Raw genomic sequence first — 143,434 nt, forward strand, 5'->3', positions numbered from 1 at the left:
ACTGTAAGCCCAAAACCTTGCAAGCTTAAAAAGCTTGAAACTTTGGAAGCTTTGATAAGCTTTAGCCTTGAAAGCCTTGATAGGCTTAAAACCTTGAAGGGCTTCTGTAAGCCCAAAACCTTGCAAGCTTGAAAAGCTTGAAACCTTGAAAGCTTTGATAAGCTTTAGCCTTGAAAGCCTTGATAGGCTTAAAACCTTGAAGGGCTTCTGTAAGCCCAAAATCTTGCAAGCTTGAAAAGCTTGAAACCTTGAAAGCTTTGATAAGCTTTAGCCTTGAAAGCCTTGATAGGCTTAAAACCTTAAAGGGCTACTGTAAGCCCAAAACCTTGCAAGCTTAAAAACCTTGAACCTTGGAAGCTTTGATAAGCTTTAGCCTTCCGATTAGTGCAGCCATGTTGTTGTGTTGTATTTCCCAAGTTTCAATGTTTTCGATTTCCAAATTATTTTTTTTTGAATTTTAAGCCAAGTAATGTTAATGATATGCCTACTACCCCCCGAGTTCTTTAGCATAATTACAATTATGGTGGAGAACTAGATGCAATTGAAACCCTATATACCTTTTAAAGCATACATGAAGCATTCAATTAACAATCATGGTAAGCAAGTAAGCATATACAAGATTTTTGTAACGGAAAACTGCGAAGTTTTATTGAATCACATGGTAAAAAGTTGACATAGCATAATTTTTGGGGGGTGTAAAGACACCACCCCCCGAGCATCCTAGCAAATAAAGCATATAGTAGCCTGATAATTTTCCTAAAAGCATAGCGATTTCAACTAATAAACCGCCTTTATTGTCCTGACCCTTAAGCCGAAGCCTATAGAAATACTACCTGGGTGAAGCTACTGGCAATACCTCTTTAAGTGTTGGGCGTTCCATACCCGTGGTATGAGTCTTCCGTCCATGTCTGTAAAGTGATAGGTACCTTCCCAAAGCACTGTTTTGATGATGTATGGGCCTTCCCATTTTGCACCGAAGGCTCCATGAGCGGGAACCCTCATGTTAGGCATCATTTTCCTGAGAACCAGGTCTCCCGTTTTGAGGGGTCGATCCCTCACTTTCTTATCAAAATATTTAAGGGTCCTCTGTTGATATGCAGCAAGCTTCAACTGATCGGTATCCCTTACTTCTTCAATTAGGTCTAGGTAGAGCCTGTGGTTGACTTCATTATTCTCAGGGTCATAATTATCCCTTCGAAAGGACCCTGCTCCAACTTCCACGGGAACCATGGCTTCACACCCGTATGTTAGGGTGAACAGGGTCTCGCCGGTGGTAGACCTTGGAGTGGTATTGTAAGACCACAACACCATTGGAAGTTCTTCTGGCCAACATCCCTTTTTCTCTTCCAGTTTGGCTTTCAGGGTGTGCTTGATAATTTTGTTTATGGCTTCCGTCTGACCGTTACTCTAAGGGTGGCACACCACGGAAAAGCCTTTCTTTATGCCAAGGTGTTCACAGAAATTCATCATCTCATTGCTATCAAACTGCTTCCCATTGTCTGATATAAGCTTGTAGGGTACCCCGTATCGACAGACGATGGCACGATACACGAAGTCTACTAGCTTCCTTGCAGTGATGGAAGCCAGGGGTTCAGCCTCAACCCATTTAGTGAAGTAGTCTACAGCCACAACTGCGTATTTCACCCCTCCTTTTCCTTTGGGTAATCCACCAATCAGATCTATACCCCAAACAGCGAACGGCCAGGGGCTTGTCAGGGTCTTCAGGGGTACCGCTGGGTTCTTGTTTGTATTAGAGAACCTTTGGCAGCTGTCACAGGCCTTGGCGAAGGCATGAGCATCCTTGTAGAGGGTAGGCGAGTAGTAGCCTTGACGGAGGATTTTGTGAGCGAGGAAGGCACCCCCCGAGTGATTCCCACAAATTCCTTCATGCACCTCGTGCATAATATATTCACATCTTATCCCAGCAATACACCTAAGGAGGGGCCGGTTGAACCCTCTTTTGTAAAGGATTCCATCATAGATTACATATTGGGCTGCCTTGTATCTCAATTTTCTGGCCTCATCCTTGTCTGCAGGCAGGGTTCCGTTGGCTATGTATTCCTGGATTGGGGTTGTCCAGAGGTCAGATTCTTCAACCTCAACATCTAGGACTTCAATCTTGGGGATGCTAGGCTGATATTGGATTTCGAGGGGGATCACCCCAAGCATATGTGCATCCTTTTGTGAACCTAGCTTAGCCAGGGCATCTGCATCTGCGTTCTTAGATCTTGGTATTTGCTCTAGCTTGATTTCCCTGAATTTCCCGATTAATTCCTAGGCATACCGCATATAGAGCTCAGTACGGGGACCTCTAGCTTGGAAGCCTCTTCGGATGTGCCAGACTACTAGCATAGAATCACTGTAAACATTCATATTTTCCACCCTCATCTGCAAGGCTAGCTTCAGCCCCGCTATTAGGGCTTCATACTCCGTGTCATTGTTGGTGGCTTTAAAGTCGAAGTGAATGGAGCTTTGCAGCTTATGGCCTTCTAGACTGACTAAGACAATGCCAGCCCCAACCCCATTTCCATTGACAGCCCCATCGACGTACAAGTTCCACCAAGGGGAACAATTCTCGGGTATGGCTATTGGAGACTGAGGTTCAGGTACACATTCCGTCCCTTCAACTTCGAAAGTGGGTGGAAACTCTAGGATGAAGTCAGCTAGTGCTTGCCCTTTGATGGCGGTCTTTGGCTCGTACTCTATATCAAATTGTCCTAGCTCGACTGCCCATTTCATGATCCTTCCAGAGGCTTCGGGCTTGTGTAGTACTTGCCTGAGAGGGAAGGATGTTCACACTTCAATCTTGTGGGCGTGGAAGTAAGGCCTTAGTTTGCGGGAAGCCAAAATTAGGGCGTAGGCTAACTTCTCCATATTCGAGTAACGGGTTTCAGCATCGAGTAGTCTTTTGCTCACATAATATACCGGCTGCTGGGCTTGCTCTTCCTCCTTGATCAGGATAGCGCTAATTGAGAACTCAGAAACCCCTAGGTAAAGGATTAAGGCTTCACCCTCCATTGGTTTTGCCAACAGTGGTGGGCTCCCAAGTTGCTCCTTCAGCTTCAGGAAGGCAGCCTCGCATTCTGTCGTCCATTCAAATTTTTGCCCCTTTTTTATGGCTGCTAAGAATTCTCTACATTTATTTGGGGACTTCGAGATAAACCGGTTTAGGGCGGCAACCCGGCCTGTAAGGCATTGCACCTCTTTCACATTCCTAGGCGACCTCATTTCAATTAAGGCCTTGATCTTCGCAGGGTTAGCTTCGATTCCCCTGTGATTGACAATGAAGCCCGGGAACTTGCCAGATTCAACCCCGAATACGCACTTTTGGGGATTCAACTTCATCCGGTAATCCCTTAGTATGTCGAACATCTCTGATAGGTGTGTCACATGATCATAAGCTTCCTTTGACTTGACTAGCATGTCGTCCACATATACTTCCATTGTTTTCCCAATCTGGTCCTTAAACATCTTGTTGACCAGCCTTTGATATGTAGCCCCAGCATTTAGCAAACCGAAGGGCATGCCAATATAGCAATAAAGCCCCCTGTCAGTGATGAAGGAGGTGTGTTCCTGATCTGGCTCGAACATGGGGATTTGATTGTAGCCCGAGTAGGCGTCCATGAAGCTTAACAGTGCATGCCCCGCAGTGGAATCCACCAATTGGTCAATTCGAGGAAGCGGGAAGCTGTCCTTAGGGCAAGTCTTGTTCAGATCAGTAAAGTCTATGCATGTTCTCCACTTACCGTTAGGTTTCTTCACCAATACCGGGTTTGCTAGCCATGTAGGGTAAAAAGCCTCTTTTACTAGGCCTGCCTTCAACAGTCGGTCTACCTCTTCTTGAAGAGCGGTAGCCCTTTCCCCACTAATTGGTCTTCTCTTCTGTCTGACTCCCTTTCTGTCTGGGTCAATATTGAGATGGTGGCACATGACTTCTGGCTGAATCCCGATCATATCTGAATGGTTCCAAGCAAAGACGTCCAGATTATTCTTTAAGAATGCGGTCAGGGTTTCCCTTAGGTCCGGCCCCAATTGCTCCCCAATTTTTGGTTCTTTAAAGGGGTCGGACTCATCCACCAAGATGGACAGGGTATCCCCAGCTGCTCCTGTCTTCACCTGGGTTTCCGGCATCCTTGGGTCAAGGTCGATCTCAACGGTAACCTCTTTGTTGCCACCCTCTTGGGGTTGCGTACCCAAGATTTCATGAACGGGAAGCCGTGTCCGGTTTCCAAGTTGATAGGTTACCATAGCACTGTTGAAGTCACAAGGTGCCTCGCACTCATTTCCTTGCTTTTTATTTTGGGGCTGCTTTCGACCAGCCCCTTCAGAATCACTGTCAGTAACATCTTCCACAATCCCTTCAACCAGGGTTTCAGCTGTATTACCGTTTTCTGCCAGGGGGTGTCCATGATAGTAAGCCCTCCATGCATGGTATGTAAGGCTTCCAGATATGGGTCTTCCCCTGGGTGCTACACAATGACCACCATGTTGCAGGTCTCTTTCACAAACTTTATCAAGATCTTTCCCTTGGCCTTAGTTTCAGGTTCCTCCTCTATATCCACTTGCTTGTAACAACTTTCCGGGATGTCTTCATCCATTTGTTGGGCCTCTTTACAGGCTTTTACTGCAGATCTCAAAGCCCGGCTATAGCATTCCCGGGAGTCAGCCTGACATCCCCGTACACATCCTACCCCATTGGGGGTTGGGAACTTCATTGATAAGTGGTAGATTGAGGTCACGATCCGCATGTCCCTTAAGATGGGCCTGCCCAGGATCCCATTATAGGAGATGTCCTCATTCACTATCATGAACTCTGCAACCTGAGTGGCAGCCAGTGGTTCCACTCCAAGGGTGATTGGGAGTCTTACCCTTCCAGCAATTTGGACAGCATTTCCTGTGAACCCATATAATTCGTTATAGCAGGACATCATGTCTTTGTCTGCCATTTTCATTCTTTGGTATGCACTATAGGCCAAGATATTGACAGAGCTTCCGTTATCGACGAGAAGCCTGTGCACATTGACATTTCCGATCACGGCTGTTACCACCAGGGCATCGCTATGAGGATGGTGTACCGCGCGTGCATCCCCCTCAGTAAAGGTAATGTCCATGGTCTCCCCTTTGAACATTTTGGGAGGCCTTTCAGACAGATGACACACATTGGTTAAGGGCGGCCCTCGGGCTTCCCGTACATATCTTTTCATAGCACTGCGTCCCTGGCCTCCCACGAAGGGTCCTCCGATGATCATTCGGACACTGCCAACCCGGGTGTTACGGTTGGCTTCCTGGTTATTTGTCCTTTCAGCTTTCTTTTTCTTATACTTTTTAGCCTCTTGGGCTACAAACTTTGTCAAGTACCTGGTTCTGATTAGGTCCTCTATGTGGTCCTTGAGATGCACACATTCTGCCGTGTCATGCCCATTTAAGTCGTGGAAAGCACAATATTTCCCCTGGTCTTTCTTTCTAGGGGGTCCACTTCGAAAGGGCTTCCGGAAGAGTCTCGCCTTGTCTTCAACCTCGAAAATATGATCTATGGGAGCTGTCAGAGGCGTGTATTCATGGTACCTTGCCTCTCTTGTCTTCCTCATCGTTAGCCTTGACTTGTCGAAGCCCTGCGTGCTGGTTGTGTTCACAGTAATGGGCGAAGTCTTGCCATCTCGGCTCGAGGATTTTTCACCAGCAGGCCTTATGTAGGGGTTCCTCTTATATGTGTTCCTCCTATCTGGGCTATAAGATCTGTCTCTCTTGTTTTTCCAGCTACTACGGCTTTCAGATTTCGACTCTTTCTTCAACTTAGCTAGAGATTCCTCAATTACCTTATGGGGTTCTGCCCTGGCAAAGAAGTCAGCCAGGGTTTCGGGCTCCCGCCCTTGCAACTCCTTCCAGAAGTCTGTTCCAGGCCTTACCCCCGCTATCAAGAAATTTTTCAGGGTTTCTTTTGATGTTGGCCTAACTCGGGGTACCTCTGAGTTGAAGCGTTTGAAATACTCTCTTAATGTCTCGTGTTCCTTTTGCTTAATATTAGCTAGAGTGTTGGCAGGCGGGGCATAAGTAACGGAAGCCCTGAATTGTCCCACAAACAGCTCACACATCTTCCTCCAAGAGCTCATAGAATTAGCAGGAAGCCTCTTGAACCAGTGGTGAGCGTCATCCCTGAGGGTAGCGGCCAATAAGCGACATTTTGTGAGGTCTGGAATCTGGTAGACCTCCATCTCAGTGTCGAACCGGCTAAGATATTCCACGGGATCCGTGGTTCCGTTAAATCGCAGGTCGCCAACCTCCCTGTAGATACGCGGTAGGGGTGACTCCCTAACCCTCTTAGTAAAGGGTGACTTGACAGTAAGCTCGGCTTTCGACTTCTTATCAGCCTTCACCTTCTTTAGGGCTTCCAGCAGCTCTTCCATCTTGCACTTATCATCCCCATCATTAAGTGCAACCTCATAGTCACCATTTAGGGGCTGATCTTTCTTCTTGCTTATTTCCTCATCATTGTGCGACCCTGAACTTTCCTCATCATCATGAATGGAGATAACCTTTGACGGCCTTTGTTTTTTATCTTTTGACCGAGCTTCAGACACGGGCTTCTCCTGTCTCTGGCTGGGAGGAGCCCTGTGTTGCGAGCCTTCAGGTCCATCCCCGTTAGGGGTCTTGTTGCCAAGCCTGTGCCGCAAGTCTTGCTCGGTCAGTTTCCTTCCAAGGCGGTCGAACACACTTGCAGCCTCTGAGTGTTCTCCATCATTCATCTCGGGGTTAGCTTCCCTCTCAGGGTTGTCACCCTCCTTCCTGCCGCCTTCTCCATCAAAATCTAGCTTGGTGGGAGTCACCTTGCTAGCCTTTTTCGACCTTGCGGACTTTCTTTTCAAGGAGGCAATCCTCCTACTCATTCTCTTCATTTTTGCCTTCATCTCCTCGCGCGTTAATTCTCCGCTCGGAACGTCACTTTCACCTTGCGTAGCGCCTTCCGGCGTCGGATTTTCAGTGTTTTCGGGAATTTCTGACATCTCTCCTCTCTAAGATCAGTAACCCCCTCCTTCTAGCGCCAAAAAGTGTTGTGAGAGGAATTGATACAACACCCCCAGAACCGTATAGCACAATTATAGGGATATTTGTTACAACTACGATTATCACGGCTAGCTTTTAGGGGCTACCGTTAACATAAACTAAAGAAAAACGAATGTGTTTAAGGGCTGAGCTTGCAAAGAACCAAACAACGAGGCCGGAATTACGGAATTCCGTCCTGCAATTGCTCGGAAATGTACGTCACAAAGGTTACACGTGCCTCTCTTTAGAGTGTAGAACTCGTGGGTAAATGAATCTGAATCCGTCCCTTTGCAAGGTGCCTACATACCCTATTTATAGGGATCAAGCCCATGTAGTTCTTGATTTAGGACTCTGAAGAGACAAGCTCTTATCCCCTCTAGTTTAGGATAAACAACTTCCTCTTGTAGTTATCTAGCGGCATCCCACTTCAAGTAGGTCACCTGAAGCCTTCATCTTGCATGTATATCCGAATATATATGAATTATCTCCTCTTGATTATAATTATCTCCATAATAGATGTATTTATCCCTTAATTTTCAGATAAATGATAGCCGACATACTCCCAATATACTTCCAATTCGTCCTCCTAGAAACAAGGAAGAAGAGTCTTGCCTGGAGTCTGCCTGCCGTTCTGCCCAGACGGCGGAAGCCCTTCCAGCGGCATCCCCTAACTGCAGCCCTGTAGCTGCAAGCCAGGATGCACTTAGTGGTAACCCCTAACAGAGGTAACCCCTAAAGCGCCTTCAGGTGCAACCCCATTCTAATGGCAGCCTTCACCAAGCTTCCAGTGCAAGTCCGTATACCCTCGCGTATGCCTTCTGTGATTCACCCAACCATGGTGAAGCCCCTTATCCTTAACCAGATGATTCCAGTATGCCCAGATAAAGCCCAAATAATATGATGGGCTATAAAATAAGCCCAGTGATATTTTATGGCACAACGCTGAGGATCGACCGAAGTTGTTTACATAAGGGGAATAGAAACAAAGGGTAGACTATATTTAGGTGCCCTGCAAAAAAACTGAACCATTTTATTTGATGCCCTATGCTTTCTTGTGATGGTGCATTTGCCGCTGCATTGTAATTTGTAAATCAGAATGCGCGTGTTCCATCGACGCTTTAGTAGCATTTCCGTTGTATCTTAGAATTATTGTCTGGACTTGTTTTTAACAAAATGAACAGATAACACTCATCTAAAAATTTCCAACCTGAAACATGATTTTTGCAGTGCGGATAAAGGCATTGCAAGAAATGGAACGTATCCAGCGATCCCTTTATCCGCTAAACAGTTTTAATGTAGGTAGAATGGTTTGCAAGATCATTTTGTTCAATTTAGACATACATTTTCACTAATGGCAAACTGAATGATTATCTCGTCACCCAGAACGTGGCTGATATCCCGATCAAGTAATACATGGATGTACTTCGACAGAAATATAGGAGCCTGCCTTTGACCAGTTAGCATCCAGCGTGAAACCTCTGTTACATTTAAGTTTCATGTTAAAGACGATAAAAAATAGAAACATTATTACATCAACCAAAGCCGGGCATTTTAAAGTAATGGCTGAAGCATTCTTTTTGCTTACCAATCCAACCTGCCACCAAAACACCAGAAGCTATATACATTTTATGCAGAGCTTGCCGCATACAGAAGAAAACAAAACACCCGTTTCATACATGGAGAAGTTAAAATCTTAGAATATCTGAACATGGATATGCAATCTGATTGACATCAACAGAGTTGGTATTAAATGACATGGTTTGTAGAGTTGAAGACCCCTCGTTTGTTGAAATTAATGAGAAGCAACCTATACATATTCCGCCTAAGCTGGGGTCATACTTATGCTTGGTATACATGTATTATCGCAGTTGCTATTACCCGTCATAATCCTTGCTGGCACCAGGAAATGCGTATGAGAATTCCTTTTAATTATTAGGATATGTTTGTCTGTCCAATTAGGTTTAGGCTTTTATTTGTCTTCGGGCAGTTTGTTTTTTCAGATTAATAGCTGTTAGGTGTTGAATTGATACATTCTGCTAGTAATTTCTTGTCGCCGGTGTTTTTTTAACATATTTGTTTCATCATATTTTTGCTCCATGAACTATTATTCTTTCCTTGTTATGCCTATGGATTAAATTCCCATGCATTCATTTTCTAATTAGACCCTCGCCGCATTTTTGAAGGTGAAAATGTTAAGTATTCTGGTTCGTGAGAGTGCCTGAATGTTTTGATTGATTTGTTCCCTCGTGAGTTTATAATCTTGTAATTTCAAATTTGGTTTCGGAATATTTTTCAGAAATAGTGGTTTAATAGCAGTTCTACTGCCTGTCTGCTGGACTGCTGGTTGCTTGTTTTGAATAGAATCTGCACGCCTTTTAAGACTTTGTATTTGTCAGCCAAATTTTATTTTATACTTAGTAAATTATATGTAATGAATTTATTTGAAAGAATGTTAACTTATATCTAGTTTTTAAAACGCTTTAGGGAGTTGTAAGTAAATCTATTAAGTAACCTAATTAATTTTTAAATACACATCCACTTGCTTCTTCAATTTGAGTGTCCAACTATTTGTATATTTAATTCCCGATCACTGTTTAGACCACGCTGAAGAGAGTTCAGTACCTGAACTTTTTAGATCATATTTGGAGCTGTCATAACCACCAAAAAATTAACCCGGCAACTTTCTGTAGTTTATACCACTGTTGGTGGCTCATTCGAGAAGCCTCTGTTTGGTCACACAAATAAAGTTTTTCATATGGAAATGGAAAAGTAATTCACTTAGAGCGGCTTATTTTTTAAAAAAAAGAATATATATTATCAGGATGTGGGATAACATATTAGTATAGCAAGGGAATTTTTTGACAAGGTTGACTACAGTTTTAAAATGGAGGGGGAATGGAGAATATTTTAACTTATATTGTAAACAGTTTATTAAAAAAAAATTGGCAAGAGTTACTCTCATTTTCATATTAATAAATTGTACCTAAATACAATTTCTAAAAAACTTGAATGTTTTATTAAGGAGAAAAATTCATCGGACGAAATATATGCAATGATGTATAGGATAATTTGAGCGATAAACCTGAGAAGAAAAAATCCAAAAAATAAAATTATCTTAGCTAAATATATAATAAAGTTGAATAAAAATATTTCTTCAGCCTCCCCGCAGCCTAAGAACCAGCTTGACCTCGATGAGTCCACGATCCTTGTTAGAGAGGATCATGGTAAAATATGGATGGCCACCTTATCATTCCCACTTTAAAAACTACCAATAGGAATCGACAGTAATAAAATATCCCTTAAAGGCTGACTTCCTATTTGTCATTACTGGGTTTTTACCAGAGTCACACAAAATGGCTTATTTCCAATTTTCTTTGTTGAAAACTGTAAATTAGCATGCCAAAATAAATAAATAAAAGTAGCCACCACATTTTTGTTGGCGGGAAAATTTGCTATGAAGCAAGCAGAAGAGTACTCCAAATGACAGGAACTTACTATATTATCATTTCACTATTATCTCCTCGTGCTTGAGCCATACTTGCTCCACCAAAATTCCATCCTTGCAGATTGATGGCATCCTCGTCTGGATCGACGGGACGAGAAACACTGAAATACACAAGTCACATTAGTTATAGCAGTTAAGCATTAGCGATTGACCCAAACATGGGCTAAAAAGCAATTCGATTGCTAGGGAGCATATTTGCTACAAGCAAATGTTGTAGCCTGTTTTTGGTGATTCAAAATATGTACAAAAATAGGTGAGATGTCTTCATACTAAATAGCACCCAATTCAAACACACCAAAAGATAAAGTAATATAAATACAGGGACAGGAGTATAGATGCGATTTCCGATGGCAAAGATTGTACAAATGACATACATCCCTCACCCAAAGAAGGCCTTCCTGTGAAAGAGATGCCATCCTAAATGGTTTATAGGATAACATTTTGCTTTAAAGCAAAGCGCTCATAACACCAGGAATGTGCCGCACTGAAATTCACAAGTTAAATTATTTGTACCAGTTAACCAATAGGGATTGACCCAAACTTGCCTTAAAGAGCGATTCGATTGCTGGGGAATAGATTTGCCACACGCAAATGTTTGATTTACTGAAATTTACAAGTTAAATTATTTGTACTAGTTAACCAATAGGGATTGACCCAAACCTGCCTTAAAGAGCAATTCGATTGCTGGGGAATAGATTTGCTACAAGCAAATGTTGGATTTTGTTTTTGGTAATTCAAAATATCTACAAGAAGAGGTCATATGTCTTCAAACCTAATAGCACCCAGTTCAAACACATCCAAAGCTAAAGCAACATTAATACAGGGACAGAACTGCAGATCTGATTTCCGAGGTAACGGATTGTAGAAATGACATACATCCCTTACCTAAAGAAGGCCTTTGTGCGAAAGAGATGCCAACCTATATGGTTTATAGCATAACATTTTGCTTTAAAGCAAAGTGCTCATAACACTAGAAATGTGAATCATCAATTGTTCTGCGAACGAAAAATAAACATTGTCACTGATTGCCTCCAATACAGCTGCCTAGCATTATCATTCCACAAAGCTTGCATTGAATGGTAAATTACTATTGCATGGAGTTATATGACCTTGTTCCAGAAACTGTGTTAGGTGCACATAAAAGGCAGACTGGTATATTAAATCTGATGTTGCTTACCGTGTTCGCTATGTAAGGCCGGCAGTGTTATGTATGCTGATCGCGTACCGTGTTTTCTGCACACTTTAAATTGTCAAATATCTCCTTGTACACGATGTTCTTGGTAAAGCCGATGTGTTTTTCGTCTTCATCCACACAAAGAATCTTTAAGCCTTCTGGTGAGGTAACTCTGGAGACCGCAACAAAGATTTGGCCATGGCTAAAGACGGGTTTAGGCAAGTAAAGTCCCACATTCCTAACCGTTTGGCCTTGGCTATTATTTATGGTCATTGCGTAGCAGACGGTTATAGGGAACTGTTTTCGTTTAACCGCAGTCGGAAATGACTTGTCAGCTGGTGACATACTAATTTTTTGGTATATACGTGATCTCCCCAATTTTACTACCCATAATTATCCGTGCCTCGACCAGGAACTGGTAACATCTTGTTACAATGAGCCTGGTCCCGTTACACAGGCCCTTTTTTGGATTAAGATTTCGCAGCAACATTACAGGAGCACCAACCTTAACATGAAGTTCGTGGTTTGAGAGCCCACTGAATTTCAAAGAGTTGAGGTATTCTGGAGGATTCAAAATTTCGTCAACGGCTGTTGAAGCGCCCTTACAAATACTGTCATAACTCCTGTAAATTTTCAAGTCTCCCGGCAGTCTGTGCAGGACCTCATTATTAACAGCCTCCACATATTCATTTAATGGTGTTAATATTGCACGGTCCCGAATATATTCCATGGGTGTATGACTCCCACCGAGTTGGCCATATATTTCATTTACCATTGTTTGCAGCGGATCGCCAGCAGCTTTGAGGAAGACCTGTATATTAAGTTATTAGCAAAAGTCGCAGCAGAAGAGGTGCACTGCATGCCAATTTGGTGATATATTAAACAATGAAGCCGCTAAGAATAGCATAGGATGTCTAATATCTGTGTACATCATCAGGATGAGAGGACTTAAAATTCACGTCCAGCATCTTTTTCAGATGGCATGTGGTATAACACTGTCTAGAAATGTATAGCTGCCACGATAATATCATGTTTTTTTTGTGGAAGAAAATGTTGTGCCTTTTATTCTATTGGTGATCAACGGTATTATTTAATAAATGAATGTATATGCAGTATAAACACGTATTGGAATTAAGAGAAGTTTGTAAAATAATCTCATTTCGGTGAAATACCTCTTCTGGAATCTTAATCCATGAGCCATCTATTTCATCGTTGAAGGCATAGGTCTTTTCAGTTCCATCACCTACTGCCAATACCCAATCTCGAAATGGTACTTGCCTCCCATCAATTGTAATTGGAGGGACGTTTTTGTCAATTCGCATGTTTTCAACCAATCTGAAAATTGTGCAATTTTCCCATAAAGTTGACTTGCTAATACTTGCACCCACAATGTCTTCTCTTCCCTTTTTGGGGACTACCGGTAAAACTTACCTGAAATCACCTCCAAGAAGCATTGTGAGGCCTCCAAAAGGTAATGAGGACGCATTTGGATTCACCTTTGACCGGATATCCCGACACGATGAGTCATGGGGGCCTCGTCCCAAATGACTAAGCTAGTTTCATATATCAGCTCTGCCAGGTATGTATTTTGTTTAATCTCGCAACAACTAAACTCATCAATATTGATTGGTATTTTAAAACGCGAATGTGCAGTTCTTCCACCATTCATTAAAAGAGAAGCTATACCAGATGATGCAACAGCTAGGACTATTCTACCCGCACTTCTTAATTTTGATATTATAGCTGACCACAGAAACGTTTTACCTGTGCCCCCCGGACCATACACAAAATAAAGGCCATCCAAATCTAACTCCACAGCCTGGATAACTCTTTGGAATATAGTAGTCTGCATGTAGTTCAGGGAGTCAATTATGTTTCCTGCCATAATCCTAAGCGCCTCTCGATTATACATCATCTCTTCTATCAGTAGTTCATTTTTGTACTTGTGCTTTGTAGCTGTGTTCAATGCTGGTAGACCTGGGTAATCGGCCAACCTCTTCCCATATTGCTTCAACAAGTCACTAATAGCCTGAAGCGCAAGCATTTGTTTGTCACCAACATCAATTCTCAGACTTGGTAGCTTTAAAAGCTTCCTTTGTGTGTATTCTATATCATCGGATAAAGTAAGCCAATGTTTTTCCCAGTGCTCGGACGGATTGCTGACTTCACAAAACACTAATAAAGTAACAAATAAGTCACGGAGCTGTGGTGCAGTAGCATAGGCATTGGCATCCTCAAGTGCAATATGACATTCTTTATCTGAATCAAGGAGACCTCTATGAAAGCATGCCTCTTTATAGGTGTGATAAACAACCCCGCCTACCCTCTTGATGTCCTCGAAACTTGTGGCCCCTTGGACAATGTTTAATAACTGTCGCATATAGAACCGTTCTCCAGATGCTGGGTGAGCATATACCATTCGGCCTACAACGTTGATATTTTGCTTTCTTCGAAACCACCGGCGTGCGGTCGAATCCCATCGAAATTTTGTCAGGAATTGAACAAATGTTAGTTCACGGCCCAGTTCATCATACCGGTTTGTCAACATCCATTGTATGAACATCGTGCCATCGGGGTCAATGCGACGAACCACTTCAGGCAAAGTTTCATTATCGCGAAATCTCACTTCCTGTTCGTTTTCAAGCTGGAAGTATAATCGCTGGACAAAAGGTTCCCGATGATGTATAGGGAATTCGAAGAGGCGCCAATATGCCTCTGCCGCCGAAACATACCGACATGACACATATGTTTTGACCTCATCGTGCTCAACTACGGTTGCTTGAGATGTAGAAGGCAATTCTAGATTTGTGGCATGACGGTCTTCCCTCTCCAGAACTATCGTAGCCATATCTGGACCTTTGCCAATGTACTTGAACAAATATTTAATAGCCAGATTGCGATTGAACCATTCCACATTTATATTTCCTTGATATTTTATAAGGAGGCCACGGTGGTAAGGGACAACATGTCTGTCACAATGAACACCATAGTTATTAGAAATAGGAAACGGCACATTGCAGTTTGCAAATTAAGGTGCATAGAAATTAGGATTCACCTGTTGTCAAGAAAGACCTTGCCACATTTGACAGTGTTCTTGGTATCTCTTCTTCTATATTGGGCATATCCGTCCGCATCTGTTATAGTGTTGTCACTATAAGATTTTGGGTAATATTTTGAACATCGACCGTTCTTCATACAGGGGTATTTTGGGTTTGCAGACCCACATGGTCCATGCATCATAAACTGTGATACCGCTTTATAACCCACGGGGTCACTGAGTTGATCTGGTATCTCAGCAGATATAATTGAATCAATATCGGCTGGAGTTGTTATTTTGTCACCTTCTGCCAACCATAAAACTATATGTGCATGCGGGAGGCCTCGTTTCTGAAATTCAATTGTGTACACAACTGGTAGATCCAAGTGTAGTTGGGATATAATATAGCATGCGACAAAGTTATCTATCAATAACACAAAACTGCTGATTATTTATTAAGTGAGAAATTATAATTTCACAAAGGATGGTACCAAATGATTATCACAATCATTTGGTATGGTGCAGAAAATTATAGATTTTGTACATATACAATTAAACAACCAATTGAATAAGAAAAGTTCGGATGACAACTTCAATTATAAATGTAACACAACAAATGGATTGAAAATATTGAACTATAAATGTAACACAACAAATGGATTAAAAAATAATTTAGTAATATTGGGAATTATATCATTGGTTTGACCCTAATCATGTTGTGGGAGCATGATATGGAATATTATTGTTATACGGAATTGGAAAAGCAAACTATGTAATATTTTAAAAATATGTGTAACCCATTTATTATTTAAAGTTACAATATAAGTATCTATATTTTATTTTTTATGTTAATGTAACAATAACCTTGGTTAACACCTAATTAACTAAACCCATTTTTCAAATTGTTTGTTACATAGGTTACTAATGTATATAACGCATTTTTTTAAGGCTGGATCATGGTAATTACGTGATGTGAATTATATATTAAGTGAAACAGTTTAATTTGACGAAGGATAGTAGTACCAAATGATTATCACAATCGTCTAATATGGTTCACAAAATTATAGAATTTGTAGATGTCCGATTAGACAACTAATTCAATAAGAAAAGTTTGGATGACAACTTCAACTATTAATGCAACACAACAAATGGATTGAAAATATTGTTTTACTTTATGATAAGTCGCAGGTTTAAAAGAATATAAACCTAACCTTTTTTAATGTGTTCCAGGTCCTGCAACACGGGCGGAGTATAATCTGATCCAAGGTGTATGTACCACAGATGACACGATTATTAGCCAGTTTAAATTGGAATGTTATAGGTGAAAGATGTCTGAGTTGGGTCAAGGCAAGATGAGGTGATAGATTGTGTTTCAGGTTACAACACGGTAAATAGGTTCGTATGACTCTTCTAATCTCCTAATATTGTGGTCAGAACAAATTATTCTATGTGGTGAATTAAGCTTCTCAAATATTGGGTGCAATTCAATTGTATTTAAATGTTACATGCAAGGACACGCCCCATCACACGATGCTTGGTGAAATCAGCAATCATAGCATCAAGTTTCATTTTGAACACACGGGCAACAATATCAGGGCGCACAGAGGCATCATGCGATGAAGACATTTGAATTGCAGCTTCAATTTCATCCCATTTTGGATTACAAGTGAATGTGATGAAGAGATCAGGATGACCATATTCTTTGTAAATGGCCAGTGAATCTTGGAAGTTCTGCTGCATGTATCTATACCCTCCAGTGAAGGTTGAGGGCAGAATTACTCGTTTTCCCAAATCAGTAGCAACTGTGTCTCCTCGCCTGAAGCTGTCAACCACATTGTTATAAAGATATGATCTAATGAGGGACTGGTTCCTTTGTACCCATAATAATCTAGTGCGTTCCACTGAGCACCAAGCATCAACCAGGAATTGCAGAAAGAGTCGGCCCCCAAGTATTAGAGCATGTCCCTCACCTACACGGTAATGTGTTCTAAAGGCATAATATTCACACATACTAACAGTGTTATGCCCCCGATTATCAGAAATCTGCACATCACGGTGTTTTATACCAATTCGATAGCCATCTTCACCGAACGGGAATAGAAGAGGATATTGCAAGGACATGTAACATGGATGTAACTCACTAATATGTTGCAGTCCAAGTGTTTTACTATGAACAACTATGTCCCTTTTATTTGCAAAGTCATTATCTACAGCTAGACCCGCGAACTCAAAGGCATTTACAGCATGAATATTCTCAATTTCATAATCCTCTTCAGATTGACTGTTATGGAACCGACCGTCAGATGTGCGTCTCTCAAATAATTTTAGGCGGACAGGAACATGCTCGACACTAGAAAACCGTTGTCTTATTTGGTTGAATATTCCCACCAGCATATTGTTGTGGCTAAGCATGCCATCGAGGGTTGCAACAATCAATTTATCGACCCTCCCCTTGTCTCCAGTAAGATTAATTCTATGCTCATTTGCCTCGTATCCATCATACATATACAATTGTGCAAATTTTGGGGCTCGGCCGTCTGGTGGCACCAAAGATGCAATGTTATGATACACTTGCCCAGTTACCCGAAAGACATATGGTCCTCTTCCATCATTGACTAATTCATCCACCTTTGCACCATACGAACAGAATGCAAACATGGTGTTATAGATGCGGCTTTTTTAAAAATACATCTTTGCCTGTATATCATTACCGGTGAGGAGGCGAGTTAGCTCGAATGGCGGAACACGCAAGAATGATAGTTGCACCTTTCCCTTACTGCAACAGATGGAATACGACATTGGCCCAGGTCCTACATGCCTTCCAGTAAACTCTGCAGGCCATACAATGGCTTGGCAAGATCCACATGTTTGATCTGGTGTGCCCATACTTAACACATCATTGTTATCATCTGCAGGGAACATGGGATTCAAAGGCAAAAATTACACATCAAATATGATGTCCATATAGGTTTGGTGGTGTGTAGTCTTATGGCGCATGTAACAGGATGTGAAACTCGAGTCACGAATACAGCTTTAACAAATAAAGTAATGAATGAAGTTAATCTAAAGCAGGGATGCAAAAGAGGATCTTTTATGAAAAAGGCTGTATTAAACACGGAAGTCATAAAGCATTATAAGTGCCTACAATAAAACCAAGAAAAGGATGGGCTAAAGATGCAAGATGAAATATATGCTTATTCCCTAAACAAAACAAAGTGACAACACACATACTATATACATAATGGAAGCATCAGGCATGAACACCTCAAACCACTTTTAATGGACAGATATGTTGTTATCATTTTGACCTGAACCTTTTTTTTTAGCACTCGTCCAATGTAAGAAGTCGGTTTCTGATATTTGCAGATTTTAATATTTTAATATAAAGTCAGTAGGAGGTGGAACTCACTGAATTCTTTCTTTTTTTTGTCTATAAACAGACGTTGCCGACGTGTTTCACCTGGACCTGCACATGCGCATAGGTTATTAAGTGTTGGAAGCACAGAGATTTATGAAAATTATTTCAATCAGGGAGATTCCATGTTTTTAATAAGATATACAAATAATTGTTGGCTGATTAACTGTTCCGCAGGGCTGAGAATGACAGCATGTATTGCACTCATAATGGACGACCACATTTTTTGTAGTTTAAGATGTGACGGAAAAACAACAAAGCAAAATACATACTTGGAATGGTAGTCCTTCCATCCTGCTGATTGTTGTCGGGATCTTGGTTGAAGCTAGAGCCGGCAGTTGAGCTATCCCTTTCTGATGTGTCGTCTGTTGACATCATCCGTTATGCATTACACAATGCACCATATTAGGTACAAATCATTTTGTCTGAAGTCAGCCCCGGCTATTGAGGTGTGCAAACAGCCCAAAAGCACAATGCCCCAAAGTTTGAGTGGTCCCCATTTTTAAAAAAGTTTCATTCAGTCAGGTTATTCCTCCCTCTCACTATTAAAATTTATTTCATAATTCACGCTCATTTGAGAAATAGCTAAAGAAAACAATTGATTTTGGGTTTGAAATTTAAATTTGTAAACTTTATAAATAATAGTCAAATTAAAAATAAACTTTAAACACATCACTTATAATATCTATCTGAGTAGTGTTGCTATATTTGGCTATTTAGACTTTATTTTTAATAATTTTATTTCTCTTCAACCATTTTCTTGAGGAAATTGAAAACAATTGTTCTCCACACATACACAAATTATTATTTTAATTTTATTTTCGCACAGGGCCCTATTTTGCTTGAGCCGGGCCTCTCTGAAGTTGCTAGACAACAAATCCTTTTAAATTTCAACTTGTGAATAATCAGATTATTATCAATACTGTACATAATGCATTACAAGAGCTGGCATGATGCACAACATTAGGTAATAATGAGTCTTCTCCCAAATATGCTTAACATCCTAGTATTCATATTTTTAACAGTTTTTTATGGATGATTGAACTCTTTTATCGTGGAATACTTGCAGCGGGTTCAGAGAGAACCTCAATGATTGTAAGCTGGACTGGAAAATAACGCAAATACAGGGATATATTTTTTAACTGTTAAAGATGTGGAGGGTTCCAGAACGTACACGTCCTGCTTGGTTCAGCTCCATCTGTTGCATGAATTTGACTGTTGTAGCGTGCAGGGGGTAATCTTGGCGAAGGAGTTACAGTGAAAACATCGGAGGATGCTGAACCTAATCCATGCAAGAAATCAAACAAATTCAAAATGCAGTTCAGGGACAACAGTGAAAGCCAACTAAGAACTTTTGTAATAACATTATTTGCTACCTACTATCTACATTCTAACAGAGTAACAGGGACGGGTCCGGGATTTCAATTATGACCTTACCAAAACAGGACATCCCTAACAGAAACAGATACTCAGCGGCTAAATCCTACTTGAAGGCAGCAACTATCAGGCAAGCGCAACAACTATAAGTGGTATAATTTATAATTTCTGTTGCATCCGGGCTAGATAATCTACATAACAGAAGCTGGTTTATGTTTCTGGTGTCCCTATTTTCATCACTTCATTACTTTGTCGCCGTGGCCCCTGGTTGGGGTAACCATGTTCTTTTAGGTTAAAAACATATGCACACTGGAATATAATCTGTCAACAAACCTGATCCCATTTACTCAGAACATAAATTTGTTGCATAAGCCAGCTTTCAACCAAGAATATTGAGAATGTGCAGCGACCTATGCAGCTGAATGCTGAGCTACACGAAAGATTGTGCAGAATCATGGCGCCGAGGTTAGCTTAAATATGTCCAGATTCTAGCGATCATATTTATGCACTTCCTCGAAGCAGGTTCCTGCAGTTTTTTAGAATTTGCAGCAGTGTTTTCCAGCTTGTCTAGCGCAAATAGCAATCTATAATTCATTGTCTATTGGGTGGTTAATACAGTTTTTCAGGGAGAGGCTACCGCACATATCAATAGTTCCTCTTTTCCCCCCTTCAATTTCAGACTCCCAAGCACCCAATTGAAAACTGATGCAGGACATAATGAACTTGGGTGGATGAACTGCGTCGCCACTACACCCCCTACCCCGAAACCTTCCAAACCGCAGTATGGAGAAGCCCGTGGGTCACAATCCATCAGAGAACCCTGATCTAATATCAGCGCGATATTTCAAAAAAAAAGGTCACTGTGATATGTGGGGGACTACAGTGCTTATACAGGGAATACAAATCCCAATAAACAACTAACAGACCAAGTCCTATAACAATCAGGCTCCCTTATAAATATATTATTTATTTAATAATCTAGCAGTCCCAGTCAAATTAAATAAATGAGGCCAAAAAAATAAAAACTGGCTATGGCTTTCTTATAAATAAACTATTTATTTAATAACCTAGCAGTCCCAGGCAAACTAAATAAATGAGGCCAAAAAAATAAAAACTGGCTGTCGGTGAAATGGATGCCAAGAATTCAACCAAGCTGAGGTCCAGGGCTCCACATTGTCACTATTTATTATTAAGCACAACGCATTCACCAGGTAGGCAACTGAACCAGAGGCTAAATATTGTTTTAATGATGGGACTTACAAGGCCAATTGGCTTAATAAATTAATTATTTATTTAATAATCTAGTGGTCCCAGGCAAACTAAATAAATTAGGGCAAAAAAATATAAATTGGCTGTTGGTGAAGTGGATGCCAAGAATTCAGCCAAACTGAGGTCCAGGGCTCCGCATTGTCACTATTTATTATCAAGTACAAGGCATTCACAAGGAAGGAAAAAGCAGCAGGTGCTAAATAGTGTTTTAATGATGGCACTTACAAGGCCAAGTTAGTTGGATATTTATAGAGCTTTCATTGATAATGCCTCTCCTACACGCGCGGCTTCAAACTACTTAAAACAATTTATATCTCTTCAAACAGACAACAATAGCAAACTGGCAAGACCAAATCATGCCCAAAACAACGAATCACATTTTTCGGTTTTGAATGCACAAGGCAACCGCAGAAGGGAATGAATGAACAGTCAAATTGATTGTGTTTTCTCATTTGAGTTGTGCGCTGTGTCGAATTATGGTTGTTGGCAGAGATCCTTGTTACATGAAACAGACATGTCACCTGTCTAAATCTTTGCCTGATTTAAAAATTATACAGAGGCAAGTAGGCAACTAATCAAAGGCCACATGCATATAGATAGTAAGCTGACTCAACAGAATATCACAGATACATAGCATAAAGATCTAACACAATTGTCATAACATGCAAGTTTAGAATACAGACCTTGGTGGCTGGTACGCCTAGCATTTTGCTTCCGCTTGGACAGCTTTCTCCTTTCTACAACATCTTCGGTGATAGTGAGCTTTGGCCGGCCCCTTTTAAAAGTGCCATCTCCGGAAACAGCTTGTAACGGAACAGGTCCTTCTACAAATTAAAATCAGGTCTTCCTTCATTAAATTACTCAGTCACAAATCAACATAGAAGAATAAAATACGGAGTGAAGCGGGAGAATGAACCTAGCCATAAATCAGCCTAAATTATAAATACCCACAAGCAACAACCCTGTGAACCAAATTATTTCAGGGGCTGGAACACAATTTTGAATGCACCTGATTTTGATGGGGGAGAAAGAGGGGGTTATCTAAAAACGCAAATATATATTATAAAAAAATGCCATTCATCTAGGAAGCACGGATACTTTATATCGGTAAGCAAGTGCATTCTAGAGGGTGCAGGGATTAGTACCCACATACAATTCACTTGAAATGTCAAATCTCATTATAATATTTGTACTTCTTTTAGCTCGCTGCTCCATTCTACATTAATTTTAATTGCTCCAAATTAATTCAACTGAAGCCACGGTAAGATGGCGGTCCCACAGCCTACCAATCTTTTGGCTGTGCTTACTCATGATGGGCGGCCATTAAGAGCAACCGCAGCGCTTGGGGTTACTTCCCCTGCACCCCACTGACACCAACGTGACACCTCAGCTGGAAGTGTATTTTCGAAAAACTGACCCCGGTCTATGCAACGCAAAGGACACTTTCTATATTTCAGCAGGGTCTCTAATATTATTATTATAATATATATTTAGTATACGATTTTATAATTTGATTTTTAATTTATTTTATTAATGTTAAAATTATAATAATTAAATTAAAGTGATTAAAAAAAGTAAAAATATTATTAAATTAAAAAATATGTCTCAATAATTAAAATGCATCATCTTATTAAAACTCATGGAATAAAAAACAACATACAAGAAGACATTAAATTTTAAATTTTACAATAAAAAAATTAACGATTCTCGTGAAACTGCGAGATATGCTCAACCAAGTCATTTTGTAGCTGACGATGTGCCCGTCTATCACGCATCTGCATGCTGTTTTGGATATACGTTTCATACGGTACAGAAGGTTCTTCGCCTAAATTTGGTTGCGATAAGCCATTTGTTGCATCATCATAAGTTGGTAATGGACCAAATTGAGTGGCGTATGTGTCCCTTTCGTCCTCAACAATCATATTATGAATTATGATGCATGCTCTCATGATCCTTCCAAGATCTTCTTTGTCCCAAAAACGTGCCGGACCACGTATAATTGCAAAACGGGATTGTAACACACCAAATGCTCGTTCTACGTCTTTTCTTTGGCTTTCTTGATATTTTGCAAATAATTTTCTTTTCTCGCCTTGTGGACATGGTATCGTTTTAACGAATGTAGCCCATTCAGGATATATTCCATCTGTTAAGTAATATCCCATATTATAGTTGTTCCCATTAATAGTATAATTTACCTCAGGGGCACGACCTTGTAACACATCATCAAATACTGGTGACCGATCTAAAACATTTATGTCATTATTTGATCCAGCAACTCCAAAAAATGCATGCCATATCCATAGATCAGATGAGGCAACCGCTTCTAGTATAATTGTTGCAACTCCTTTATGACCACTCATGAACATTCCCTTCCATGCTTTCGGACAATTTTTCCATTGCCAGTGCATGCAATCAATACTGCCCATCATACCAGGAAAGCCACGAGCCTCACCCATCTGCAATAGACGTTGTATGTCATCCGAATTCGGCTTTCGTAAGTATTCACCCTCAAATATTGTGATTACATTTGAGACGAATTTTTTCAAGCCTTCAACTGCAGTACTCTCTCCAATACGAACGTAATCATCAACAGCATCAGCGGATACACCGTATGCCAACATACGCATTGCCGCAGTGCATTTTTGTAAAGGCGATAAACCTTTCCTTCCCAATGCATCAATCCTCTGTTGGAAGTATGGATCCAAATTTGAAACAGCATCTACAATACGAAGAAAGACATGTCTTCCCATACGAAATCTTCGTCGAAATATATTTTCTGGATATACAGGATTCGGCGAAAAATAATCATTCACCAGGAGGTGATGACCTCCTTCACGATCCCTGTAAATATTTCTTCGAGGTGTGGATGTTGAGCTCTGTCCATATATTTTATGAAAGAGCTCTAGTTGACGATTTCTTTTAGTTTCATCAAAAAACTCTTCAATGAATTCTTCAGTGAAGCTTTCTGGTGTATGTGTTTCATTCATGTTGTTGTGAACTGAAAGAGATGTTACATCTAATTTATATAGAAGGCAAACACGAATATATTCTAACGGCTAGTTACAAATAAATAAAAACAACCACTAGCTTCCAACAACTAGTTTACAAACAAATGAAACCAACGGCTAGCTTACAAACAAATGAAAACAACGGCTACCTTACAAACAAATACAAACAAACAGAAAAAGACAAACACTAGTTTCTTGCCATAATTTTCTCTAGCAATTTTGCGTGAGCCTTCCGCTGAGCATCATTCATTTTTTCAGTATCTGCCAAAATCACTTGTAAATCCATCTCAGCTTGCTTCGCCTCAAGTTCTTTTTGTCGGGTTTCAATGTCTTTTTGACGAATTTCATTTATGTTTTCCATTATGGTCATTTTTCTCAAGTCATTAGCTTCGAAAGCTTCATATTCTTCAACTTCTGCAGCTGTTGCCTTTCCCTTTCCCTTTCTTTTAGTTGTTTTTGTACCTCTAGGACGAATTGACTCAAATTCATCAGATGTTGGTTTATCATTATTTCCCTCCGACGAGTAAGTTCCAGAACTACTTAATTTAGTTCTTTTGGAACTAGCACTAGTTGTAGGAGTTCTCCACTTGGGATGTCTACGAAGCTCGCGCCAATGATTGTCAAAATTACACTTCTTCTTGTAATATTTTAAATGTAGAGTATGGGCTTTCTCAATTATGTCGTCCAAGTTTGAACCGCTCCCGACTAGTCTATAACTACCTCTGAGCACCTTCATTTATTCGTTGCCACCTTTTTTTCATTGCCATAACTCCTCTCTTAATGACACCAGGATTATCTTCCTCGCAATATTGATGAATTCGTTCCCAAAATGCTTCAGCTTTTTGATCAGTACCGATTAGTGGATCAATTGACACATTCAACCATGCACTTATTAAGAGTTTATCTTCAACCCACTTCCATTGACCAACTATTTCTCGTACCTCTTCGGCTTCCTCACAATCATCATTTAAATCAATAATATTTTCATGACCAAAGGCCGGAACTTGTGTTTCCGGAGAATTTTGAATATTGATAGGTGTTTGTTGCGTTTCAAATTGTGGATTTGAAAATGGCAGAAAAGGAAACTGATATGGAGAATTTTGAGGATATGAAAATGGAAATTGAGAATTTTGAGAATGTAGAAATTGGTATTGAGAATTCGGATTTTGAGAATTAAAAGTTAAATTTTGTGGGTTCGGAAAATAGGAATTTGGATATGGATATGGAAATTGAGGGTTTAGATTTTGAGGATTTGGATTTTGATTTGAAGATGGAGGATTATTTGGATTCATCTTTTGCTAAATTTTTTTTTTAGAATTTGAGAGTGTAAATAATAGGGGTTTGGGGATTGGTATTTATAGGAGAGAAATATATTACCGTTTATATGTACGTTAATATTACAACGTTAATATTATCAACGGTAACATTAACGTTATATTTTCTTTTGGAGCTCTGTGTCTTCAGTGGGTAGCAGCTTTTACAGGTTTTGTTAATAAAAAATTGAATTGCTGTTGAAGTGGCCGAGCCCGGCGTGGCGACACTGGACCATTTACGTCCAAAGCATACAACGCTATATGGTGCCACTTTTTAGTGGACAGGTCATTTCACGCGGCCCGAGGATCAAAACAGCCCCGCGCTGCAGTTGCTCTAACCTGACCTTCAGATTTTCCAGACCCTACATTAATTTCAATTGCTCCAAATTAATTCAACTGAAGCCACGGTAAGATGGCGGTCCCACAGCCTACTAATCTTTTGGCCGTGCTTACTCATGATGGGCGGCCTTTAACCTGGCCTTCAGATTTTCCAGAGATTGCACCTGAGGATACATGTGAGGTAATTTTACTTTTCTTAGACCCTTTTCTTAATCCTACTGCCTTCATCTGGAACCTGGAATCCCATTTGTCCCATAACCGTTACTTATAGGGGTCTAATAGATATAAGTGGCTACTGTCGCATACTTCTCAATGGGTATACAACATGGCTCATGTAGTGGCCTTTTCCCATCACACAGAAGAAGGTAATGGCAAGCAAAGGTAAAAAAAATTGGATTTGTTAAATTCACTCAAAAACAAACTATACCCAATCATCAATCGCATGAAACATGATAAAAAACTGGACACCAACTTAAGCCTGAACATCAAAAATACCTATGACCATATTGAATAAATTGTGGGAGCACAAGCACGGAACACAAAACCCAGAAATCGAGAGAAGGCATGAACTTACAAACCTCCAGAGTCGGCCATATATATGTTTGTGCATCTTCAAGTGACTTATTGAAGATGATATTTGCGCATGGTTCACCACTTTACATTCAGCCATAATTAATTTGAGCTACCGATCGAGAATACAGTCTTTTAACAACTTTTGTTACTATACAAATAGAATAACAAAACTCACATAAATGGTGAGACAACCAAGAAATCAAAACCCAAAAAATAAATGTGATAAACTAGCAATCTTAGATTTACAAATGACAATCTCTTGATCTCGGGAACAAATTCACAAAACAGGATAACACGGACCACTTTCGAGAACAAAATCACCAGGAAGAACGAGAAATTCATAATTCTGTGAAATTGAAATCTAAAAATAGAAGGTCAAATCGGAAAAGGCGTTGAATCCTTAGATCCGGAAAAATGATCTACTGCCGAAATTTAAGAAAAAATAGATCAATCTTATCTAACAAGAAAGATTTTTAAGAAAATCAAAACTTTAAAATAAGGTTTATTAAAAGAAGGAAAAAAAAATACAAAGCAAATAAAAGATTTCGGAACTTTCCACATGTAGAAATCTGATAGAAGGCCAGATAATTACTGATCAAAAGAGAAAAAGAAGAGCGGCTCCAATAGCTGCTAAGCAAAAGAAAAAAAGAAACCACTGGACAGAGTTATCCTGGATTTAATTTAAGGGAATATATTGGAAACACGGTTTTTAAGCAAACAATTTATAAAATTACGGTCCATAGAGTTTCATTGTGTTTTTACTGTTTTACAGTCTTGTTATTTCAATTTTACGACCTACTCTATACTTGATTTCTTCTCCACATCTCACAGGAGGATACACCATACCACGTCACAGTCTTATTCTCTCATCTTCATTCATCTAGACTCTCGAATTCTTCCTCATCTTCAACTGGCAAAGCCGTCGATCTTGTCCCGGAATATCGTCGATCATTAATCCTTGATCTGTGAGATTTTGGAGCGGTTGGAGATGGATGCACCTTGAATACGACGATGATTCTGGGTGAGGTAAACGGATCGGAGGTAAACGAAGTGTCGTTGGAGACGTCGACGGCGCTGGAGTTGATGAAGATGGCGGAGATGTCGTAGCAGATGGAGATGAAGCTAGTTTGTTGCTTTTGTTGATTTTTTGGTTGCAATACTTGTTGGTTTTGCTCCTTTTTTGTTGTTGTTTTTGTGGTTGTTTTATGTTATTGTTATCGGCTCCGCAGGGGCATTCATTTTTGGCCATTTGCAACTAGTTGCAACTTATTATGCAACTAAACGTAGGTTTAAAAAAAAAAATTAAACTTGCATTTGTAGTTGCTAGAGGTTGCAGATATTGTTGCATATGCAACCTCCATATTTTTGCAAATATATTTTGAAATAATAGTATTTTTACAATTTATTTTAAAATGTGACAGTAATTTTGCAAAAAATCATTTTTACTTGGGTATTTTTGAAAAAAGCCCATAATTTAATTTTTGCTCGATCATTAATATGATACTGAATCAAATTGTGCATGACTTTACAAGTAATTCTACTCCCTCCATCTCAATTTATAGGTCTCTTTTGGAAAAACAATTGTCCAAAAATACATGTCCCTCTATTCTTTCAATACAAATTTATCTACATATTAATTGTGATTTTTTTGAAACTCAACATTATTCTCATTTCTCAATGCACTAAATCCCTATATTTATTGTGATTTTTTTGAAACTCAACTATATTCTCACTTATCAATGCACTAATTAATGATACATGAGATAAGATTCTATCTAACAAACTTTTTTCTTAATATGTGTGTTTATTTTAAAATAGATCTATAAATTGAGACGGAGGGAGTATATTACTCCATGTGTCCCTCTAGATTCTTTATATTTTCCTCTTTTGGACGTACCACACATTTATTTACATTACAAAACTTTTCTAATATAGTTAATGGGCCCCACCACTTTCTCACGTTTTCTTCCTTTTCACACTACTTTTCCCTTTATATATTAAAAATTAATGGGTCCTATCACCTCACCCACTTTTCTTTCACTTTTCCACTACTTTATACGTATTTCTTAATCTCCGTGTCCAAACCCAATGTAAACTATTGGGCCGGACGGAGGAGGGAGTACGTATTATCATTATTGAAATTAATTTCATGTCGCACATATCACGACATCAATCTGTCACTAATAAGGAAGAGCAAGCCGTCATCGATAAACAAGACCATTCTCGCGGCGCTCGTGGTGATTCCTTGCTGCCATCACCTCTTTCTCGAAATTTGTTTCGCCCCCAGTTAATTTTATACGTACCTGTGACCTACTATGAGGAAAAGAACCTAATATTTCATATACATTTCAAATAGTTGAAAAAAATTGCTCCATTCACTGTGGATAATATAACTATAATTGCAATTATTTATTCAATCTTTGACGATCTATAGATGTCACTCTCATTTGCATGAAAAGAAGTGTTGTACTAGTTGACGATGATACGGGAGTATCAAAAACCAAAATTTTAGTGAATATTATATATTTTTTCATATTTAATGAAACCTGCACATGAAAAATATGCTATAATTTTGATACTTGATATAAGTTAAAATCATTGGAATGCAACCAACACTTTTTAACATATGTTTATATTTTGATACTTTAATTGAATAATATAATATAGTAGATTATAATATCAAAACTACAGTAATATTTAGCTAATTTTGAATATATATGTATTACAATAAAATGTACTTTTAAAAATGTACTCCCTCCATCGATTTACATTCTATACACTTTCCTTTTTTGATGTCCCACTTAATTCTATACATTTCAAAACTTTCCCAAAATAGTAACATTTTATAATATAAAAGTCTCAACCAGCCACTACTTTCATCCATTTTTCCAAATCTATCAATTAAATATTGAAGGGTCCCGTCATTTTACCCACTTTTCTTTCTCTTTCCCACTACTTTATCTTACTTTATACTACATTTTTCTTAATTTCCGTGTCCAAACCAAACGTATATAACTCCGAGGGACGGAGGGAGTAATAATTAAACTCTTAATGTGCTTGGACAAACTATTTTTGCTATATATTATTAATTAATTCCGTTAAATAGATGTCAGCGCTGACAAATATCGACATGAGTATTGTCAAATCTTTCCAGAAAGAACTCACCCATCTCATTCAATTACCACAAGCTTTCCTCTCTTTCAAGACCATGTTAAATGTATCAAATCCACTATATAAAGAGATCGCATGTTCACGTTTCAAATCCATAATAATCAACCATCACAAGTCAAAATTAAAATATTATGAAGATTTCATCGGCAAAAATCTTTGTTCTCTGTAGCTTTTGGCTAACACTTTCATCAGCTAGCAGCCATGAAGATTTTCTCCAGTGTCTCACCCGTTTTTCACCCAACTCAAACTCAATAACCAAACAAATTTACACCCCACAAAATTCTTCTTACAATTCTGTTTTAGAGTCCTCGATAAATAATCTTCGATTCGCGGGCTCTAGCACCCCCAAACCCCTCGTGATTGTCACACCAACGGAGGACTCTCAGGTCCAGACAGTGATTTACTGCGCGAAAAAGCACCACATCCAGATGAGGATCCGGGGAGGGGGGCATGACTACGAGGGGCTCTCGTACGTCTCGAAAGCGCCTTTTGTCGTGCTTGACATGGTTCACTACAATAAGATTAATGTTGATCATGAGGCCGCCACTGCATGGGTGCAATCCGGTGCAACATTAGGCGAACTTTACTACAGCATTGCTCAAAAAAGTAGTACCCTTGGATTTCCGGGTGGCTTATGGTATACTGTCGGTGTTACTGGACTAATTAGTGGCGGAGGCTATGGCAATTTACGACGAAAATATGGCCTTGCTGCTGACAATGTGATCGATGCTCGTATAGTGGATGTCAAGGGAAGAATTTTGGACAGAAAGTCGATGGGGGAAGATCTGTTTTGGGCTATTAGAGGAGGCGGTGCTTCTAGTTTCGCTGTGATTCTTTCTTGGAAATTAAAGCTCGTTTCGGTTCCTGAAATTGTGACAGCTTTTCGACTCGACAGAACAATAGAACAAAATGGCACTGAAATTCTTCATAAGTGGCAATCTGTTGCCCCTAGGCTTCCCAAAGACGTCGAAATTAGAGTTCTAGCCGCCACTATTTGGAAAAATAGGCCTAATCCAGGAGCCAGAACAGTACTGACCGATGACTCTGTAGCTAGAAACCGAGCCGAAAAAACAATCAGATTAAGGTTTTCGGGCTATTTCCTCGGTGGTCAAGAAAAACTTGTTTCCATGATGAACAAAGAGTTCTCTGAACTAGGCCTGACAAAAGAACACTGCGCTGAACTTAGTTACATTCAATCTGCACTACGTTTTTCTCTGTTTTCGACATCAGAGTCCCCTGAAGTTCTGCTAAACAGAACATCATTCAGGATCCCTTTTAAGGCCAAATCAAGCTACGCCGAAAGGCCAATATCACGAAAAGGCTTAGATGGAATATGGACCCGGCTCCTTGAATATGATCCCGGGACGACAAATTTTGTTTTCACTTCTTACGGAGGCAGAATGAATGAAATTGCGGAATCTGCAATTCCATTCCCCCATAGAGCTGGCACATTGTTCATGATCTATATGAGAGTGCAGACTGATGGAGATGCGGAGAAGAAAATAGAATGGATCAGAGAGCTTTACGACTATTTGACACCATATGTAACGAAAAATCCGAGAACTTCGTACGTGAATTATAATGATCTTGATCTGGGAGTCAACAATGAAGAAGGTCCGACAAGCTACAAGCGAGCAAGCGTGTGGGGTAAAAAGTATTTCAAGAATAATTTCGATAGATTGGTTCGTGTTAAGTCGTCGGTTGATCCTGGTAACTTCTTCAGGCACGAACAGAGTATTCCTCCATCTTCGTGATTCTTTGGAATTAGAAGGTTTATGTTATTCTGCTTGTACAAGTTCTTCGATAATATTTTATTAAATTATATTCTCAAAGTGTTCTGTATCAGTATACTACCAATTAGCCGCATCTCCTGAAAATCTGTTTATGTTTTAGGGATATTTTTATAATTGACTTTTTTCGCGAATACCATTCGTCAACATGAGGAAACTCTTAACAAAAGAAGTGTTTATTTTATGGGTATTGCTATGATATGATTGTGTAGCTGATTTTACCACGGGTATCTCTGTTTCTTTTAGATGTTACTCCCTCCGTTTCTTTTTTCTTTTCCTATTTGTAATGTCGGTACTGTTCATAACATGAGACAAATTACTAATTTACATCTAATCTATAAAACTAAATATAGTCATGAGTGATCTTGTTAGATTCGTATTCACGAGTACTTTAATACGGTGAAGTTTTTATATTTAATGCTACTATGAAATGAAAGATATTAACGATAAAAAATGTGTGTTGGCAAACGTGAAAAGTACAAACAGGAAAAGTATTTAGAGACGGAGGGAGTATCATTCTTTTGACATTAATATAAATTCTGACTACGTCCTCTTGAAATAACGAGACGAATACGTAAATGTGACATTTTTTTATTTTAGTTGTGTGCTGAAGAATGACGGCGGGAAGCAGAAGCAGTTACTGGGGGCAGGTTTATAAGGGCTTGTGTGTAATTGTGTATCACATCACAGGTTAATCTCTTAAAGCCACAAATATCATATTGACTTTTCCAATTTCAAATGAGTACAGGTCGTAAACTTTTCGTCAAAAAAGTCTGATTGATAGGGTACCAACTGGAACACTATTCGAAGATTATATCGGCAAAAAAATTATTTTTCGCACCTAGTTACAGGCAGTTTTATTATATGAGCTATCTGATAAATATTGGTCCGTTTTTTTTTTTGAAGATGAATAAATAGTTGTCCATTGTTAGTAGATTTTGACTAGTTAATTAAAAAAATTATATATTAATTCATATATAATTATTTTAAAATTTATTTGTTTAAAATGTTGTTTAAATTGATAATTATAAAAACACTAAAATTAGATGATTTATATGATCTCCAAACCACTGATTCAAATCTTTAAATTTTTCTCAAATTTTTGACTTTTAAACATGAAGTATAAAAGCATCTAAAGGCTACAAAACTATTACCTATATTATCTTCTTGACATCTACGTGTCATTTAGTTGGCACATTTAAAATATATGTATATGATTGTATAAAACAAAGAAAACATTATGCACTTTTAGGAGAAGCAATTTTCAAAAGGGGTGTATTCAATTGAGTGTTTAAATAATTTTTTTTTCATTTGTGAAATCTTTGTGTCTTCAACTCGAATTTTAAAAAATGTATGATTTGATAAAAGAAAAAAATGTATGAGAATATTGGCGTATTTAGTTAAGTTATTAAATTATATTATAAATTAAATTTAAAAATCTGATGATTCAGTTGGGATTATTTAAAAATATGATAGTTTTGTTGGATTGTTCAGTGCATTATAAAATCACACAAAAAATCATTAGATTTATCTATGTCAACTCCATAATATTTTATTTAGGAGGGCGTATTCGATTGAGATTTTAATAGAAGTTTTTAATGCATGATTTTAATGGATTGTATAAGATTTTGATTTTGTGTGGTTTTTTGATAAGATGTCGCATCGTTGATATAGATTTTTAGGATATAAGCACAATGCTTCAAAAGCTCATATATTTTGGTGGGATTTCAAAAAACTTATAAATACACCGAATGATACCACAAAATTCATAATTTCATGAAATCCAAAAAAATCATCGGTATTTGAATACCACAAGATTTTAGTGGATTTAAAACAATCTCAATTGAATATCATCAAATTTTAAAGCATAATTTAAAATCTCAATTGAATACCGTCAGATTTTGTAGCATAATTTAAAATCTCAATTAAATACCGTAAAACTTTAATGGATTTGAAAAATTGAATACACTCAGATTTTATGAATGAATTTATTTATTTTTTAAAAAATCCAATCGAATACATCCAATAAAATCCGCATAAGATCAAAATCAAATACAATCCATTAATCCATAAATCATATATAATTCTTTATATTCCGAGTTGAACACACTTCCCTCGTTATTTCAACTTAAACGATTTCTACTTTATTAATTTATATAACATAATATATATATTTTTAACTAATACAGTAGAAATTCTTTAAATAATACTCGGTAAATTAATAAACTCTCTCAAATAATAAATTTGTTCGATCCCGACTTGGGCCAATGTAAAAAATTGAAAAACTTGATAAAATGATAAGATAATAATTTTTCGGGAGATCCCTCTATAATTTTCGGTCCCAAGAAAATTATAAATTAATAATTCACAGAAACTGAAAAAAAATATATTATACTCTATTGAAATATATTACATTTACTATACAGTACTTCAAAAGTCATTATTGATTTCTTATACATTTGAACATAGTAGTTACTAATTTATGTTGTCATTATTGATTTCTAATAAATATGAACATAGTAATTACGAATTTACATTGAGTCCCAAGGTTTGCTGTAAGTTAATTCTAAAAAGCATAGACTAATTTGTCTTTTTGTTTCGTATGTACGATGTAATCGGTTAAAAACTCTTTAAATTAATAATTATTAATTTATCGATAAATTAATAACTCTCTAAATTAATAAATTTTTCCGATTCTTTATAGAGTTTTTACTGTATTCCTAACTTTTGATTTCTTGAACAGTGAACACTGCATAGAAGTGGTTTGACCGTTTGAATCTACAGCAGAAACCCATCCAAACGGCCCCTAACTCAATCTATTCGTGAGCCTGCCCCTCTGGTAGCCATGGCGGGAGTTGTGCACAGCTTCTTAGCACCTCCTGCTATTTTCCTACCACAAAAATCTTCAAGAAAATTTACATCACACTTTCCAATAATACCCACTCAGATTTTCCCTCGTAATTCTTTATTCTCTTGCTCAGTTTCACCCTTTCATTTCTACACACTTTCTGCTCGTTTTCCTTCAACTAGTAAGTGTATTTCATCGATTTTTTCTTGATTACCCAGGTTCTTGTGATATTATTGAGATGGGGTTTCAAGATTTTGTTATAATTTGCATTATCCTTGAAGTTTTTGTAGTTTTGATGCTTATAATTTAGTAATTTACTTAATTTTACCATTGAAGTACCTTTTTGTTTCTTTTTATATATTTCTGTAATTTATGTTAGAATTCATTTGATTAGTGATCATTGTGTTATACTGTGAGTTAGCACTAGCTCATTGTCTGTGTTACTAATGTGTGTGTATGTATCATTTTATTGTGTGGAAATTTTCAGATCTTTTCGCAACTCCTGAAGCAGAAGTTAGCACAGAAACTGGTGAATGGGAAATGCAAGGTATGTTTTCCGTGGTATGTACTTACGATAGTAGGTTTGGGGTTTAGAGCCTGTTTGGCTGAGCTTGACTTAATGTGACTTATGAACGTGGCTTATGTGATAAGCTTGGAGCTTAAAATGTATGTTTGGTTAATTTTGACTTATTAATGACTTGTGGATTACTAAAATTATAATAATAAGAATAAAAGTGATTTATGGGTAATTTATGACTTATTGGTAATTTTTATCAAAAGAAAAAAGTTCAAAAAATTAAGTCTGAAAAAAGTACTATCAAACTAAGTTCCGACTTATTTCTGATTTTAAGCCGACTTCTGACTTATTACACTAACACACATTATTCAGCAAGTTGAAAAGGACTTAAGGTTTGGGCTTTAAGCCCAGGCAAATAGGCTCTTAGTCTAATGGTTCCCTCCAACCCCCACCCCTTAAAGATAAACCATAATAGAAATTATCTGTTTTGTGTTTGATGCATCCTGATGTCTAGTATTGCTGCTGCAGGGTTTTATAGCTTAAGGAAGGAAGTTGAAAATGCTTCTCAGCGTGTGGAAGAGATTAGGGCCTCTGCTGGTCTGCACCAACTAGAAGCTGATCTTGCGAATTTGGAGAAAGCAGCAACAAGTACCTCATTATGGGATGATCGTAGTAAGGCTCAAGAAACACTTATGGCATTAACTGATGTGAAAGACAAAATAAAGCTCCTCAATGAATTTAAATCCCAGGTCGAAAAATGCCAACTTTTCCAATAAACTTGTTTGCCTAGATGCTACATATTATTTTGTTTGATGAATGCTTTACATCAATATTCAATATGTTAAGAACTGTTATTTATCTACCGTGATTATGTTAGTTGCTACTAATGGGACTTAATGTCAGGTTTTTAATAGCAAATTTAGCTATTTAGATGCTACTCATGTTACTATACAGATGGTTGCATGTAGGATTTATTAGGTTGAGATAGGGGCTGAATAGCACCAAAAAGTAGTATCGTATCCCAATCTTTAAATCAAGCACAGACAGAACATGTGGATATTTCGATGGGAATTGATGATGCCTACATGTCAGTATTTCGGTTGATCCGAAAGCGCCAAAGTCATACAGAATTAGTATGAATCTCTTGAAATATTATTAGTCATTTGAAGTAGATACCCATGAGAACATTTTTTATTATAAAATTTCAGTGAAATGTCCATCCCCGTACTTAGAAGTATATAAATTTTTTGAAATAAGAGCTTAAAATATATAGAGGAATTGGTAATGTGGAAGTCTTAATGGATGATACTACTATTTTGAGCATTTAATTATTTGCCCTCGCTACAGGTTGAAGATGCAGAAACAATAGTTAAACTTACTGAAGAAATGGACTCAACTGATACAGCTTTTCTTGAAGAGGCTTCTAATATTATCAAGGAATTGAACAAGGCATTAGATAAGTTTGAGTTGACTCAATTACTTTCTGGCCCCTACGATAAAGAAGGAGCTGTCATCTCCATCACAGCTGGTGCTGGGGGTACTGATGCACAAGTATGTTTCGTAATTCTAAGCTACAGTAAAATAAGTTAAAATTCATTTATGTTTATTGCTCAAGTGCATGTCTTGTTCTTTAATGCACATTCTGATAGTTTCTCTGGCGCACACAATAAGGAATAGAAACTGTACTGATGGACAAAAGTAGGTAATTGCATATGTAGGCAAATGGTTTCCTGGGGCAGTTACCAGAAAACATGTATCAGGACAAAAAGTAGTAGGTAAAGATAAGTCTGGCCTCTTTAAGCAGCTGGATAAGGTTTTGCTCTATTGATGGACAGTAATAGGGATTGTTAGTTGCTAAGACCAGAAATGATTTGTTTATATGTTTTTGCTTGATCATATCCTCTCTCCTCCTATGTTATACATCATTTATCCTTTCTCCAAAGAATAACATATAAGCGTTCTTTGCCTTTTGAATGACTGAAATGACAAAATGCTCTTAAGGTATTATACCTCCTTCATCCAATTTGATAATTTTCAGTGCAGGATTGGGCTGACATGCTGCTTAGGATGTATGTGAGATGGGGAGAAAAACAGCGATATAAAACAAGAGTTGTTGAAAAGTCTATGGGAGAAGAAGCTGGGATCAAGTCAGCAACGATTGAGCTAGAAGGTCGCTATGCCTATGGTTACATGTCTGGAGAAAAGGGAACTCATAGAATTGTACGACAATCTCCTTTCAACTCCAAAGGCCTTCGGCAGGTATTATTAAAAGTTCTTGTTGGTTTTTATGTAAATTGTATTAGGATGACATTTGTTCCCTGAATGGTGGGTTGTGGAAGGATATTCACTCAATAGTTGAGGATAAACGGATAATGTTTATAAGTTTGGGTTTTAGACTTTTATAGGTAGGTTCCTGGAATAAAATTATCATAAGGGTCAGATGAATTCAAATCAGTTTGTATCTATATGCATTACAGAGAGTGGATGACATTACAAAATTTGAATTAATATTTCGCTTGTCTTTTTTCGGTGTTATTAAATGGTTCACACTTTAATCTACACAGACAAGTTTTTCTGGTGTTGAAGTCATGCCTCTTCTTCCAGAAGAATCACTGGATGTTGAAATACCTGAGGAAGACTTGGAAATCACTTTTACTAGAGCAGGTGGTAAAGGGGGCCAGAATGTCAATAAAGTTGAAACTGCTGTCAGGATCACTCACATCCCTACTGGTGTCTCTCTTAAATGCACAGGTATATGTTCTTTGTTGGCATTCTTTCCAGATCTAATTGTTTCCTATGTTCACATTGTTGAAATTTTAGACTATTTAAAAGGCTATTAATAATGCTTATTGTTATATCGAGGCAAAATTGCTGAATACTAGTAAGGTATTTTTAATTTATTTAGATATAATATCATTTAATAGAAACTCATACTCCACTTACAGTTTGACTTTTGCATAATGCAGCTAAAGGTTCATGTTAGTAATTGCTTAATTTTTTCCCGTAAGTAGTAATATTATTTACTTGGCATAGCACAAAACCAACTCCATGTAAATGAAGTTTATTTGCTCATACGAACCTGCAATATTGTATATATAAACCAGCTGAAATGGTGGCCTTTTGCTAAAATGAAGTCAAGGTGGTATAAGATACATGGGAATCTTCAGCCTGTTAATTTGTTGATGTTTGTCATTTTTTGATGACAAAAGGGACTTATGTGGTCCTTAAGGAAATTATGTGCTCCTATTGGACACTTTCCTAATGTATATAGGTTTAAGTTATTCAGCAGGTCAAAATTTAGAAATAATGATAGTTGATGTGCAATATCTTATGAATCGAGTTGTCTCGATTGGTTTTTCAATTGAATTCTGTGTATTTCGATATTTCGCGTATAGTGTATTGCAAATTATCACATGATTAGGTCTCATTGCTTATGTCAGGAAGCACGTGCAATTCATTATGAGACTGAGAGTGACTATGTTACTCTGACTCGGGTACAGAGTGATGGAACATGACACATATCTGAGTGTTGGACTGTAAATCTTAAAATTGAGGACACTATCCTATTTTTTTCTTGGACAGGGGTGCCCGGGACACTGCATGATACATTGATAAACATGCATGATAAGTAGATACCTTAATAATAAGTAAGTATCAAGTTATGAACAAAAACAAATTAGGGATCTTCTATGCCTTTTTTTTTTTAAAATTTTAAATTTTGCTTCTTTTCTAGTTTGCATTGTATATTTAACCTAAATGCAGTCTTTTAGTCCGTCAAAGTGTTCACATTTCAGTCAAAGGATCTGACACGGAATAAGTGTCGTGTCCGAGTGTTGTGTCGTGTGTCCAAGTGTCAGACATGGGTACGACAACCTAAATAGAGGAACATAGAATGACTCGTGTTGTTTTAGTTTGTACGGTTCCACCTTATATATTCACACTCTACGATTAAAGTTTTGACACGGCTCTCAAACCCAACCTGTGGTGTATCCCGGGAGAAAAAACAATTTTGTATCCTTTGCCCATAAAATGTCCCCTACCCTAATGCTTTTCGTTGATTACCTAGCCTATCCTGCCCCTTGCTTGTGTTCGTGATCTGGTTGGAACATACACGGGCCAATTCACGGCCCTCTTTATTTTAAAATATATTTTCTCGGTCCTACTTTATTTTTATTAAAACACATATAAATCATCTAAATTCCAACATATCGGACCTCTTTCTTATAAATCCATTTTGACTAGTCTAATCTAATTATTAAAGACTTACTTTAACGGGCCTAATAAAACCATATCAATCTGAAAATCTCTTGGGCCTATTTAATCTGAAATCTATTTTGATGGGCTAATTATTGAAGATTTATTTAATGAACCTAATAAAAACATATAAATCTGACACAGGCCTACTTATTTAGAGTTTAGACCTATTTTAACGGATACGAGAAATTCACCTCTAAAACAAAATTTTATATTAAAATATAAAAAATAAGAGAGCAAATATTAAAAGTTACCCATGCATCGCATGGGATATTACTTATTAGCTAGTATATGATGAAAATTGTTCCCCAAAGACGGTACGGAACATGTTATATCATTTAGCTAGCTCTTAAATTAAATATTAGTTTTAAAAATCTGTCTCCTTTTGTTTGATAGCAATATGCAACAGTAATATAAAATTTACTGATTTCCTAAATTAAATTATTTTAAACTTATGTAGATTCATCAGACTTAGTTATATCCTTCAGTTTATGACTAGGGAAACTAGAAAATATGAGAGTTGTGAACTTAGGGCATGTGTTGTTAGTATAACTGTCTCAAGGTAGCAGGATGGTTGTCTTACATAATTTTATTTTGGTTTGCAGAAGAAAGATCCCAAGCAGCAAATAAAATCAAAGCTCTAAGCCGCTTAAAGGCTAAACTGTTGATTATAGCCGAGGAGCAACGGGCATCCGAAATCAAGCAAATTAAAGGAGATGCTGTAAAGGCAGACTTTGGACAGCAAATACGAAACTATGTTTTTCATCCGTACAAGCTCGTAAAAGATGTCAGGACAGGACATGAAACATCCGATATCACTTCTGTTATGGATGGTGAATTAGATCCTTTCATTAAATCATACCTCAGGTACAAGTACACTGAATCAATGTCCAACTAGTTAAATAGAATCAGAATTTCATCATATCCTGCAATGTCTGAAATTTGTAATCTAGCTCGTCGTCGTTATTCAGCTGTGAATACAAGTCATGAATATCTAGACTGCTTTCCTTGCTAATACATTCCTACTCAGTTCACAAGTTCATAGATTGTCTTCTTGTTCTATAGCAGCCATGTTTTAACATTCAACTGAACAAAAGAATGTGTTGGCTTAGCATGCGTCTTTAAATTTGTTCATGTTTTTGTATTATGCACTTTTTTCCTAAATCGTACTACGCATTTTTACTAAAATGCAAATGCAATTTTTTTGTGCAATAAAAGATAATTTTTTTTAATAGTGCTATTTTGGCCTATATTACTATAAATTGTGCCAGAATGGGCTCTCACACCTAGGTTAATGTAGGAGATTAATATACACACACATTTTATATTCAAATGATTTAAAATAATTTTGGAAGATGGTTGGGAGATGCACGGAAGAAGATACAACTAAACGAATATAGGATGATTAAAATTTTCAGAGACGATGAGTATTAAGTCCAATTTTTGGGTGAATAAGAAAAATGGTAAATTAGTTCTCGGGGTTTTGAGCTATGCCAGTTTACATTGGTCAGTCGTGCACACAGGAACTTGATCAATAACTTCTAGATGGGCATACTTGTATATCTGGGATTCTGGTCTCATCATGTGACCATTTGAGAAAAATTCCTGGAAACAGGTTAAATATTCATTTCGATTATCTAGTTAAAAAAAATCGCTGAACGGACAAATAATTATTTTTACTCGCCCGGCTGTTAAAAAATGGTGAACGTATTAAAAATTGTTATACCACTTAAAATATTCTCCGCACCTATTGTCGGCACCAGTAAAGAAGTAGATGTAGTGTGAGTCATGTGTAAAACTTATGGCATCTCTTGAAAATAGGTCCTGTAATATCAGATACACCTTTCGTTTCCTGGTCTCTCTCCAGAGTCTTTCTCCCTCTCTCTCTGGTACCCAAATTATTAGGATCTCAAAAACACACTTTCACAGCTCCGGTGGAGATGGGCTTGGAACATGAAATAAGAGGTAGACTTTTTAAACAAGAAATTAGAACAAGACAGATAGATAGTCTACAGACAAGTACATGAAGAGTGGTGAAGCGTAAACAACGCTAGGCAGCCAAAATAGCTAGCCATCTCTTTACATTTACCTCAACTCTGATATTACAACATCTTCCCCTCTTTCTCTGCATGCATGCCATTTGCCAACCACCATTCCCACTCCTTTTCTTCCACTTCCAAGTCACAAAACACTCCATATTACATTCCTCTGGCTCACTCCAACTTTACATTCCTCTGTCTGTGAGTGACCAGCCCTTTTCTTAAAGATCGAAACTAATTAACCATGAGATTTCCTTTCATCTTCCTTTTTGTCGTCTCGTGTTTGTCCTCGGTCATTCATGGCTCATCACATCCCAAAACGCCGCCACCAGGACTAGCACAAACCAAAGGGCAACCAGGACTAGCATCACCCAAAGCGCCACCGGGACTAGCAAAACCCAAAGGCGCTCCACCAGGACTGGCAGAAGCCAAAGGCGCGGCATCAGGACAAGCAAAAGCCAAAAGCTCTACACCGGGACTGGCAGAAGCCAAAGGCGCTGCACCAGGACAGGCAGAAGCCAAAGGCGCGGCACCAGGACTGACAAAAACCAAAGGCGCTGCACCAGGACTGACAGAAGCCAAAGGCGCTGCACCAGGACTGAAAGAAGCCAAAGGTGCGGCAGCAGGACTAGCAAAAGCCAAAGGCGCTGCACCAGGACTAGCAGAAGCCAAAGGCGCTGCACCAGGACTGGCAGAAGCCAAAGGCGCGGCAGCAGGACTAGCAAAAGCCACAGGCGCGGCACCAGGACTGGCAGAAGCCAAAGGCGCGGCAGCAGGACTAGCAAAAGCCACAGGCGCGGCACCAGGACTTGCAGAAGCCAAAGGCGCAGCACCAGGACTGGCAGAAGCCAAAGCCGCGGAACCAGAAGTAGCACCACCCAAACCGCTGCCACCAGGACTCAGCGAGGACTACTATGCAAAAACATGTCCTAGTTTTGATAAGATTCTGCTGGAAACCATCACCCCTAAGCAACAATCTAATCCAACAACAGCAGCAGCCACCCTACGCGTTTACTTCCATGACTGCTTTGTTGAAGGCTGTGATGGATCCGTCCTCCTCAACCCTGGTGCGGACGGCCCTACTGAAAGAGAAAATCCACTCAATCTTGACCTTCCTGGTGATGCCTTTGATGTCATTGTCCGTGTCAAGACGGCTCTGGAGCTCTCCTGCCCTGGCGTCGTCTCTTGCTCTGACATTCTCGCGGCTGCCACGCGCCACCTAATCAAGCAAACAGGTGGCCCCTTGTACAAACTCATGTTGGGAAAAAAAGACAGCCGTGTCTCCATAGCAAAAAATGTGGACCATAACCTAGTCGATGAGAAAGTGGATTTCGACACCATGTATGCCCCCTTCAGCAAAAAAGGATTCACAATCAGAGACATGGTGGTATTACTCGGCGGTGGCCACACCCTTGGCTTCGCCCACTGCAATAGGTTTGCCAGTAGAATCTACAAGTTCAGTCCTACTCAAGAAATTGACCCGTCTCTTAACCCTGGCTTCGCGCAGAGATTGAGGCAACTCTGCGCCAATTACACTCAAAATGAAGGCATGTCAGCTTTTCTGGATCCTGTTTCCCCCGGAAAATTCGACAACAATTTCTTCAACAATGTGATGAGGGGTTTGGATCTCTTACCATCTGACCATATACTGCTCACAGATCCAAGATCCAAGCCTATGGTCGAAGAATACGCCCTAGACCAGAACAAATTCTTCGCCGACTTCTCCAAGTCAATGGAGAAGCTAAATGTGCTTGATGTGAAAACCGGAAATGCTGGAGAAGTCAGGACCAACTGCTTTGCTGTGAATGGCAAGGCATGAGAAATTCAGATACTAATTGCCATACTAATAAACATGTTGTTGTCTTTCAGTGCTTCCGAGGATATTATAGACTTACTTTCATTTAATTGTGTCCAAAAGATCAATAAATTGTGTTATCATTTTTAGCTAATACATTGTATTCTTTCTCTCTTCTTCCTAAGATAATTAACTTCATATTAAACTAACTTGAACATTTATATTTCAAAATTTTAGTAAGAGGGTGATTAGTCTGTTCAGACAACAGATACTAAGGGGTCATTTGATAACGCATGAACGAGAAGATTTAACTGGACGAGAGGGAGAGAGAGTCATCTAGATCATTTGTTTGGTTTTTTTACGTTCTGGACGAACCAAAATTCAGCTGGACGAATGGGGTTCACAATTCTATTTGAACGGTTCGGTATGCCACTGATGCATCTTTCCCATAGGATACGTGTTATATCTGAGTTCATTGTAAATGTGTTATATCAGTGTTTAGTTAATGAAATCAATTTCATAGAATAAATTTTAAAAAGAAAGATATGAACTTATCTAATTATTATTCCCATTAAAAATGATTTTTTATTTATATTAGTTAATATCTTTATTCATAATTAATACTCCTTCCGTCCCCTTCAATTCTTATCGTTTGAAATGGGGTGCTCGGCACGCATTTTAAGACTCATATCAAGTATAGTTACATAACTTATTTTTAAAATTTTCTTTTTTTGAATAAAAATCTAAATATTAAATTTTTATTCAGAAAAAAAATTATAAAAATAAGTTATAGAACTATATTTTATATGAGTCTTAAAATGCGTGCCGAGCACTCCATTCTAAATGATAAGAATTGGAGGGGACGGAGGGAGTATTAATTATAAGACTTATAATTAACAGAGAGGTATAATAAAATCTTTTTAAATTATTAATTATTTCAAGATTATGAAGTGATTATAATTTATTTTTAGATTAAAATTTATTATATGTTCAGTATATAATTTAAAAGTTTTCATCCATCCAGAAAATATTGTTCAGATCAGTCAAATGACTCACATGAATGGTTCAAAAACTCGAATGATTCAGAAATTTATGTCGTTCAGAAAATATTGTTCAGATTTATCAAATGACCCCTAAGTTGGTGCAAACTCACATTGTTAAAGAAGAGAACTCAAAAAGGTATCGGATGAACAAGGAGACTTTGAGACAATAGAAAACTACTTGAGAGAACTAATGAATTTCAAACAAGATGCAACGAGCTGAAAACTAAAGATCTGGCTTGAGTTTCTGAAAGGGAGCTTGAGTTTCTGAAAGGGAGTGTGATTGAACATAAAGATCAGTTGCAAGTAGAGCAAGGCTGGATCTGGAATTTTCAACTTTGATAGAGAACTATATGAGTTAGCTGAAAAACTTTGAGGGCACAAAAACTTTTGAATAATTGGAAGCAAGAGAGATTGAAGATATACTCACAAGCTTGTAATTTGAGCATAATTTTTCTTAGTTATAATATAAAAAAAGTAATATTTCTGAGGTTGGATAGAGAAATTGTAATTGCTTTCGCGAAAAGTCAAAAAACAGTTTTCGTAAAAGAAAAATACGGACCTGCTTTTCCTAAAAATAGTTTTTATGTTACTGTTTAAAATAATTGTTTTTAAATTTATGAAACAGAGTTTCACTTGCTATTGTTAATATTTGTAAGAGCAATGACAAACAATATCTCAGAATATGTACTATCTACTTCTCTAAAAACTATTCTAGAAATATTTTTCTATAATCGAGTTCAAGATAAATTTTTTTTTCAAAAGCATCAGTCTTGATCATGTGTTGAAATTGAAAAACAAAATTAGAACACACTAATTTATGGAGCTTCAAATGTTTATATTCCAACTGTCTCCTTGTTTGCGTTTAAAATATATGAATCCATCCACAACGTGCCAATATGATTGCAAAACCATTAAAACAATCCAAATCAAAACAAAATTAAAAATCACAGTTAGAAAAATGGATTTAGTTTGATTTTTAGTCTCATATTTCTCACAAAATATATGAATCTAACTAGTAACTACATTTAGTCTCACTTTTAAGATTTCTTATAACTCTCCAAATACACTCTGTTATGTTCTTTTTCTTTTCTTTCTTTCTTTTTGCTAGTCACCGCACATGCACATCCCATGATTCAAACTCATGACCTTACTGGGAGAAGCCGAGAGCTTGAACCACTACATCAACTCACACACCCACACACATTATTATTATATTTACTATTCATTATATTGTCATTTGAGTGTATTAATTTTTGTTCATTATATAATACCTATTTTTACTCATTAAACTAGTTACTCATAATTCAAACTAAAACTATAACCACATTTATTAATATAAGGTTTGAAAATGGTTTTGGTTCATTTATCCAAACTAAATCCATTTTATAAGAACCATACCAAACCAAAATCACATTTTGCCACCTCTACCTCATATCATATTGAGGTCGGAAAAAGTGTATTAAATAATAAAAGTAAAACAAAAATGAGATAAAATAAAAGGATTAATTAATATCTAATTAATAGATTCTAAACAATAGATAAAAATGGTGGGTGAGTACAATTTATATTATTTTCACAAAATCTTAAAATATAACTATAAAAGAATAATAAAAGGTTGTGAAGGATATTTAAACTAGCGTTTTACCCGTGCTACGCACCGAATGGTTATTTTTATAAAATAAAAATAAATTTGTATACTTATAAATTCAAGTATATATTATTTTATAATTTATATAATTTTATTACATAATATAGGTATATTTTTTTAAGAAAATAATATTATTTCTTATATACTCTGATCAACACCCTCGTATTATATGAAATGAAATAACCGTATTTTCTTTTCAATCAAATATTATATAAGGATCGACTATCGTTTAGAAATCATGGAATGTAATCTTGATCTCGGTTTCGGACCCAGAATATGAATTATCTTATTTCATATAAATTCCTGAATTTGCAGCGTGATCTAAATTAATTTGCTTTTACAATATGAAATATTGAAAACTAATAAGAGAATAAAAATGTACATATAAAATTATATTATTGTCAACAATTATGTATGAATTATTTATGTAGCATATATGAGGATTGGGGAGGCAGTTAGAGAACAGGAACGGTAGCGGGGCGAGTAATTTCAAGGTCATAAATTATTTCAATTTCCCGTATTAAATAAAGTAATATTAGATTAAGGTCGATCGGGTTGGGTGGATGCACAAAATTCATTTATATACGCATGATTAGTCTTTGTAGCCATATTTTAGAAAATTTGTGTGCACTTAACTTATTTATGAAGTAATATAAATTATTAAATTCAATGGATCATGTCGTAACATATAAATTTGAACAAATTTACTTATGTAAATAAGATTTTATGAATTTAAAAAGATAAATATATTTTAATTTTATATCTATTTTAATCACTGACATAATAAAAATTTTGTCCTAGTAATTATAAAGCCACTGTGAGATTTCTATATTGGTCATTCTGGATGCTAACTTGTATTTATTGTATATTATTTTTCTAATTATAATTATAAATTTACATTTATTAAGACGATGTTTATATTAGATGAATGTGAATTTTATTTTATGAAATAGAAAATGTTTAATTTTATATCATATAATACTCAAAAGACCATGTATATCACGTAATATATGTTAATATTTTAACCACCACAACGAAAGAAAACTGTTTTTCTGTCATCAAGTAAATAAAAAATTCGTTCTAATCTGTAGGGTGCGGAGAGTCGCATAATTTAAAAAAGATTTATTGAATTGATCTAAAATTAGAAATATTGATTAGTCATATAAAAATTTATGGGTGGACTCGTATAAAATTATATTAATTTTAACAATTATGTAATATATATGTATAATTTTTTTTTATAATATATATATGAAAATTGGGGAGCCAGTTAGAGAATGCAGACACGAGTGAGCGAGTAATTTCATGGTCATAATGTTTTTCAATCTCCCCTATTGAATAAAGTAATGTTAGGTTAAGGTCGATCGAATCGGGTGGATGCATGCCCTAATATCAGTTGTTCCTTATTAGGTTTTTTTTTTCATAACGGCCTAATCTCTTGAAATTTTTTACAAAAATAACTTTCAATATTTTTAAAAATACCATTTTTTATAAATTATTTACAAAAATACGACTTGCAACTTCTGCAACCTCATTTGCAACAACATTGACAACAGTTGCAACGACTTGCAACTTCTACAACCTCGTTTGCAACACCATTGGCAACAGTTGCAAATGAGAAATTTTATTTGCAACTTATGCAACTTCATTTGCAACAGTTGCAAACTGAGGTTGCAAATTAGGTTACAGAAGTTGCAAGTCGTATTTTTGTAAATAATTTAGAAAAAAAATTGTATTTTAAAAAAAAATTAACTTGACAGTATTATTGTAAATAATTTCTAAAAAGTTGGTATATTTATATATATTCCATGTTAATTATTATATTATATAACTTAATTAATTTGTACGCATATTCATTTAATATGCATAATTGACTTTGTAGCCATATTTCACAAAATTTGTACGTATACACTTAACTTGCTAATGAAATAATATGAATTATGAAATTCAATCGCATGCCGTAAAAGTTTAAATCTATAAAAATTCACTTATGTCAATAAAATTTAAAATTTTATGAATTTAATGAAAATTTTGTCTTAATAAATTATAAAATCACTGTGAGATTTATAAAAACTGGTCATTCTGGATGCTAACTTGTGTTTATTTTATATTATTTCTCACATTATAATTACATATATATAGTTATGAAAATGATTTTTGTATTAGCTGAGTGTGAATTTAATTTTATAAATAGAAAATATTTTATTTTATATCATATAATACTCGAAAGACCATGCACGTCATGTAATGCATGTTAATATTTTAACCACTGCAACGGAAGGAAACTATTTTTTTTTTTTTGCCATCAAGTGAATAAAAAGCTTGTTCTAATATGTAGGGGGTGGAGACTCGTATTATTTCAAAAAAGATTTATCAAATTGATCTAAAAATATAAATATTGATTAGTCATATAAAAAAATTTCGGGACTCTGGTTTGTTCTAAAATTATCTAAACTTATCGAATGAATATCATTGACTTAAAATAAGGAATGATATTTGATTGGTAGTAAATTAATTCCTCTTTTTTGATTGGTTAACATCTTAAAATAGTTTATTTTTTCTTATATTGAATTGAATCAAATTAAATTACTTAAAGTAAATCTCAAATTCTATTATTATCTAATCAGATGATTTTTAATTAGATAATGAAACGGAGTCTAATTAATTGAGTTATAATCAGATAATAAAAAGGAGTTGATTAATTATATCGTATAATAAAAAATTGTATTGATTAACTCATGATTAATTTGTATGTGGTTAATATTTTGGATAAAATTTAATAGAAGAAAAGTTGGATAATGAATATTATTAGTGTTAAAATAATATTGTTTTCTGATTGGTTAACTAGTGGTTAAAGGAAAATTGAATAATGAATATGATTGGTCTAAAATTTAGGGATGTCTTCCGATTGTTCCTAAAATAATTCTTATTTTCTGATTGGTTTACTGCATCTAAAGTTGGAGGATGAATATGATTGGTCTAAAATTGAAATGTGACTTTTATTGATTCAAAAATAATTCATATTTTTTGATTGGCCAACTGCATAGCGTGGTAAACTCAGGAATATAGGATTCAGAATCTGAAAAGCCGGAACAAGATTTTACTTTTGACAGTACCACGGTCCACTGTAACATTCTCCCGTAAACATTGAACAATCCTCTTCATTACACACTAAAATATATTCTGGACGAGTCCACTGACTTGAGTTTGAAATGATGTTCTGAAAACATGGACGATCTCAGCTTCAAAACCAAGTTAAAGATATTAGTAGCTACCCTTGTAATAAATTTTCTCATTGCCCCTTCTGTCTCTGAGATTATTTTTGAAGAGGGGTTTGAAGGTACCTCCTCTCTCTCTCTCTCTCTCTCTCTCTCTCTCTCTCTCTCTCTCTGCGTGTGTGTAAAATTTTCAGTTCTTGAATGTTGAGGGTGATGTTTTATTTGTTTCTGAAAGCTACTTGTTGAGTTTGGACTGAAGAATTAAGCAATTTTCTTTTACGGTATGATTTGCCTTCTTAAGTTAATCAGACATAAGTATATATGTACCATGTACGTATGTCTGACCCATGTGAGAAAACCTAGTTGAAAGCTATTTCATCGAGACTTAGAAAATTGGACAACTAAAAAGTGATAGTAATGTTTGAATCTTGATTGAAAGCTACCGCTGAGCACGTTCTATATGGAAGCATCTGTTCCTGATTTAATTGAGTTTATTTACATGTGTGTTTGTTTGTTATATATTTTTGTGTTTAATTTGAGTGTGGACTAAAATGTATGTGGTTTTATTTGGGGAAGATGGGTGGGAGAGCAGATGGGTAAAGTCTGATTGGAAGCGAAGTGAAGGGAAAGCAGGCAATTTTAAGCATACAGCTGGAAAGTGGTCTGCTGATCCTGATGATAAAGGTGTGTCCTTGTTGTAATTTGATTGTTTTAAGTGTTTCTATATCTATGGGGATACAGTGAGAATATTTTTGTGTTGGTTATTGACTATCAATGATTTAAAGGACTACTTGACATTCCTTTAACCCCTCAATCTGCCTTTAAGACAAATGTATGCCATATGAGTTTAAGTCTCATCTGCAAATGATTGTTACAAAATTCTTGATGCTAACCAGTCCATCTAAGACCTCAAGCGTTAAAGGAATGCCCCGGATGGATCATATGCTATATTTCAACACATTGGGTATAGATTGGTCAAGGTTTGAACCGCACTCATGACAGTGTTTGTAATATTCCGAGTCACTAGATTGCTAACTGATAACTGCGTTTCAGCTTGAGAGGAAGTGAAGCTGTGTAACTTTTTCATCTAGTATCCATGTCTTTTAAAAGTTTGTTATATTTACAACTTTATCTTGTCGACAAATGACACTTGCCAGGTTCTGAGAAAATTGAATTTGTACAGGTATTCAGACATCTAGTGATGCCAAGCATTTTGCAATATCGGCTAAGATACCAGAATTTAGCAACAGGAATAGGACCCTGGTCCTTCAATACTCCTTTAAGTTGGAGCAAGACATTGAATGTGGTGGTGGCTACATAAAGCTCCTATCCGGATATGTTAATCAAAAGAAATTCGGCGGGGACACTCCTTACAGGTTTGTTTTGATATCAGTTCTCTAATAAGGTACTCGGTCCTTCTTTATTAGGAATGTTATACTTCTTGTGTGTATATATAACTTTCTAATTTGGTACTTCTTGTGAAATCCCCTTTATATAGTATCAGTTTCATTTGTGGCAGTCAAACTCACCCGGCTAAGAATTTTTGAGAAGTACTAACAAAACCCCAATCTAAAAGCATATTATTTTCGTACCTTCGTCTTTATTCCGGATATTTATTATCTGCATTAATAACGAGAATAGTATTGTGTTACCTTTATGGAATATGTTCTGAAACTGAATGGGTTTATGTTGAAATATATATGATCAATTAAGCCCATAATCCAACACCTTGAGATTTTAGGAGAATGGGCACTTAACATATGTTGAAATATGATATGATCAAATTAAGCCCGTAACCTAACACCAAATCTGACATGTTAAGGCTTAGGAGAAGTGGTAACTTAATGTGGTATTAGAGCTCTGGTTGCGAGAGGTAGCTTAACAGTTTATTACAAATACCATGCTTTCTTTACCACCACTACCAAGCTTGACCTATGCCATTCAAGTAATAATGTCAAATAAACAATTTTCAAGTTTTTATCAACACAAAAAATCAGATGATACTGGAGTCGTAATGAGTTTGAGCTCTATAGCAATCACTATAGATGATCAGTTTGTTTCCATCCTTCATAGTAGCGTGGGAAAAGTAAAATATTCTTTTCAACTCCAATTGGCTTCCCTGGTAAGAAAAACTTTTCATGTTCAATGTTTTGCAGTTTAATGTTTGGACCAGATATATGTGGCACGCAGAAGAAGAAGCTCCATGTTATACTTTCCTATCAGGGACAGAATTATCCCATCAAGAAGGAACTGGAGTGCGAAACAGACAAGTTAACACATTTTTATACATTCATTCTCAGGCCAGATGCATCATATAGTATTCTTATTGATGGTCGAGAGAGGGATTCAGGAAGCATGTACACAGATTGGGATATCCTTCCTCCTCGCAAAATTAAAGCTGTTAATGCCAAAAGGGTCAGATATTAGAATCTGCATATAAATAGCTAACATTATGATTCTAATTCCTTCTAGATTCTGTGATGTTTTAAGCTTCCAAAGGTTTAACTGATTGAAGAACTTTAAACAGTGAATTTGTTATTTTGTCCTCTGTCCATCAGTCTATATTGAAATTGTGCTTTTGTGGTTCACATGGAGTCACTATCTATGTCTGACAGCCTGCAGATTGGGATGATAAAGAATATATAGACGACCCAAATCATGTCAAACCCGAGGTATCAACTTTATATTATTTTAAATTATTATGTTAGCAAGGTCTTTATTTGCTTTATCATTGTAATTTTTGCCACATAATATCCACATTAACACATAGTACTGTCACAAGCAGGGATATGATTCAATTCCTCGAGAAATTCCTGACCCAAAAGCTAAGAAGGTTGGTTGACATGTGTGCAATATCTTTTCTTATGATTTCTCTCAAAATGCCCTGTGTTTTAAAAACTAGTTTTCTTCTATCAAACTAGAACTGTTTAAATTTATGACAAAATATATGCGACAGGCTACATACTACGTGTGGCAGATATTATTTATTAGCTTATTCTCTATAAAAAGAAATTGTAAGCCCTAGTTAAATGCATCTTACTACTTTTCTCTGGAGTAGCCTGATAGTTGGGATGAAGATGAGGATGGTATCTGGAAACCCCCAAGAGTGCCTAACCCTGCATATAAGGGACCATGGAAGAACAAGGTAACCAACTTTTTTCTACAAATTAACAGAAACTGCATGAAGCTTTTACTTGGTAAATAATTTTTTTAATCTGTGTCTTTCATACGACAGAAAATAAAAAATCCCAACTACAAAGGAAAGTGGAAAATTCCATGGATTGATAACCCAGGTATTGCAATTATGCAGATTAGCTGGCCAGCATACTTTATTTACTTTTTTGTAACATAGGTTCCTCATCTACTTTCATTCTGTTCAGAGTTCGAAGATGATCCTGACCTTTATGTCCTAAAGCCAATCAAATATGTGGGCATAGAAGTATGGCAGGTAGGATGTCGATGAATTCTTTTGCGTATTTCACATCACAAACACGATATTTAAATGTTTATAAGCTGAATGGAGTTCCATGCTATTGTGCCTGCAGGTGAAGGCTGGTTCAGTCTTTGACAATGTTCTGATTTGTGATGAGCCAGAATATGCAAAACAAGTTGTGCAAGAAGTCTTTGCTAACAGAGAAGTACAGTCCAACCCTTTAATCTACCCCTGCATATACTATCTACAATGCCTTGTTAAGCTGTTAATATATATATTTCCATTCCAATGATATTTAGATTGAAAAAGAGGCCTTTGAGGAAGCACAGAAAGAAATGAAAGCAAGAGAAGAAGAGGTTGTTGTCCTGATGCAGTGTTATATCCTTATAATTTGTAACTGGTATTCTGGTTTATGTAATGTGAAATCATAACTAATTCTTACACAATTTGTGCATGCAGGAAGCTCGAAGAGCAAGAGAGGAAGGTGGAAGGAGGAAGAAAGCGAGGGGCTATGATCGACGAGATCGTTACAAAGACAGACGCAATAGGGTTAGTATCACAATTCTTGCACTATTCCTCTGCTTACGAACGTGTTTAGCATAATCATATAGTTAAGTGATTCTGTCAGTAACTTAGTTGAATTAGATTGTCTATTCAGCAAACATCTGTGTTCCTTTTGTTTTCTTTATATCATACAACATATATATTCTTTAACTTGTAAATTTATTATGTAAAATGTGTGTATTTTGCATCCCAAAGGAACTGCCTCAACTAGTTGAGGCAGATATCTAGGTTCTCATAAACGACAACACATCGATCCATAATCTAAGGCTACATGTCTGTGCCCAACTCATATGTAAAGAAATGAGAGGGACGGAGGGAGTATTTAATTTTGTATTTCTACATGGAGCTTAGGCAAAAGTAAGCAAAATTGATCACTATATGACGTCGTTTGATCTTCATATGTGGTTGCCACTTGCCAGTCTTTTGGGATTATAAAACAATATTAGGTCATGCATACATACTGATTTAGCTGCATGTGTCAAAGTTTGGTATATTGCTTAATGTTATTATTGAATTATGTTTTTTCGTGTATACATAAGAAATTGATCTCTGATATTGTTTTATCTCATTTGCAGCATCGTTATGATGACATGGATGATTATCATGTAAGCATACTCCCCCCAGTAGATAATATTCTAAGTCATCCTGTATCCCATATCGACACTAAAAGGATTGGCTATAAGGACGTAGCGTAGAGACCTTTATAGTTAAATTGTTATTAAGTAGTCGTGATCAATCAAAAATTGAAAAGCAGCTGTTGCCGTGATTGTTGTAGAAGCTATTTTCCTTATAAACAAATATAGAGGCATACTTGATAAGCTGGAAGAAGATTACATAGTTGCAAGAAGAAAAAAAAGTGGCGTCAAAACCTGATATCATAGTTTCTATGGAATAATATGTAAAGAAAGTGGTGTCAAAACCTGATATCACAGTTTCTATGAAATAATATGTAAAAATTATTACGACTCTTCCTTGCCATTTCCGTGCATATATTGTTAAGTGACAAATTTCTGTGTTATTGTTTCTTGCAGGACGAGCTTTAACAGTTTTCAACTCTACTCAACAATCAGTAGCTGAGTGTCATCTTTCCTTGTTTAGTTGGTTGTTGTACTAGTTCACCTCATCTGTATTACCACCAGTGCCGAATTCACGACTTGTACTACTAGTTCGCCTTATCTGAATTACCACCAGTGTTGAATTAATGACTAAACAACCGAACAATATCAGAAATTCTTCAAGTAATATCTTCTGTTATCCAAAAGGGCATACCCATGATTTAATGTTGACACTGATGCATATACTTTCTAGTATGTTATTTGGTGAACCTCAGCCTTTGCATGAGACCATAAAGACAGAGCTTAAGTTTTCAGATCTTTTAGATATGGCTTGAATGGTTCAATTATAATTTAATTGTATGGTGAATGAGCCTACCAAATGTGCAATCTAATTTATAAGATGTATTGCTAAAATTTATTCCAAAGCCAAGCATGATAAAACAAGTATTTATCCTTTTGGAGCTGAATATCAAGAGTGAATAAATCTATTTAATTAGGAGTACAACCTGGTTACAAAAATATTTTACATTGTCCAGCCATAATTGCTGCACACTGTTGCATAGAGAATTATAATGGTAAGCAAACCAATAGTGCCAAAAATCATGATTTTACATCCAGTTGCATCTGTGATGATACTGACAGGAAATGATTCTTTTTTAACCAATTTGATGTATCAGATGTAAAAGGCAAAATGCTATAAAAAGAAACCTTAACAAAGCATTAAATATCCCGTGGAGTAATTTTTTTTTAAGTCTGGTCACTTCTTGAACCCGCGACCTCGACCGTACAATTGCATCAGCAGCAATTTGCTCCAGTAAAGCTTAGATGTTCTTCCTACCCCGTCACATACCACCTGATAGCATAAAAACAGTCCTCAACAGTTACAAATAATTATTCCAAAGTTTCAGCAGGTACTTGGTTAATTATATGCATTAAGCAACAACTGTTCACAGTTTTAAAAATGTAAGAATACCCACTTTCATGTTTTTTATGAGTGATGTGACTATCATCTTCTACTACCTGGCCCACGTGGGAGTGGGCCATTTACTTGCTGGGGTTGGGAAGCAGGTTGCCCCCCTGCTTGCTCCTCAGGCATATTCATGGCTTGAGTGACAGCATTCATGACAATAAGTCCAAGGGGAATCAGATACATCCACTGCCAAAAAAAAGAGGAAAATAGATTTCAAATGTTAATGTTATCTTAACCTTTGTCAATTTAGTGTCTGTTGAGATTTTGTTTTAGCTGTGACACTAAAGTGAAGGCTCAAATATATCTGAGATAACATATTTTGACGACTTACATATTTAGCCCAAAAAGATCTTTCCAATGGCTTCACACCTTCATCTTCGCCACCAATTTCTGTACTACCAATATCTTCTGAGAATGCAGGAGTTCTGTTCCACAATGACACATCTAATTAGGAAAGGAAAGGGCAATATAAAATTTTGATATGCACAGTATAAATTGGAAAAAAATCATCATTAACGTGATGTATGTCATTGCTTTCAAAGCAATAGCAAATCACATGTAAAGGAAATAATCAAGTCAGAAAGCCTTTTCACATATGGCTGTAACTCTACATCAATGAACATAACAACAGAGACGGAACGGAATAACAAAAATAGTACTTAATAAGGTCGAAGTAAATATCCATGTTGCAGGTAAATCAGACATCTCACAAAAGAGGCTGTTACAAATGAACTAAGTGGAGGCAGTATTCGGGAAGGACTGAAAACATTTGAATATAATAAATTGTCCGTAATACATTTCATAATAGCTAACATTGTATAATACATCTCAGATTGTACCAATCATGAAACTAGAATCTTAATACACGTGGTCAGAATCAGGAACATGAAATATAATCGAAACAGGAGAATATAACTTTACCTTGGTGCCTGCTCGGTACTCTTTAAGACTGTGTGAGAGGTAAAAGCCCACTTGCTTGGCTACAATAGAAACAACAATAATGATGTCACTATTTTGTAAGCTAAGATGGGTGATCTTGCAAAATGCTCTGTGCTTAATGCCTACACATGGCTTCTTCTTCATATTTTTCTGTAGTAATGATTTATACTCTTAGTTTACAGTTAATTCAACTTTATTCTTGAACAGCCACGTCGAATATCTAAATTGTAGGCCGGAAGAATAAGAAAAATTTCCCTAACATCTGTTTTGAGTTCAAGACTGTGCTGAAGGAATACAGAAGCTAAAATTTCCCAAGAATATAATCATCAGTTATACGGATTTTGTATAAGGTTGACTTACTACATATGCAATAAGAGTACCAGATGTCTATAACTACACAGTCCAAAAATCTAGTTCACAGCTTTCAACAAAATCTAGCTCTAAGATAGCAGAGGTAGTAAGTTTCTTCCAGATCTCAGTAAAGAGATCAACGTCTTGTTGAAGGGAGGCTGTTTTGGTCTACTGCTTTTCCCTAATAGGAGGTGATGTCCTTTCACAATAATGTGTATTAAACTACTTTTCTGATAATTATAATGATTAGTTAATACTTACCAATTTATACTGTCGAGGATACTGGCAGACCGCAAGGGAACCATAATTAACACCCAAAATATTAACACCATCCTGCATGACCAAAAAGTGAGCATGAGGCAACTGACAGAGGCACAGATTCCATATTGCATTGAATAAGAAATAAGCAATATATAATAATTTACAAAGGCATTAATTTGCATAAATAAGCAATATTAAAGAAAATGAAGACAGATACATGTAGCAGAAACACATGTAGACTGTAGTGCATTAAGAACTAAGCCCAGCCTAACCCCTAAAAAGACAAGTGTATAGAATGCTAAGCTTTAAAGAAACAAATTTGCACTTGAAGAGGCACTATTAAAAGAAAAAAAGATGGCACTAGGCGGAATTATAATCACTAAATGGCCCGTCCTCACGCATAAAAATGGATTGGTTTTCAAAATGTGGTTGGGGAGATTTATAAAAATCTTTAAAGCAATGTAAAGTTGTGGTACATCACCATACTTCTGTACAACAAGATCTTTCTGCACCAAATTATCCCATTTAAATTTGATCAACTTCTGTGGACCCGCAAATCGTGTCAAGTTTTCATGCCTCATTTCGCAGAAGTCAGACCCATACACGACACTAATGAATTCGCTTCCTATCAAGGACAACATTCATGTCGTTATTTTTGTGCTATGCATAACATAAAAACTAATATAATTATATATTTTTTAATATTCAAATATTACTTTTGTAAGTTCTTCAATGCTTTAGATGTTGTACTTTTACTTTTCAAGTTTTAATATCAAAATTTATTGATATTATAAGATTTTGATTCTATAAAAGAACAGATTATAACTCCTTTTTCGTTCCATGTGCAAAACACTAGATGGAGGGAAAAAGCATTTGGCTGAGGTCCTGAGGAGCTGGGCTTGCAAAAATCCTGATAGCGTATGCCTGCTTAGGGGAAGAGAGCATTGAAAAATTTATTGCTCTCCAAGGAACACATGGGGCAACAGATTCTTAATTCAAAGGAGGAAGAATATAAAACTGATTACTGAGTTAGATGAGCAAATGATAGGATTGCTAATCTATTCTAATCTCAATGTAATCAACTTCAATCGTAAGTAGACCATTTGTAAGATTTTAATCCTCTACTTTACCTAATAAACTAAAAGACTACTGGTAACTGATCTATAGGTTTTAAGACCATTCGAACACAGTAGTAGAAGTGTCCACGTGATATTATTAATTGCTTGATGACATAATACTCTTTAACCACCCCACTTGTGGTACCAGGTCTAGTCACCCAGAATATTCCAAAGTACCAGAGGCATAATGTCGACAGTGAAACATGGTTCCATTCTTCATATTTCATCTAATATACAGGAATTCCACATTAGCTATTAAGTCCAAAGTAACCAGTTAGGTTGGTATAGAAGCTTGTACCATGTGTATGACAAAATGCTCATCCAAGCCAGTCTGTGGGAGACATCTCTGAATGTAATCAAAAGAAGCAATCAGTGCTAATTGCAAACAAATATGTATCGAAGTATTCATATAACTTTTGCCTGCCGCATAAATGGTTGCCACTTACTGCTTTAACTGAAGAGATAATGTAGTCTCTTCCTGGAGGGCTTATCACATTTGATGGCACTCGTATCCTATAGAAATCATCACCTTCTAGTAATGTCTGCAAGACTATATCATTAATACTTGACATCTAAGTCAAAAACAAAAAAAAAAACAAAAAACTAGGGACTGGTAAATTACTTTAAAGCTTTCCTTGTCTTCTCTGCTTAAGTCTTTTCTTGAGAACCTAAGTTTTGTGAGAGTCTGTAAGAAGTTTTAAACGTATATACAGATTAGTTCCCCAGTTGAAAAATTGTCACACGGCAAAAATGAATACTATATAATCTATTTACACACATAGCCATACATTAACACTTTAATTCTTACCTCAATTCTCAAAAATATATATACTATATTGAAACACACAGTTTATATACACTAGTAGTTAAAGTGGTGCTCCGTCCTTCCAGATTATTCTAATGTCTCACAATATCATACACAGCAGAAGAAAGTTAGATACTAACTAGGAAGCATGAGTGCGGGTGCGGGGGTGCGGGTGCGCGGTGCGTGGACACGGGAATTCGTCAAATTCTAAAATATGGGGATACGGGTGCGGGGGGATACGGCAAATATTAAAATAATAAAAAAATTATATATAAATATATAATATATAAATAAATTAAACCATTTATTTTATATATTAATATTATGAATTAATTAGTTACTAAAGTTAGTTTTAGTGCCTGTAGTACTGATCAAACTAGTCCTCCAGGGAATTGAAACAGGGAACCCATTAAGTCATTAACTGTAAATAAAAATTAAAGAAAGAACGTGGACATCCCTCAGTCCAGGTTCATTTTACATCTACCAAAGTTTATACATACATATACATAAATTATAGATCTGTATAAATAGGTTTTATTTGCTGATTTCCCCCTTTGTCTCCACTCTTCTTTCTCCGACGACCTGCTGATGATTTCCGGCGATGATCACGATTGATTCGACTATACTGCATAACACAGGTGCAGTAACTGTAAGACAGGTTCTGACTGATTACTTTTAAGATTTTTTTTCAAAAAAAAAAAGTTGTTCTAAATTACGGATTGTGCCACTCCCGCACCCCCATCCCCGCACCCCCGCGTATCCCCGTCGCTGCCTCCACCGATACGCCACGTGGCGTATCCCGTGCGTATCCCGCCGCACTCCGCCGCACCCCCGCACCCCCGAGTATCCCCTACGCAGTTCTTCACCCATATGGAGTATCCCTGCTTTCTAGGATACTAATATACTAGGTAGTAGGTACTATTTGAAAAGAATGAAGTGGTAAAGACAACACTTTACAACTACTCCCTCCGTCCCTCCCATTTCTTTACATTTTCCTTTTTGGAGTGTCCCATCCAATCCTTTACATTTCAAAACTTACCAAAAATAATCAACGGGTCCCGCCACTTCTCCACTTTTTTTTCCTTTTCACACTACTTTTACTCCACTATCTTCTTTTTATACATTAAAAATCAATGGGTCCCATCACTTTACCCACTTTTCTTCCTCTTTTCCACTACTTTATAAATATTTCTTAACCTCCGTGCCCAACCCATTCGATAAGAAATGGGAGGGACGGAGGGAGTAACATTTAGTGACTGTTTAGAGAGAAAGAGATTTAATGAAGTCATGGAAAGTACAGTACAGTAGTCCATTATATCTGAGCCATGGAAGAAATCAAATAGTGGTTTACGATATACAATATGAGGTACCTAACTGACTTTGTTTACCCACAGTACTTGAAAGGAATGTGTGTGTGTGTATTGACAGATTTAACCACCGTTGCTTTTTATAATTACAGCTTGTCTATATTGGATATGGATACAAGTATCCAGACTCCCTCCCATAAAAACCAAAGTACAGTCCTGACTTTCGGATAACATTACTTCCATTCTTGTCTTTCCTGCCCTCACTAAGATTTTGAGCATGCTAAGCTACACATGCCCCCATCTAGCTACAAAGCACTTCAGCTATTCAGAACAGACCATTAAGGCGGCAATGTCTGAAACAACCAGACTCCGACTCCACTTAATAATACATACACAAAAACAGTACATAACACTCACAACCCAATAAAACCTCATGTAAAAATTTTATTCATTTAAGCTTATGTATTTATCTTTACAAGTTTATTATCAAGATCTACTCATGTCTACAAGTTTTAGATCTTGATAATAAGCTTATGTGTTCAAATCTCTACAAGTTTTAGAACACAGAATTCACACATTTACTAACACAGCCTTCTAGAAAAGTGAAAACCAAAACTGTCATCCGCAGGCAACTCAATTCAAAATTATATATAAAAACTTTTAAAAATTTTAAATTTGCTAAAGATCAAAAGTTTGTAACATCAAACTAAACACGATTACTAAAACCTCTATAGATTAATAGCCTACGATTTCATTAAGTTATCGAGATCACTAACCCATCCGAACAATAAAAACCACTACAAATTAACAGCCTAAAATCTCAATAACTCATCAACATACCTCAACATAGACAATTCTACAAAATCACACAATTTCTTTAACTTATCGTGATCACTAACACATCCAGCCGATAAACGCCTCTACAAATTGACAACCTAAACTCTCATTAACTTATCCACATTATCACTAAACCCAATCATATGAACTCTAAATAAAATTTTATCAAATTATCAAACCCATTAATTCATCCCACTTAAACACACAAAGCAACAATCATATCCAACAATTTATCGAGATTATTAATTAATCGAAAAAGAATAGACCTGACCACCATGAGACCAAGTTTTGAGGCGAGCAGAGAAAGTGCCAGCAGGGGTAAACTCGGAGTCGCCAAAAGCATGCTCCAACACAAACTGGACCTTAGAGTCCGACCCAGAATCCGAAACAGTCTTCCGGGTCAGCGGAGAAATCGAGGGTCGGCTCAGATCCGGAGATTTAACAAACTCTTCGTCCTCGATTAAGAGCTCGTCGGATTGGAAACTCAGTGAGTTGGGTATTGATAGAGAGAACACGAGTAGTAGTAACAAGGTTAGTGATTTCATGGAGGGTGCCATCATTGGTGAGAGATAGATACAGATATAGATACAGAATATGATCGTCCCTGTGGAGTCCAGAGTCCAGACTAGCGTTGCTGGGTATAGCTGAGTCGCAACTTTTGACATCTATGTTCGGTAAAATACAAAAATTTATATTGAACTCTTATTTTATCTTTTTTTTTAAACAAAACTCCTATTTTATCTTATTTTCTTAAAATAAGTTAATCATTTTAAAATAAAAATATTTAAACATGCATTGTTTGATATAAGTAACTTATCTTATAGATAATAAATATTATAAATCGACTAAATATTCAATATCAAAAATTAGAGAACTTTGGCAAAACCACCCCTTTTTACCATCTTTATTGCAAAACTATGACCTACCTCAATTCATTGCAAAAATACAGTTTGTTTATAATTCTAATTAAAAGATTTGCATAAGTACACAGAACCTGCCGCCCCATTGGGGCGGGCGATACATGGAACCCTTGCTTTCTTTGTACTTGGAGAGCGTTTCACCCTCTCATCTGCAAATTTCTCTTCGCGATCTCTCTTATTCTAAAAATAACAGGCCACAACCTCGCGTCTCTTCTCTTCCATTTCTTTTCATTAGGGTTAAAAATGGGGCGGGTTCAGGGCGGGGACTTCATTTCCCAGCCCCGCCCATATATTATTTTTTTTCCCCATCCTCGCCCCATTCCCCGCGGGGATTTAATTTTAATCCCCATCCCCGCCCCACCGGGGATTTAATATAATTCCGCTCCGCCCCGTTGCTATATATAATATTACATTTTAGATATTTACTTAAAAATTTAGTATTTTTTTTCTTCAAAATTTAATAAAAATATACGAGACGTGTATATTAAAAGCAAAAAACTAGATAATGCATGCATGTCAAATTAAAATAACAATATAATCATGCAATTTTTTACAATAATCGCTTTGCATATAAAAATATCAAAAGAGACATTAACTAGCATAATAAATATATTTATATAAAATATAATAAATATATTATATTAAATATAATTATTTATTTAAATTAAATATATGCGGGGTGGGGCGGGGAATCCCCGCGGGGATTTAACAAATACTATACTTGCCCCATATTTTTGCGGGGCGGAAAACTATTCCCCGTCACTACCCCATTCCCCATATTAGCGGGGCGGATCTGCCCCATTCGGGGCGGGTTATGGCGGGTTCCCCATTTCCCCCACCCCATTTGTAACCCTACTTTTCATCCCCTTTCTCTCATTTCTCTCCACGCAGCTCTAATCTCCGTCTCGTAAACCACGCCATTAACGCTGTGCAGCCTTTCGACTATGAGGTTCAGATCTCCTAACGCTTCAATGAATCCACTAAATTCAAAATCCACAACTTATCTGTCTCAATTGGACTATGATTGTACCGGAGAAGGAAGTCAATCCCCATCTCCTTCATCTTAATTGGTTGATTTTGTGATTGTTTTTATTTGATTTTGTGTTATTGGTATCGGCCCTGCAGCCATTTACAACTAGTTGCAACCTATTAAGCAACTAAATGTATATTTCAAAAAATTATTTCAAAATTGCTTTTGTGGTTGCATATATAGTTGCTACAGTGTAGATATGGTTGCATATGCAACCTCCGTATTTTTGCAAATATTTTTTGAAATATAGTATTTTTGTAATTTTTTATTTAAAAGTGATAGTATTTTTACAAAAAATTGTTAAACTTGGATATTTATGAAAAAAGTCTCAAAAATTATTACGTATATATGAAAAAAAAATCAAATATAAATCCTTATTAACATGATTAAGATGGATCAAACATGATTATTATATGTTATATTTTCTTATTTTAAAATCAAACATATATTGTAATTAGCATTTTATCCCAGTTACGTGTTAGATAGCTATTTTTAATTAAAAGATATGTTTATTAATATATAAATTTAAGTACAAATTATTTATGCAATTTTATACATAAACCTAGATATAATATTTTTTAATAATAATTATAATCCTTAAGTCTTGTACACAACTAGCAAGTTTGCCCATTATTATATTAAACAAAATACACAACAAATTATATTTCTATCGACCAAATCTTATGTGTGATGTTCACTAATATATTTTACTATATATGAGAAAGTATAGAGAGGTTGCAAACTACAGTAAAATCTACGATCAAATATACCATGTGAAATTAAGGGGAGCCTCAGAAGTAACAGAGGGTCAATTGCTCCGTCGTTGAAGAACATTCTAACCCCTCTTCACCCAGCCCATACCCAATGGCGGAGCCACATTGGGCCAGGACCTGCCTGGGCCCCCCCTGAAATTTCAATAAATACATGTTATATCATTTAGAATCACATGTTTTATGTAGATCAAGTGGTTGAAGATGGGGTGTAGCAGTCCAGAGGCCCATGTTCGATTCTCTAAGCATATTATGGCCCTTCCTGGTTATAAACTCTGGCTCCGCCACTGCCCATACCAGGTTACTATTTGTTTTAAAAAGATTGTTGGTTGATTATCTTTGAAAAGGTCATATCTTTCTTGCCCTTTTGTTCGTTTCTTGAATTTCGTTTGAATTTTTGTGATTTCTTAGATGGATTTTTGGAGTTTTGTGGTTTGATTGAATGCGTTTGTGTGTAGAGATATGATGGTCTTTGGTTGACTTTTTTTTTTTTTTTGATTTCTTGTATCCATAGGCAATTTAGATATATATGATATTTCCTAGAATGAGATGCATAGTGATCTGGGGTGATAATTGAGTGTGTTGATCTGTAAAAGCTTTCTTTTTTACCCAAAACCCTGATTTTTCTTTGGTCATTATTTCGGTTTGATAATGACCTTTCTATTCCATCATTTCTTCTTATCAGATTTGTTTTGATTTATAAGTATATCGATTTTTCTGATTCTAATTTACGAGATTGATTTGGTAGAAAGTTTAAGATTTAGGTGTTGTGTGTATAGCGTACATGTGTAAAATGTTATTTTTTCATGTTACAGTATCAGTTTTGTATTCGTGTGCATCCTTGGTGTGAGTAAGGTTATCATCAATTATAGTGCTTCTCTTTCGAGTTTCCGACATGTGACTTCAGGTTTTAAAGATGTTCTGGCGTTCAGCTTTCCTAATTTTGCTAAGGGAAATAAGAATAAAATGGCATTCGTTAATCGTAAGGCTGGTCATTGACAATCACTGCATGTTGTAGAATACTTTTAATTTAGTTTTGCTATTGATATGTTGTTCCTTTAGCTTGTTTTGTACTGGTAACTGTTTAAGTAGAATATGCTACATTGTGATTACCTTTGGTAGCTGTATTGTTACTAAAAATTAGCATTTTTCAAAGATGTTAATAATTATATTTTAGGAAAGAATCTTTTTAAGTTATATGTCTTAAATGTGTCTTTAATTTTTCATTAAATTGTCTTTAAATATGTTGAAAGTTGGTCATTTATTCTTGAGTGAAATATGCTATTAATCAGTTACTTTCTTTATTAGGTTTAACTATAATAGTTACGTTTTAAATTGTGATTGTAATCAAATAAATATTCTTTATGAATATCTAGTACCATTTATGGGGGGTCATTATTGATGACTTTATTGTGCCGTTTATGGCTTTCGCCTTTCAGTGCCATTTTTATGGCTTATGTTACCATTTTGATGGTCATAATATATAATATATTTAATTGTTTGCTAAACTCTATTTTTATTCCTCAATTAAATTATTAAATATTTATGTGTCCAACCAAATGATTTTCCTTTGGTTAGAGTTTAATTAATTTATCTACATTATTTTATTTTTCTCTATTTTATATATATATATATATATATATATATATATATATGTTCATGATCAAATAGAAACCAATCTTAAAATAAAAACTAGAAACCAATACAAGTTAGTGATATTCTCAGTACAATTTAGTGATATTCTCTTTAGGATTTAGTGATCTGTGTTGCAAGAATTAGTGAAAAGTTGCAGAAACCGCCCAGAATCTCCATATATGTTCCAAAAACTGCTCAAGTCTCCAGATCTGTTCACGTTTTCGATTCAGATGGTGGTGAAGGTGGTGGAGATGGTGGAGGTGAAGGTGGAGATGGAGGAGTGATGATTGTAGCGAAGGTGTGGGCGGCTTGAAGTAAGGGGTTGGAGCGTTGCCGGAATAGTGGTGGCTCCGCCGCGTTTTGAAGTTGAGCCGAGGTGGAGAAAGAAGTATGAACGGGGCTGAAGGAGGTTGAAGCAGCGACCAAGATGGGGTTGGTGAAGATGGAGTGGAGATTGTGTTGTTAGAGAAATAATGGAGGTAGAGGTGGATATGGAGGGGGCAGGCGGCATAGAGGTGGTGGTCATTATGGAGGAGGTGACGACGGAGGTAGTGGTAGTGACGGATGTGGAGGTGGGGTTGGTGAAGATGGAGGTGGAGATGGGGTTGTTTAAGAATTTAGTGGTATTTGCTTTAGGATTTAGTGATATTACAGCTTGGTTTTTAGTTTCCAGAATAAGGAGGTTTCTATTGGAGTATGACTCTATATATATATATATATAGAGAGAGAGAGAGAGTCCTACTCCAATAGAAACCAAATAAGCCTAAAAACTAAAAACCAGTTTCTGGGCAGTTTTTTTATCAATATTTTTAACTACAGAATTCACTAATTTGTACATAACATATCACTAATTTATATATAGCATATCTTGCGAATATAAATATATACACACACACATATATGCAACGTATATGACCATCATCATCACCCAAATCGTAATAATGGACCTCTTACCACCATTACCAAACGTTTCTATAACTTGCCACCATTGTCTATCATCACCACTAGTCACATACACTTTCCATCATAACTTAAAAAACTAACGACTACTTACCATCATCATACAACTTCTCTTGCGGCTTCCAACCACCAAGAACCTTCCTACGGATGAAATTAATCATCTATAATCGATTATCAATAATTTAGATAAGTAGATTTTCTCAATTTTGATAATAAAATCGCTGTTTACATACTGTATAAAAACAGTGATTAGTGCAGTATAAATTAGTGATACCCGTAGTTATAAATAATGGTAGGGAAACTGGTTTCTAGTTTTTATTTATAAAAGTGGTTTCTATTTGATCATGAGCCTATATATATATATATATATATATACATTCTTTCGTTTTTTTTCTTTTATTGGATTTACCATCTGTTTTACATTAATTATATATATATATATATATATATAATTTTCTTGTATATTGATTTATGTTTTGTTTGGTTTTTTTTTTTTCCAGGATACTTTGGAAGCGAGGTGTACGTGACTTCCATGGGTATTCTTTTCTCATTCATTTAAGCTTTATTGTCTAAACTTCTGGAGTTGTGCTTGCATGGCTTTTGGCTAGATGATAAACTTTTTTAAAAGAAAGATATCCCATATGCGGTTTATTGTATTTCGATACAATTCATTTACGCGTATGTAGACCATACAAAAAAAAATAAAAAAAATTAAAGAGGTTGCTATTACGTCGCTCAAGAATCGAATATTCCTCAATTTCAAAATTCAAAACTTAGTCTGAATCCGTCGATCTCCGATCTGGGTTCAGTTTCCTCCTGGATCTCGCATTTCTCCCGATCTTTATTTGAAATTAATTTATTTTTCAATTCGCGTTTAAGTGAAAAAATAAAGATCCCCGTGAGGATTTACGTGAAATCTTAAATATTTTAAAATTAATTAATATTGATTATACTTATTCTAACAGTGAATAGTTGATTAATCGAACTGAATTAACATTTAACCATAGTATAGTTAAAATTAACATTTAGCTGTAGTATAGTTAAACTTGCAATATGTAATTATTATTAACAAATTATACTACAATATGAAAAAAAAAGATTAATAGAAATAGGTATATTATTTTTTAAATAATTTTTTATGTACGAAATATACTATTTTTATTAATATATACGAGAATCGAAGAGTAGGATGGATCATGGAACGAGACGAGAAATTTCAAACTGTATGAAGAAAAATTCATCAAATAAATATGTTAACTTACACTCTCAGATCCCATAAAGTTTTATATAAGGTTTTTACATGCTATGTAGGCAAAATGAATCATTATATCAAGATCAATAACAATCTGAAGATGTTTATGTATCTAAACAAATCATTTCCAAGGATTTTATTTTCGAATCTCAAAATTACTCTCAATTAATTCTAATCCTCCGCACATTGCTTTCAATTTACAAGTTGAACTTCTTTTCTTTAAACATATTATAGATGCATTTTTATCAATCCGTATATTTTTTTTCAAAGAAATATAACGAACTGAATTTTGAGATAATACTTTAACTCAGAAGCATGCTCAGACGTCAACAATGATAACAATACATGAATATACTATTATTTTAAAATTTTAAATGAAGGAGAGCATTTCACATACATAATGGGACAAAGGGAAGTTGGTAATTTGGATATTGAGTTATTTCTTAATATATACTTATATAATAAAATATATGAGACCATAGATTTAGACCATCACAAACCGTTATTCTCTTTTATCCGCTCCATCTCTTTTATCTGCTCCAATTCTAAGATCATAGACATTTTACTCACGATTTTACAATTGTCATGTTGGTGCACATAATAATAATCAAATCAAGATAATAATACTTTTTGAAACCAAGATAATAATACTTAAATTTGATTTAAGAATTTTACAAACTTGGAATGTTTGGTTTAATATTTAAAAATTATGTTTCAAGATATTTGAGAATATGAATAAAAGATTTTATGAAATGTATATCTTTGATCTTTTTTCTACCGCCTGTAAATAACTTTTTCGCTTCCATCATTTAACATTTAATTTTATCAATTCAAACAGACTAATGATGGTCAAACAAATAGATAATCCCTCTGTTTTGAAATATAGGTCGCTTGACTTTTTTGCACGCAATTCTAAGGGCTTTGACCGCATGTTAAAAGTCATTATTTTTAAATTTTTTTTTGAATAAAAATATGTGATATATTTTTATTCAGAAAAAGAAAATTTCAAAAATAATAATTTTTAACACGTAGTCAAAGTACTTAAAAATACGTGATAAAAAGTCAAGCGACCTATACATCAAAACAGAGGGAGTAATCATTAAATTTAAGTCCGAACAAAAATCACATTATACTATATCGAAGACTGAACTAATTTTAACATAACGTTAAAAAATACAAAAAGTTAACTATCCCAATTTTATCCGAAATCGAAAAGAAAACTAAGTTAAAGATAAAAAACCGAAACCAGCAAAAGATAGGGGTACTAATCCCAACTAATGCCAAAAACACATACCCACATATACGAGTGAGGTTACGCATATAACAAACTTCCCCCAAAACCAAAACCCTAGAAAACACACTCTTCGCCATGGACGCACTGCGAAAGCAGCTGGATGTGTTGATGGGAGCGAATCGAAACGGCGACGTTCGAGAAGTGAATCGCAAGTATTACGATCGTGATGTCTGTCGTCTCTACTTGGTCGGTCTTTGTCCTCACGAGCTCTTTCAACTCACTGTAAGTATCTTGTATCTACAGATTTCTTCTAATTACAATTTTGATGTGTGTATGTGTTTGAACGAGATTTGATTTATATACCTATATGTGTTTGGCTAATTTTGATGTTTTTGATGATTTCGATTTGTCGATGATGTGAAGTCGGTGAGATTATGCAGGAATAAGGTGTATGTAGTGTTAATTTTAGATTTTATGGATAGAATTAGACATGAGAATTTTTAAGTTTTTTTTTTTAAAAAAATAATTATGTCATGTACATACACATTTGCTCATTTTTCATGTTTCTTGTGATTTTTTATTTATTAATGGTATAAAGTTTGGTTGATTCTCTTGTGACTTGTGAGCATATATGAATGAAACAGGAATGTTTGTCGATGTGATGGGTCATGGTGACAATTAAACATGAAAAATCCTCAAGATTATATGTGATGTTTCCAATTACACACAGATCTTAAGACCTGTACATTTGTGCCAATATTTATTTGTTGATTTGGTTTTATTTGTAATTTTATATAACTTCATTTTGAGAACTATAAGCTGAAGCTCACATTTTGCATGAGCAAAATTAACCCGAGTTCAAGGTTTCTGTTAACTGCATAATGTTTTTTTTGAAACCAAGCTATTCTGATTCAAAGTTGGATCTCTTTTTCAGAACCACTGGTCTAATTCCTTGTGTTTATTAAAAGTTATACTTGCATGCTAATCAGTTACTTAAGAGTCAAGCTCTGAAGAATCATCTTTCCTTTGGTAAACATCTTTACTTGTATATGTGATTGTGCATATGATTTGGACATCATGCAAAAACTAATTCAGGTGGCATAATTTTTTCTTTCCTGGCATTTTGAAAGTTTTGACTTGCAAAATGGAAGTTCATGAGTTCTCTTTATTGTGAAAAGTTACTCAAGTTATACAAAGCGTTTCGTGTCTTTTTTCTTAATTCTCTGGAAGCATTTACCAATTCTACTTCAGCCCAATGGTCTTTGTGCTGCACAATTGCAAAACTACCAATTTATCACAGGTTTCCTAGTATATGTTATTTCACAGCTTATATATATAGGACATATACTAGATATTATGTTTTATATATTTTATGTCATAGATCTGTGTTAATTGTTAGGGGAGTAGCAGCATAAAATTTGGGTAGAAATGTATTGACCAAATTCATTAAACCTGAAAAAGGGTGATCTCTAACAAATTTATGGCAGGTAATCTTAAAACCTACCTTATTGTTTGAGTTCTTTTTTTATAACAAAGCAAGATCTTTATATACTTTTTTGTTTTCTTTAAGACGAGTTTATTATGATGACAGTACTTGAAACTGAGCTTATTATGATGACATTAGAGGACACAAATGTGCACTCAGTATTTTGTTATGCTCAACCTATATATATTTTATTAACAGTTTTGACTTAGCAGTCAGGAGTTTCTGTTGGTGATACATTATAAGAGGAGCCATACCTTATATATATGCCCAAACATCCACTTGTTGCTGTCATTGTTGGTAATTTATATTTTGCCAGAGTTTATCATGACGGTTAAAGATAAATATGCGTGTGCAGTGTGCACTCAATGCTTTTATGCCCCTTTGTCTCTGTTATGCCTTTTTTGTCGGTATGGTAAAGTAATTTTGAATTCTGAGCTACTATTTTGTAATCTGACAGCTCTCTGTTGTGTTTTTTCTTTTTTATTTGTTCAGAAAATGGACATGGGACCTTGCTCAAAGGTGCACTCGCTACAATTGAGGAAAGAGTATCCTGCAAACTTAACTTCTGTATTATTATTATTATTATTATTATTATTATTATTATTATTATTATTATTATTATTATTATTATTATTATTATTATTATTATTATTATTATATCTAGTTAAATACATGAACTGATATTTATTGCTCTTTCAAATCCTTCAAGTTATCAAAAACTTAATGTTTTAATTTGCTTCTTAGCTTCAACTTCAAATAAAAAAAGTAAATTGTCAGTTAGCGCGTTTCCCTGCATTTCTTTAATGCTTTGTTAGATATGAAGAATCCAGGGCAAAAGGTCAAGACAACTATGAAAGGGAGCTGGAAGATGTTATTGATAGACTTATTGTTGAGTGTGATAGAAAAATTGCTAGAGCTCTTAAACGTCTAACTGATGAGGATGCTAAAGCAGCGATTGCAATCTCTGTCTCTGAAGTTACAACGGTAATTTTGAAATTGCACAGACAAATTATATAGGCGCTACGTATTTCTTTTTACATACTCCTTACTAGAAATAATTGTGTGTTATACTTATTGTGCTTGTCAAATGTCCTAAATTACAGACACCTGAGATCCTTGAAATGTCGAAAGAGATAAAGGAGAAGCTCAAAGAAGCTGATCAATATGGTAAACTTTCGACTTTTTGTGGAACTTATATTTAATTTTTAAAGTTAGGTGATAATATAATATTTTACCTGATGTGTGTGTGTGGGGATTTTTTAATTTAAGCTGAATTTGCCATATGGCAACAAGAAAGACTCTAAGGCTATGTTTCTATGGAAGATCATATCCCAAGAATTATAACCCTCAAATTATATTCCTATCACTATAATTCTTTACACAGTCTGTTCTCATGTTTGTTGAGGAATAATTTAAAGATCTAATTTATGAAATTAAAATATACCCTCTTTTCAGCAGAACAAGTACAAGACGAGGTGAATATACAAGTGTTATTTTTTTTTCCCTTTAAATCTAAATAAAGTTAATCTTTTCTAATACTTGGTCTAAACCAAGTGTTTTTAATCCCCTCCCATAGTTCATCTTTCTGGTCCTTGTTAATCCAGTATTATGATCCTGTTGGCTAATTTTCCAAATAAAATTGGGATTAAATAATTTGAACGATTAGAATCCCTTCCATAATTTAATCATATGAAACAAACATAGCCAAAATGCTTTGTGAAAGATACATATAAGAAAGGGACAACTTTAAAATAGTGTTTGAGAAATGCTTGGAAATCGTACACGATGAATCTGATTATGTCTGGTTAAAATAAAATCAGTGACTTCTAGTGAAATTGTGAGTCATGTATTATATGATTGATTTATAATTAATATATGTGTCATGGTTGAAAAAGTAGGTGTACAGTGCTAGATTTTTCAATGAGGAAAATTAAAATGACACCAGCCCACTATATATACATCATACATGATATGCTTCATAAGAGCTTGATAGCCACATATGAACAGTGATCTTATCAAAGGGATATGGTACCGTTACTAGTTTAAAACATGCAGAGAATTATTTATATATATATATATATATATATGTATATGTATAAGTTTTTCACAAATTTTAAAAGTCTGAAGCTTTCCTTTATTAAGAAAAATAGGATTAGGGGAGGTAGATGAGGCCAGCACATTAGTTACCTGCAAGTTATGGGAGGAAGACCCTTGTAAAGAGAATTTATAAAGGTAATTGCTTGTATACCAAGGATTTTTTCAATTACGAATGAGTGTTCTGGACCATCATATATTGGAGTGAAGATGCAATATATTTGGGTGAAGTGTGTTAGATGTTCTTTGGTGCTACCCATTCACCCCCGTCTCCCCCTTCCTTTTTCATAATGAAAAGGATGCAGGAAACATTGTTGTGTTTACAAGCCTATGTAAGTGTTTATTTACTCCCTATGTCGCCATTCTATATTACCCTTTTTAGACAGGTAGTATTTGTATTAATTCTTGATCTATTTAATATGTGATGTAGACTTTGAAACCTGATTTTGAGATGTGATTAATTATTCAAAGTTTTGCTTTTGCAGATCTTGAAGGCAAGACAGATATGAAGATTCGAGCCTTAGAGGTTGTGGAAGAACTTAGAACTAAAAGAGCAGATAAACAGGTGACACTGGAACCTTAACATCTAACATATATCTGTGAAGATAATGTTGATCAGATTTAGCAATGATTTTTTTTCTTTTCATATTCGTATTGGCAGTCAATGCTACTGTTAGATGCCTTCAACAAAGATCGGGCTTCCTTGCCTCAGCCCCTTCCAAATCCTCCTTCATTGGCACCCTTACCTGTAGCTGTTCCTGATGCCCGCACACAGGAGATGATTAATGAGAAGCTTAAGAAAGCTGAAATGCTTGGTAATAACTATGTGCCGACTCTCAACTTGCTTATTAAAAGTGATCATATTTTCACATATTATATATATGTTGTGGTTATCGTGGAACTATAGAATGGTTTCTGGACTGTCTTCATACTTTGATTGTCTTGGGGTGAAAAGAAAAACTATCGAATTGCATACTAGGACCATGTTCCTATATATATAGGTTGAGCTTGGCGGCACAAATGAATCAAACTTAGATTGTTGAAGTGGATTGCTTGTTTCCTTGGTTGGCAATTGGGGGATTTGAGTTTGATAGGGTCATAATAGTGTTTGGATGTTCTATGTTGGGCAAGGTAGTGCTTTGTGCAAGCTTGATTAGGAAGATGGAAACACCCATTCTTTCGCTAAATATAAAAAACCTAATAACAATGAATGGGACCTCCTGGCCTTTGGAGTTGATGTCCAGAGATATACATTGTTTATTGCTAATATTTGTTCGAGAACTAGTCAACATTAAAGTAACTGGGGCCCCTGTGGATCTTCTGTGATTAGCTACTTTTTGTATTTGAATTGGGGAATACCTCGATTTGCATTAAAATTTGCTATGAAAGTAATGACGAGAGTGAGTGCTGTTTATTTATTTCCTGTTTAAAATCTTATGTTGTGGATATGTACATTGCTACATAGTTAACCAATTTTGTAAATTTGATTGGTTGGAATTTCCGAATGAGCTGAATAGTTGACCAATCTAAATACCAAATAAGGGAATACTGTTTATTAAGTAAATACTCCATTTGAAGTGTCCAACTGACTGCTTTCTCCTTTTCAAGATAATAGTCCAGTTTTGACTTTGCGTACGTACTTTAAGGTGCATTGACTGGATAGTTCCATTAATTTTCAATATATTTCTTAATAAATTTAGATACTAAGTTTTTATTTAGAAAAAGAATATTTAGTGGAGCTATCCGCCTATTCGGTCAATTCATTTTAAACTACGTGCCTAAAAGTCAAACTGGCTAACTTTTTGAAACTGAGGGAAGTATTGTGTTTAGGTAAAACATTATCAGAACTTCCATTGCATTGTAAACACCTGTTTGTGTGCAAGTGTTGAGCACTTTGCTGCCTCAGAGTGGGTGGCACCTTCATGTTTTCCAGAACTGTCTTGTTTGTTCTGAAATTTGTTGTTTAAATCAAACAGGTGAGCAGGGTTTGGTTGATGAGGCTCAGAAAGCATTGGAAGAAGCAGAAGAACTCAAGAAGGTATTAAAATGATTCAGTATCTTAATTTTTAATACTTTTGGAAGCTGGGTTATTTCTCGATATATTCTTTTAATGTTCTAGATATTTACCAACTCTTCTTCTATAGAATTATGATTATATTTTCTAAGATATGTATTTTCTAATTTATTTGTTTCTGAATTAGTTGCCCGGTCCTCGGCAAGAACCTGTTGTAGATACCTCGAAGTACACAGCTGCTGATGTGCGCATTGTAAGTTTTCTTGCCGATATCGTGCTTACAGTATGTTTACATGTTTTATTTGAGAAAATAAAGTTGCTGAGAATACTAAATTTTTTCTGTAAGGAGAGCAAATTCTTTTCCTCTCAATTCTCAAACCATTCTTTGGTAGAAAGTAGAAGAATTGGAGAGTAGTAAACAAAACAAGGCCATAAAATTCTGCTACACACATATATGCCCTTTCCTGTAATGTATTATTTATTCAGTATCCCACTTATGTTCTGTTATTTTCTCAGATTCTTTCTCCTTTCTTTTGCCTTGCAATATTCAGGAACAGACCATTAGTGATATTGTACTAGAAGCATGGAGAAAATAATTTACTTTATATTATACTTACAGAGTTATAGGCAAACTCAGAGTTTGGCTTGTAGTCATTTTCAAACAAATATATAAACCTTGCACCATTTAAAATCTCTCTTAGAACTTGAGCCCAGTTGTAAAAATAAAATTCACACTGATAGGTGTAGCCATATTTGAATGTAAACTTGTAAAATATATTTGCACTATTTTTAAACAACACATGTAAGATGGTAGTGCTGCCAATTGGTAGTGTATATGTACACCTTAACTTCAACATTCAATAGTTCGTCTACTCATGTATAGGAATATACAAGATAGAATCATCTATTAGTAATCATATAATCTATGAGTCAGTTGTATGTAAAAATTGTGTGGTTCCAGTACATGAGTTTTAACCAGTTTATTCTGCCTTTTACAGACGGATCAGAAGTTGCGTGTCTGTGACATATGTGGAGCTTTCTTGAGTGTCTATGACAGGTGAAATTCATTTTTTATAATCTTCACAATATTTTATACGCCCTCAATACTTTTATAAAGACAAAGAACTAGCTTAGGGGTTTCAAGTACTTCAGTCTTTGACCTGGCAATATACCTCCTTGTCACCAGCAGGCTTTTGGCCCAGTTTTACGAGGATAAACTTATGCAGCTAAAGAATGTGCGTTTTTTTCTGTTTTGTTTGTCAATCATGCTATTTTTGAATTGAAAGTTTTGGGAAATGCACTGCATGTTCTTTGGTTACTTTGAATTTTTTAAGCGTGCAAGAATGATCTCTGTTTCCTCACATTGTGGTCTCATCAGTGACCGTCGATTGGCTGACCATTTTGGAGGAAAGCTTCACCTTGGCTATATGCAAATCCGTGAAAAGTTGGCTGATCTAAAGGTAATTACTGCATGTTAATCATCTTAGCATGTAGGTTCATATATTTCAGAACCTCAAGACATTGCAACTAAAAGTATTAAAAAGAAATATACTATACAGTAAAAGGTGACATCATCCATGCAAGTTCATGTCGGGTTAGCCTAACAAAGTGGATTTCCGGTCCTTCTGGTTAAGTTGCTTGGTTATTTTCATCTGATTAGATACGAGAGATATTTCTTTTTTCAACTTCTGAATTTGGCCTATTAGAATACGATTTGTAAACTCATATCAAGAACCACTCACTAATGACCCAGAATTTATTTTGTAGATTCGGAGACTCTCTTCATATTCAGAAAACGGAAGTGCAGTCCCCAGTTGCATTTTATGAAATGATCTAGTTTTAGCATTGTTTTTAGTTGTGCCAAAACTCGGTTGATCTAATTTTTTCAACCCATTCTCTATGATCAGAAATTATAATAGCACCCAAGAAACAGAAAAAAAAAAGTAGCTATTGCGCGGTTTTAAGTAAAAATACATAATCCTGTTTTGAGCAAATGGTAGGAGTTAGGTAGGCAAAGTTCTGTGGAGATTCTATAATAGGCTGTAGAAAAGCAGATTTGGGTTCTGGTCTCGACAATAATAGTCTTCCGGGGATTGGTATCTGTAAGTTTGTCTCCCTTTATGTTCTTATTATGCTAAGACATCGTTTAGTAAATTTTTTTTTCGTTTTAGAGGAAAAATTGAGTGCCAACTTCTGTTTTCATTATCTATCAACTGTGTACCTGGATGAACTGCTGTATCAGAGGATTGAATGTTTGTTTTAAGATTTGGTATTTGACAATCTCACAAGATCAAATCCGACAGGCATTTTCTATCGTGAGTCAAATATTTGTGTCCCCTGTGCATGTCAATGTTCTTAGCTCAAAAGTCAAAAGTAGTATAATTGTTTTAGAGATCTCAATTGTATTTACTTGATATCCTATTGGTCAGGATGAGAGAGACAATAAAAGGAAGGCATCAGAAGAACTGAGAAAGTAAGGAGTTTATTTACATTGTGCTTTGCAGTAGTCTCTCTTTTGCGTGTTATACTTTATCTTGTTTTTAAAGATTGCAGAAACCTTTTATAGGTTTCCTGGTGATCTTATCTTCTTGAAGTTCTTTGACTCCTACGGTTTTGATTTCTTTGCAGATCAAAAGAGCAGAGCAGGGAACGTGATAGAGAAGGTAGCAGGGATCGAGGAGGCAGTCGTGAAAGAGCAAGGGATCATGATCGCAGGAGCAGAGACCGCGACAGGTATGCTGACCGTGATCATGGGTATGATCGAGAACGTGAAAGAGAGAGGGACCGATCCCGCAGCTACGATTCAAGGAGTCGTCGTCGGTCACGTTCACGATCAAGAGAGCGAGCTAGGGATTATGATCGCCATAGGTATGTTATCTTCTACGCTGGATTTTTTTGTTCGGCCATTACATTATAAATCGTCCGTCTCTATGTCCATTGTTTTTGTTTTTTTTTTCGTTTGTTTGGAATAGTATAAAAACTGCTGGATTCAGGTTGTATTCGAGTGAATGATATGGGTGAGCAATGAACATTTGAGGAGAGAGGAAGGACGTGGAAGAGAATTGTGAGCAAAACGTTAGGCAGTTGAAAGTTAAAAATATTTTTTACTATAGTTTGTTGGTTCTAAAATTGGTGGGTTGTTCTAGTTTAGATGTTAGGAAAGGAATGGAAGAAGAAATGAAATTATAAACGTTCCACCCGTAAAAGAGTACATATCTTTTTCCTTTCTCCCTATTTCTTTCCTCCAGGTGACCCCGTAGCGCCAGGTTGCCTGTCCTTATAAGTTACTTGTAAGTTACAATCTAAGTGCGTCTACATCATTTGTGTTTCAATGTGTATAAAATTACTAAGTGTATTTACATTATTTGCGGTTCTCATTCCTTGGGACAATGTCAAAGCCTTTTAAACCAAGGAGTAGTATTAAAAGTATTTTCAGTCGCCTAGCAAAAGAAAATAAAAACTATATTCAGTCACCAAACCCTTGAGCTTTAAAATTAGTCCAGCTGATGTCATTTGTTCTTAAACCAAGTAGGATAGATGTTAGCATTAGGAGGCAAATTTGTTTAATTCATCTCTGCCAGGGAACAGGGAATTGGTATTACAAGGTACACAGGTACATGAGTTTATTCCAAAGTCCTAGCAGAACCAGATTTCTTTTTTAAGTTCAACTTCAACATGTTTCACATCTCCTTTCTGTTGCCAATGTTCTCCTTAACATGCTTCTAGTGTTAATACGGTTTTGTGCAATTTTTCAGCAGGCGTCATGATCGATACTAGCTGCCATATGAAGCTGAAGGGGTGGATCAGGGAACATGTCCTCCTGACGTATCACTGATGTTCCTAGATCATATGTTAGGGAGAGCTGTTTGTTTTTTTTAATCAAAGTTGACATGGTAGTGGTTATCCATATTTAATCCTGTAATAGTATGGGAAACAATAGTTTTCTTTGTTATCTTGTTTCTTAAAAAATTCAAAGTCTCTCCATTTGGCAACGCTGATTCAGATTGTTTTGTGACCCTAGCAGCAAGGACCAAGGCATAAATACTCTTTTCTGATATGTTTTTGACATAATATTAGTTATTAAGTATTTAGTTTCCATCACAATTGAATTTTATGGATCGCCTATGTTTTTTTTTTCCAATTACTCTGTATATAGAGTTTTGTTAAAATATACTCCATAACAGTTCCTGAAATATAACAAAAAGGGCTGTTTTTAAAATGTCGGAACTATGGAAATTGGTGTACTTTTGAACAACACTAAAATGAACTACTGTAAACATTTACAATGTACAGTTAGACTAACCTAGATAGAAACCTTTGTTTTAATGGAGTTGGATTGAAAGCGTGCAAGTGTTTCGTGACATGCATTGTGTTGTCAATTGTCATCTATACAAAGATGTTTTTTTCTAGAAAAAAAGATTGAAATAAAATAATCTGAAAATCCAAAGTAGATGCAAAAACTTAGAGCATCTCCAATAGACTCTTAGTTCACTCTTAAATATATTATAAAATATTGCCTCTTAGTAGGTTAATGTGGGTTCATCTCCAACAATGCTCTTCATATTCACTCCTTATCCATTTTTTTATTACTAAACATAGTATGCAATCATAATAGTACAAGAATAAAGTGGTGAGAGAGAGAATATATCATATAATATTAGTTAAGAGTCTTTAAGAGCTCTTCATAAGAGAGGAGAGAGAAGAGACTCTTAGTGATTTAAAGAGCCACTAAGAGTCTCTTGGAGCAACTTTTTTTCACTTGCTCTTCAAATTTCAAGCTAAGAGCTTATATAAAGAGGCTATTGGAGATGCTCTTAGCAGAGGAAACAACATAAGACAACAAAGTAGATGTAAAAGATGCGTGATAAGTAAAATAATCACTTGTAACGAAAGTATTGATTATGAATCAAAGTGATGTTGTTAATTATACACACATCTTGTCTGTCTGTCTGTCTGTGTTGTTTGTGTAAGTTATACTACATCTGTTTTCTTATTCAAATCATTTCTTATGCTAATCAGAACATCTGCATGCATCACTAATTATCCCCTTCGATTAACTCATGTTTTCTTAATATCCATGATTTTAATACAGTATTATTCTTGCTTGCACTGCTACCAACTTTTTTACATCCTTTTCTGTAACTAATTAATAAATCATCAAGAAATTGTAGATTATAAACCCTGTATTTGTCTTTGGTTTACTAAGGGTCTAGGTCTACAATGAAAAAAATATACTCCCTCCGTCGCCGTGGTCCTTCAAATTGGGATCACAAGGTTTAACACGCATTTTAAGATTTTCATCAAAAAGTATAGTTAGATAGAACAAAGTTCCATGTATTCCGCATATTTACTGTAGTACTGTAGACCACGTATGTATATGTATACTACATGGAACCTAACTCTAGTTAGATAAATTGTTTCAATTTTTCATTCTTGAAATGAATATGATATTTAAATTTTTAATAAATAATAAACTGTATTTTGTAAAAATCTTAAGATACGTGTCAAATACAAGTAAGACGGACATTAGAAAGTAATAAATATTCTTTCAAAAAAAAAAAAAAAGTACTAATACATATATATTTTCTACTGAAATACTTTTAATGCGAATTCTTTTTACAGAAAAAGGAAATCATACTCAAAGCTCAGAATGTTACTTTAAAACACTTGAATTTCACACAATTCAGTTCATATACTCCTCTTCTTCATCAATCCTCCAAACCCTAACCCTAAAAAATGAATCCCCCAAATCTCCTCCTCCTCTTCACACTCTCTATACTCACATTCTCCATCTTTACATCTTCATCTTCATCCCCTTCAATCTACGACATCCTCAATTCCCACGGCCTCCCCATCGGTCTCTTCCCCAAAGGCATCACCAACTTCACAATCAACCCCTCCACGGGCCGATTCGAGGTCTACTTACAGCAATCCTGTAACGCCAAGTTCGAATCCAACGTCCGGTACGATTTGAACGTTTCGGGTACGATTCGGGTCGGGCAGTTGGGCGAATTGTCCGGAATTGCGGCCCAGGAGCTGTTTCTTTGGTTTCCTGTTAAAGGGATTAGGGTTGATATTCCGAGCAGTGGCTTGATTTATTTTGATGTGGGGGTTGTGTTTAAGCAGTTTTCGGAGTCGTCGTTTGAGTCGCCGAGGGACTGTGTGGGGACGGAAGGGAGATTGGCGGAGACGGATGGGCTTGTTTTGGTTGATAAGCTGCGTGCTGTGCAGGTTGATCACTCAATTTTGTGATTTTTTGATGTAAATGTGTTTGTGTTTTTCCGAGTTTTGTGCTGATTTTTACGGTTAAATGTTGTAGTCTAGGTACGTTATCCTGATTTAGGTAGAAATGAAATGTTGATAAGGGATTACAAAATGCGGGGAGTATTGAGTTATGGGCAGGTGGCAATTTCATTTTGTTTTTGATAATTGATTAAAAGGAACTTTTAGAACTACGGAATAAAATTCTTATAGATGATACTAGAACATTTTAGTCCATCGGAATGAAGTTGTTGTAGCAAAACGGATGGTGGTTGTATACCAAGTTTTATTGCTAAATTATGAAATCTGAAGCAAATTGAAGCATCTAATGGGTTGCTTAATATCAATGCAAAGATGCATATAACTACAGCTGGCTCTATGTATAGAACCAATAATTGTGATTGTTATGTTTTCCCACATAAAAAGAGCAAAACAAATCACTTTTAGTACTTTCTTTTAATCAATGACATATGTCTGTTGCTGTCTTAAAATCACCCACCGGACGTTTGGTGCTGCATTAGCAACATGCAACATATATTACTGTATTATGCTAAGTTGTTGCAATAGATTCAGGTGCAATAGAAACACTGTTGGCTTTGCTCTAATAAATGATACATTTTAGGTTTGATTGAGTCAAGCTGTGTCTTTAAATTTGGTAATTGTAAAATCAAGTCCGACTGCCGTTTTAGACATTACAGCATAGAAATATGTAAGAAGTGGAAGGTGATAATTTTGTGATAAGAGGCCAGTTGGGCAGGCTTTAAACCTTGTCACTGTAATTAGGAATAAATTACTTTTTTCCGTAATACAGTGGAAGTGCTAACAAACCCAAACTGAAGGAATATTAAGTTTATGCAAGTAAGGGAGGCAAGTCTAGCATGATCACTTGTACTAAAAAGCCTGTTAAAAGTAAGATATCTAGTTTGTTGAAGCACTAGCTTTAGAGTTTAAACAGTCTGCTAGAATATCTGAGCTTTTGATTCTATTCACGAGCTTATTTCTAAATGAAATGCAACAGTTTTATTTATTTACAGTCTGGCATCGTGTAGCGAGTAGCGACTCAGGTCTTTGAGTCACTTAGTATGCTTTGGTCAGTGTAGAGATGTCTGGTTAGCTCATTTTGTTGGTTTAAAAGTTGCTTTATTACACTTATGCAAACAAACTTACGAAGTTACATTACAACTTTTTCCAACATCAAAGCCTTCCTTTTTTCATTTTCTGCATAGCAAATAATTTTTTTACAAAATATAACCATTAAATTTAAATAGTTAATCTCAAGCTTGTCAACTGAACCACTAGGTTATTGTGCTTTAGAGTGTGGTGGGGGCATTATATCATCAAATAATAGTTGTTTGTTTCATGAATAATTTGTTTCATTTATAGTGTCGTGTTTACAGTTTTATAATTTCTTTTCTACAGAATCGCTTAGAACAGCCTCCGAGTAAATATGGCATGGCAGATGCATTAAGGGCCGTCTCATAGGCTCATTACTGGAACAAGGTCTAACATACCTGCTATGTTTTGATTTCATTTTTGTCTTGAGAGTGTCAAAGATCTGGCTTCGCATCTATTGTGTGTTTGTTTGCTGTATGTTTGATACTGTACCCCTAGTTATCATCTGTATGCACCGAGAGAAGGGGGTGGGACAAGTTTTTGAAAATGGGGAATGAAGAAGCTAAGTTGTTCAGTACCTGAGTGGTTAGAGAAATTCCTGATAACCAGGAGATAAGATTGTTTTACATGTAATGAAGACTATAGCATATATGTATGTAATAGTGTATAAGTTTTGTTTGTAATATTAATATATATATATATATATATTTGAAGGTTGCTGTACATAATAATTGTGGCTCTGGTCAAGTTTGAATTGGTATATGCTATTCTGTTCTGTGTTAAATGATGAAATGAATATATGTTTTTCTATTGAAGACAATAAATGACCAGTCTAGTTTCTGGTGGTTCTCCAACAATTGCACAAACTTGAGCAGTGAAGTGGCTTTGTACAAAAGCCAAGTTCTATCGTACAACTAAGTTTCTGTAATGTTATCGATCAGTTAATTTCATTGCACCTGTTCATCGGTGAAACGATGAAATCTGTGTTAAATGAAACTAGCTTATAACCGCGCACGGATGATTTATAACATTTGTAATTTTAGCGTTATTTTTAATTTAATTGAAATACAAACCGATCATAATGTTCGAATTGATAAATGTTTCGGCTTAATTGATAATAAAAAAGTTTATTAGAACACATTATATATTAAAAAGACCCGTAGAATAATATCGGTCGGCTGATAAAACTTGACCAACCAATAAAATTATTAATATTTCGGTTTTTTTAATGATGATGATGATGATGATGATGATGATGATATTGTATAAATGGATAGCATGATATTTTTTTTAAAATGATAACATGGAGTAATTAAGAATAACATTAATGTATTTAGTTGAAACATATTATTTGGTTATATATTAATACTTATATATAATATTAATACTTATGTAGTAATTTACACTTTGCAACCCATAAGTTTAAGCACTTTTTCGATTTGGTCTCAAACAAAATTTCTTGTCAATACGCACTCTAATATTTAAAAAGCGCTTCAATATGCACCTTTTTGACCATTTTCTGTCAAGTTGACTGTTAAATTGTGGCCGGTACCTCCTAAAACTTAAGAAAATCCTATAATCGAGAAGGAATGAAGGTGGTTTGATAGGCACCAAAGCGTGCCCGAACAGATGGTGTTATGACATTCGACGATTCAAACTTGGAGGTAGAGCGAGAAATCGTGTCATGTTGTGTATTTTCATGTATTTGTGTGTTTACATAAAATGATTATACATACATGAAATGTACACGAACATAAGGGAACATGGAAAATAGAATTTGAAAAAAAGTGGGTGTTCATACAACTTAATCCTTAAAGAAATACTGGAATCATCACTTGTTCGAAGGCCAAGTCAAGCCTACAGAATGTTTCCTGGAGTCGACCGCTTTCAAACAAAGTCAAATCAGAAAACGGGACCAAGGATTTATTATATATCATACAAATACATTCAAATGCTGCATATGTATAATACTTGGCGCCATGTGAGTGAAAATTCATTATGTCTTAGGACATGGCGCCTATACTATGCACATGGTATGCACGTAGGGCGCCAGGTGTGAAGTTTGCTTGAATTTGTCAAAGTACAAGCACATTACGCTCCATACTAGTACATTGTGTGGATTGGAGGTGCCAGGAGCATAGTATAGGGGATACAAGGCAACTACAAGCGCTAAGTGCTTTCAAGGTGTGATATTTGACTCTAGAGACTACAAATAGACTGGTATAACTTCTGTTATAGCATTGTTGTTAAGGTCTATTATTAAAAAAATTGAATAGCGGTTTAGATTCTTTAAAAGGGAACTTCAGCTATTTTGCTATTTAGAGAAACAGTTCTTATAGGAAAGATCCATGGAAGGTTTAATTGTACTTAAATTTGAGAACATACTTTGATGAATAGGATGTACAAACATAATAACTGTTTGCAAAACCTGTCTTTGAAGGCCCTTCAAATAATTTTTAATTTTGTTCCCTAGATCCAAAGTCTCGAGAATAATAACATGGAATCTTTATATACAGTAAGAAAAACCCAGAGCTAGTATTTTTGACAATCCCAGATAGGCCTGTCAATGGATCGGATATCCGGTCCGATCCGGTCCGATCAAGAAACTAACGGAACGGATATAGATCATCTAAAATATAATCCGATCCGAAAAAAATCCGATCTGATATACATAGGATATGAATTTAATACGATCCGATCCGGAAATAATCCGATCAACTTTTATATTTGTTTATTTATTTATATTTATATATTTATATATATTACTTAACTAATATATATATTATATATAAAAGTAAATAAAAGTAAAACTAATACAGACAGACTTGGGCTTTAGGTTGGAGTCTTAGCATTTTAGGGACCCAGAGTCTTAGCTAGCGGTTTATAAGATTGTTAGTCTGTACAAATTTGGCCATTCTGTGTAACTATATTTCTTTTTTCGGAAATGGTTTGCCACTAGCTGTGCTTGGTTCTTGCTCAAGCTCAACAACTGAAAGCTGATTGTATTCCATTGAACTACTGTAAAGTGACCATGGATTAATGTGTGTACTAAATACTGATGTGTGTTTTTACCTAACTCGCTTTTTTAATTTTTATTTTGCAATATTTCAATTTTTCTGCCATCCGAAAATTCTAAATATAAAGAATAGAATTTTTTTTATATTTTTTTAAATATACATGGAGCGGGGCTCCGATCCGAAAATCCGAATATCCTACGGATCCAGATATGGATTATGTTATAAAACATCCGGCTATAATCCGATCCGAATCCGAATCCGGTAAAATTAAACGGATCAGGATATGGATCAAGGCCGATCCGATCCATCGACACCCCTAATCCCAGAGCTAGTATTTTTGACATATAAGTCATGAGCTTAAAGGACACGAAGCACCCTATAATATATAGCTCGATGATGTAGCTCTTTAATAGTCATGATTTCAATAAATCATCTCCTACGCTTGTTAATATCTTTACTACTGGCTTCCTTTTAGAGTTATGTACATATTTTTTGGGAATTGACCCATTTTAGACATACTTTTGGTGATAATATACTTCTAATCAACATTTGTTTTTCGTCTTGCTTTATTTCTTCGGTCCAAAAATCGAAGGGCATAAGGACTAGCCCTTTCACGATTACGTCTCGAAAACATACCATGGTCCTAACTAGGGCTGAGCAAAACCGAACCAGAACCGAAGAACCGAACCGTGAAAATTCAGTCCGGTTCGGTTCCAATTTTTCAAAATTTTGGTCTTTTCGATTTTTCGGTCCGGACTGAATTAAATTTCTGTTCGGTCCGGTTCTTTTCAGAAAAATTCGGTCCAGACCAAACAGACCGAACTATTTTTATTAGTAATTTAATATATCAAATATAATATATGTTCGTGTTAGTATATTAGGTTTTATCTTTCATAAATTATGATAAGTAACCGGAGAGTCACAGGCTATACCACTTGTAAGTCTCAGCCGCCCCGCCTCAAACCCTAATCACAATCAAAGATTCACCCCGCTGCGTTAACGCTTGCACGTCAATAGCTCTGGTGCATCACCCATCAGACTTTATGTTTCGTTTTAGTTTTTTTTATTGCTGAAGCACACTAGACTTAGACTACTATTGTAATGACTTGATTCGAATTCTGTAAATTTTGATGGCGTCTGTTGTAGCCTGCAATTGGTTTCTTGTGTCTGAACTTAATGTTTAGTTTTGATTCTTTTGAATTATTATGTTGCAGCTGGTGATTAACAGGCATGCTTGTGTAATGTAATTTTTTTTTCATATTTCTGTTAAACAATTTCGGTTCTTAAGGAAAGAATCGAACCGAATTGATTTCAATTCGGTTCCGGTTCGGTCCATATGATGATTTCAGTCCGGTTCAGTCTGGAAAAATATAGTAATTTGGTTTTCATTCTTTCGGTTTGGTCCGGTTCTGGACCGAACCGACCGAATGCTTAGCGCTAGTCCTAACATTTTTCTTAAGAAAAACATGATTTCCGAGATGCGTTGTTGATGCTTTGTTATTAACATCAGCATCAAGACACATCGCCACAACTTTAGCTTATCGATCAAAAAAATTTCCTTCCGTCACAGTGGTCAATGAAGTAGTGGTTACTTCTTCGTATTCAAACTTTCTTTTTCTATATGGCAAAGCCCTGTCAGCGGTCGACTCAACACACTTATGCCTAAGCTCCTCCCAAGCATTAGTCAAAGTTTTCACCTCACATATGTTGCTTGCGATTTGAAGTAATTCTCTGCGAATCTTCGCCAGAATTTTCCCATAAGCTAATTCCAAGGCTACAATTCCAATAAGACAAATATCGGATTTTGCTGTATCATATATAAGTGTCCACACACTCCAAGGGCTCATCAACTCTTTTAATTTCTAGGGTAAACCCCATGCCAACATATTATTTATTGAGTACATATTACCATCATTCAAAGTTGCACCACCCTCATATGTCATAGCTACATAAACAAGTTGGACAGTATCACTTTGATAATTAAAAAAGATATTACGTGCAGTGATTTACATGTGAAGGAGAGTTTTCTTATGGATTTTGTCAAGGGCCTTCGTGACTCTCACAAAAACTATCTTAATAAATGTCTCAGATATGCTCTTAGCGAATCTTGAGCTAGAAGAGATAATAGATCTGAGTAAAACCACATCACAATTATATGGAAAAACAATGGAAAGAGTTAGCTCAGCTTTGATCTCTAAGAAAAAAGAATTGCTGACTGGTACAATATATCGACTAGCTATATCATCATGAGCAATTTTCTAGTGTTTGAACGCATCTTCAAGTTCCATTCCATGATAATCTTGTAAATCATCCATTTTTTTGATCGTTTGGAATGCCATGCAAGAAGCATTGTTATCAATACCAGTGCCTTCAAGAACGACTACTTTATAAAAAAACGAGATTAATATCAGGCCCTAAGGTTCCATCTTGGGGCCTTGGGGCTTGATTTTAGTCTCATTATTTACGAAGCAGTCATTCTTTGAGGCACCAGTGATGATAACAATGCTCCTGACGTGGCATTCAAAATGATCCAAAAAATGGATGACTTACAAGACTATCATGATATGGCACTCAAAGATGTGCACAAAATCTGTAAAATCGCTTATGATACTATAGCTAGTCGCTATTTTGTACCAGTCACTAATTACTTTTACTTAGAGATCAAAGCTGAGCTCTCTTTCCATTGTTTTTCCATATATTTTTGATGCTATTTCACTCAGATCTGTTATCTCTTCTAGCCAAGATTCGCTAAGAGAATATCTGAGACATTTATTAAGATAGCTCTTGTGAGAGTCATGAAGGCCCTTGACAAAATCCATAAGAAAACTCTCCTCCACATGTAAATCACTGCAGGTAATATCTTTTTTAAATATCAAAGTGATACTGTCCAACTTGTTTATGTAGCTACGACATATGAGGGTGGTGCAACTTTCAATGATGGTAATGTGTACTCAATAAACAAAATGTTGGCCTGGGGTTAACCCCAGAAGTTAAAAAAGCTGATGAGCTCTTGGAGTGTGTGGACACTTATATATGATACATCAAAATCTGATATTTGTCTTATCGGAATTGTAGCCTTGGAATTAGCTTATGGGAAAATTCTAGCGGAGATTCGCAGAGAATTACTTCAAGTCGCAAGCTACATATGTGAGGTGAAAACTTTGACTAATACTTGGGAGGAGCTTAGGCATAAGTCTGCTGAGCTGACCGCTGACAGGGCTTTGCCATTTAGAAAAAGAAAGTTCAGAGACGAAGAAGCAACCACTACTTCATTGACCACTGTGACGGAAGGAAAATTCTGTGATCGGTAAGCTAAAGTTGTGGCGATGTGTCTTGATGCTGATGTTAATAAGAGAGCATCAACAATACGACTTGGGAATCATGGTTTTCTTAAGAAAAATTTTAGGATCATGGCATGATTTTGAGATGTAATCGTGAAAGGGTCAAGTCCGTATGTCCTTCGATATTTGGACTGAAGAAATAAAGTAAGACGAAAAACAAATGTTGATTAGAAGTATCTTGTCACCAAAAGTATGTCTGGAATGGGTCCATTCACTAAAAATATATAGTTATATATCTCTAAAAAGAAGCTGAACTGTTAAACATATTAGCAGGTACAATACATAAAAACGTCTAGAGAGGGCCCAAAGACCTGAAGATAAGAGCCCTGAATAAAAGCTTCCGCATAATTTTACAACGTCTTCACTTGTATCTTGCAGTTTAAATGGAATATTTGGCTAACATATGTCATTTTTTAAGCCTTTTTTTGGAGATTCCAGGTTGACCTTTGTTGAACTTTTCTTATAAAGATCAAGTTTCATGAGCTACTGAGCTTATATATATCTCGAGCTTCATGGCCTTTTGAGCACAAATCCGATTGGTGAACTTTTGAATTCAAAATCCATAATGTGTTTCAGCTCATAATTTTGTCAACTAATTTCTAATAAATTAGCTGAGCATCGGAATATATTGTTAATAAGGTATATAAAATCTCATAATGATCAAAAAATGGTAGTCCACGAAGAGCATTTCATTTAGATTTTCACACAATTTGACAAAACCACGTTTATCACTCAATAAAGAAATTGTTATATACGACAACCTTAAACTAATATATAGAATCAAGTGTAGTGCATTTATGTTAAGTGAACAAATGTGTGCATAACAATTAACTACAAATCATTAGATTTCCTTATGAACTAAGTAAACTCATAAACCAAAAAATGAATCAACCATCATCAATCATGTAATGTTACTCATAAAAAGAATATTTAACGAAATTTAAACAACTCAGTTACCAATAAACATCGACTCATCATTCGAATTAATGAAATTCATTGATTTCGACCACATTTATATGACAAATTTACCAAATATTATGTTAAGTCATACTATTAATATTAACAGAATTCTACGAAGTAGAGTAAAAGAGATACGGAGTTCAGTACAAAAATCAAATACCTGGTGAGCAATTGCATAACTCAGTTATTATCAAGCCAAGAGGCACTCTAGAGCTTCAACAGAGCCACAAATCGGAGAGGAAAATCTCTGGAAAAATATTTTAGCAATTGAATAGACTTTGGAGGGAAATAAATTTAATGAAGGATCTGGGGAGAGATAGATCTTTGGTACCTTCAAATATCAACTTCGTTTTGATGCAGAGAACTTAAACCATACAAACGCCCCAATGACAAACCCTTTACAAATTTCACTTGGAAACGCAATCGATAGTTGTGATAGAACAATATCTTGATAATCAATTAGAAAGGATGATAAACGAGAATGTATGAAGAAAAATTGAATACTTACCCTTCTTCGAGCGCCGCATGTTGGAATTAGGTTTTTTTTTATTTCCTCTTTGCATCTCTCTGTAGAAAGATATTTACAAATGTTCTCTCCTCTTTTTTCTGTCGCTGAATTGTTGCTTTAATCCTCTGGCCTCTGGGCCTTCTCAAGGCCCTTTTATGTTATGGACTTTTATTATTGAAATCCAACAGAGTCAATCTTAATTTGAATTATTTTTTGCCATTATCATACTCCCCAATTATCATATCTTCTTTGATCATTTTTATCCACCACGTGAATCTCATCGTTGTTCCTCGATGATTTTTTTATCAATGGGACAACTTCACTTTTTTTCTAAAGTACAATTATTAAAAGATCATTTTTTTAGTTTAAAATTCAATTTTTCAAAAATATTTCCAATCATGATATGAGGATGCAACATGAACGAAAGTTATAGACGATTGAAGCGTTTTCCGAATCATCCAAAGTCATTGAAATCCGAAATTAATTGAATTTATTACGAATTTTTACAAGATTTCTAATTTTTGTAATCTATTAAAAATTACAAAAAAGATTTCAATAATTTGGAATTTTATTGTTTTAAAAAGATCTTTTCGTTCTCAACAACTTTCATACTCTAAGAATTTTCAAAAAACATCGTGGTAAAAAAAATTAAATAAAGGTCCATCTATAATTAATTTTTTAATATTGCCCAAATTACCCTGAACTTTTAACGGAAAGGGTGCAAAGTAATGTGCCAAAAATAGTAAAGGGATGCATAGTGCAATTATAGAAAGTATAGGTAATAAAGTGATTTTGGCCAAAACCAGTGGGGTGCAAACGCAATAAACTCATTAAACTATAACCTGTTTCCAAATATTCTTGGCATAAATACAAATGTTTCGTATGTTAATCATAGAAAATTGAACTCTAAAACAAAAGAACTCAAGCAGATATCTAGATTTTTTGAATTTTCAATGCTTAAGTTCTTATCTCTAATATCGCGCAGAACACCCTAATCACAAAAAATAGAAAAAGAAAGGCAACTCCCAACAAATTCACTAGTGCCGCTACCTTATTTCAATCATTTCCTATGGTTCAATCACGAACAGGGGCTGCAACAAGAGAAAATAATATAATTAGAACACATCTTGCTTTTGATGAAAAAGAACTATAAAGCATTAAAGCTATTAACACAACTCACCATATCGACACTAACAGGCTTGCCATCATCTACAAGGATCTCGGTTAATGTACCAGAATGATCAGCCTGGGTAAAAATTGATAATATTAATTAATGATTCAGTTATCTAGACTCATCTATATATGGAACAACACATCAGATTTTCAGGTATAACTAAACAATCTCTTAAAAGTATTTGAATCTATTATCTATTATTTAACCAGTATATAAAGATTGTTGATAAATATGTGTTGAGACTGCAGATGCACCATGGGGGGGGGGGGGGGGGTTGTTAGGGATAAAATACGAGATTCAATCTTCTAATACAAAGCACACACAAAACAATATATTTCACGCGGAAAACCCACATCCCAACTTGTATTATTAACCGTTATTAATAATACAATCAACCAAACTTGGATACTCAAGCCTACTACTCAAGTATCCGCCCGCAAGCGATACCTAAGTCTACATCTTCAGCACACCTATCAAACACAATATAACTATGTATATATAGCCATCTCAAACTTAGACAAATCAGAATCTAACTCTAACTCTGAAATACCTAACTACAATTGGAATCCAATTCTGAAATCTTCAACTCAAATCAGAATCCAATTCCAACTGGGTTAATACCCAAGAATCCTCTTCTAACTATGTGACCAAAACATATCTTATAATAATTGTCTAAACATACAATTATTATCCTTATATATTTTGGATCACCAAAGTCCATGTTACCTTGTAATGGGCTGATACCTAACAATCCTCCCCTTCAGCCCAATACAATCAACAATCACGAGGAAGACACCGGCGTCCATCCGCCAATGCCTCCCCTCGAACAAGAATCTCCGCTTCTCGTTCTTCCAAACTTTGAGTATCACCAAATTTCACTTTAATGAACTCCCAACCACCGCTCTTTATCAAAACGGTATATCCATCTACAAAATCACGTGCATCAACCACGAGTGCTCTTCCATCCATGAGTCACCCGATCCTTGCTTTCACAATCCTCCGGCCTCTAGAAGAACCATCCAATCTTCTTCCATATTGAGTCCATCATGATTGATCCACGGTGCAAGTCAACCGTCATACCGCACGTAACTTTGCCTCTTCCTGCTAACAAACATTGACCGTACTCTGCATTCTCGATTGAATCCCGAATTTTCCTCCAACCTCATCAATCACGATCCTGACCTCGCTCTAATACCACTTGTTACGAATAAAAATAATACGAGATTCAACTTCTAATGCAAAGCACACACATAACAATATATTTGACGCGGAAAAACCCACGTTCCAACTAGTATCATTAATCAAAACCGTTATTAATAATACAATCAACCAAACTTGGATACTCAAGCCTACTACTCAAGTATCCGCCCGCAAGCGATACCTAAGTCTACATCTTGAGCACACCTATCAAACACAATATAACTATGTATATATAGCCATCTCAAACTTAGACAAATCAGAATCTAACTCTAACTCTGAAATACCTAACTACAATTGGAATCCAATTCTGAAATCTTCAACTCAAATCAGAATCCAATTCCAACTGGGTTAATACCCAAGAATCCTCTTCTAACTTTGTGACCAAAACATATCTTATAATAATTGTCTAAACATACAATTATTATCCTTATATATTTTGGATCACCAGTCCATGTTACCTTGTAATGGGCTGATACCTAACAGGGACGGAGTGAGTGAGTGAGGGAGAGAGAGAGAGAGAGAGGGAGGGTGAGAGAGAGAGAGACAGGGTGGGGGGGGGGGGGAGGGGCAGAGAGAGAGAGAGAGAGAGAGAGAGATAGAGAGAGACGCCAACCAAAAGTGCCAAGTATGCTGTTGTCATGTTAACTTCTGTGTATATTGCTAGACATGAAATTGTTAAATTAAATCTATTATTTAACCAGTATATAAAGATACTAAATTGTCGATAGATATGTGTTGAGACTGCAGATGCATCATGCACTATGAAGCTAAATGAGGGATATATATATATATATATATATATATATATATATATATATATATATATATATATATATATAGGCAATTGCTCAAATAGAAACTACTGAAATAAAAACTAAAATGGAAATCAAGAGGAGCACGATTGGATACCCAAGTGGTGGGTTTATTCTCTGTTGTCCCAGGACACCCGGGTTCGATTCTGGCTCACCCCGAGAATTATTAGAACATATATTAATTTGTAAGGCATGTAAGCCTGCATTGTCAAAAAAAAAATGGAAATCAAGAGAAACTATACCCTCACACCCACTCAATCCATCCCGGGCCTCGCCAAGGCTCCTCACAGGCTCCAGACAGTAAAGAGCCAAACCTTGGCCCCACCATGGTCCCACTAGGCCCCGACCCGGCCCTATTAGGCCCCACTTAGACCCCGTCTAGCCCATCTCGGGGTCAATCCCCGGTCCCAAAACCCGCATCATTCTACTTAATCGCATTGGTTTCTATATAGTTTCTATTCTAGTAGTTTCTATTGAAGTAGGACCCTACTTCTGTGTATATTGCTAGACATAAAATTGTTGAATATATAATAAAAAATATCATGCAAGAAGAAAAATAATTGGAATTGACAGCTCCTTGCACTTTTTCTCAGCTCTTGCCACTATACTAATTATGTTATCCACTTGTCACATATTCAGCATGGAGGCGTTTAAGATAGTCAAGTGACCATTTTGAGGCCAGTCCTCAAGGTGACCACTCATAGGCTTGGTGCCTAAATTTATCATATACTGAAGGTTTGAAAGAGCAACTGAATGAATCCCTAAATTTCTTGATTCTAAATGAGGCTTACTAGAACAAACTAAAACATCAAAACTAGTTTTAAAGATATATTTCTACTAAAATGTTACTAAACCTTGAATTTATCGTAACTGTGAAACATAGACAACTATATATTGTCTAAAAGTTGCATAATGATTTGTAGGGCACTGTTGAATACACAACTTTAGTACAGTTGAATACAAGGAACAAATATAGAAAGATCAATAAAAACTGCAGGAATTATATACAAAACAATTTTGACTGAATGTAAACAAGGTACCTCTATTTCATTCATTAGTTTCATAGCCTCAATGATGCACAAAACCTGTCCCTTTTGTACTTTATCTCCAACCTAGACAAAATGATTCCAGAAAAATGAAAAATATTAGGACACCCATCTTGAGGTGCTTCAAGGAGGTCATTTCAATTAAAGTATATACACATTAAGAATACTCTACTTGATCCAGTAAAAGTAAATTCTTGTTTTCAAAGTAGCGCTAGATGTATAAAGGTTGAGTGGTGTTTTCTTACTTGCAATTACCTATGATCTAAAAGTGTTCTTATATAATTTTTTTTGGCTATGGTGACTTAAAAGAAATGTAACCACTAACTACTCACTCTCACGCTCACATGTCGCTAGTGACACTCAAACCCTCGACCTCTTGTTACCCGCAAGAAGTGAGGTGTCTGAAAGTGGTATTAAAGTAATTAAGCATACATGTGAGATGAACTTGGGGCGTTTGGACCAGAAGCACTAGGTTTATATGAGGTTATTAAAAATTGTTTCATAGTGCTGGTCACTGCTTGTTGTTTATCTAATTACAGTTTTATGCTACAGTACATAGGAAAATTGATTTACTTGTAAAATCCAGGTCATGGCCTCCTTGTAAATTATTGCATAGTGTCTGACTGTGTGATCCTTACACGTAGTTGTCACCCCTCAATTAAATGGGTTTCCCTACCTTCCATAACCTAGAGGGTGATTGATGAAAATCTAGAAAGATAGTGACATTTTAAATGGTGTAATACTGCACGTGTTCAATGACCAAAGTGGCGAGTTTTATAGGGTGGTATTGCAAGTGCCAATTGTTAGTGTAGAATGCACGCGATCTAATGACCAAAGTGACAATTTCTGAAATGCAGCATTGCAAGTAACATTTTTCAGAATGTAGTACTGCAATCAAATTTGGCTTTTGACATATACCATGCAGGTAATCTGTGGGTGCATGAAAGAACCATAATATAAGGGTGTAGAAAAGGATAACATAGTTCATCCAGGCTATTGTACTTTGGACTGTTAGATCTGGAACAGTCTCTTTGTATTCCAGATATAACAGTCAGCAAGTGTTTATAATATGACCATGCAAAGATTTAGAATCCAATGCTCACCGTTTTCATCATTAGATGGATGTCGTTTTAAATTTGCTCCTTTCTGTCCAATAGGCTTCACATTGTTCTTAGTGCTTGGGTAACTAGAGAAATAAAAACTATACTCACATGCATTAAAATATATAATGGTTCTTCTGAAAAGTTTGTAAGGCGACTCTTTAGGTTCTAGCAATATTATTTTTTTGCTACGATAATTGTTTCAGATAAATAAAATAAGAGCATGCATCTTCCATTTAATTTTTCTAACTCTTGGTGGACCTCGATCCAGCGACCTATTTTCTTTCTAATTTCTATTAGACACTTCTTTTATCAAAAAACACTAATGGAATTAGTAGAAAGAAATGTTGCTGATTTAATGGCAGCAACTCCAACAGAGGTTTACTATATAGAGTTATTAGAAGACTCATTGCGATAGGTGGAAATACATTACCTTCACAAATACTGGTTCTCCGGGTGCTGGACTTCTATAGAATGTCCCGGACATGGGGCATTTTAGAGGTGGATGAGATGATTTAGCCGGCTTTAGTGCAGGTGGAGCAGCTGCAGGTGGTGTACCAGAAGACGCTGCTGGACCAGAAGGTGCTGGTGGTGGTGAGGCTGCTTGGAAAGCTGGTGGTTGAGCAGGAGCATGCATCATTACTTGAGCAGGAGCAGGAGCAGGCGGCTGAGGCAAAGCCTCTTTTTTACGGATCGTGAGTTCACAGCCAAGCTGTTTCAGTTGTAGTTCTACAATATCTCTTGAATCAACAAGCCTAGATGAGAAAGAACATGGGTAAATCTGTATGCATCCTAAACCCAACTGATATAAGATATTTCAAAATTAGTTAGCATACTTGACAAGATTTTTAACTTGATCAATAAACTCAGATATCGATTCTTCTGAAGCAGGATTAGGCTCACTTGATGAGATCACATCCTTATCTTCTGTTACGTGTGATTCTGCTTTTGATGAAGAAGTGACTGCAGAATTTGTGGATCCATCGGCAACCTTTAAGGCAACAAATGGCTCCAAAATTGTGTTCATAAAGGAATGTATATTGGAAAGAAGATCCTCGAAAGAAAACCACTCAAAACCCCTTACCTCGTTGAACTGGGCTTTCACCAATGTGGAACGATTCCAACTTGACTGAAACCCCTACAATGCGATTTCAGTTACATTGCTTCTAAACAAAAGTATCACCAGTTCAAATTTGGTTCTGGCAGCTTTATAATGAGAATAATAATGGAACATGTTATTTAGAACATTTATCATTTTCGAAATAATTTACTTGCAATGTCCAGCTACAAGGTAATATAGTCTATTAGTCAATCTTGATTTTAAAACGATGAAATAGTTTGCGTTTGTCAATCTATAAAATGATACTGTCATGTTATGTGTTTTTCAAGTGTACTAATTAAATATGACCCTAATTACTTTAAGTATTAAAGGTAAAAGGCAATGCACAAACAAACATTCTAATTTGTATCTCAAGAGAAAGCACATCTAACCCAGACACTAAAAACCAAATTCTATACGGTAAAAGAATAAATAAATTTACAAGCTTTAACTAGATTCATAGATAAATGTCACAATATTTGACACGACTCGAATCCGAACTCACCTCCCTTATTGACACGATATAGGCAAACCAAAAACGACACGGACACAACTCTGTTGACCCTTATTCAATCTGAAATGAATTATTAAACATATCTTCCTCTGAGCTTACATTTTGATTTACAATTCACAACAATAATTTTGAACACAACATAATCTTAAAAAAGAACACATTTTGAAAAAAGACTTCTTTGGAAGGAGCTGGGAATAGTATAATTTGTATCAGATCAAATCAGCTATAATACTTAAAACCAAAAGGGTATCCTAAAATTCAGATCTTTTCCCCAGAAACCTAATTCAAAACATACATACATTTTACACACACGCACGCACACATATTCATTCACTGAACATATATATATAAATAAATATTGAGGGAGAGAGGGGGAGAGAGACAGAGAGGGAGGGAGGGGGAGAGAGAGAGAGGGAGAGGGAGAGAGAGAGACCTTAGCTTGGAGGCGAATGATGGGGTTAGGAGAAGAGAGACGAAAAGAGAGATTAGAGTGAGAAAGATAGTAATGGGGTCTCAAAACTGGTGAATAACAAGTTGAATTGACATTGCTTTTGGGTGTTGTTGCAAGAGATGATGCCATTTCCCCCCCAAATCTGAAGAAAGTGTGAAAGATATGTATACAAGAAAAATGCAGAAATGGGTAATGAGTATTGAATGTATGTGAATGGTGGGAGAATCCGTCAGAGAGTTTTGGTTATGACGATGATAACAAAGTTCTAGAGAGAGAAACAAGATAATTTAGAGAGAGGGGATAGATGGAGATGATGAAACATTTTAGTGTCTGCAAATTCATGTCATGTTTTTACAGCTCATCGATTTTTACATGTAATAATCTTTTTGCGAAGATACATTCAATTTACAAGTCTCAAGAATAAAAATTATTTTTATTTCTAGATTCTAAATTAAGTATTTCTTCATTTGTTTTTTCATAAAAATATTTCTAATTTTGACTCATTATTTCTTTATGAAATAACAGTTATTTAAAATTTGAATTTATACATCTAATCCGTAAATCTTAAAAAAATTAAAATAAAATATGTTATAAATATTTTAACAATATTATCAGTGTTTAATACTTAAGAAAATAATTTTTCTTCAATTATGACCAGAAGATAATAAACCAAAAACTATAGTTTGATTATTTTTTTTTTCAAATTTTTACTTTCTATAAAAATTGTCCATAATTAACTATAAATAATTTTTATTTTCATTATTATAGTTAATAAGTCAAAATTGATTAGACAAATATTCTAAATTCTAAGAAAATCACTATAAGTCATAAATTACAATTTTAACTCATTCAAACCTAGTATTACATGACATCCATTGAAATTGAAGAAAATAAAATCCAGTTTATCTACAAAATTGAAATAGTTGGCATTGAAGTGACTGTTTTCTCTTAAACATGGTTAGACCTATGGGATGTAATTTCTTTTTACTCAGTTAGTAATTGGGGACGGATTTAGAAAACAAACTATCAAGTTATAGTTTAAAATCTACTAGATTACATATATCAACTATACACGCTGAAATCCATGAAATAAAAAATGAATTGGTTAAGTTATGTTTACATGTAGTGTGTATAAACATAGAGAAAAAATCTAAATAATTGGTGTGCACTTATCTTTTGCCGCTAGTTTCTTCTTCTCTCCCCGTTTTCATCTCCCTAACTTTACCCCAATTGCCATTTTCCCATTTGCCCCGACTCAACCGAGCCAAGATGTTCGATTGATGTTCCGTACACATTTCCGTTAATTATTATTTGACACAATCTTTTTATTTCTGTATTTTTAGCTCAAAACTTGTACGTATGCACATGTTTGTTTGCATGCATTGAAATTGTGTCTGAAATGGATGTGATGAGGAAGAACATGAAGATGGTCTATTTGTTATTGGGAATCGTGATGGTTGTTGAGTTAGGATCGGTGTCCGCTAATGTGTTTAAGGTGCACCACAAGTATGGTGCACGTGCCGAAAGATCTTTACGTTCTTTGAAAGCTCATGATTCTAAGCGACATGGTCGTATGCTTGCTGCCATTGATTTCCCAATAGGTGGGAAAGGCCGTGCTGGTGATTCATCGTTTGTTCCTGACTCTCTCTCTCTCTCTCTCTCTCTCTCTCCCTCTCCCTCTCCCTCTCCCTCGCTCTCTCTCTCCCTCCCCCTCTCTCTCCCTCCCCCTCTCTCTCTCTCTCTCACACACACGCACGCACGTTTTGATCTTCTGTTATGCTCCCTCTCCCTCCCTCCCTCCCTCCCTCCCTCTATCTCTCTCCCTCTCTCTCTCTCTCTCTCTCTCTCTCTCTCTCTCTCTCTCTCCCCCCTCCCCTCTCTCTCACATGCTATTGCATAATACATGTGTTCTGTTCTAGTTGGTAAATGTATGATTTTTATTATTGTAATTGTTGCTGTAGATTTGATCAGATTTGTGTCTGATGTTATACTTCTTAACGTTGATCACATAAATTTATAATTGATAAGAATGTCCTTGATTTTAAATTTGACAAACAATATACAATAGTGATTATTCTAAACTACAAATGTTTAATTAGAGGATCTCACTCTTTTTCTTTTGCTAAAGTTTGTTTCAGCTGAAAATATTGGTGATGTAATATGCCTGCTTAGAAATTCCTTTTTACGGATGAGTATAGTAGTTTTTCTCCCTCAGAATCTAAATACAATTTTGAAATTTTTTTGAGACATCTACCATTGCTCTTACGAAAATCCTGGCAAAATGAACAAGCCAATGGATGAATGAATCAAATCTAGTTTCTAACATGTCTTTTTTAACTTCGAAATGTGCTGTCACACAAGATGAGTTATGTATGCGTACATAAAACACACACCATTAGCAGTAGCTAGGCTAGGTGGTATCGAGTTTGGCCCTGAACTAAATTTTAATGTTTCAATAACCCTTTTTGTGACATCACACAAACCCTCACTTTTCTCTTTTATCAGAGAGCTTGATGAAATAGATAATCAGAGTGTCCAATCATAAATTATACAATGGATGCTTACTAATACATATAATGGTTTTTTTCCCACTTAGGCTCTTTTTCACGAAGATTGGGATTGGAACTCCTAAAAAAGACTATCACCTGCAGGTTGACACAGGAAGTGACCTCCTATGGGTACATTGTGCTGGCTGCAGCAGTTGTCCCAAGGAAACGAAGCTTGATGTATGCTCCTTCATAAACTTTATCTGAAATATCTTCGATTATGTTAAGATACTCAGTAACATTGTTGTATGGGATTTAAGTCGTAGGTATACTCTATAGAATAATATACAATTCCATGCTACTAAACAACAGATAAAGTTGGCCCAGTATGATCCAAAGGGTTCGTCAACTGCAAAATCTGTCAACTGTGATGGAGAATTTTGCACTACTATATTCAATGCCCCAAATAGTGATTGCAAAGAAGATAACCTCTGCACCTTTTCTATTACTTATGGAGACGGAAGTAAAACTGGAGGATATTTTGTCCAAGACTTCATACATTTTAATCAAGCATCTGGTGATCTAAAAACAACATTCATGAATGGGAATATCACATTCGGGTACATTTTTAATCTTCTCCCCTATTTTCAACTATTAGTATTCAGAATTCAGAAAGAAGATAGTCACATAGTTTCACATGAATTATGCTTCTTTCTATATATCTGTTTCTTTCTTCTAATTTGAATATTTTGCATTGTATGCGAATATTAATTTGAAAGTCCTACCTAACGAGTTTTTTTGAGGGGTGATTTATTATGTCCTTAAGAAGAATTTATTAAACAATACTATTGCTGTAATTATATTCTTAAACCGAATGAAGGTGTGGGATGGAAAAGTCTGGAGAGGACTCTGATGAGGCAGTTGATGGAATAATTGGATTTGGGCAAGCAAACACATCTGCAATATCACAACTCGCTGCAGCAAAGAAGGTGAAAAAGGTGTTTTCTCATTGCTTAGACGGAAAAGAAGGAGGTGGTATTTTTTCTATTGGAGAAGTGGTAAAGCCGAAATATTCTTCAACACCTATGCTCCCAGATATGTACGTGATTTACTGTTCTATTCTTTTATGGTGCAACAAAATTTAGTTTCACTAGGTTATTGAAATAAACATCTGAGATCTTTGGTTTCACTTTCCACTTACACATATATAGATTTACCTCACTTCATATTTTGTAGGTTCCATTGTTACATAAAAAAAACTGCCTCAAACATTTTTTTTCTTGTCACCTATTTATGCTTAATAGTGATTTAGTTTTAGTAAGGACACTGATGGAAGTCTTTGATTAAAAATAAATATACTTGTATCAAAATGCACAAGATGCTCTCCAGTGACTAGTACGCATGTGTCGCTAAATCCTAGGATACAGGTGCTCTACATATAAACAAAGGCAGCAAGAGCTAGCAGTCTTACGCTTTAGACTTTCTGATGTTAATCCCAGTATTGAAAGAATTTCTTTAAATGCAAAGCTTTTAACTAATCACCTCAAGGACGGTAAACACACACACACACACATTATCACATCAGAAATGTATCTACCACCATAGATTCTTCAAGAATCATATATCAATGAATAGTTTGAAAGTTCCCTTGTTCAAGTACTTCACCTCAAATAATATAAACATATTTTTACAGTCTTGCTGTGAGTTTCTGTTGCAATGTTTTAAGTATCATGGAATCTGACATCTTCTCATCAAGATGCATCCTCTATCTAGGTCTTTTTTTTAAAGTTCTTTTAGTGATGCTTACGTTCGAAGATTTCATATAGAAAACTGAAAACTAAAAATGAAGCCTTTCTTAAATTTTGCCATGGAACTGTGTTTTAATTATATATTTCTCACTATCTTAGGCCGCATTATAATGTTATTATGACGGGACTGGAGGTGGGTGGCGAAACTATAGATATGCCACCAGATATGTCTGAATCTGGTGAAAATAGTGGTGCAATAATTGATAGTGGTTCAACGCTAGCTTATCTTCCTGATGTGCTTATGAAACCAATGATGAAAAAGGTTTACAATATGTTTTAAGAAAATTCCTTTTAGTTATTTTCAAGATTTTTAGCTGCTTTTAATTTCTCCTTCATATTAATTTTGCTTCTTCATGAACTAGATTTTGGCTCAGCAACCTGATTTGAAGCTTAAGACACTAGAGGATCAGTTCACTTGCTTTCCATATGATGATGAGTAAGACTTCTCAACAAAATCTGTATTTTATATCACATGCGACCTGTAAGAGGGCAATGAAATACGGAATAACAGTCATACGTCCAATTTTATGTGGAGTTATTTTATAGAACTTTTTTATACAATGTAATCTACTTTTAGCTTATCTTGAGTTTAGCAGAGGTGGATATTGGATAGGTTGTGGAGATGTGATTTAGGCCATGATCTCCTAAGATCTCTTTCTCTGCTTTTACACATATATTGCATTTGTATCATAAAATATAAGTTACATATGATGATATAAATTCTCCTGTTTTAGAGGCGTAAACACCTTTTGTGTCTAGCATCCCTCTCTGATTATGGTTGGATATCAGAAAATAAAGGGGGATGTATACATTGTCTGTGTTTGAATTTTAACTATCTTGCAATCCCCTGTATTTCTGATAATCTAGAATGTACATCATCAGAACTCTGGAAAGATGGTGTTTTCAGGATAGTTACAGAAGCAGAACCAATATGTTTCTTGTTATATAATTATATAATGTTATTCCAACACCAATGTTATGGATGAAGAACTATCTTCCATCTCTTCATTCAGTACACTCAAATGTTTTACTTCTGGTTGTCACTTTAACGACTTTGCTTTCTCCCTTTTATGGGCTGTTGCAGTGTTGATAAAGCATTTCCAGTAGTGACCTTTCATTTTAAAGGTTCAGTATCTTTGCGAGTTCAACCCCATGATTACCTTTTTCCGGTGGATGTGAGTATTTTCCGCACATGGGCATTACAGATTCTCAATTTAGATGACAGTATCCTCATGTTCTTAAAAATGTCTAACATTGTCCTGTTTATGCCAAATATTTAAGTTCTGTCTTTTTTATATGACAAATATTTATGAAATATGAGTATTGTTTTTGCAGGATGACCAGTGTTTTGGTTGGCAGAGCAGTAATATTCAGTCAGATGATGGCAAGCAATTCACACTCTTGGGAGGTAAACTTATACTAACTTGTTTCATAGCGGTTTAGATCTTTCATATCTTCAAATCTAGCATATGTTTATAGGTGATCAGAGTGTGCCGCGTGTTAATGCAATTGAGTAATATAAGAAGTACCCTCAGTTTTTTTAACTGGCTTTAATTAGTGCACACTGCACAAGTGACTGGAACTGTTTTTAAAAGGAGTTTGATCTGAACTTATGTAGAACATCAGTGTCACATTATGAACCAGTTAATTTTATGGGCATCTTAGTTCTGAATTTCTGTTCAACACAATTTTTAACAATTTACCTCAAAGCCAGTAATCACCCTACGTCATATAAATATAACTGGTTGAATTTTGTGGCTAATAAATGAGGCAAGAAATATGATGAAAATTTTCAGATGATAGAGGCCAAAAGATTGGATAATATTCATTACATAAAAGGTGATTTTTATGACTACGGGCATGGAGAGATTTCAGAATAAAAAAGAGTCAACTTCATCCTTCACCTATTCAACATCTATTACAAAATCTCATGGTAGTATCACTTCTTGCTTGATTGCAGATCTTGCTCTATCAAATAAGCTTGTTGTATACAACCTTGAAGATCAGACCATTGGATGGACCGAGTACAATTGTAAGTACATTATAATGCATTCCATTTCTCTTGATTTTTTCTTTAGTTGGTTTAAGATTTAATGTGAACATCTATCAGTGCTTAAATATAGTACCCTAGCTTGTATAGATAGCAAAGGTACTACCTTCTTAAATAACTAATTAAATTTTAAGAATACACTTATCGTTTTAAAATTTTAGATAACTAGTTTTGTTGGAAAATATGGGTTTAGCAACATTGTCATGCTCTGAATTGAGTAGACCTTGCATGCGTGTTCACAACAAGTTATGCTTGGAGTGTGTTCTTGTTCGTGAGAGCTTTTCAACCTATATTGAAATAATCAAAGTAACCAAGACACCAAGACGACTAGAAAATGAATGAGTTATGATAATTCAAAGATGGCCTCTTAGTAGTAGAAAACTAGAAATGGAAATGAAAGTCCCACCACTTTATTTGGAAAAAGAAGCCTTCATTGGTTCTTATAAGAAGACCCTTATGTAGTGTCCAAATGTGTATATTATACATGAGAGACAGCAATCCAAGAATTAGAGTTCTCGATGGCTATCATGAATGTATAATTTGTGTCACTGTTTGTTAGATATTATATTAGAGAGAATTATGCAAGTAAAAACTTTCAGAAGGAAGATAAGTCTAAAGGCTGAAGAATGATTTTATTCTATGAGCAAAGTATTGCTTAAATAGGCAGAGGACTGAACTACACTTCAGAAATTGAAGCAACTAATCAAACGTGGTTACATCGATAACATGTCTCCTAGAATATTCCTACTAACATCTACGGACCTTGTCAAACACTAGAAATACTAAAAACCAGGGCAAACCAACAGAACATATACTGTAGTTTGAATTCTATTTCATTAAAAAAACCAATTCCACGTGTGCGGCACATCAGCTTTAGACAGCTGAGGCAAAAAATTTGCACTTCTCCTTGCTTCAGTACCTCCAAACTTAGAATCCCTTCCTGACTACCCCATTTCTCGTTCCCTTTTCCTAATCTACCCAACTCCATTCAATTTATTCCAAAGTACCCACCTTTTGCGTCTTCCACAATAGTTAAATAATAAAATAGACCCCACTCATAAGTTGTGCAGACAAAAAGTGATAAAAATGATATAAATATATTAAAAATGAAATATTTTAATTTAATTATTATTATAATTTATAAATATTATAATTAATTAAGTAAAAGTAGAATCAATTTAATAGAAATAAAAAACTTAGGTGACCTATATGTAAAATGTACGTGTGCATGTTTTTCTGATTCATCATTTTTGTATGCACAACTTAAGGGTGTGGTCCATTTTATCATTTAAATATTTTGGAAGATGCAAAAGGTGGGTACTTTAGGAAAAATTGAATGGAGTTGGGTAGATTGGGAAAAAGGAACAAGAAATGGGGTAGTCGGGGAAGGGATTCCACTTTCTGGCCACGTTAATAAGTCAACAACAGAATCCCTTCCCTGACTATCCCATTTCCCGTTCCCTTTTCCCAATCTACCCAACTCCATTGAATTTATCCAAAAATACCCGCCTCCTTTTTGTTCTTTTATGCTGTTGGCCAATGTAAATATTTTTACAACATATATTATTTATTTAAAATATCTGATTTGAGAAGGGGGGGGGGGGGGGGGGGACTATTAGTTAAGGAGAGAAGAGGAAATGGAATCCTCTGAGTAGTATATATGATAATAACAGTCAAATGTTATATATTTTGGCATTAATTAGTGAGCAAAATATATAATTAGTGAAGACCAGGAGTCTTAGGATTATTATAATATCTCTAATTCTAGACTATGCTTGGAACTCCTAAATATAATCAGTAATTTCATGACATGACATGTATCTTTGTGGTGATATTAGGCTCATCAAGCATCAAAGTGAAAGATGATCATTCTGGAAAGGAGTATGCTGTAGCTTCCCATGATATTTCTACCGCTTCAATAAACAGTCTAAATCTGGCAAAGAATTTGGGATTGTTGTTGATGAGTTTTATCGTATGCACTTTGATGATGTGATGATGGTGTTTTCGAATTAAGCAGAGTTGCACCTTGATGGGATTGTTGGAGCAAATTTGTTACATGTGGAAGCACCCATAAGGAATGGTGAATGAAAGATTTTGATTTCATTTCTTAGTTAATCAACTTAAGTATGGAAAATGTAAAAATTGTTTTCAGTTTTTGGTTGTAATATAAGTAAATATTTACAATTATTGTTGTTAAATATTGATAACACACACGTACAATATGCCTATAAATATGTTATCATTAGTATTTTCTTTTAACTATAATGCATGCATAGAGTTTAACTATAGTGCATGCATAGAGTTGGTAGTTTCCATCATACATCTCAACTCTCAAGTAAGATTTTAACTTTTGGGTGGTAATATTGTCAAATAATCAAAATTACTAATAATATCTCTAACTCATTTTACAAGTGCTTTGACTTTTATCACCTATTTTCATACACAAATCATGAATCTGATAGTAAAAATTGATATTTTTTGTAAAAAAATATTATATGAATAAAAGTTTAAGATGCTTACATTTATTTAGTAAAATATATTTTAAAAATATTATTTTGTATTATTGAGTTGAGACTCGTGGATACATATGAAAAAATATTATTTTATATTATTGAGTTGAGACTCGTGGATATATGTGTGTGTGAAGTCAAACAACTTATAAAATGGTAGGGGCGATCGCGGCGTGGGCGGTACGGTTTTTCTCTAAAAGTGCAAATCAAACCGCATGTGCGTTTGATTGAAAATCCAAACGGTAACCGCACTCGCACCGCGCTAGTATAAAAAACCGCATAAACCATACCACAGAAATGCGGTGCGATGCGGTTTGTGCAGTTTTTACATATACAGGTGCTCACTTAAGAGTGTTCTTTTTCAATTTAAACGGCTCACTGCAATAAATGTGTACATGCTGAGCACGATTGGATAGCACAGCGGTGGGCTTATCCTCTATTGTCCCGGGACACCGGGTTCGACTCTGGCTCACCCCGAGAATTATTAGAACAGATACTAATTTGTAAGGCATTTTAGCCTGCATTGTCAAAAGAAAAAAAAAAATGTGTACATGCTAGAGTTACATGCCCAACAAATATATTTCTTTCGTATTTTGATTTGTAATCATGAATCTTGTTAATCATACGCATTGGTGATTTTCAGTAATGATATAATATTGGATTAGTGGCTAACATTTTTATAAAGTGATATGCATAATTTTTCATGTATATTTATATTCATCTTTATCACCATCTGCATGTTTGCTCGTGTATTGTTTTGTATTAGTATGCATTTTAGCATCTCATGTCATTTGTTCTTGATTATTCAGGTTGTTAAAATGGTTTAAAATTCTTTTGTGTGCATAATTGAACATTATTTAATTTGGTAAATAACAAACTAATTTTCATGTTAATTTAGGCAAGGAGCACGCTAAGTTTCATGTCCGTGCCTTGAACGTCCTTTGTGATCGGCACTTTTACTAGAAAAAGATGTAATTCATATGTTCCAATGCTAATTTTACAAATTGATCAATAGATGTATCCAAGTAACAAATGAAGGAGAGTCAAAATAATCCAGTAATGATGGACATCAAATAGAAGCGCATCTAAAGAAAGGACCGATTCAATTTAATAAAATAGATGAATTATTAGATATTAAAATAATCATACCTTAGATCCTCCTGCGATTATATAAACTTTATATCCACAAGACCACAACCAAGTCATCAAACTCAAACATAATAAATTAGTTAAATTAGATCAATATTATATAATCGATAATAGGATTTAAAATAAGACTACAAAGGGGTTTAGCTGACCCCATTACATACCAACCATTAACATAGCTACGCCCCATCCAAGCACCCAAGAGACGAACCAAAAAAAAGAAAAAGCAGAAGCTAATCATAACTCATAAGGAGAGTGAAAATGACATCAACTCTATCCATAACAGTCTCCAGACGTTAAATAATGCTAAGCTTAAAAAACTTGGTAGTATCTTAAGGAACTAATCATCGACAAAATTGAGAAGAATTGAGTATTAGAGTGGGGTAATTCCTCGACAAGGACACATTGCAAGTTCCTTTCATGTTCATGATATCTACGTAAGAAACACTTGTCTATCTATTAATATTAGGGAGGGGAGGTGTGAAAGAGTCATAAAAGGGAGGTGGGCATATTGAAGAGTGAATCAAGCAACTGGAAACTGAAAGAGACTGCACTAACACAATAATTATTAACAGATCTTCCACAATTTTCTGCCATGCTGTAAAAGAAACACATAAGAAACCAAAGTTGGATTTTACAAAATTCTGGTACTACCCACCTGGAGAGAGAACGGACAATTCCCGGACACTCTAATATAGCCGGGCCCACCTCTCTGGTTTATAAAAAAACATCTGTGGTGTCGAAAAATATTTTTTTTGTAAATGGAAACATAAAAAGAGACTGAACTGTGAATATGTAGGGCAAATAAAATTTACGAATAACTCTGAAATAAATTGAACCTTCTCTGTTTTAATCATTTGAGGGTCTTTGCTGCTCCAGCAGCTGCCTTGTCTACTTCCCCAGGCACAAACCTTGGTAATGTCAGTAATGTATTTACCCGAGAAACCCCTTCAAGGGCAGACCAGTCTTTTCCTGGGTCAGAATATAGCAAAGCATCATCCTCATCGGCTTCAACCTCTTCATCTTTACATTCATCGCCAAGTTTCTCCCTGTCATTCCTCACAGTCCCAGAACGGTTAATTCCCAATGGTTCAGATGACCCTTTAATATTATCATCTAAAACCTGTTGTCCCATGGACACTATCTTCTCCTCTGATTTAACAGCAGAAGCAGAAGATAAGTCATTGGAATTCAAGAAGAGGCAAACCACTGCACAGTCATCAACTTTCGATGTAGGGTATTTACACTTCCATGCTCGGACTGCTGCCTCGACTAATGCTCTAGCAGCGTAAGACCGTGCTGGAGCTGCAGCCACAATGTCTACAACCTCCTTGTTTGAGAGAACATCCCAAATCTGTATTGTATATATAAAAAAAATGTTAAAATGGAAGATTTAAGAAAAACGCATTATGAAATATTGTCCTAGGCAAAGATTACATACCCCATCTGATGCCAGGACTACAAACTCATCCTTTTCTGTGAGGTGTCGATGAGATACTTCAGGCACGGATATTAAGCCAAAATCTTTAAGACAGAAATCTCCAAAGGCACGGGCCATGGCAAGGCCAGGAGAGTCATTGTTCGGCAACCAAACTCTGGCAACCTCAGGTTCATCCCGAAGGGCAAACACTCGCCCCTTACAGTTACGAATCCTCTCTGCTTCAGCTGAAATTTGGACATATATGTACTAGATCAGACAATGAAAAGCTATAAAATAATATGCTATTCAATTTCCATAAATTATTAATGATGTTCAAGTAAGCTTAAAAAATAGTGGCTACTGGTTAACGAATTTGAAGTTTTAATTGATGACTAGAAACTTCAGATGAGTCCATGTCCTTATAATCTGATACCCGCCTTTTTTTTTTCTTTTTCTCAGGGGGGGGGGGGGATTAATACAGATGGACAAAAAATCTTAGCTGTCTTTTCCTACTATCACCTAGATATAATACCTACTGAACTGATATCATCCTATAAACTGATCATGTGGACCTGCATGTGCATGCACTAACTGCCAAAATTGCCAGGCTTGCATAATGTTGTCAACTAGAGTCTACAATTTCTCAATCACATTTGTACTCGAGTTTTTTAATAATGAAATAAACATAGAACATAACAAAGGGTACAGGGTCCAAACTCCAAAGGCATATACAAGATTAAGTTGAAACAAGCTCCCAGGAAGAATATGACTAAACCAACAAGAATCAAGCCTCTGACAGAATACAGAAATAAAACATCACTTATATATCACGTATAAACAATAACATGGCAAGCCTATACGAACTAGTTTCCAGTGCTGCAGTATATACAAGTCAATGGAACCACATTTCCATTTACACAATGCCAACTTCAAAATATTTCAAGATCTGTGATCTAAATGAGCTCTGTGGGAAGTTGGGGAGAAGCAGACACAGTGAAATGGTCGAATTACCTGGAAGATTTGGTTTCAAATCAACAGTCAGCTGTAACGCAGTAAGATGACCATCTTGATCTCTCGTACCCATTACAGCTCTGGAGTCCCCAACATTACTAATCACAAGATCTTGACCCTAAAAACGTTAAGCAAAATCATGTTGAGGATCATATTGAAATAATTAAAAGGAACCAATTTTAACTAAAATTAGGCGAGGACCTGCTTAATCAAGGTTACAGCTGTTGTTCCGCTACAGAAGCAATCAATGGTAGTATACATCTTAAGTTCCCTATCCATGACTTTGTAAGCTTTGAGAAAGGAATCCTTCAGGATCTGAAACATATTTTCATGATTTTCAGTTCCTTCAACATCGAGGCATGCCCTTGATTCCTCATTAGAAGCTAAAAAGGAGGTGCTTTCCGAGTTCATGCTACCTGTGCCATTAATATTGATCTCTTTAAGAGCTTCATCTCCCTTTATATTTACTTCCCAGTTTGCACTAAGCTTTAATGGGAGAGAATCTCTAACTCGTTTAGCAACCATGTGACCATAGGGTCCATGCCCATCAAAAACACCACAAAAGATCGTGTCTGCCCTCGAAGCGAAGTTCTGAAATCATAATCACTTCAAATAAGTAACATATAATACAATGAGACAGGCTTCAAAAACTATGTATTATAATGGAGATATTTCCACCAAAAAAAGAGAGAGAGAAAAAAATTCTTTCAGAAAAAAGGCAGACAAACTAGTATTTCATATGACATATTAGATGCTTGACATGATTACCACTAGGAACTCTGTGTTAAGATTTAATTTCAACAATTTAGACTCAAGTCTTCCATATTAATACTAAAGTTCAGAACCAAATATGAACAGGCCATAATAGCTTGTCTCATTCATGCAAAACTGGCCTTGTGTGACACACACCAATATAGTTCCATTTTAAGTTTTGTAGAAACAAATACGGATTAAAGCTAAAATATCCCATTTGCAATATAATCGTTCAATCTCTAATCATATAGCAAAACATACTGAACGTCATAGGTGTATAATTAATTAACTTTAAAACATGTCCAAAGTCAGACATTTCATAATTACGTATACATGTACCTATCTATGCAGATAATAACCATGAAATTCAATAAAAGTTATACATATAATTTACAAAACATATAGAGCTCTCATAACTAACTTTTTTTAATAAAAGGTCAAGCAGCTAACCTCCCAAACAATCATGGCATCTTGATTGGTTCCTTTCTTGCCCTGCTGGGTAAACATCGAAGCAACATCACTAGAGCCATTCAAAAACATCCGCCCTGGAATCCGATAAAGCTGTTCCTCCCTCTTGGATTCAAAGGAAGAATTCCGAGACCCGAGTTTTTTCCTTGAATTCTTCCTCTTCCTAGACCCAGGGGAATTAGGGACAGGGCTCCTGCTTTCCGTAGATAAGCAGGACCCCATCCTTAGGGCCCTGATAATATTCAATATGCAATCCAGACCAGCTACACACTCCCACCCCCTAATTTCAGTTGAAGAATCCAGACCAGCTATTAATCTTATCACCCTTTTTTCCGCAATTGCAAATCCACAAACTTTAACCCTCAGTCTCAAGTCCCTAAAGTGTCAAACCAAAGACAAGAATATGTACTTTCTTAGTAAAAAAATCCAATTATAACAACTTTGAGGTGGAAATCTTCACTTTTCTATAGATAAACAATGAGTTCAAACTATAGATAACTCAATAAAGATCATATATAGCCTAGAATGATAGGAAAACAGATCTGCAAGTATAAAACTAATAACAAATCAATAGCTTTATCCACAAAATCACTTGCAATTATCAAGTAATAAAACCTAGAAATAATTTAATCTTTTCTCACCTCTTTCCAATATTTTGTCACAACAGAGAACTCCTGATTGTAAAGATCAAATCTTTAGAACCCCATCACCAACCTTCAAATAAAAATCCGAACTTTTATTGAAAAAACTCAACAAAATTTCACTACTACAGCATCAAACAGCCAAACAAATTGCAACCCAGATCAAATAAAAGATCAGACTCCAAAACCCACCAAGAAAAACCAATGAAAAAATCAAAAACAGCAGAAACTGAAGCTAAAAACTGAAAATAAAAAGAAAAGGGGTGTGAAAAATTCAACCAAAAAATGGAAAGAATGAAGAGACAGAGAGAGAATAGCTCAATGAGATCCCAAAAAACCCGGTATTTATTACACACACTATTGAATAGAGAGAATCACAAGTATAATGTTTGTGTAAGCTTTTTTAGAGAGAGAGAGATAAATGGAAAGTGTGGGAGCATGTCCATCACAATCAAAATCTGAGATCTTTATGAATTTAAATGGGCTCCCTTACGTTTATAACCAGTTTGAACGTAAAGTTTTCAAAACTAACCAGCCTACGTTCAACTTTTCAAAACTAACCAGCCTAATTCAACGAAACTCGGGCGACCCTTGAAGGGAGATTTTGGAGGGCACGGGTCGCCCCTGCCAAGGGCGACCCCTGTTGATTTTTGTTGAGGGCATGGGTCGCCCCTGCCAAGGGCGACCCCTGTTGGTGGGATTCGCCCGCACACGGTCGCCCGCAGCAGGGGCGACCCACACTTAATTTAATTCGCAAATATTTTTTTTATTTACCTAATATTTTTTATTTACCTAATATTTAAAGTTTATTAATTATTTACCTAATATTTAAAGTTGTATTTAAGTAATATTGAAATGTGATGCAGAGAAATATTTTTTGAAGGATGTGCAAATAATTTTGATTGTATGGTCACATCCAAGCATTGATTTAACACTGGACAAAGCTGCAAACTTCATTCAAATAATTCAAGAATTCAATCAGCATGCCTGTTATTACTGCTCAAATATTCACTTTTTTGCTGAGAGGACAATTTTCTGCAAATCCATTAAGTGAAGAAAGCAATCTGCATCAACTATTGAAGCCTGCTTTCACTGCTGAAAGATGACTTTTTTGGTGAGAGGACGATTCTGCAAATCCATTAATTGGAAAAATCAAATGCATCAACTATTCATGCCTGTTTTTACTGCTGAAAGAATAACTTTTTTGGTGAGAGGACGATTCTGCAAATCAATTAAGTGGAGAAAGCAAATGCATCCACTATTGAAGCACAGTATTTTCTTTTGAATTGTGTCCTTATAAGCTGCATTTTGTGTTCTTCATTATGCACCAAAACCAAAACCATCAGAAAAACAAACACTTCAAACTATCCCTCACATTGTCAATCTACCTTGTGAGAAAATCCTAGCACAACACGAAAATCATAAAAAAAAACACACTTCAAAATCAAAGATGGACGGATACGTAAACGTTAATTTCTTTTGGGGAGGTGAAATCATCAAACAAGATAACGATATTCTCTACTCCCTAGATCCGAAAGAAATGATGTTTGTGAAATTGGGCACCTCGTATGAAGAATTACGAGATATTGTCTTCCAGTTGATGCATATTAGTAGGCATCATTGGGATGTCAAGCTTACTGTCAAGTATCCAAGAATCGGGGTTGCTAACCTCGTTACTGGGTTTTTTGTTAAGTCTATTAAATCAGACGACGATGTTAGTAGAATGTTAAGTATACCCACGAGATTTCACTTGGGGGGAGACGTAGCATTGTTTATTGAGGCTGAGAGTATTGCTCAGCCGAGCCAACAGTACGGAGGGCCATTTACACAACAATCCGGACAAATCGCTACAGGAGGAGAGTATGCAAATTATGGTGGAAACTACGGCGGGAGTTTTGGAGGGGATTATGGGGGGAACTATGGCCAAAGCGACTACGGAAGCATGCAAGGGTGGTCAAGTAGCTTCTTCGAGGGTGGCTACACCTACGGGGGTGGTGGCGGCTCTAGTAATACAGGTCGTTTTGTTGTTGAAGAGGTTGTAGACGAGGACGATTTGAGTGGAAGACAGCCATCACCACCTCGTGAAATGCCGAACAAAGGTGCAGTTGTGACTCTTGCACTTGAGTACGAAGACGAAGATGAAGAGTATGGCTCGGAAAGAGCCATAAGCAGCAGTGACGATTCGGATTGGAACTTGTCACAGGAGGAGGCTGCTGAATCAGAAGATTTTTCGGAGGCTGATTCAGACGAAGCCCTAGAAGGCAACACGAGTATGCAAACACAGGCAGTGACTATGCATGAGCCTAGAGCTCCCTGGTTTACAAGCCAAGATTACGAGCCTGTCGTAGTTTCAAATAGGGACCCACTTGTGTCACTTGCTTTTGATCCGGCCGCTGATGATTTAAACGAGGGAGCTCTATTTGCTAGCAAAGATATACTTATTTCTGCTGTCAAAGAGGCACATATAAAAACAGATCGGAACTTCTTCGTGGAGAAAAGCAGCACGTCCGTCTACAAAGTAAAGTGTGTGGTTCGAGACTGCAACTGGAAGCTAAGGGCGGCGAAGAAGAAGACCCACGGGCTTTTTCAAATAACAAATTGTCCAGAGCAGCACACATGCCTCCTAGATAGGCCGACGCAGGACCACCGAAAGATTTCTGCAAAAATGATTGGATGTTTGGTTGCTCCCTACGTAAGTCGTACAACCCCTTATATGATTATAAGCCTAACTATTTTAATTTTGTATTTGCATGTTAATTTTAGTGCTTTTTTCTTTGTACAGGTGGCCCAAACCCCTCAGTTGAAGGTGAGCAACGTCATAACAATGGTTAATGATGAATACCACCATTTGATAAGTTACATGAAAGCATGGAGGGGGAAGATGGCCGGCATGGAGAGCACTTATGGTAACTGGCGAACAACCTATAACGAGCTCCCTCGGTTCCTTAACGTCATGGCCAGTACAAATCCAGGAAGCGTGGTCGTGGTTAATGTGGTTCCACATCACACCGATAGGGGTACATCAACATTCGTTCGGGCATTTTGGTGCTTGAAAGCAATGATTGATGGTTGGCAGTATGCACGGCCAGTTATTTCCATTGATGGTACTTTCCTTAAGGGAAAGTATAATGGGAAATTGCTGGTAGCGGTGGGAGTAGACTCTAACAACCATCAATATCCCATCTGCTTTGCCTTGGTAGTTGAAAACTGAGTTCAATGTATGTGTAGAAGGCAGACTAGAGGACCTATTTATAAGCCAGCTCGGCAATGAATTATTGTTAGGCAAAAATTCAAATCCAACTGTATTTTGAAGTATGTTTTCATTTATTGCATGCTTTGATTGAGATTAAATGCATGCTTTCTATTGGCATGCGTGTTATGATGGAAGACATGGTTCACATGTGTATAGTAATAAGCCTGACAGATTTCACATTATGTGTGTTGTACTGTATCTTTTAAAGTTTGAAATGACAACTCCCCGCTGCAGTGATGTTATCTTTGCAGTCTTATTTTGGAGTGTTGTCTCTATTTTGTTTAGAGTGCTGAGAAGACAACTCATATTTACAGTTTCGAAATGACAAAGTAAATTCTATACAACAATATTTACTGCTAAAATGAGTAGATCATGAAGGACGATAGATACATGTACAACAATTAAATCCGTGACATTAACTTGAAAATATGTCATTACAAGTGCTTGAAACCAAATTGCGACAGATTTAACAACATAACATTTAAATCACGAGAAAAGCCACAAACAATGCGATCAGTAAACAAAGTAATCCTACTACGGAAGTCATTGCCTTATGCATCTTCCTGCTTCTCTCCAGCATAATTGCATTCTCGAGTTCTTGCACCCTTGTCTCATAAGCGTGAAGAGTATCCTGTAGATGTAGACGCTCATTATTCAATCGAGTAATTATAACATCGTCCTCCAAAGTCTCATCATCAATCCATTTGAAATAATAACAGCTATTTGCCTGCAATAAAATATGTGACAGTTTTAAGCACAAACAATGTACACATATGATGTAAATTCCAAAACTTGACTTACAGTTCGAGAACCGCAGCAGTAAAATCTCTGAGCCATCATATCATCATTCCAACAAGTTCGAATTTCAGCCCTCAAACCACAATTACAGAGGTGGTTGGTTGATGCAACGAGAGAGCTTGAAGACAATGATATCATCGAAATAATAACAAAACAAAACAAACAAAAATTTTCAACCTGCACTCATTCTACTCTACAAAGTTTCTCACTTTATAGAATACCTTCACATGATCAACAGTAAAGATTGGACCCACTTTTTCATACTGCCACTCTATAGATTAGAATACACACTGCCAAATCATAGCATGCAATTAAATTTAAAATTTATATGTTTATCATGTTATTTTAAATCATTTTATTATGTATATATAAATTTGTAAAAATAGTATAATTAATGAAATGAAATGAAATAATATATAAAAATTAATAATGGTACATTTCAAGTTTCATTATGTATTAACAAAATTATATATATGTAATGTTATATAATAATATGTGGTGAGAAAACAAGGCGAGGTCCGGTTGCTAAATGGTTGGCCTAAATTCGCAACATTTTACTCTCTCTGTCTCTCTTTCTTTTGCACCGGGTCCAATCAAATCATTTATCTACTGTACCCATGTGAACAAGTTGAGGAGGAAGGCAGAGATTCCTTTACTTTAACCATAAAAAGTAAATAGCATTTGTCAGGGGTGCAGAGATTGTAAGTCTAAATGTAAAGACAACCCTATCTGTTACATAGGGATGATAACTCAACAATAGAACAGGACAAGTAAATAACACTACGCCTGCACCGGAATCGGAAGATACGAAGACAAAGGTTGAAGAAGTCATCTACAGTCTTGAAGGAATAAGTTCACTGGAAGAAGTTCATTAATATGTTCATGCCTCAGTGAAGAATAAAGATTGAAGTATTCAAGATTGTGGAAGCAATGAAGATGTTGTCCAAGTACTCGAAAGATTTCAGTGCAACCCCTGAAGCAAGATATTTTTATATATCTTGGTTGGTTATTTATAATCAACAAACTGAAGCATAAACTAACCCGGAACCGACTGATCAATGTTTGCTGACAAAGACGGTACAATGTTTAACTTCAGTGTTAGTCGCTTGTGAACCAGACCAGTGCACTAAGCGTCAGCACGTACGGAGCTTTGCAAGTATTTATCGATCGAAGAATTGATCCAGTCATATCATGTCAAGCCAAGCCAAGCCAAATGCCTAGCCTCTGCAAGCTATGCCAAAGTGACCTATCTTTTATATGTGTGCACTTATATATTTGTATATGTACAAATATATTTATATATATGTATATATGTATATTTAATTAAATATAATATATATAATATATATGTATATATGTTTTTAAACATATGTATATGTATATTTATATGTATGTATATTTAAATAAATATATATGTATATAATATATGTATTTATATTTTACATAAGCAATTATATAATTAAGTGTATATATATATTATATTATGTGCATAAATATATGTATATTTAGAGATAGTTATATATATCTTTATATATATATTTATATTTATATTTACACATAGTTATATGTATATTATATATATTTAAATATATGAGAATATATTTAAATATATGTGTATATATATGTTACTATATGTTTATATAAATATTATATATATGTATATATTTATATATACTTTTCTTTATATATATTTATGTTTATATTTATATTTATAAATAACTATATATATCTCTATATATATTTATATATATATTTACATTTGTATTTACATATAATTATATATTATATATATTTAAATATATGAGAATATATTTAAATATATGTACATATATTATTATATGTTCATATAAATAATATATATATGTGTGTATATATTTATATATACTTTTATTTATTAATATAATAACAACATAATATATTATATTATATATATTATGCATGCATGTGATGATGTCAGGTGTCAAGGGCACCCTAGGGTTTGCATGTGTCCATGGAGCTTTCACTCTCTTTAAGCTCCTGCGTACACTGAAGCCATGCAACGTCCCTGAAGGAGAGACAACAGGGGAATTGATCACTGTATAGCGCAAGTTCAACATGATGGATTTGTTTCTAAGTGGTTACACTCTGAGAGGACCAACTGTATGTGGCGCAAGGTTTGACTGGCGCCATGTTTGACCCTCCTAGGTCATGGCGCAAGTTGCTTGGATTTTTCTAAGTCCCTTACTCATCCACTGTGGAAGAACAACAATGAAGAAGCGCAACATTTGACCCGGTCAAATGTTGCGCCTCTACTCATCTCCCTTGGGCCAACCATTACAACTTGGAATTCTTCCAAGAACACCTCACAGGGACACACTGTACTGGCGCCAACTTTGACCATGGCGCCAAGTTTGACCACAGTAGCATATGTATACATTTGGGGCGCAACTTTCATATATATATATATGTATATGAAAGTGGCGCCACCTCTTTGTACATTCTGGAGTTAGATTTATTTTTATAAATCGAATCCGTCCAGGACGAACTCAAGTCGTCCAGGACGAACTCGTTAACTAGGGTTAGTTAAGTGAGAAGCCTATAAATACATGAGATGTGGGTTCATAATTTGTAACACTCTCCACCACCTTTATGGTGGAATGGCTTTGTGCCTTGCACACTACTACACACAAATAAACTCTAGCTTAGTTTTGTATTATATATATATTTAGAAGCTAGGGTTTGTGAGTGTAAGTAGTAGTAGCCATTGTAGCCAACCTTCGGGTTTGGATTTATAGCACCTTCGAGGTATTTATCAATATACAGATATATCTTGGAAAATATTGTGTGTTGGTTTAATATTTTCATATCCTCAGAAACCGACCCAATAAATATCCGGAACACGAAACCCATTACAGGACTGCAATTGTTTATCCGCAAGATTCGAAAGAATTTTAAATTGTAGTGAGTATCGTATTCAACCCCCCCTTCTACGATACTTTGGACCTAACAATTGGTATCAGAGCCAGGCTGATTGATATACAAATCAGGATCCTTATCGTACGGAAAATCAAGAACCTAGCTTTTGATATTTGATTAGGGGAAATGTTCTTCCGGTTTGTGTTGCTGAATTTGTCCGTAGGCCTAAGCAAGGATTATCTGTCAGACACTGAACTTTGGACCAGGACTTATAAATTTATGTTTTAAATTTTAATAAGTTTATTTTATAAATTTGATTTAATTTATTTTAAACTTATTGATTGAGTTTATTATGAATTTATTAAATTTATTTTATAAACTTAATTAAATTTACTTTATAAACTTTACCAAATTCATTTAATAAATTTGTTTAAATTTATTTTAGACTTGTAAAGTTTACTCTTAGACTTTATTAAGTTTATCATAAATTTTATAAATTTATTATTTAAATTTTTATAGTTTATGATTTAAATTTAAGTTAAAATATAAAATATAAATTTAAGAGGATTTTATTGATTATGGATATAAGTTCAAGTTCAAGGGTTCAATTTAGTTTGTTTTGGAAGCTATGATTTAATTGGAGACGAGACACTTGAATATTTTCAAAAATTAAATTTATCTAATAAATTTTAATATATTTACTAAATGAATTTGAAATAAATTTATTCTAAACTTATTCAGTTTATTATGAATTTATTTGAATTTATTTTTTAAATATATTTAAATTTACTTTATAGATTTAACTAAGTTTATTTTATACTTTATTTTTTTTAAAAAAAAACTTATTTTTAAATTTATTTTCTTTATAATTTAAACTTAGTTTAAATAATCAAGTGTCCCGTAACCTTTTTAATTATTCTACTCCAAGACAAATCAGATTGACATTAGTTGAGACAGATCAGGCTGACAGATTACAAGACAAACACCGGGATTTCTAATACCAGATTCTCAGAACCGGTAATGGATGTACATTGATGACCCAATCCAATTGATTTCTCAAAGGATTATTAGAAGCAGTTTTCTATGTTCGACAAAGCTGATTGTGATTCGAAGAAGATTCTATTGAAGACTAATTTGGTACTACTAAAAGTGGATTTTGAAGAAGGTACTTCAGGCCTTGATCTGAGTAATTACTCCGACTTGATTATCAGATCACCAGATCAGGATGGAAATTTGCTAAATCTACAATGAAGCATCTTTTCAGGGCTCAGAATGTCAACTTTGAATGGCACCACTAGTAGTAGGAAAAGAGAAGTTTTTGCAGAAGAATCTTCAAGGGATTTCAATCTAACTCAGTGATTCAGGAATATACAATTACTCAGTGAATTGTATCAATGCTAAATCTATCTGGAATCAGCTGAGATCAAAGACAAAGAACTGTGGAGGTTTAAGGATATAATTATCGAGTTACTACCGCACCAAATCAGTTTCGTGCATTTATGTCAGAACCTTAGGATTGAACAAAAGAGTTTGTAACTACTGAATTTGAGGAAGCTCAAGTCGACGAAAGTTAACACTTTTGAAGAATGTGAGGACATAACTTCAAGGATTAGCATAACACTATCTGAGAGGTTTAGTCATGTCAGATTCAGATGGAATCCATTGGTTTCAAGTGGAGACTCTTCGAGGTTCAGTTCGACAGGTTGTTTGAAAACTGAGTTGGTCAGCGCACACAATATTGATTGATTGGTATCTTTAGCAAAGAAGGGTTGCTATATACATTGAAGCCTCGACAAACAAGGATGATAAGGCTTGTCTGAATTTCAAGTGGATGTTTTGAAAGATGCATCACAACAAGTTCTTATGCTATTTTAGGAAAGGTGTGAGCTGGATCAGTTGCTGATGAGAAGGATGATTATGGTTATCTGGCTATCCTAGCATTTTCTGAAGATGACTCAACTCGCACATCTCAGGTACGAATTCTTTCTAACTATGCAATACATATTTCTTTATATTCAAAGCATGTTATAAATCTCTGAGTAGAATTGTTTAACACACAAACACAAGCATGATAGCATCACAATTGATAATGTTGAACTAGTATGCTAGATGACTTCTCTAGTAACTAGGTTTGGTGATAATCTTGTGCATGTGTCTTTAAGCAGATTCTTAACATGTGTATGAATATTTAGGATTTGATTATTTGCAATGGTGAGATTAGAAGCTTTCCTTTGGAACACGACTCTTAGTTTTAGGGGTTATGATCCTAGCATGTATAACTTTGTTAAAACACTTACTTTCAGATTCCCTAGTACAATTAGATTTGCTTATCTAATCTGAATTGTTTGTTAAGGATTTTATTTTGTTCTATGATGGAATGTCTACCTTGTGTCAGTAGAACTTTTAGAACTTCATGTTAGATCTAAAACTGACTTTGGTAATAGAGATAGTATAATGCCATATAACAACAGATTGGGATTAGTATGAATTGACAATGTGATTATTAATTTCTTGTGTCTAATCCATATGCTTTTCGAAGATTATTGAATATATGTAATTCTACTTGCTACCTGTTGCACTTGTGTTAATTGGTTTAAGTAGAGAGTACTGAATCTTCTGAATTGCATAACTGCCTACCTTGCTCTTGTCTTATCTTTGATTATTTGCCATGTGTATTCAACATCATGTCTGCTTATTTTCTTGTCATGAATGCATGTCCGTGTACTTGCATTGATTTTAGAAAAGCATGTTTGAGAATCACATTAGGGCAATGTCTAAATAAGAATTAGCATGTTAAGGTTGATTCTGTTGTTACCACTGTTAAAGAAAAATCTCTAATCCATCCGGACCCAGTTATGATTGGGGACCATAGAACACTTTCCATTTGTGATTGCAGGTTACATATGTTCCATATGATTTTTAGTACACTCTGTTTGCTGAGTAGCTGAAATCATATATTTACCAAAAGTACCCTGTCAGCAAATGTGATCATGTGAGCAGTTCCGTCAATAATCTTTGAAAGATGACAACAAAGATTCTCTTGCGGGACATGCCTGTTTTCCTGGAATGTCATCATGGAAGCATATCTTTCTTGGAAGAGTCAAAGCACACAAATTCCTAGTATCAGACTGTTCTCTAACAAATGACAGTATGTCAATTCATGGAATAGTGTTTTATCTCAAATCAGGAAGGATGTGAATTTTGCTCGTAGCTAATATGGAACTTCAACTGAAGATGGAGTGAGCTGTTTTGATAGTGAAGCCTCATCAGATGAGTATTAGCTATGGCACTTGAAGCTCTCGCACTTGTATGTCAAAACAAGGAGCTCTTTCTATTTGCAAGAAGAGCATTGGTGAGAGGACTACCTCATCTGGAATTCAATATGGATGAAGCTCATAAGGTATGTCAATAGGGAAGTCGAAGGAGCATCGCACAGAAGCAAAGATATGACTAACATTACTGAGCCGCTTCAGATGATACGTATGGATTTCTACGGATCAGCTAATGTCATGTCTGCAAACAAAGCTAGATATCTTTTTGCGATGATCATTGACTGCTCTAGATTCTTTCGTGTTGTTCGTATGTGTTCGAAGGACGAGACGTCACAAATGAAGGTTGATCAAGATGAACCCTGATCATTGATAAATCCAGAAAGACACCATTTTTGCCAGTGGCCAATCAGAAGCAAACACTAACTCTTGGTATGTGTTTGGAGGAAAATGCCTCTTTACAAGTCTTGCATTTGAAGATCAAAGAATATTTTCCTCGGCTACTCTATGGAGTCTAAAGTCTACAGGGTGATTGTGATTAATCAACAGAAGGTGATTGTAAGTCTGGACAAGAGATTGAACGACACTTTGCTCCAAGCTGTTAAAGGTGATATTATTGGTTTAAAAATGATTCAGATCCAAGCAGAATCTCTTTGCAAGGATAAGGATTATTAAAGAAATCCCAGCAACAGCTTAGGGGGAGCATTTGGTGGATCTACTAGTCAAACTCAACACCACACAAGATGAACAGGACATATAAAGAACGTATCTGCTTAGACAAAGGGTTTGGAGTCAATATCATTCCTGGGTTCTAGTTCTTAAATGTTCCTAACGGTGAAGTGAAGACTGGGAGAGCTATTGTGAAAGGATGTTATTTCTTTGAGTTTCAATCTGAAGTGAAACTTGAGGAAGATTCAGAAGCTCTTAAATGGATCCAGATTGAGTGATTGCACAGCAAGATGATCTTAATCAGTTTGAAAGCAGATTGTGCGGATTCTAATACCTGACCTAATGACAATTCATTACTTAGTACTTGTCGGGTATTTAGATTCCAACTGGATGTTTTTGGCTCTGTTACGAGGGACAAGCCAATTTGGTTGCTTAGAGTTACTTCAAAAGAGAATATTATGAAGATGATGGAAATAGAATCTTCAAGTTCAGGACTCTACATCTTAGAGGACTCAACGACCTTCATGATTGAACTAAAGCACCATTGACGAGACTCGGGTTCAGGATATTACAGTGAGCTAGAAGATGAAGCTTCATACAACATTTCAAGGACTTTGCAGTTGCAGATCCAACGGAATTTATATATCTCTTTCTTCATCAGCTCTCATTGAGTTGCTATCCAACACCGGATGATCGTCACAGACATGGTATGACTTCTGACTAGCATATTATTTTAAATATCTGTTTGCTAGAGTCATATTTGGTATTCAAATCATTACCTCTCATGATACATGGCACACACAATACAACAATATGTGTTGTGATACCATGATTATATTATATGTGGACTAACGTCACTTGTGCAAGATATTTGCTAAGTGAATGCAGATTAGTGATATGATGAGTTTGTTGGAAAGTTGCAAGTCTTTATGATCTACTAGTTAGCCTAAAGAATGATGGCAATAAAAGGAAATCAAGGATCTTTTGAATATGCGCATTTTGGAAGATTCTAGACCTGCCAAGACTTAAGCCAACAACCACTGAACTTGATCAGTACAAGAAAGGTACATCAACTGAAATGTCAAGTCTCAGAGGTATTCAACTTATCACTTTACTTAACTGCAAGTGGATCACATACTATACTTTCTATAAGGTATTACTTCTCTCATGAGCATGTCTATCGTATTTCTTGAATGAATTCATGAGTATTAAATTGTCCATGTATAGGACTTGTGAACTTTTCTTCAACTTTCCCTCGGGCTTGCGAATATCTTTGTATGATTGTCATGATTTTAGTTGTTATATGCTGATCTGATAATTATATGATATTGCGTAGGTAATTATTATTTTATCTTAGTTAAATTGTGATCCACAATTATATGCCTATTTGTTTCATGATTGACTTTGATAGAATAATAGAAGCATGATTAATTCATTTTTGAAATATTTAATTGGTATCTATTTCTGATGCTTTATTGATGTTTTATTTGTGAATTGATTGTGATGTATTGGCACTGGTGAAATATTGTTGCATATTTCTTAAAACCACTGGTGCTAATATATTTTAGGTGTTTAATATTCTGAGTACAAGGGAGACAACATAATCTTTATTCTGTCTCATATTTATGTTCTGGAGTGGTGAGTTTCTTCAAAGAAATTTTCTTATCAATTGATTTCAACAATTGGTATCCACTACTCTATTTCATAAATACTTCTTAGAATATTTTGCATCTATACATGTAGCGTCATAAGACGAGATATTGATTATCTTGTATTTGTGTACTTGGTGATCTTTGTCACTTGCAGCGTCTGTTTTGACGATGTGCTAGTATGAGGCCTTTTCACTAATTAGTGTGGCGAGTGCTTTATACACTGTAGCGCATAAATTTTCTTGTTTCCTTTTTAAAATTGTAGTGAGAAACAGGAGTCTGTGTCTTTTTCAAAGACAAGTTCATTTAAACCTTTTATGCATAGATTCAGACTCTCGTACTCAAACTAGTTTTTAAAGGAAAACTTTATTTCTTTCATCGGTTGTGATTGTCATTCTTTATGTAAATCATTTTATAGTCACAACTGATTCATTTTTCCTCAAAAGATTAAATGCAATTGCTCTCATTCAAAATCATAGATTTTCTAAAATGCATTTATATCTCCTTCTGTTCTTCGGAACTTAATCAGCCTCTTGGCTTTCCTAGATAGTCATAAGGTTGAAAACCAACAATCTTTATCCCAGACTATAAAACCAAATTCAGAACACATCCCAACTTTCCCCCTGGAGTAATAAGGAACTTTTCAAACAAAAAGTCAATGAGGGAGAAACTGTACTCGTTGCAGCAAATAAGGATGTGAGGGATAGTGTACCCACAGCTCTACCTCTCAAGGAGAAAAGGTGTTTTTGAACTTGAGGTAACTGTTGCTCATCTGTATTTTCTCAAAAGAATATAGAGCTGAAAAGGCAATAAAACAGTCTCTGGAATCATTCTCTCAACAGGATGAGTCCATTGAAATTCGCTCGTCAGCCAGAGCATCTTGTATTGAGTCAAGCACATCATCAGTAATCACTCTGATGAAGAGCCTAAACAGAAAATCTTATGGACACAATACAAGAGAGTGCACAGTAAGGTTAAAGGTTTTGTTCCAGAAGCAACTTCTTCATTTACCATTTTACGGTAGATAAGATGGTTGATGCCTTTACAGGTGTAAGGAGGAAACGAGGATCTCAATTGCCAAATCTTCAGGATTCTCGTCTCCCTCCCCAGATAAGAACAGATCTGGATCCAATCGGAATGGATTTCCTATTTATAGGAGATCGGCAACTCTCTGACTATGAGTCAATTTATTGATAAGTCGGTTGAGGATCGGGGATTTACGAAACCCCATTGCACCGCCAGTGACCTCTCTTGAAGGGGCTATGGTGATTTTCTCATGCAGGTACAGAAGACCATACTTTGAGTGCTGAGAGAAACACTATGAGCCAAACACTAAGAGTCAAACACTTGGTGAGATTCTGAGAAGATTCAGTGAGATATGAGAATGAGAAATATGTGAGCATGAGTGAGTGCAAACACATAGGAAATTGAGAAGAGTGAAACACTTGTGAGGTACATATTATAATATTTAGTATCGAAAACTCACATGTTGTTGAAAGAATTGACGGAAGCAACTACGGTTCATTCCATTTCATGGTGTGAACTTATGGTTGATGATTCTCTTGAATCAAGTGTCTTCACAGACATTGAGGAAGACTTGGGCCTCTGCCATAATTAAGCCTTTGTCTAACCTCCTAGAGCAAACAACTCTGGATCCTTAATTGGATAAGCCACTTAGTGGTTGGCAACTTGTGGACCATGATTCGGATTTATCTGATGAGTCTGCAGGGACTGGGAATTACGAACTCCCATTGCACCACCGGTGACCCCCTTTAAGGGTGGCTAAGGTGATTTTCTTGCAGGTATTCAGCATTTTGGAAGCTCAGTATTTGTGTGGAGGGATACACTTACAGAACTCGTGAGTGACACCCTTACCCAAAAACCGAGAGAAAATTGAGTGTTGAGTGATACACCTGCAGAACATTTTAGTGAGACACCCACTAATTACCAAATTTATACCTAAAGACAAAGTGGATGTTGTTACTGGAATGTTAGTTTTATTCATTACTTTTCCGTTTGGAACCTATTCTTTCAGCATAGGGACCAACCCAATCAAAGTAAACCCTTCTTCTGAACTCTTTCTTCGACCCCAGCTTTAGCGTTGTTTAGTTCTCTATGGGGAGATTATCTTTTGGTACAGGAAGTATTGTACACGTTCCTTGACCTATTTGATACCACATATCCTCGGAGGATTCCACAACTAAGGGGGAGAATATATTTAGGGGGAGAATATATGAAAGGGGGAAGAAAAAGTAAGTTAGCTTTCTTCTATTGTCTACAACTAAGGGGGATTAAACTACTCTTTAGCTGTGTACTACTGAGGGGGAGATTCTTCTCTCAACTAAGGAGGAGGATTGATCTTTCATCTAAGGGGAGATAACTACTTATCACCAAGGGGAACCTGATCAAGGTAAAGGGAGGAGAAGTATAAGGTGATACATCTATTCTTCAGTAAGTGGTAGACATGAACTTATTTATTACCACTGAAGAATTCAATGAAGCTGCTGATTGTTCTTTGCATAATGGAATGTTTTGAATTCTCTTCAAGACAGACTATGAGGATTATCTGGCAGGTAAGCAAGAACCAGAGAAATAAAGGTGATATGCACATTTGTTATTTCTATTCATGAAATCTGGAAATGTACTATATGATCCAGAAACTTTGTAGCATTATTTACTAGTCCAGGACTTTACTTTTTCTAGTGTTAGTTGAGTTATCCTCCAGAGGATTTGCTTGTTATGATTAACAAACAAATAGGGGGAGATTGTAAGTCTAAATGTAAAGACAACCCTATCTGTTACATAGGGATGATAACTCAACAATAGAACAGGACAAGTAAATAACACTACGCCTGCACCGGAATCGGAAGATACGAAGACAAAGGTTGAAGAAGTCATCTACAGTCTTGAAGGAATAAGTTCACTGGAAGAAGTTCATTAATATGTTCATGCCTCAGTGAAGAATAAAGATTGAAGTATTCAAGATTGTGGAAGCAATGAAGATGTTGTCCAAGTACTCGAAAGATTTCAGTGCAACCCCTGAAGCAAGATATTTTTATATATCTTGGTTGGTTATTTATAATCAACAAACTGAAGCATAAACTAACCCGGAACCGACTGATCAATGTTTGCTGACAAAGACGGTACAATGTTTAACTTCAGTGTTAGTCGCTTGTGAACCAGACCAGTGCACTAAGCGTCAGCACGTACGGAGCTTTGCAAGTATTTATCGATCGAAGAATTGATCCAGTCATATCATGTCAAGCCAAGCCAAGCCAAATGCCTAGCCTCTGCAAGCTATGCCAAAGTGACCTATCTTTTATATGTGTGCACTTATATATTTGTATATGTACAAATATATTTATATATATGTATATATGTATATTTAATTAAATATAATATATATAATATATATGTATATATGTTTTTAAACATATGTATATGTATATTTATATGTATGTATATTTAAATAAATATATATGTATATAATATATGTATTTATATTTTACATAAGCAATTATATAATTAAGTGTATATATATATTATATTATGTGCATAAATATATGTATATTTAGAGATAGTTATATATATCTTTATATATATATTTATATTTATATTTACACATAGTTATATGTATATTATATATATTTAAATATATGAGAATATATTTAAATATATGTGTATATATATGTTACTATATGTTTATATAAATATTATATATGTATATATTTATATATACTTTTCTTTATATATATTTATGTTTATATTTATATTTATAAATAACTATATATATCTCTATATATATTTATATATATATTTACATTTGTATTTACATATAATTATATATTATATATATTTAAATATATGAGAATATATTTAAATATATGTACATATATTATTATATGTTCATATAAATAATATATATATGTGTGTATATATTTATATATACTTTTATTTATTAATATAATAACAACATAATATATTATATTATATATATTATGCATGCATGTGATGATGTCAGGTGTCAAGGGCACCCTAGGGTTTGCATGTGTCCATGGAGCTTTCACTCTCTTTAAGCTCCTGCGTACAATGAAGCCATGCAACGTCCCTGAAGGAGAGACAACAGGGGAATTGATCACTGTATAGCGCAAGTTCAACATGATGGATTTGTTTCTAAGTGGTTACACTCTGAGAGGACCAACTGTATGTGGCGCAAGGTTTGACTGGCGCCATGTTTGACCCTCCTAGGTCATGGCGCAAGTTGCTTGGATTTTTCTAAGTCCCTTACTCATCCACTGTGGAAGAACAACAATGAAGAAGCGCAACATTTGACCCGGTCAAATGTTGCGCCTCTACTCATCTCCCTTGGGCCAACCATTACAACTTGGAATTCTTCCAAGAACACCTCACAGGGACACACTGTACTGGCGCCAACTTTGACCATGGCGCCAAGTTTGACCACAGTAGCATATGTATACATTTGGGGCGCAACTTTCATATATATATATATGTATATGAAAGTGGCGCCACCTCTTTGTACATTCTGGAGTTAGATTTATTTTTATAAATCGAATCCGTCCAGGACGAACTCAAGTCGTCCAGGACGAACTCGTTAACTAGGGTTAGTTAAGTGAGAAGCCTATAAATACATGAGATGTGGGTTCATAATTTGTAACACTCTCCACCACCTTTATGGTGGAATGGCTTTGTGCCTTGCACACTACTACACACAAATAAACTCTAGCTTAGTTTTGTATTATATATATATTTAGAAGCTAGGGTTTGTGAGTGTAAGTAGTAGTAGCCATTGTAGCCAACCTTCGGGTTTGGATTTATAGCACCTTCGAGGTATTTATCAATATACAGATATATCTTGGAAAATATTGTGTGTTGGTTTAATATTTTCATATCCTCAGAAACCGACCCAATAAATATCCGGAACACGAAACCCATTACAGGACTGCAATTGTTTATCCGCAAGATTCGAAAGAATTTTAAATTGTAGTGAGTATCGTATTCAACCCCCCCTTCTACGATACTTTGGACCTAACAGAGATACGAAGACTGTAGCCATGTGAATTGTTTTTGGCTTTTGCAATGATAATATGCTGCATATATATTCGTCCACTGTAGCCATGTGACCTGTTTTATGCTTTTGCAATGAAAATAAACTGCATATATATTCGTTCACTGTAGCCATGTGACCTGTTTTATGTCAATAAGTGTACTGAATTAACCACACACACACACACACACAAATTTCACATCGGCCAAGACAACAAAGCTGTAAATGGGGAAGCATAAACGATCGAGAAAAGAAGACGAGGGGATAGAAGATTGGGGTTCTGAAGAAATGAAAGGCGAGGTTTCAATTGCTGCGGAAAAGGTTTCGAGAAAGATGAAGTTTGTTGCGGAGATGCAGTTGTTGCATTATCGAGAAGCAAGAAAGGGCAGGCATTGGGTGCCGACTAAGGAAGAAACTCGCACTGAAGTAATCTATGGAGTAGGCAATCCGTTACGAGAATATCACTACAGAAAAGATAGAGATATAAATAATTCTTTCTTCAGAGGACAGATCACGGACGAGCAAAGGATAGCCTTGTTGAAGAAAACTGGTTAGAGTATGATGTAAAAGTCAAAGATATTGAGAAATCGAATTTTGACGAGTATGCAAAGCATCAGTGATGGATTTTATTTAGCTTATGATGAATTCTGTCATATGTTAGATGTGACTAATCCTCAAGTGATGTACCCATGTGAACAAGTTGAGGAGGAAGGCAGAGATTCCTTTACTTTAACCATGAAAAGTAAATAGCATTTGTTAGGGGTGCAGAGATATGAAGACTGTAGCCATGTGAATTGTTTTTGGCTTTTGCAATGAAAATAAGCTGCATATATATTCGTTCACTGTAGCCATGTGAACTTTTTTTTTCTTCTGCATTCATAGTATGCTGCATATAAAGTCGTCAACTGTAGGCATGTGAACTTTTTTTGTCTTCTGCAATGGTAATATGCTGCATATATATTCGTCCACTATAGGCATGTGAACCTTTTTTGGCTTTTGCAATTATATAATGCTGCATATATATTCGTCCACTGTAGGCATGTGAACCATTAAAAGTAAATAGCATTGTCGGGGGTGCACAAATACGAAGACTGTAGGCATGTGACCTGTTTTTTGTAGCCATGTGAACTTTTTGTGGCTTTTGAAATGATAATATGCTGCATACTATTTCGTCCACTGTAGCCATGTGAACTTTTTTTGGCTTTTGCGATTATAATATGCTGTATACATATAATAATATGCTGCATACAGATACGTCTATTGTAGCCATGTGGGAAAATATTGGTTATAAATAGTGGAAAGCTCGTTTATACATCTCAAAACAAAAACTTAATTACATGGAGAGAGTAAATGCGGTTATTGAAGGGGATACATGCTACTGTGAAAAGCTTGCTGTTCATAGTACATATCCAGGGACTGGGCCAAACGCTGGAAGAAAGATGTCACGGTGTCCATTCTGGCCGGACGGGTGCGGTTATATGTTTTGGATTGATGATCCACTTGAACCACGTTCAGCGGCTGTGCTAACTGAGATGACTAAGGAGATGAGTGATCTTATATGGGAGCATTATTTTACAAAGGAAAAGATTAGAGAGAAGCATGACGAAGAATTTGAACGCCTCAAGGGAAAAAATAAGGGGGAGGGTTCTTCAAGCAGGAAATGCTAGATTCACCAATGTGCAATTATTGTTGTTTTCCCTATTTAGTTTAATAAGTTATGTATGGCTACATTAAAGTTGTTGTCACGATGTTCATTATTTTCATTTATAAATAACTGGCTCCACACCTCACTTGTATCCACAACTGAAAAAAAATTCAAAACTTATGGAGCCTGTTGCTTTAGAGAAGTGCTATTGTGACAAAGTCGTAGTTAGTAGAGTTTGGCGAGACAACGGTCCCGACGCTGGGAGGCGGATGATGCAATGTCCTGACGGACCCAATGGTTGCGGCTACATATTTTGGCTAGAGGACCGTCATGAAAGCCGTGCTGCCGAGGTGATTAGCAAGCTTTCAAACGAAATTAGTGACCTGAAATGGTCACAGGCGGTGGAAGTTACAAACATGGAGACTAAGCATGCTGAGAAACTAAAGAAGATGAAGAAGACCATGAGGGGACAGGGATCTAGATGGGATGACGAAAATTGATGTTATTTCTTATCTTCTTCATGTTTTATGTTTGTTGTGTGTTTGTGTTTTCTTTTCATGTTGTGTGTTTGTTGTGCTTTTGACGAAATACAACAAAGTTTATTAATAAAAGACAATAGAAAACTAGTAATACAACTTCAACTTCAAAGCAGGAAACAATGATGACGTTTCTACAAACCAATTACTCGTCATCAGACATGTAGCTATCAGAATAGTAATCAGGGCTGGTGACCAATACAAGGTATTGTTGTTCTTTAAACCAGTCCCCTTCTTCGCGAAACATCCTAGCATCATCGTATAGACTCTGACGCTGCAGTCGCAGATTCATGCGATTCTCCTCTTCTCTCGCTCTGAAGAGGGCGGCCTCCATCTCCTGTGGCGTTTCTCGAGGCATGGTACGAGCCCTTTGCTTGGGAATTGAAAGGTCAGCTAGTGCACAACGTTCCCTGCACACTTCAAGCGTACGCACACGCCACTCCCACTCATGCAACATGGTAGTAATTGACTCAGGGGAGTAACGTAAATTTGGGTTTAAAGAGTACGTAAACTCTGAATCACACCACCATTTTCTACCCATGGCAACAAACAAATCACCTGGTGTGTAATTCATTATTTACACTATATTATATGCGCCCTCTATGGTTGTGTGTGCATTGACAACCTAATATGTGAACCTATTTATAGGCATATCATTGTGCTACGATAATAATGCAGTTACAATCCAATTGATCAAATGTACAGAATAATAGCAACTTTCACATGATCATCAGTAGTGAATAGTGCAAATACTCCTGCATGATATAAAGCAAAGCTTGACCACACACTGCACAATGAAGAGCTTGACAACACACTGCACAATGAAAAGCTGCATGACATTAGGTAATTTTGACCAGCTTCACAAGACACAAAAAAACAAAGGCTGCATTAAAAATACATAGGCCACGTTATCATACTATAACTCTATAAATACACTACACACTAACAAAATCATAATGCAGAGGTTCACATGATCAACATTACTGTCATAATGCAGAGGTTCACATGATCAACAGTAGGTTATTTTGACCAGCTTCACAAGACACTGCATCCTTCAATAACATATCAAACGGCAAGGACTTGTCATATCAAACTTTAATTATGAGTAGTCTACTCAGCCCTTTAAATTGCAGCTACTGTTCTACTGCATTACAAGTTTGACTGAAAAAGATACAAGAAGTACAGAGACTTGTCATTTCAAATATTTTAAAGATACAAGGAGTGGGGAGATTTCTAATCAAATGTAATTTTATTTTCACTTTATGTAATGCTTGTGTTTCCTTTAATTTTATGCAGTGCTTGTGTTTCTTTTAATTTTCTATAATGCTTGTGTTTCCTTTAAATTACACATCCCTCAGTTTATGTAATGCTTGGATTAACAACAATAAAAAACAAGCACTAAAATACGTGGTTTTTTCGGTAATATGAATATTTTTGTTTAGGTTAATATAAATAGATATTGCTCATATCATTCCGATTTGCAGAAATAAAAAATGCAAATAAAATTACATTTCATTAAATGAGAGCATGACATAAGTTCGAAGTCCTTAATATTCTCAATCCTGAGTTATGTCGACATAATAGTCGGAATCATAATCTTCATCATCATCTTCAGCATCAGCGGCCACAGAGGTATGCTTTTCATTGCAATCATAAAGAAAATTTGGCACATCTCCCCACACTTCCCAAAATTCAGCTTCTTCACGTGCATCAAGTTTCTTCTGCAGTGCATCACATTCTTTCATAATTCCAACCATGTATCGATTGTAGCGAGCATCAGAAAATGGGATACCCAACCGACGAAGTCTGTCAAAATAAAGTTGTTGAACTTCAGGATAACGTTCCGACTCGTCTAATACCTCCTCATACGTCGGCACCCAATCTTTGCCCTTTCTGATTCTCCTAGTAGTAAACTTGCGGAAAGACTTGTTGAATTTCATCTGGGCCAGCTCTCGAGCGTGCTCTTCGGCCTGGCGACGTTTCTCCTGTAAGATCTCCTCTTTCAGGCTCATTGGAGCCCCCCCTGGATGCTGATTCATGGCCATCCGTCCTAGTGGTGGGCGACGCTTTTCTTGCACGACCAGTGGTGGTTTGCTTTTAGGAGCTGCTGCAGGTTGTTGGTTGTTTTGGTTGTTGCGCATTCCTCCCAACAATAGCTCCGGTTGTCTTCTCTCTTGTTGTTTTTTTAGGCGTTTTTCGTAGCCGGGGGTCATTGGTGCCTTGCCCTTATCCATTCTGCGGTGATTGAAGTGATTAAAAGAAGAAGTGTTGCAATGACAAACAATAAAATGAGTGAAGTGTATGTGTTGAATGTATGGGGGAGGACATATTTATAGGACAGCTCCACAATGAATTATTGTTGTAATATTATGTATGTATATTCAAAAGTAGCTGCAGTTATGACATAATTCAAAATTTGTATTATGGCAACTCCCTGCACTGCTCTTCTTGCATCTTTAAAATTTCGAAATGACAAGTCTCTGCTGCATTTTTGTCTAGGGTATCTTTAAATTTTTTTCAGCCTTCTTTTGCAGTTACTTTATACAAAGCATGCATATAAAAAGCTAAAAAATCTACTGCAGTGCAGGCCTTGGATGTGACCATACAATCAAAATTATTTGCACACCCTTCAAAAAATAATTATCTGCATCACATTTCAATATTAGGTAAATAAAACTTTAAATATTAGGTAAATAATTTATACACTTTAAATATTAGGTAAATAAAAAAATATTAGGTATATAAAAAAATATTTACGAATTAAATTAAGTGCGGGTAAAAATATTTACAAATTAAATTAAGTGCGGGTCGTCCCTGCTACGGGCGACCCTGTCGGAGGGAAACCACCAATAGGGGTCGCCCTTGGCAGGGGCGACCCTGCCGGCACCAACCACCAACAGGGGTCGCCCTTGGCAGGGGCGACCCTGCCTGCACCAACCACCAACACAGGTCGCCCTTGCCAGGGGCGACCTTCACTCTCCAAGATTTCCTTCAGGGGTCGCCCGACTTTGAATGAATTAGGCTGGTTAGTTTTGAAAAGTTGAACGTAGGCTGGTTAGTTTTGAAAACTTTACGTTCAAACTGGTTACAAATGTAAGGGAGCCAATTTAAATGTGTATGTAATTGTGTAAGTATACACTTGTTAGCATTTTAGTTAATGTTGTCATGGAGTCTATCCATATATCTCTGCGCAGATAAGATTGGATCAGCAAAAAGTTAAGAACAAATGACTATTTATATTTGTTTTAAATTTCAACTAATTAAGAACAAATGATTATTTATATTCGTTTTAAATTTTAATTAATAAAGATGTTAGGTCGTTGAAAATTATTTTTAAATTATTTTTATATTTTGATTGGTAATTTTTACTTTGTTTTATTTATATTAATAATAACTAGCTTATAGCCCGTGCAAGACACAGAAGCTTTTTAATTATTCATAAACTTTTTAAATATGTTGTAAATGGTGTGAAAGAATTTAATTTATAAATAATAAATTAAAATTTTCAATTAAATAAAATTTGAAATTAAGATTTGTTTGTAAGTCAGAACTATTGTTTCTGTAAAAAAAAAAACTGATTACACATGTTGGATCATCCGACAGAGCGATGCAGTATAAAATACACCGTCACAGTCATTAATGGTTTCAAATAAACTACTAATTAAGTCACTCCTTTTCTCTTATGTATCATGCCAAACTATTACATTTTTTCTATCTAATTTTAATATATATTGAGTAGAATATGTGATGTCAATTTCCATTAAATTATATTTATAAATGTATTTATATTAAAATTATTATAATATGATTTAAATTTTGCTTACTAATTTTAAAATATATTAGATAAAAATAATTTTGTAACGATGCGATTTATATGATTGTACAATTAAAACTGGTAGGAAATATTTATTTTGGATTAAAATATCTGGCTTATTGATTTTAAAATATATTAGATAAAAATAATTTTGTGACGGTGCGATTTATATGATTTCACGATTAAGAGCATCTCCAACGGCGTTGGCTATAATCGTTGGCTAAATTGGGCCTGTAAGACATTATGTAAAATTTGCTGAACCTGTAAGACATTTTGCTTCAATAATACTGACTATATTGGTTGGCTATAATTTAAAAATAGTATGTTATTAATATTTTAAATTGTTAAAATAGAATATATCAGTTCAATATGGTAATAAATGATGTATAATCTTCCTACAGATTTTCTTACAGACCTGTAGAGGTTCGACAAATTTAGCCATCCATAGGAGGTAGGCTAAATTTATAGACAACAGCTGAGCATGGTTGGAGTTGAGTTTTTGGAGCTGTTGGCTAAATTTTTTTATTTTAAGTATGCCACTCACTTTTTAGCCAAGGGTTTTACATGGTTGGAGATGCTCTAAAGCTGGTAGGAAATATCTATTTTGGATTAAAAAAATCATAAACATGTGAAAGACAAAATTTGTTTTGGATTCAGAAAAAAATTTATAAACATGCAAGTAGATATCAGTTGCCTTATAGAATTAGAAGTTAATTTTATTATAATCTAAGTTCTTAATTGTTCAATAAACAATCCAACAGATGATAAGCTTTTGGATCATGTGACCATTCGACCAAATTATCTTCTTTACGCTTAATATATAATAAGTATATAATAAAATCCTAAACTATTCAATTGAAATCATATATTTGTTTGTGTAAAAATTTTAAGTAGATGATATCAGTTTTTAGTTAATATTTGTTTTAAAATACGTACTTGATGTAAAATATAATTTCACTTTAACTTAATTAGATAAATAAAAATCAATATACTTGTACATAGCAGAAGCGAGGGGCGTGTAGGCCTATTAGATGCTTCGTTCTATTTTTCTAATTTTTGGGAATTTTTAGATTAAAATTATCAAAAATAAAAACTATCTGTTTTAGTTTTGGATATATTGAAAGCAAGTTTCAGAACTGCCTTTTCCAAAATGTGGAATTTTTGAATGAAAAATATCAAAAATAAAACTACTTTTTTTAGTTTCGGATATATTGGAATGAAGTTTTAGAACAAACTTTTTTAAAATGGTCAAAAATAAAATGTACTTACCTTTTTCAGTATCAAAATTATTGGAAGAAAGTCTCAAATTATGTTTTAATTTTAAAAATGTCAAAAATAATTACTTTTTGTAGTTTCGGATATATCGGAAGAAATTTTTAAAACTACCTCTTTCAATATATCAAAAATAACTAGCTTATAGCCCGTGCAAGGCACGGTAACTTTTTAATTATTTATAAACTTTTTAAATATATTGTAAGTGGTGTGAAAGAATTTAATTTATAAATAATAAATTAAAATTTTCATTTAAATAAAATTTAAAATTATGATTTGTTTGTAAGTCAGAACTATTGTAAAAATATATAGTTTCTACTTGTTTCTGTAAAAAAAACTGGTTACACATGTTGGATCATCCGACGATGCGGTATAAAATACACCGTCACACTCATTAATGGCTTCAAGTAAACAATTGTAATCAAGCCATTACTTTTCTCTTATGTATCATGCCAAAGTATTATATTTTTTCTATCAAATTTTAATATATATTGAGAAGAATATGTGACATCAACTTCCATTAGATTAAATTTATAAATGTATTTTATATAAGAATTATTATAATATGATTGGCTTACTAATTTTAAAATATATTTGATAAAAATAATTTTGTGACAGTGCGATTTATATGATTCTACAATTAAAACTGGCAGGAAATATTTATTTTGAATTAAAATATCCGGCTTATTAATTTTAAAATATATTAGATAAAAATAATTTTGTGACGGTGCAATTTATATGATTCTACAATTAAAGCTCATAGGAAATATTTATCTTGGATTAAAAAAAAATCATAAACATGTGAAAGACAGAATTTGTTTTGGATTCAGAAAAGGAATTATAAACATGCATATCAGTTGCCTTATAGAAATAGAAGTTAATTTTGTTCTAATCTAACGGTACTTATTTGTTCAATATACGATCCAACGGATGATAAGCTTTTGGACCATGTGACCAAATTATCTCCCTTACGCTTATTATATATAAGTATATAATAACTACCTAACTGAATAAATATCAAATCAGAATTTGAAATTTCTTTTCAATTATTTTGAAACTGAAAAAGGTTTACTTTTCTTCCAATACTATGCCCATATTGTTGGAAAAGTTGTATATCATAAACAGAAATTTTTTTTGATAAGACGACCCTTTCTCAAAACAACTTTTATAAATTGAGGCCAGATGGTCATAAAATTTAACATAAACAATTTTTTTTGTCTATTTATCTTCTCCATCTAATACAATAATGAGTGTGTCTATACAGTATTAAAAAAAATAAAGGTTGTTGCAAGTAAGGGTAGTCATAGACCGCTATCTCACAGATTTAAGTTGATTCAAAAAAATTGGAGGAAGGAGTCACTGATGTACCCTTGCATGGATTTGAGTTCATACGTTCCGATATGATTAATGTCCGTATTAAGAGAAAGGATATACTCTCAGTTATTTTTTCACTCATGAATTTTAGTTCAATTTTGCAATTTTATATATTAATATTGGTATTGCATCGAGATGTTTATAATATAAAATTTATTTTGTTCAACAAATATTGATGATGAATAATTAATGTAATTTTTATAGGCCAAATATTGATTTTGAATCATTAATATAATTTTTATAGAACGACGCAAGTCGCGGCTTCTCAACGAGTTGAAGATGAATGATGATATGTAAATTTATGTCTAGAAATTGCTTTTTCATATATATAAATAAAATGGTACATATATATTTAAGATATTTAATTTTTAAATTAATTTTGTAATTTATTCATTAACAAAAGTTTAGTCTTAATTTTTTTTACTTTAATGTGAATTATACCGTAAAACGTGGAGACCGATGTTTTAATAATTTATCAATATTAATCAAGATTGAATATATATGATTATCATATTTTTGTCACTTATGATTATCATTATATTGGATCGAAAAACTTATAATTCAGATATTAATTTATCATGATTTTTTAACTAGGCGAGTTTTTATGTACAAAATTTAATAACTAGTGTTTGTTTCAGATGTAATAAGGTAATAATCATAATAAGTCGAGGCTACTTTTTACGGTTTATCTGAAAATGGCGCTGTTTATCTGTCCTCGAGAAGTGAGCTTTTGTTGGAGATTCTAGGTCTTGGGATCGTCGGCGGCCTCTTCTTGTCCATTCGCGGCGCTCTTCCCGATGTTATGCTCATTCTCGAAAAGCCATGGAGATCGTCACAAGGCTATTGTTTTATTAAACGCGGTGGATGCTTTTTTTTTGTCATAAGACTTTCACGTCAGTGAATTGTACTGAAATACAATACTGAAAAAATCGGAAGAGCTTTTTTCATAACTTTCATCTAACCAAAGGGCATGTCAAAAAGCCCCACAAGAAATTAGATAAAAATTTATGATGGCTGAAAAAAAACACTCGAAAAAAAAAATCCGCGGGAACTAAGAAGAAAGGAGAACTTTCATTTAAAAAAGTCTATCGACTAACCGAAGGTCATGCAGAGATGGCCCCGAAAATTTAGCCAATATAACTTTAATGACTGAGAAGAAAACCCAGATGAAGGACAAAAATCCGCGTAAAGGAAGAAAATAAGGTGGAGAGGAAAAAAGGAGGAAGAAATAAAGAAACAAGCATGAATGATTATGCTAGGCACCAAAACAAAGTCATCTAAAATGACACAATCGTTAAAATAACGACAACCAAAATCGCAATACACGATCAAGAAGCCATCAATCATAGCACTCCCTCAAAAGGAACACAAAATTCAAACTAAAGATACAACATGTCCAAAACACAATTTACGATATAAAGTCTTATAAATCTAGTAATAAACGAGACACAAAATTCAATTACGAAAATATAACCAATAACATAGGACATAAGACAAATACAATTAAAGAACAATAAGAACAAAGATTTTGAACTCATACCATTGTCGTGGGGTCTATTCACACGATCCTTACCTTACGTAATATAAATATATGTAGATACCGAAAATGGCTAAAACTGAATCGCAGTCGCTAACTCCTCATTGACTCATCCCAATTGATTCATCACCAAATCAAAAACTTGAAAATCGAGTAGATCTAATATCCAAGTACAGATCCGTTAGGGAGTATGTAAAGCATAATGTAACGTAACTGTAATTACGATAACTCAACACAACAAAAGACAGGAAACAATACGTAAGTATTATACAGGAATCTACAGGTTGGAGATTCGATACGAACAGACAAAGACAATCAAGATATCTGAAACGATCATCCGTACACTGGAAGAAGTTCATTTACATGTTCAAGCCTCAGTAAAGAATAAAGTTCAATATGTTTCTGCTATCAAGATTGCCTGAATATCAAGTATCAAAGACCAGAAGATTCCAGTATATTTAAGTTGATTATTTATAATCAAATTTATCGAAGCAACATCTAACCCGGAATGACTGATCAAGTACATTATCAAGCAAAGGATTCAAAGAATTATTTCAGTTCGAGTCGTTCGTGAACCAGACCAGTGCACAGGACGTCAGGACGTACGAAAGTATTCAGTGGATTCGATCAACGGATTAATTGATCAATTTAATCGAGCTGCTCTTGGATTTATTGCCAAAGGAACTTAATTAGATATATATATATATATATATATATTAATTGTGAATTATTTGGATTTAAATAATTCAACTAATTAATTAAACACAATTAATTATATATATATGTATATTTAATTCGTTTGCTAAATGGGAAGTCTTGAGATTTTTTCTAAGTGTTTATCACAAGGGGTGCCTCTATACTGATGAAGCGCAAACTTTGACTAAGTCAAAGTTTGCGCCACATCCCCTCTCAAACACTTAGAAAACGTCTAAGTATGTACAGTGCATACAGTTCTCTCATTTAAGCGCAACTCTTGACTTATAGTCAAAGTTGGCGCCTCACATATGGGAGGTATAAAGCGCATCTTTCACTTAGAATTTTTCTAAGTCCTGTCCTCTGTGAAGACTCTTTGTGCGCAACCTTTGACCAGTATCCTCAGCGCAACTGTTGACCTACTTACTTAGATTTTATCTAAGTAATTCTTCCACTGTAGTTATCTCTAAGCGCAAGGTTTGACTGGGAAGTCAAGCGCAAGTTTTGACTTCCCATTGTACAAATCCTTGGCGCCATGTTTGACTGGTAACTCTGTCATACATATATATATATATATACTTGTATATATGTATATGTAATTGGCGCCAGTTAATGTGTTGTGGAGATAGATTTATTTTGGTCAGTATAAGTCGTCCAGGACGAATTCGTTAACCATGGTTAGTTGTTGGAAAGCCTATAAATAGAGCTTTGTGTTTTCATTTGAAAACAACTACACACTTTGTAAAGTGCACACACTATACACATTCTCGAGAGTTAAGATTAGAATATTAGTTTTATCGAGAGTTTGTAATAGAGTGATTGTAGTCTCTGCAGCCGACACTTGTGTTGGAATTTGTAGCACCCGAGGATTATTTCTAATACAAGAATATTCCCCGACTTGCTGGAGTTATTTATTTACGATTGATTTAACATGGACTGAAACAAAGATTATCCGCAATTAAATTAAATCGTTGAAAATTGGTTAGACGTATTCAACCCCCCCCCTTCTACGTCTAATTGGACCTAACAATTGGTATCAGAGCTTAGCTGATCGATATACAGATCTGAGATCCGTAACCAAATCTGAAAAGCTAGCTGTCCGTACAATCGTAATTTTATCTGATAACAATGTCGACACACAAGTTAGGAATCAAAGTACCTCCATTTGACAAGGATGACTACAACAACTGGAAGATGAAGATGTTGCTGTACATCAGAGTTGCTAATCCCATGTTCATTGGGATTCTGGAAAATGGTCCATTTGTGCCTATGAAGATTATTCCTGAATCTGTTGAAAATGGTGTTCGTATTCCACAGAAGTCTGTTCCCAAAGAGAAAAGTGAATACACTGACACTGATAAGGAATATGTTGCACAAGATCATAATCTGCAACTCATAATTGTTGAATCAATGACCAAGACGATGACACATCTGATACTAAGTCTGAAAACTTCAAAGCAGATGTGGGACACTATTGAGGCATTGATGGAGGGATCTGAAGAAGTCAGGGAAAACAGATACGATATGCTAATTGCCAGATATGAAGCATTTCAGGCAATACCTGGAGAGAACATTTCTCAAATCTACGAGAGGTTCATGTTGTTACTGAATGAACTCACCCTGCATGGAAAGACTTATCCACAGAAAGAGATTAACAGAAAGTTCTCATTTGTGATGCCACCCCATCTAGTTGTTAAGACAGAGACCATCCGGGAAAGAAGCGACTTCAGGACTATGACTTTGGAAAAGCTGTTTGGAAAACTGAAGACGTTTGAGATGGAACTTGAACAGAGAAAGATTATATATGGTGGTGGATCAACAGAATCCAAGAGTATGGCCTTACAGAAGACCACTGCACTGATTGCTGATCAACCATACTTTGGTTATCAACAATTAGTTGAATATGGTATCAATGATCACACTGTTGCTCAGAGTGATTGTTCATCCATCAAAGCTGACTATCCTTCTACCATTACTGAGATTGTAGAAGCTGAAGTTGATGAAGTTTCTGAAGAACCGGAGGATGAGTTCTACACTCAAGAAGAGCTGGAGCAGCTGGAAGATAAGTCAATGGCTTATATGGCTGCAAGGTTCAAGCATATCAAGTTCAGGAAGAACCCCCGGTACAAGAAAACTTCAGGGAACAAGTTTCAGGGTAAAGGAGGATACTCAGGCTCAGGGTCAAAGACTACTGGCAGTTTCAAACCAAACATGTATGACAAGAGCAAGATCAGATGCTACAACTGCAATGACTTAGGGCACTTTGCAACGGAGTGCAGGAAACTCAAAGCAGCTCCTGTCAGAAGCAACTCATATGATAAGAAGAATTCTTATGAGGATCTGAAGAAAGAGAATGAGAAGCTAAAAGCTAAGTTGGAAGCAATGGTGGCCAAGCACAAAGGAAAGGCTTACATTGCTGAGGGAAAAAGCTGGGATGACACAGATTCTGATGATGAACCTGTCCAGAGCAATTATGCATTTGCATTGATGGCTGACACTGTCGAGGAATCTCCATCTCAGGTATCTCCTGAAATTTCTGTTGATGACATGACTACTGCTGATTATAAAAAGACTATAAATGAACTAGGTCAAGAGATGTATAACTTGCACACTAGTTTATTAGCTTCAGAATCAGATAACTGTAGTCTTTCTCTAAAGATAGCTAAACTTGAAGAAAGAGTAGATGAATTAGCTTTAGAGAAACTCATGAACACTAACCTTAAAGATAGAATTGAATATCTAGAGAATAAGGAGAAGTGTAGTGCAGAAATTGAGGAGTCCCTTAGGTCTCAGATTGCTGACCTAGAAACTAAGCTTAGGGCCTATCAGAATTCTGCTTTTCTACAGAAAGAGATCTTGGATAGTCAAAGGGTTGATAAGAAGGTTGCTATTGGCCTTGACTATAGTTCTTTGGAAAGTGCTAAAAGAAAGAAGAGAAAAGAGAATGAAGGCATATTTGTTTCAGCAGGAACTGAGATTGCTCCTGAGGGAACAAATATACCTAAAATTCTAAAGAACACCAAGACCCCTATCTTTAGAAAGGCACAAACAGAACCTCTGATAGAAGAAGATCTTGTAATCAAGGAAGAGTTGAAAAATGAGGAAGTTGTTAAGCCTCAAGTAAAACAGGAATCACATGACGTACCTTCTAATTCACAAGTCAGAGATGACTCAGATAAAACTGGATTAGGAAGTACTAGTTCCAACAAGAAAAAGAACAACAGAAATGGCAAGTTAGATCCTAAGAACACCAACTCTAGGAATTCAAATGCTAGAAAGGTTTGTAACAACTGCAATTCTGCTAATCATCTTACTCATGCATGTAAAGTGATTAAAGTAGATAATTCTGTTTCTAGCATGCCAAACACTGTTAACATGAATGCTGTTCATTTGCCATGTGGTAGAGTAGGTTGCATGCAATGTGCCATGAATATGATGTCTGCATGTTTTACCATGTTGAATGCATCTTTTTCTGCACCATCTGCCATGAATATGAATATGCCTGCACCTTCTGTTGCCCCTGTGGCAAAGACTGCTAGTTCTTCTAAGAAGAAGGAAACTCCCAACTCCAAGTCTAAAAGCACTTCTGCTAAGACTAAAAAGGAGAAGAGTCCAGTCACCCCTGAACAAGCACATGTTAAACCAGTTTCTGTTGATAATCCTGTTTCTACTAAACCACCTGGACCCAAGAATGTCTGGGTACCAAAGAAAGTTTAATTCATTTGTGAATGCAGGGCACAGGAAAGAAAAGAAAAGTTGTGTGGGTTCTTGATAGTGGTTGTTCAAGACACATGACTGGTGAAAAGTCCCTGCTCACAGATGTGGTGATGAGAACCGGCCCAATTGTAATCTTTGGAGATGACAGCAAAGGTTTTACAACGGGATATGGTAAGCTGAAAGTTGGAAATGTCATCATTGAAGATATCTCTCTGGTGGAAGGACTTAAGCACAACTTACTGAGTATCAGTCAGTTCTGTGACAAAGGATACGACGTAATCTTTCAGAAGGAAGTTTGCTTAATCCAGAACCGGAAGAACAAGGATCTTACACTCCGTGGTGTAAGAAAATCAAGTTTGTTTATAGCCGACATAGACTCAGCAAGTAAGGGGGAGGTCAAGTGTTTCTACACCAAGGCCTCTGCTGATGATAGTTGGTTATGGCATCGGAAGCTCTCACACTTGAACTTTAAGACTATGAACTCTTTAGTTAAAAGGGAACTTGTGAGAGGATTGCCACAGAAAGAATTCTATCAAGAAGGACTCTGTGATGCATGTGAAAAAGGGAAGTCAAAGAAAGCATCACACAGGAGCAAAGGCATGACTGACATTGGTTCACCCCTTCAACTGATTCATATGGATCTGTTTGGACCAGTCAACATTCCTTCTATATCAAGGAAAAGATATGCTCTTGTGATCGTCGATGACTACTCAAAATACACATGGGTATTATTCTTACATTCAAAGGATGAAGCAGCACTCGTCATCATTGATCATATCAAGAAGATTGAAAAGGAAGCAGATCTACCAGTAAGGGCAATCAGATCAGATAATGGAACAGAATTTCGTAATGCTGTTCTTAATGACTTCTGTACTGATAAGGGCATCTCTCGTCAGTATTCAGCTCCAAGGACTCCACAACAAAATGGTGTCGTAGAAAGGAAGAACAGA

The 143,434-nt window shown here is 35.5% G+C and overlaps 16 protein-coding genes and 1 long non-coding RNA gene across 22 annotated transcripts; 8 read left to right on the forward strand and 9 right to left on the reverse strand.

Moving 5' to 3' along the window:
* Positions 1–1,407: 1,407 nt before the first annotated feature.
* LOC135149603 (uncharacterized) lies at positions 1,408–2,739 on the reverse strand. Its single transcript, XM_064085350.1, has 2 exons — positions 2,339–2,739; positions 1,408–2,254 (listed from the first exon to the last, which is right to left on the reverse strand). Exons 1-2 carry the CDS (start codon positions 2,737–2,739, stop codon positions 1,408–1,410), a joined length of 1,248 nt encoding a protein of 415 aa, XP_063941420.1.
* Positions 2,740–13,212: 10,473 nt separating this feature from the next.
* On the reverse strand, positions 13,213–18,547 carry LOC108201383 (uncharacterized). Its single transcript, XM_017369675.2, has 6 exons — positions 18,445–18,547; positions 18,167–18,223; positions 17,455–17,666; positions 16,263–17,385; positions 14,776–15,181; positions 13,213–14,689 (listed from the first exon to the last, which is right to left on the reverse strand). The coding sequence occupies exons 1-6, from the start codon at positions 18,545–18,547 to the stop codon at positions 13,213–13,215; spliced, it is 3,378 nt and encodes a 1,125-aa protein (XP_017225164.2).
* A 3,872-nt stretch (positions 18,548–22,419) lies between these two features.
* Positions 22,420–23,893, reverse strand: LOC108201382 (uncharacterized). The gene has a single exon (XM_017369674.2). The coding sequence runs from the start codon at positions 23,803–23,805 to the stop codon at positions 22,516–22,518; it is 1,290 nt and encodes a 429-aa protein (XP_017225163.1). The 5' UTR covers positions 23,806–23,893; the 3' UTR covers positions 22,420–22,515.
* A 120-nt stretch (positions 23,894–24,013) lies between these two features.
* On the reverse strand, positions 24,014–24,562 carry LOC108201381 (uncharacterized). Its single transcript, XM_017369672.1, has one exon. The coding sequence runs from the start codon at positions 24,560–24,562 to the stop codon at positions 24,014–24,016; it is 549 nt and encodes a 182-aa protein (XP_017225161.1).
* A 4,737-nt stretch (positions 24,563–29,299) lies between these two features.
* LOC108200215 (tetrahydroberberine oxidase) lies at positions 29,300–31,046 on the forward strand. The gene has a single exon (XM_017368281.2). The coding sequence runs from the start codon at positions 29,354–29,356 to the stop codon at positions 30,974–30,976; it is 1,623 nt and encodes a 540-aa protein (XP_017223770.1). The 5' UTR covers positions 29,300–29,353; the 3' UTR covers positions 30,977–31,046.
* Positions 31,047–33,772: 2,726 nt separating this feature from the next.
* On the forward strand, positions 33,773–39,673 carry LOC108200216 (peptide chain release factor PrfB1, chloroplastic). The gene is made up of 7 exons (XM_017368282.2): positions 33,773–34,041; positions 34,348–34,407; positions 34,906–35,126; positions 35,725–35,928; positions 36,421–36,636; positions 36,942–37,128; positions 39,237–39,673. The coding sequence occupies exons 1-7, from the start codon at positions 33,858–33,860 to the stop codon at positions 39,527–39,529; spliced, it is 1,365 nt and encodes a 454-aa protein (XP_017223771.1). The 5' UTR covers positions 33,773–33,857; the 3' UTR covers positions 39,530–39,673.
* Positions 39,674–40,914: 1,241 nt separating this feature from the next.
* Positions 40,915–41,542, forward strand: LOC135149604 (uncharacterized). Its single transcript, XM_064085351.1, has 2 exons — positions 40,915–41,421; positions 41,486–41,542. Exons 1-2 carry the CDS (start codon positions 40,915–40,917, stop codon positions 41,540–41,542), a joined length of 564 nt encoding a protein of 187 aa, XP_063941421.1.
* A 29-nt stretch (positions 41,543–41,571) lies between these two features.
* LOC135149285 (uncharacterized) lies at positions 41,572–42,188 on the reverse strand. The gene is given in 1 exon segment (XM_064084535.1): positions 41,572–42,188. A coding segment is annotated over 1 exon segment (471 nt). The 5' UTR covers positions 42,054–42,188; the 3' UTR covers positions 41,572–41,582.
* A 6,104-nt stretch (positions 42,189–48,292) lies between these two features.
* LOC108200195 (calreticulin-3) lies at positions 48,293–53,659 on the forward strand. Its single transcript, XM_017368252.2, has 14 exons — positions 48,293–48,496; positions 48,951–49,058; positions 49,558–49,750; positions 50,531–50,789; positions 50,990–51,046; positions 51,160–51,207; positions 51,433–51,519; positions 51,610–51,667; positions 51,755–51,822; positions 51,920–52,012; positions 52,107–52,163; positions 52,267–52,356; positions 52,947–52,976; positions 53,403–53,659. Exons 1-14 carry the CDS (start codon positions 48,385–48,387, stop codon positions 53,412–53,414), a joined length of 1,272 nt encoding a protein of 423 aa, XP_017223741.1. The 5' UTR covers positions 48,293–48,384; the 3' UTR covers positions 53,415–53,659.
* A 236-nt stretch (positions 53,660–53,895) lies between these two features.
* Positions 53,896–60,687, reverse strand: LOC108200303 (uncharacterized). Its single transcript, XM_017368413.2, has 9 exons — positions 60,281–60,687; positions 57,688–57,750; positions 57,512–57,607; positions 57,364–57,411; positions 55,948–56,019; positions 55,318–55,376; positions 54,728–54,821; positions 54,404–54,582; positions 53,896–54,279 (listed from the first exon to the last, which is right to left on the reverse strand). Exons 1-8 carry the CDS (start codon positions 60,677–60,679, stop codon positions 54,433–54,435), a joined length of 981 nt encoding a protein of 326 aa, XP_017223902.1. The 5' UTR covers positions 60,680–60,687; the 3' UTR covers positions 53,896–54,279; positions 54,404–54,432.
* A 7,177-nt stretch (positions 60,688–67,864) lies between these two features.
* LOC108202844 (uncharacterized) lies at positions 67,865–77,513 on the forward strand. 5 transcript variants are annotated; one of them, XR_010287578.1, is made up of 14 exons: positions 67,866–68,097; positions 69,794–69,846; positions 70,117–70,285; positions 70,405–70,468; positions 71,881–71,960; positions 72,057–72,210; positions 73,372–73,433; positions 73,597–73,662; positions 74,408–74,466; positions 74,599–74,644; positions 74,788–74,869; positions 75,839–75,882; positions 76,038–76,277; positions 77,165–77,513. XR_010287578.1 is itself a non-coding variant. In XM_017371410.2 (13 exons), the coding sequence occupies exons 1-13, from the start codon at positions 67,951–67,953 to the stop codon at positions 77,184–77,186; spliced, it is 1,239 nt and encodes a 412-aa protein (XP_017226899.1). In that variant the 5' UTR covers positions 67,867–67,950; the 3' UTR covers positions 77,187–77,513. The 5 variants fall into 5 exon arrangements, 3 of the variants coding, with proteins under 3 accessions (XP_063940494.1, XP_017226899.1, XP_017226898.1); XM_017371410.2 differs by lacking the exon at positions 74,599–74,644 and having other exon boundaries at positions 67,867–68,097; positions 77,168–77,513; XM_017371409.2 differs by lacking the exon at positions 74,599–74,644 and having other exon boundaries at positions 67,868–68,097.
* A 1,525-nt stretch (positions 77,514–79,038) lies between these two features.
* On the forward strand, positions 79,039–81,319 carry LOC108200380 (uncharacterized). The gene is made up of 2 exons (XM_017368505.2): positions 79,039–79,640; positions 81,090–81,319. The coding sequence occupies exons 1-2, from the start codon at positions 79,146–79,148 to the stop codon at positions 81,150–81,152; spliced, it is 558 nt and encodes a 185-aa protein (XP_017223994.1). The 5' UTR covers positions 79,039–79,145; the 3' UTR covers positions 81,153–81,319.
* A 6,796-nt stretch (positions 81,320–88,115) lies between these two features.
* LOC108202356 (uncharacterized) lies at positions 88,116–89,086 on the reverse strand. The gene is made up of 2 exons (XR_001803083.2): positions 88,433–89,086; positions 88,116–88,348 (listed from the first exon to the last, which is right to left on the reverse strand). It is a non-coding gene; the product is annotated as an uncharacterized LOC108202356 (long non-coding RNA).
* A 329-nt stretch (positions 89,087–89,415) lies between these two features.
* Positions 89,416–96,354, reverse strand: LOC108200197 (biotin carboxyl carrier protein of acetyl-CoA carboxylase 1, chloroplastic). Of its 2 annotated transcripts, none has more exons than XM_017368258.1 (7): positions 95,988–96,354; positions 95,026–95,079; positions 94,778–94,932; positions 94,375–94,696; positions 92,836–92,907; positions 89,790–89,855; positions 89,416–89,700 (listed from the first exon to the last, which is right to left on the reverse strand). In XM_017368258.1, the coding sequence occupies exons 1-7, from the start codon at positions 96,132–96,134 to the stop codon at positions 89,677–89,679; spliced, it is 840 nt and encodes a 279-aa protein (XP_017223747.1). In that variant the 5' UTR covers positions 96,135–96,354; the 3' UTR covers positions 89,416–89,676. The 2 variants fall into 2 exon arrangements, with proteins under 2 accessions (XP_017223747.1, XP_063940754.1); XM_064084684.1 differs by having other exon boundaries at positions 89,421–89,700; positions 95,026–95,070; positions 95,988–96,280.
* Positions 96,355–97,252: 898 nt separating this feature from the next.
* Positions 97,253–104,606, forward strand: LOC108201380 (aspartic proteinase 36). Its single transcript, XM_017369671.2, has 10 exons — positions 97,253–97,634; positions 98,602–98,731; positions 98,864–99,111; positions 99,372–99,590; positions 100,399–100,561; positions 100,662–100,735; positions 101,384–101,474; positions 101,635–101,707; positions 102,260–102,331; positions 104,188–104,606. The coding sequence occupies exons 1-10, from the start codon at positions 97,405–97,407 to the stop codon at positions 104,340–104,342; spliced, it is 1,455 nt and encodes a 484-aa protein (XP_017225160.1). The 5' UTR covers positions 97,253–97,404; the 3' UTR covers positions 104,343–104,606.
* Positions 104,607–106,551: 1,945 nt separating this feature from the next.
* LOC108203024 (probable protein phosphatase 2C 33) lies at positions 106,552–110,747 on the reverse strand. The gene is made up of 6 exons (XM_017371709.2): positions 110,299–110,747; positions 109,640–110,033; positions 108,638–109,027; positions 108,437–108,554; positions 107,447–107,670; positions 106,552–107,359 (listed from the first exon to the last, which is right to left on the reverse strand). The coding sequence occupies exons 2-6, from the start codon at positions 109,877–109,879 to the stop codon at positions 106,859–106,861; spliced, it is 1,473 nt and encodes a 490-aa protein (XP_017227198.1). The 5' UTR covers positions 109,880–110,033; positions 110,299–110,747; the 3' UTR covers positions 106,552–106,858.
* A 1,001-nt stretch (positions 110,748–111,748) lies between these two features.
* Positions 111,749–113,509, forward strand: LOC135149605 (uncharacterized). The gene is made up of 2 exons (XM_064085352.1): positions 111,749–112,990; positions 113,081–113,509. Exons 1-2 carry the CDS (start codon positions 111,749–111,751, stop codon positions 113,507–113,509), a joined length of 1,671 nt encoding a protein of 556 aa, XP_063941422.1.
* The last annotated feature ends 29,925 nt before the right edge of the window (positions 113,510–143,434 follow it).

The sequence above is a fragment of the Daucus carota genome, chromosome 9 (genome assembly GCF_001625215.2).
Source record: "Daucus carota subsp. sativus chromosome 9, DH1 v3.0, whole genome shotgun sequence".
In the NCBI taxonomy this organism is placed as follows: domain Eukaryota; kingdom Viridiplantae; phylum Streptophyta; class Magnoliopsida; order Apiales; family Apiaceae; genus Daucus; species Daucus carota.

Bases quoted from the DNA above. Each gene is read 5' to 3' on its own strand.
- LOC135149603 (XM_064085350.1), bottom strand. From the start codon at position 2,739: ATGAAATGGGCAGTCGAGCTAGGACAATTTGATATAGAGTACGAGCCA. The intron at 2,255-2,338 runs GCACATCCGAAG...CGGGAAATTCAG, and splicing joins GATTCTATGCTAGTAGTCTG to GGAAATCAAGCTAGAGCAAA.
- LOC108201383 (XM_017369675.2), bottom strand. From the start codon at position 18,547: ATGTCAACAGACGACACATCAGAAAGGGATAGCTCAACTGCCGGCTCT. The intron at 18,224-18,444 runs GTATGTATTTTG...GCGCATGTGCAG, and splicing joins TGGAAGGACTACCATTCCAA to GTCCAGGTGAAACACGTCGG. The intron at 17,386-17,454 runs GCAAAGATGTAT...TATGGTGCAAAG, and splicing joins TCACCGGTAATGATATACAG to GTGGATGAATTAGTCAATGA.
- LOC108201382 (XM_017369674.2), bottom strand. From the start codon at position 23,805: ATGAATGAAACACATACACCAGAAAGCTTCACTGAAGAATTCATTGAA.
- LOC108201381 (XM_017369672.1), bottom strand. From the start codon at position 24,562: ATGAAGGTGCTCAGAGGTAGTTATAGACTAGTCGGGAGCGGTTCAAAC.
- LOC108200215 (XM_017368281.2), top strand. From the start codon at position 29,354: ATGAAGATTTCATCGGCAAAAATCTTTGTTCTCTGTAGCTTTTGGCTA.
- LOC108200216 (XM_017368282.2), top strand. From the start codon at position 33,858: ATGGCGGGAGTTGTGCACAGCTTCTTAGCACCTCCTGCTATTTTCCTA. The intron at 34,408-34,905 runs GTATGTTTTCCG...TTGCTGCTGCAG, and splicing joins TGGTGAATGGGAAATGCAAG to GGTTTTATAGCTTAAGGAAG. The intron at 35,127-35,724 runs GTCGAAAAATGC...CCCTCGCTACAG, and splicing joins TCAATGAATTTAAATCCCAG to GTTGAAGATGCAGAAACAAT.
- LOC135149604 (XM_064085351.1), top strand. From the start codon at position 40,915: ATGAGATTTCCTTTCATCTTCCTTTTTGTCGTCTCGTGTTTGTCCTCG. The intron at 41,422-41,485 runs GCAGAAGCCAAA...CAGGACTTGCAG, and splicing joins CAGGCGCGGCACCAGGACTG to AAGCCAAAGGCGCAGCACCA.
- LOC108200195 (XM_017368252.2), top strand. From the start codon at position 48,385: ATGGACGATCTCAGCTTCAAAACCAAGTTAAAGATATTAGTAGCTACC. The intron at 48,497-48,950 runs GTACCTCCTCTC...TATTTGGGGAAG, and splicing joins TTTTGAAGAGGGGTTTGAAG to ATGGGTGGGAGAGCAGATGG. The intron at 51,047-51,159 runs GTATCAACTTTA...TGTCACAAGCAG, and splicing joins CAAATCATGTCAAACCCGAG to GGATATGATTCAATTCCTCG.
- LOC108200303 (XM_017368413.2), bottom strand. From the start codon at position 60,679: ATGTCAAAAGTTGCGACTCAGCTATACCCAGCAACGCTAGTCTGGACT. The intron at 56,020-57,363 runs GTACAAGCTTCT...TTGGTCATGCAG, and splicing joins AGCATTTTGTCATACACATG to GATGGTGTTAATATTTTGGG. The intron at 54,583-54,727 runs GTAAGTCGTCAA...TTTTTTTGGCAG, and splicing joins GATCTTTTTGGGCTAAATAT to TGGATGTATCTGATTCCCCT.
- LOC108202844 (XM_017371409.2), top strand. From the start codon at position 67,951: ATGGACGCACTGCGAAAGCAGCTGGATGTGTTGATGGGAGCGAATCGA. The intron at 68,098-69,793 runs GTAAGTATCTTG...TTATTTGTTCAG, and splicing joins ACGAGCTCTTTCAACTCACT to AAAATGGACATGGGACCTTG. The intron at 75,883-76,037 runs GTAAGGAGTTTA...ATTTCTTTGCAG, and splicing joins GCATCAGAAGAACTGAGAAA to ATCAAAAGAGCAGAGCAGGG.
- LOC108200380 (XM_017368505.2), top strand. From the start codon at position 79,146: ATGAATCCCCCAAATCTCCTCCTCCTCTTCACACTCTCTATACTCACA. The intron at 79,641-81,089 runs GTTGATCACTCA...TCTTTTCTACAG, and splicing joins ATAAGCTGCGTGCTGTGCAG to AATCGCTTAGAACAGCCTCC.
- LOC108200197 (XM_017368258.1), bottom strand. From the start codon at position 96,134: ATGGCATCATCTCTTGCAACAACACCCAAAAGCAATGTCAATTCAACT. The intron at 95,080-95,987 runs GTCTCTCTCTCT...ATCGCATTGTAG, and splicing joins TCATTCGCCTCCAAGCTAAG to GGGTTTCAGTCAAGTTGGAA. The intron at 94,933-95,025 runs GTAAGGGGTTTT...GTTGCCTTAAAG, and splicing joins TGAAAGCCCAGTTCAACGAG to GTTGCCGATGGATCCACAAA.
- LOC108201380 (XM_017369671.2), top strand. From the start codon at position 97,405: ATGGATGTGATGAGGAAGAACATGAAGATGGTCTATTTGTTATTGGGA. The intron at 99,112-99,371 runs GTACATTTTTAA...AACCGAATGAAG, and splicing joins AATGGGAATATCACATTCGG to GTGTGGGATGGAAAAGTCTG. The intron at 99,591-100,398 runs GTACGTGATTTA...TCACTATCTTAG, and splicing joins ACACCTATGCTCCCAGATAT to GCCGCATTATAATGTTATTA.
- LOC108203024 (XM_017371709.2), bottom strand. From the start codon at position 109,879: ATGGGGTCCTGCTTATCTACGGAAAGCAGGAGCCCTGTCCCTAATTCC. The intron at 109,028-109,639 runs GTTAGCTGCTTG...TTATGATTTCAG, and splicing joins ATGCCATGATTGTTTGGGAG to AACTTCGCTTCGAGGGCAGA. The intron at 108,555-108,637 runs GTCCTCGCCTAA...TAACGTTTTTAG, and splicing joins CTGTAACCTTGATTAAGCAG to GGTCAAGATCTTGTGATTAG.
- LOC135149605 (XM_064085352.1), top strand. From the start codon at position 111,749: ATGGACGGATACGTAAACGTTAATTTCTTTTGGGGAGGTGAAATCATC. The intron at 112,991-113,080 runs GTAAGTCGTACA...TTCTTTGTACAG, and splicing joins GATGTTTGGTTGCTCCCTAC to GTGGCCCAAACCCCTCAGTT.